The sequence below is a fragment of the Podarcis cretensis genome (assembly GCF_951804945.1).
Source record: "Podarcis cretensis genome assembly, chromosome: 15".
Lineage (NCBI taxonomy): Eukaryota > Metazoa > Chordata > Lepidosauria > Squamata > Lacertidae > Podarcis > Podarcis cretensis.
The window spans coordinates 36610476-36754654 of NC_137185.1; the positions used below are offsets into that span (position 1 = coordinate 36610476).

A 144179-nucleotide genomic window follows, 5' to 3' on the forward strand; every position below is an offset into this window, starting at 1 on the left:
ATATATAAGTTTTAATGAGAGATAAGATTAAATAAAGTAAAAGTGGATGGTTATTTGGTGAAAGAAAGAATGGAAAATTATAGTATATTAAGATAAGATACAAGGATAAAAATAAGATGAAGGATTTCTTGAAGTATTTATATGAATTAGAATAAGAGGGGAATTATAGTATGTTAAGATAAATTATTAGGATAAAAACAAAGTTGGAAGGATTTGCTGGAATATCTAATTGAATTAGAATAAAAAAATGGGAGGCGTGAGGAAGTCAAGGAAATAAGTGAATGTAAGTAAGTGAGTTAAAGGTTTGACTTGTTTTTTACTTCTTTTTTTTCTTTTTTCTGTTTTTTGATGATGTTTTTTATTATTATATGTACTGTTTTTTCTTTCTTTTTTTCGATTCTTGTTATTTTTTTCCTGTAACCTTTAAAATCTTAATAAAAATTTATTTATATTTCTGGGTTAGCGGAGTCTGTAACCTGAAGTGTATGTAACCTGAAGCGTATGTAACCTGAGGTACTACTGTATTATGGAATGGTCTTCCCATTGCTGTACATGAAGCAGCAACCACCAGTTGCTTCAGATGTCTTGTAAAGAAATCCTCTTTGAGTAGGCTTTCCCTGACCCATAAGATTGGAGCACAGTTTTAATTTGTTTGAATTCCCCAAATTCTTGTTTTTATATGCTTTAATACTATTGTTTTACTGATTTTAAGTTGTAGTTTAGTATTAATGTTATTTACTGGTTTTTGTGTTGTACACTCTTAAAATATTTTTAAAATAAAGAAAGATCCAAGCTTGCACAAAAAAACTTCAGAATTTGAAACTGGTTCTTAAGATGTTGAATGACTTCAAACCCCCCTTCTGAAATTTGACAATGACCGCTCCCCACTTAAAACGGGGGGCGTCCTTTGCGTGGACGCGTGCAGCCCTGGATCTGGAGTGGCCCCATTAGCATAGGCTTTGCCTTCCCTCAGGTGGGATACCTGGAGGTCCCCGCCTACCCCAGTGAGTTGTCCAATCCCACCTGGGGGAAGCGTTGCCAGGGAAACCAAATGTCCATATTTCTGTGTTTTATGCTTAAGTCTTGTGACATCCCATAGTGTGGAACGTTCAGCCCCTTGGGCATTCTCTCGGGAAACTTCATAGCAATTTCCCACTTCATCTGGGATAATATTTTGGGTTTTCCAATGGTTGTGAGTATCAAATTTGGCACAGATATCGATGCTAAAACACCTTTCTGCATTTCTTATAATGAAAAGAGGAACGTGAAACAGAATCAAGACATAACCCTAAAAAGAAAGGAAAAAGCTGGTTTCACTTTCCCTGCAAGAAGGTGGGTTGTTTGCTGTTGAAAGAAAATTCTAGCACCTTAGAAGAGTTCCCATCACAGGGCGGTTGTAGCTCATGGTATTTCCACAGGAGAGAGACTTCCGTGTAAACAGGGAGACACAACCCCTCCCTAATTACATAATAGCTGTGCCAGATGCAAGCTCCCAGGTGGAGTCTTGCTTGAGACAGGTGAGAAGAGAGTGATGACAGAAATGAGATGTAAAGGTATTTTTGAAGAGGTGCCCAACCATAGCAGATCTCATCCCTCATCAGAGGAAAGGAACCCAAAATCATCTGTCACTCAGGGATTAGAACTGGTTTTGGGGGATTTCCAATCTTTCATTCTGACAGTGTGGGTGGCTTTGACTGTTCGCTTGTCAAGGAAGGTTTCTCCCCCTCCCTTTTCTTCCCTGGGGTGTGTTTGGTTTGTTATATACAGCAGTTCCAAGGCCTGGACAGACGTCCTCTTCTAGGCTTGTCATTTCCAATCATAGAGCAAAGAGATGCTGCTGATCCACGGAGGCAGTGTCAGAAAACACATTGCTAATCATCATGAGGTTGCTGTGTACTACAAGCCTAATTGGAGACCATGAAGCTTAATGCTAAGAACAGACCCAAGAGCTCCAGACTATGGGGGCCCCAGAAAAATTAATAATTACTATTTGGATTACAATTTGGTCTTTTTTATTTTTTATTTTTGTTTTTAATTATGATGTGGACATGTTGATTGGCTGTTTTTATTGGAAAATCAATAAAAATGATTTATTTATTTTTTAAAAAAGAGAACAGCCCCCATAGTTTTACATTGCAGGGATGTTTGAGTGAGACTTTGGTTGGGGTTTCAAGTGTGTAACATTCCATGCTCAATGAGGACAAGATCCCTCCCACTGCACTGGTGGTCACCACTACTACCACCAGACTTTGCTTTTCCACTGAACCTTTGAGATATTTGATGTACAGTGGTACCTTGGTTGCTGAACAGCTTAGCTCCCAGACAAATTGGCTATAGAATGCCACAAACCCAGAAGTGAGTGTTCCAGTTTGCGAATGCTTTTCGGAAGCCGAACGTGGCTTCTGCAGCTTCTGATTGAGTGCAGGAAGCTCCTGCAGCCAATCAGAAGCTGCACCTTAGTTTTCGAATGGTTCCAGGAGTTGAATGGGCTCCTGGAATGGATTAAGTTCGACAATCAAGGTACCACTTTATAGCGTTGTTCATTGTATGTGGGTTTTTATCTTATTTGGGGGTATATTACCCTTACTTACTGCTGCTTGTTGCATTTTTAATGCTTGTTTTAATTGATGTTGTTTATCATATAGTTTTGGTGTGTTTTTTTTTTAAAATGTGCCCATATTGTTAGCCACTGTGGACACCTTCATTTTAGGAGGGAGGGATTGGGTGACTGTGTGTATTATTAACCCTTTCTCAGCTTGTCAATCTCCAGCAGCTTTTCCTCAGACATACTTGTTCTCACTAACATGTGCATAATTAATTGGGAGAGGAGGCTCATTCGCAGAGCACATGGTTTGCATGCAGAAGGTACTATCCCTATAATTTTCGTTTAAGAAGATCAGTGAGCAAGTGATTAGAAAGTCATTTGTCGGCTTTGCGGAGGTGTGGAAATGGTGTCTGTCCTTTATGTGATATGGCTCTTGGAGAGTGTAAAATCCACACAGGATATGTTTGTTTTCAACCCGCTTGTGAAGATTATCAGAGATCACAAAGAAAGGAATATATGATAACAAGAAGACGAGGAAAATAATAAGGACAGAATTGGATAGAACTGTGTAATAAATGCAGCAGCAAGAGTGATGTTTGGATCCCTTTCGGAGCTCGAAGTGTGGGTACCCCCAACAAAATTTTAAAAATTTGGCTGTATAATTTGGAACTAATGTGATTTGGAATTAATGTGATTTGATTGGCCTGTTAATAAAAATTATTAAAAAGAAAGAAAGAAAGTCATTTGTCGGAACCACTACTAGTCAATTGCAAACAATTGCCCTCTTGGATCAAACTCAATACCTAAGTTGCATGAAGCTGCCCAGGTGAAAGTAAGATGAATAATGTGGTTTTTGGTAGAAGACAAACTGCAGGCGAATAGGAACAGTGTTGCATGCAATGAATACAGGGTGTAATGGAAAATGATACCATCTTGCATCCCTAAAACCAGAGAATATGGTCACTGCTTCACTCCCCTGCATGGCCTAATTCCAGCTGGTCTTGACATGCTGTCCTTCACTCTTTGCTAGCATTAGAAGTTAATAATATAAGTCATATACTGCTTATTCTTCTCTGAGTCTCCTTTATGTGCAAAGGTGTTTCTGCTTTGCAAGAGATAGAAAATGTGGAAACACAGCTTAAGAAAGGTAAAAGCATTATTTGGTCAAGGGCTTTTTTGCATAATACTATTATCACCCAGAGGACTTGGAAATAATCGTGTTATGTGTGTGTGGTGGAGCATCGAAGTGAATGGTCTCATCTTACTTTTTGATGTTGGAAGGATTTAGGTTCTTCGCAGGAACAAGGTACTTCAGACAGCTGATGGAGTCAGAATGTGCTTGATGGAGCAAAGCATAGGCTGAATAAATTGGATAATTAAAAGTTGTGTGTGATCAAAAACATGGAAAAGATGAGAAGGCTGTTTTTGCAGGACCAATAAAATAAAATGGTCTGTGCAGTGAAGGAGAGTTGAAGTGTGGTAGTGCACAGTTTGTTAGTCTTTGTTAAAGGTAAAGGTAAAGGTACCCCTGCCCATACGGGCCAGTCTTGACAGACTCTGGGGTTGTGCGCCCATCTCACTTAAGAGGCCAGGGGCCAGCGCTGTCCGGAGACACTTCCGGGTCACGTGGCCAGCGTGACATCGCTGCTCTGGCGAGCCAGAGCCGCACACGGAAACGCCGTTTACCTTCCCTCTGGTAAGCGGTCCCTATTTATCTACTTGCACCCGGAGGTGCTTTCGAACTGCTAGGTTGGCAGGCGCTGGGACCGAGCAGCAAGAGCGCACCCCGCCGCAGGGATTCGAACCGCTGACCTTTCGATCGGCAAGTCCTAGGCGCTGAGGCTTTAATCCACAGCGCCACCTGCGTCCCTTCAGTCTTTGTTAGTCCAGCATAATTAAAAGATTAAGGAGCTACACATACATGAACTACAATGCAGTTTTATTCATTACAAAGCTAGTACTCCTTTCTTCCTTGGAATTCAGAGTAGCCTCCATGAGTTCTCCAGGTGATCTCCCATCTTAAACCCGCTGGTTGCATCATTTGTCTTCACATCATGCCATGACGACAGTGGAACTGCCCCAAAGGGCTTGTAAGAGCCACGCAACCACTGTCTAAACAATTCACAATAGCAACCAAAGTACAGCTTAGGCTAACATGGTGAGGTCTGCGGAATTGCACTTTACCAGCACCTACATAACAAATTTCTGTTTGAACCCTGGGGAAAAGGTGATTTCCTTGCAAAATAAGTGCTGATTTGAGGAAAGAGCTCTGAATCACCTGTAAATGGCGAATGACAGCTGTAAAGTAGCAGTGAGGTGTCTTTGGCCTTCCACTTGTTGGACTGCCATAATCCCTCACCACTGCTCATGGTGGTTGGGACTGATGGGAGTTGTAGTCCATCAACATGGGGGGGGGGCAAAGGTTTTTCCAGTCCCGATTTAAAGGATCCCATTGACCAAAAGAATAATGATTGTACATTGTTAATGCTAAAAATATTTGGTGAGGCTCTCTATCTACCTTGTTGCCATTTTCAAATGCTTGTGCATACACCATTAAAAAGAAAAAAAGACTGCAGCATGCAACAGCCGACTAATCCATCAATCATAATCCTGGAGCTGCCAGAAGTCATGTAACTGCTTAAAGAATTTAGCAGCCCTCTGGCACTTATAGGGGGAGGAGGAAAGCCCCATCTAATTAATCACAGGTGAAACAGCTTGGCCTTACTCCAAAAAGCCTTGGAATATCTGCCAAGCTTTGATGGTAATTTTCTTTCTAAATAACCCCCTCAAGAAATTTACGATTAAGTAATCAAAGTGATGAATAAAGAGATACTTAGTAAATGGAAGGAGGTTTTGGGGGGAGAGAATAAAGTTCCAATCCATCTTCTCCCCTCCAGAATGAAATCCATTCCTTCTTTTTACATCTCCAGTATAGTATAGTATAGTATAGTATAGTATAGTATAGTATAGTATAGAAATCAGATCCTAATTCCCATAAACACGTACACTCTAACACTCCCTGTTTACCTTACCTTACTTTAATTTTTTGTCTTCTGGTGATACCGAAATTGGTGCTTGAACAAACATTATTGTCAAGATGCTGTCAGCGGCTCCCAGCTGGTTGCCCAGGAAAGTATAAAAACAAGGAAATCTTCTTACCGTCCTCTGTTTATTCAGTATTTACAGAGAGAGGCTACAGAACCCAGCCTCTTGGGTAATGACATTGTCCCAAGTGAATCTCCACCCTCCATCTCTCTCCGGGTGCTGCTACATACCCTCTGAGCTCTTTGCTCTCCTACTTTTAAGGCTCGCTGGGTTCTGGGAGATGGCGGGTCTGGAATGCTTTCTAAAAACACCATCTCAGCCAGCTGCCATTCCAGCCTGCCTCCTCCTTTCCCATTATTTCCCAACTTTCCCCCTCATCTGCCTCTGAGCTGTGACCACCTGCAAACCCCTGTTGTAAATCTATACTGTCTTCTTCTTCCTCCTCCCTGGGTGGGGTCAGGATGGGGACGCAGTCTCCACCATTCCTCCTCTGCCCACTCCCTGACAATTATCTGTCTTGGAAACAAAGGCCTTGGAATGTAATGTGAAAATAGCCCTCTTCATGCATCCCTCCACATATATGCTAAATGCTCCCTTCTGGCCTCATGCCAGCTCTGCCCCTGACACCCACATAGGCTGAGCAAAACGTTTGTGGGTAAAGTATCAGCATGTGTTGCAAATGCACAGGCATTCCATGTGACCAGAAACCCTGAATGATCTATAATCTCAGCTCAGGATGAAGGAGAAATTCAATTCAGTTTGCACTTAAATGTGAATCTATCTGATTTGCACTTTGCAAGTTGTCTTCTTGGAGCTATGCAAAGCCCAAGGAGTCCAGACTTACTGTACATACTGTGTCTTACTAAGGCACCCTCCGTACTGTCCCATGGGCTCCCTTTCATTGTCAGGTCAGGGCAATGAGCACCATTTCCTAAAGAGGGGAATTTGTGCTTCAAGCCCCAAAACCCATCCCCTATGGAAATAAAGACACAGTGGAGACAGAATTTAGTTTAAATGTTAATAGGCAAATTTTGGCCACAACTTTATTAAAATACACAAATGTGACTGGTATTGGCTTAGGCATTGGTATCAAACTATATCTGGCTCCTGCCCCACCCTGCAGGAAGCCTGGAAGGGTAAACAACCAGCAGGGGGATCTCCATCAGTGTATATAGACTGGTGCTCACCCCTGGGGTTCCCGGGGGTCCTGGCATGCCCTAGCCCCTCTCTGGGCTTCAGATGAGATCCAGACCCCCGGATTCCTTTAACGGAATACCCTATTCATTGGAGGTGCAGGTGATGGCCACACCTCCCCTCCCCACATTCCCCTAAACCAATGCCTAACCGCCAAACCTTACAAAGTTGTGATGATTGCTAAGAGGCAGGCAAAAACCAAGTGGCCACAGCCAATCTGCCACATTGGAAAAAATTCCTACCCGGCCCCCATTCCAAAACAGGTGGCCAACCGAAGTCCAAAGCAAGGCCAAACATGACCTAATTAATGGGTGGACGGGCAAGTGTTTGGCAGCACGAAGCAAAAGGCGGCCCCTACGTCATGCTGCCAAATAAATACCCTCAACCTTGCCACGCTACTGATTGGCTAAAGGCCATTGGCATAACTGTGGCACCACCAGCTTGGAGCGGGGCAAGCCCCACCCACGAGCCAGTTAGGGAAGAGTTTCAGGGCCGAGCCAATCACTGCTGAGCTTTTTTAAATAACAACAACACAAACTATGTCAGTTGTACTAAGTTTCCAATGAAATCAATGGGATAAATTCCAGTAAGCGATTAATTCCTCCCATCATGGGTTGAGTAAGTTCCAGCCGCTTATTCCCCTCCCTTGACTCGGAGGACAACATCAAGGAAGACCAAGACTGAGGACAGGAAATCCATCTGAATAATCCAGTCACCATCCAGATAATTTTGTTCCTGATACCAGACTTGTATATCATTTTTGCAGTGTGATTTTGTTTTTGTTTTTTAAAGAAAAAACTTGCTTTGATAGCTTTTCAGGACTGTAATGTGGAATAAAAAGTATTCTTTTAAAAGAAGTCATGACTTAAATCTCATTGATTTCACTGGGCACTCAGCATAACTAATTGATGATGGCATGAGGTTTTTATTTTGTCAAGAAGATATGAAGGAGATCTGGTGCATGTGTGTATATTTCTGGCAACAGCAAAATAACCACTCACATCAACTTCACACAAGGCAGTGCACATTTTATTTGTAGGGGTTTTTTTTTGTTTGTTTTGCTTTTGCTACATGGAAATGATTTTCATGGGGAGAAAAAATGTTGCATGTGAAGCAGTGAAAAGGTTGAAAGAGGGAGCGACTCTGAGACCCAATGGGATATTTTTTGAATGACATGGTACAAAGCTGAAATAACTTTGGGGATCATCTAGCCATCACTTCCCTTCCAAATGAAATGAAGCCTGAGGATAGTTTGCTCACCTTGCCTACCCCAACAGAATCCCTGAGGTGAAAAGCTCTCAAAGACATTACGATGACTGTCACTCGTGCTTAATTAGAGATGAGTGATGATCGGAGATGTTTTCCCTTCACATATTCAGAATGGCTGTGGAAAAGATATGAATGATTAGGATCATGGACAAAGGGCATAGCAAAGGGGTGACCTTGATCTCTTGGGCCTGAATTAAACAGGAATCCAGGTAACAAAAACCCAACGGCTGTGTTGGAAAATTTAAAAGATTAATTATCTTACACAGGAAAAGTGAATTATTTGGAAATGGAAGTGAACAGTAACAGACTTTACCAATCAGGTGTCTTCCAGATGTTTTGGACTAGGATGCCCTGAGGTCCTTGGAGGAAAAACAGGGGGAGATGCCATTAATAAAGGAGGAAGGCTGTCACAGGAAGGGTTGTGTCCCCTATTCTTGAGATTTTGTTGGCATCCATCTGTCTCGGAAGACGATGGAAGAGTGCACCTATGGGGCTGAAGTCAAACCACTGGAGAGTTACAGGGCCTGCTGTGGCTGTAGAAACTGATACGGGAGAGACATGTTTTGTTGCAGCTGAGGCAGATGAAGGCACCCAGTTTTGCTGCTACAGGTGCACCAGGGCACTTCTGCTCTTTGCATTCCTCCTCTGGTCACCACTGTGGATTCACAACCTGTCTGTCTTTAGATTTAGTCTCAATATTTTCTGTGAAAAGGGGTCCATTTGCAAAGCGGGGGGGGGGGGGACCTTGGCCTGAAATCCTGGAAAGATGAGGTTATGACCTATTGCTTGTCCATTAGATGTGTGAGTTGGGATGGGGGAGAATTTTGATTCAATCTGCATTTGCATGTGAACCTTTGTTAATTCACTGTAATTTTCAAAACCATACAAGAACTGAAACACAGCTGTGCTTCAAAATTGGCACATGCCTGAATTCTGTAACACAGTTCTCCAGTCAACTGATGTGCAAAAAAAATCTGTATACTGGTAGAAAAATGTGCATAAAATGCATAAATAAATGAAAATAACATAAAAAATGCATTTTTGGATAAATTGCATTGCAAAGCATGCATATTGGACTAAATTGCGTACAGACAGGTGTATCTGGAGAAATTCTCACTAAAATGCTGGTGAATTTATAATGACTTACCCCCATAATTCTCAAACTGATGTGAAAGTGTGGAGAACTAAACTGAAGATTGGAAAAATGAGAAACGGAGAGAAATAGAAATGTACATTTTTAGCCATCCCTGAAAAATAAGGCCTCTTCTTACACTCTCCAGCTTAGTCTCTGCTACGTCCAATATCTCTGTGAAATTCCACGGTGAAAGTCGTGCTATTTATTTGAAACAAAGTCTATTGCTTCCCCTTTTAAAGAGAAAGCAGTGCAGACCTTTGTCTCCAGCCTCAGGGATCACTTAATTGGCTCCCCCGTAAAAATGCAGTGAGCTCAGTTGCCTGATAATGATTATAAATGACAGAGACTATCAGATTTACCTTGGGACATCTCCAGGGAGTTTGCAGTTAGTTTAGTCTGAACTCTGCGTCAGCTGTTCAAGCTTCTTTCTTCTCAGTATGTGGTGGCTGGACTCAAGCTGCAGTCTTTCAAACCTAATTAGTGTTAAGGGAAGGAGGGGAACCCACAAACCCTCCTTTTCCTCCCCCCCCCCATCAGTTTTGCAGAACAAGGCCAGAGAAATATTCAAGGTACAAGTAGCTTACATATTTGTAGGGAGCTTGATATTACATAACAAAGGACTTCATCTGTGCTTGCAGATTTGAGACTTTAGAAGGGCAGCTAACATTCTTGGGCCTGAAGACTAAAAACACTCTGCTGGCAACAGGATAAGCAGGGACTGGAAGATGGCATCACTCTTCAGCTTATGGGGATGCAAATCGCCCCTTCCTGACTCGTCAGATGATCAACAGGAGGAACAGTGAGGAGGTGATGTGCTTCCAGGCCAGGGGTTAACCAACCCTTCACAGACCTTGTGAAATGCACTGGTGCACCAGAAAACACACACAAACTCCTAATGTCCTTGTTGTTCCGTTCTGGCCTTGCAGAGAAGGGAGCATCTGGAGCAAGCCATTTGACCCAACAAAGGCTAGAGGTAGATTGAGGCCCTTTGAACCTCAGTGTCCAGTCCAACTCTCTGGCCTGTAGAGGGGCCTCCTGCCTGGTTCACTCCCTATTGCATGGGACCAGCAAGGTAGAGTGGGGGGTATTTGGTTCCTTGGGTCCATGGAAAGCATCCCATCTGTGGCTCTATGGACTCTGGTGCAGTGATTGACAGAGAGCTCATTGTTCTCTTCGGTAGAAGTGCCTGGGAGCAGCAGAATGCAAGGAGAATGCAAGCGGACTCCAATCACACTCCCTTCATGAAATGTGAGGTCTCCCCAGAAGCCCCTGGAACAATCACATGGGTTTGTCTAAACTATACTTGGTGAGAATTTTGGATTTGGATCCTGGAATGCTTAACCTTAAATCATACCCCAGGGTAAAGGATGGAAGCGGGGAGAAATGGTTGCAGACACTTCATAAAGAACAAAGTATTTATTTGAAGGGAGATGCTGGCATATTTCATGATAAAAACACTTGGTCTGGTGTCTGCAAAGCACCCTTTCGTCTGACTGTTCGAATGGACTTTACCACAGCTGACAGGTCATTTACTAAAGTGTTGAATGGGACAAGGCAATAGAACTGATCAGAGGCGTAGATCTCAAAATTGGTAGGTGGCCGAGCAATCACAAATCTGTTTTTAGAAAAAAAGAGTCAGCAATATCACAATTTGAAAAACTACACACTCAAAGGAGCAATTGTTTTTTGGACATATATATTAAGGGGTTTTGAATGTGTTTTTAAAAACTTGCATAATGGTGCAAAAGATCTGCGTAAAATGGGAAGGGGTTAATGGGAAAGAGAAAATTTAATTCTTACTTGTGTAATAATACCCTAAAATGTATCATACATACATGATACAATCTTTTAATGCAGTAGTACAGTATTCTCATTTTGCATTTTTATGTTGTGAACCGCCCTGTGATCTTTGGATGAAGGGCGGTATACAATTAATAATAATAATAATAATAATAATAATAATAATAATAATATTTGGACCAATACTGATCCATGCAAATGTGAACTATTTTCTTATTTGTTTTGAAACTGACACACTCAAACGGAGCTGCATCTGTACGTTTCAATTTGCAATATACTTTCCTATTTTCAATCAGACTGGTCTCATCTTTCTGACGGTAGAGGCCAAAGCAAAGGATTCCAAGCAACTCAAGTGCTAGATTGTAGATATCCCCAAAGAAGAGCTGTGAAGAGGGGGAAAGTGACAATATTGTCTTAATGCCATATCAACATTCCTTGATAAGATTAATTTAATTGATAAGTCTGTTTGTACCTTCTTGGGCACGTGGCTTTGTGGGCGGGCCCTGGGCTTCCCCTGTGAACTGGCCTATTGCAGTCCACATTGTCTTTCTGCCACCAAATTGGCCAATGGCAGCAGGAATGTAGAGGGCGTTCCCCCTGGGCACGGTGCCAACTGACCAGTAGTGGCGCTTGGCACTGCGCCCATGGTAAGGATAAATGCCTGGCCTGCAGGGCCTTTCAGCCTCTCCCTTGCTGTGTATGTCCCATAAACTACTGGTTGAAGGCCCTGGTTTAAAATAGTAGTTTCCAAACTTATTACTCTCCTTGGCAGGGTAGGAAGCTAGAGCTAACTCTGAAACTCTCCTCATCCACTTTCCTTCCTCATTTATAAAGCACCCATCTCCCTCACCCCAAAAATGTGGAACACATAGATTAGGAATCATTTGTTATTCTGGTTTAAAATAAAATAAAATAAAATTCTTAATTTTGTATGAATTCATATGCATGTGCATTTTTACCACAGGTTCCAGTCAGGATTGTGGTGGCCTCACATATAATGCATTGGTCACTGGGGTCAGGTAGCTGTCGAGTTCACCGGTGCCTCCACTGGCAAAGTTGGATCCAGACGCACACCTGAAGTATGCAGCCTTTCTCAACCTGTGGGTCCCCAGATGTTGTTGAACTACAACTCCCATCACCCCTAGCTAGGAAGGCCAGAGCTCAGGGATGATGGGAGTTGTACTCCAACAACATCTGGGGACCCACAGGTTGAGAACTGCTGCTTTAAAGGGAGTGAACCTTGTAGAGAACAGGTGACCTGCCAAAGTCCTGAATCCAGGAACCACCCACTCTTAGGATGTCAGGATTCAATCCCAGTATATTGGCCCTCATCCACGCCACAACTGCTTCCAAGCCCTGGCCTAGGTCCTACACAGACTCCCCCTGCTTAAATGATGCACAGAAATAGAGCTGAGTACAGCAGCAGAAAGAGGGATGCAGGTGGCGCTGTGGGTTAAACCACAGAGCCTAGGGCTTGCCGATCAGAAGGTCGGTGGTTCAAATCCCTGCGATGGGGTGAGCTCCCGTTGCTCGGTCCCTGCTCCTGCCAATCTAGCAGTTCAAAAGCATGAAGTTCAAGTAGATAAATAGGTACCGCTCCGGCAGGAAGGTAAACAGCGTTTCCGTGCACTGCTCTGGTTCGCCAGAAGAAGCTTAGTCATGCTGGCCACATGACCCAGAAGCTATACGCTGGCTCCCTCGGCCAATAAAGCGAGATGAGCGTCGCAACCCCAGAGTCGTCCGCGACTGGACCTAATGGTCAGGGGTCCCTTTACCTTTACCTTTACAGTAGCAGAGCTGGCTGCATGGGCACACAGGGTGGCGGCCATGCTGTGCACTCGGGGGGGGGGGTCTGCTGTGTGGGGGCGGGGCAATCTGCTGCACAGGGGCGGGGTGATCCTCTGCGTATGGTGGCGGGGCGATCCTCCATGTGGGGCAGCGGCACAATCGTTTGCGCACGGCTGCAGAGGTGAGATCCCTCGGGGGCGATGGGGCAAGTCGGGGGGGTGTCTTTTTGTCACCCCATTCAGAGACGGCACCTGGGGTGGGGTGCACCCCCCGCATCCCCCCTCCTATGCCCCTGGCTGAGTGTCACATTGTCTACAAAGTAGTAATATCTAGCACCAGATCCCCTAATGACCAGTTCCCCAGGGCTTCATACAGATCATGCCTTTCCAAACTGAGCTTCATTTGGATGAAACAAAATAATAAAAATTCATTCCAGTAGCACCTTAGAGACCAACTAAGTTTGTCACTGGCATGAGCTTTTGTGTGCATGCACACTTCTTCAGATACCTTCATTTGGATGGTACACATCATGTTTTTGAAGAATGGCAGATGTAGTGGCTGCACTTGAAAAGTGAGTCCGGTGGGCACAACAGAAACATCCACTGCATTAAAAATTCATATTGATTTGTAATTGTGCTTTTAATGCTTTTATTTCTTATATAGTACAATAAAATTTGATACTTAAGAAATAAAAGAAGCAATAAAAATACAATTAAGAATCATACAGCAACTAGCAGTGCATTACAATTGCTACCACTAGCAGAAAAATCAGTAGGGGGTCCACCAGGATCATCAGCATATATATATATATTTTAAAGGAACCAACGATATAGATGTTAAAAGGCATTGGCACCAACATGGTAAGGATGGATGGATCAGACCAATTCTTATTCCATCCAATTTCACACCTTCTCAGCATGTTCTAAACTGAGGTTCATCTGCCTTTGTCCCATTGTCTTCACTGACTTAAGCACTCCTTGTTGCCTCAAATGGACCTTTTAAAATGAGGTTATTGATATGAATGCTGATACAAAGCTCATGCATGTGATTCAAAACAGTCTATGGATTGCAAATCCAAGAAAACAGTAAACACAGCTGCCTATCTTCCTAATTCACTTGCTCATGATGGTTTGAAGCACATCAATGAGACTTAAAAGAGGTAGCTTGAAGGAAATGAGCTAAATACAACTCACCAGTCGTCCGTCTACTACACTTGGAGAATCTGTCAGTGCTAAAAGTGCCAGTTTACACCTGTTCCTCGATCCAAAGTGCACCACATTGCTAGTACTGCCACTCAGCGAAGCCTCCTCTGCCAGATATTCTTCCAGTTCTGGACTGGTCCCCCCAGTCACCAGTGACTGCAGTAAAGCCAACACATGGTGATTATGGTAGGTCTGCAATGAAAATGTACAGAAGACAAACATTCATTTCTACCAGATGATACAAAAGACAGCAAATGTCTATCCAATTAGACTTGATAGGGCCTTCCTGTAGGTATTCTAGAACAATGGTTTTCGAATTTCCTATAATCAAGCAATGCTAATTCACATTAATTTGCCTGCCACCAAGAAGCTTGAACATTTTCTGTGGAGTCCATGTGCATTTTCAGAAGGATCCAGCCTGCCTTTTCAAATATTAACATCGTTACGGTACTGCTCAGGGTTCTCGGGCCTCATTGTCGCACAACACAATTTGAGTGCACTCACAATGCATTTTCCAGCAGGAATGAATAGCAGGGAAGGTTGTGGTGGACAGCATCTCTGCCAGGTAATATATATGGCAGGATTAGGACTGCAGGATTAGGACCTCTGAACAATTTTGAGGGAATCTTGGAAAATTTCATCAAGCAAAGTTTGATTGCTACTCTAACTGATATCTCTTGAGAGTGCAGGGCATGCTGTATTGGCCATCAGAATTCTCACTGGTCTGACACTGGAAATCTCCATATTATTGTATCAGCAAGAAAATAGAGGATCAGCATGGTGACCAGTATAGGGCCACAAACTATTGAATTCAGATGACTGGGTGACTATGATTATTTCCAAAAAATAAGGGGACACCAAATCTCTCATGACAGCCTTAAGCAGGGCCTTAAGCAGGTTTCCTCAACCTCAGTCCTCCAGATGTTTTGACACTACAATTCCCCTTATCCCTGACCACTGGACCTGCTAGCTAGGGATCATGGGAATTGTAGGCCAAAAACATCTGGAGGACTGAGGTTGAGGAAGCCTGGCCTTAAGATTAGAAAATCAAGAACCAGCAAAGTACCCCAACCTCTTAAAGGCATTTAGGGAATCTGAAGGGATGGTTCATATGACATGTAGATGGTAGCATTATTTATGAGTGTTATTTATTTGTTTCAGAGAGGGTGTATATGTTGGTGAAGTCCTTTCCTTTCAACCTGGCTTAGGTAAAGGTAAAAATAGAGGACCCCTGGATGGTTAAGTCCAGTCAAAGGCGACTATGGGGTTGCAGCGCTCATCTCGCTTTCAGGCTGAGGGAGCCGGCATTTGTCCACAGACAGCTTTCTGGGTCATATGGGCAGCAGGACGAAACCGCTTCTGGCGCAACGGAACACCGTGACGGAAACTTGAGTGCACAGAAATGCCGTTTGTCTTCCCGCCACAGCGGTACCTATTTATCTACTTGTGCTGATATGCTTTCGAGCTGCTAGGTTGGCAGGAGCTGAGACCTGACATATTGTTATTAGGATAGTAAAGTAAATACCATAAAACCTGCCAAGCATTTAAATAACTGAATGGTCCTTGCAAACTTACAGGCCATGCTGGTGAATTGCACTTCAATTTTACTTGAGCCTTTTCTGCCTTTTTGAGGAGGGATTTTTTCAGAATTATCATGTTCTCTTGGCCAGGCTTATCTAGCTCAGAGGGAATCAACATTTTACATACTTTGCTGAGCTCTTTAACATATCATGGCTAAACTTTTTTGACATCAAAAGGATTTCATTTACATACTTGGCTTAATTAATCGGATTTATGTGTCACCTGCATTTTATTTGCTGAGTTATACACTGTTTGAGTTTGCAGAGTGAAAAGAAAGACAACTAAAGAGAGCTGAATTTCTTTAAGAACATCCCTGCAGTAAATGTGAGTACATTCAAAAGAAGCTTCAGTCTCATTGAAAAGGATCGCACTCCTGCAAAAATCCTAATTCACCTAGACATTACTGATATGCTTAGGCACTGTACATTGATTAAACAGGGTAACAACAACAAAATCAGTCTTGATGTAATTGTATGCATGATTACATCAATATTATTTTGGTGGTGTTTTACCCATGCTCAAGAAGTGCATATGCACAACTGTAAAAACTGTGCACACACCAATGTTCAAGATTAGTTTTGGGCAGTCTTTGGGCCCTGAAAATGTTAAGAAATTTGCACATGCTCTAATTCCAGAATGAACTTTAGAAATTCCTCCACTTATCACCGCAATTCGGGAGTAGAATGCATGACAGAGGCAAGTTATGAAACAGCAAAGCAATGAAATCGGTGAAATCTACTCAAACTTGGCTTTAAGATTTTTAATAATATGGATAATTGGTTACATATTCACACAACTTTGTTATCTAGTGCTAACTATCATTAGTACAACATTGGCCTATCTCTAAAGTCAAATTAGGGTGGATTTGTATAGTATTCTGAGTGAGTGAATTTGCATTTCTTATTGTGTCCAACTCCGTTCCAAAGTCCATTCCAGGAATCTAGAGATGTCACCAGGTTGTGCTTGCATCCTCTAGGACCTTTCAGGAACCAAAGAAAACTATCCTACACCATATGAAAATCTTATAGCCACACAAGTAAAGACCTAACATTATACAGAGGCTCCCTGAGATGCTCTAGACTTCAATGTACACGTCCAGAGGTTTTGTCTATTGCAGAAGAAGCTGTCCATTGCTGAACATGGTAGAGGTCTGGCCTTATATACTTACAGGAATACACTGCACCCTGGGCCCATTCTAGAAATTGTTCTGCCAAAATAAACCCTGCTCCTATAAACCCTAGTTATACATTCCACCAAATTTCAGAAAAGTAATTCCTGGCTTTAATGTGAAATAAATGCATGTTTTAGGTTAGAAGTGCATAATACATTTTGTAAGCAAAGCAAACATGGACAGCAAGTCAAACTGCATTTCTGCCCATAGTAGAACTTTGCTGGAAGAGGTTAACAATTCAGTGGAGAATCATGCTTAACCATTTCTACCCAGCAGTCTTCTAGAGATGGGTGATTTAATATGAGACTCAAGTTGGAAGGTCTAGAAGGGACTTACAGTGCACATTACAGCATCCAAAAAGCTGTCAGAAAATACTGTTCCTCTGGATAACTGTTGAATTCCATAAACAGATTCATTTGTGTTGCTCTGTTCAAAGAATTGTGCATTGGAGGCAATCTCTGAAAGAGGACAAAGCAATAGCAGAAGCTCAACCGCTTGCAAACACCAAGGTTGTATATAATCAATAGAAATTATCATAATTAAACTCAACAATTTCCTGTGCTGTAAAATAATGGAAATAATGTGAGAGAAAGGAAGGAGTGGTTGCTTTAATGGACTTGTATGGCCAAATTATTTACTGAGGCCAGGAGTTGAGATCAATCAAGAAATGAGCTCTTGTGACAATAAATAATGGTGATGATTATCAGTAAGCAAGCAAGCTAGATGCATTTATAACTTGGTGGCACTTGATTAATTATATTATGATAGATCAGAAGTCTTTTAGGCTTTGTGACAAGGCTGAGTACTAAGACTCACCTGGTTTGTGAAAACAAACAAGTCAACATTTAATTACATTTCCCCTACCACTCATGCCCATATTTACCATATTTTTTGCTCTATAAGACTCACTTTTTCCCTCCTAGAAAGTAAGGGGAAATGTGTGTGCATCTTATGGAGCGAATGCAGGCTGCGCAGCTATCCCAGAAGCAAGACCAGCAAGAGGGATCGCTGCTTTCGCGGTGCAGCGATCCCTCTTGCTGTTCTGGCTTCTGGGATTCAGAATATTTTTTTTCTTGTTTTCCTCCTCCAGAAACTAGGTGTGTCTTATGGCCTGGTGCATCTTATAGAGCAAAAAATACGGTATATTAATACAGTGGAAGATGCAGGCCAAAAATATTTGGAAAGTAAGTAAAGTTACTTAAGTAAAAATAGTTAAAATAAGAAAGATGTTCTCAGTTGAGATAATCATTACTGTGGCAGAAAAGCCACCATAAAGTGACTTTTTAAACCTGCATTTTTCATATAAGAACATTGTGAATGTTTCTGATATCTCAGGAGACCTTGACTATTCCAAATCCCTCACTGCTAGGCCTCCACTGCCCCCAGCCTTCCCAGAAACCAAATCCCTCAATTATTGCATTTCATCCCTTTCTTTTCCCCAAAGGCAATCTTCCTTGAGCAGCAACTGAATGTGGAGAGTGAAGGGCTGCTCCTCAGGTCTTGAATGGACCCCTACACCTTCACAGTCCAAAAGTATCTTGAGGACCCAGTTGCTGCTGGGGAAAGTAACTATTTGGGGAAAGGATGGAGGAATATTTCAACAGACTGTGCTTCTGTATAAGCCTAACCCAAATGCAAAGTGGTTTTGGCTTGGAACATAAAAAGTTTGTTATTTCCAAAGTGGAGGTGCTGTTTTCAACCACCTCCAATTCTGAAATCCAGCCGCATCAGTAGTTTTAATCATTACAAACTGTCAAAAGATCCAAGAACGGTGACTGAAAGGAATAGATGCTCACCAAAACTTAAAAGCACTTCCAAATCCTCCAGAAACATCCATGTGGATGTTGCAGGGATGAAAAAAAAAGTTTTGCTTTAGTTTCATGCTGAGTCTTTGTAACACTTTGTTACATATATTCTCCTTATAAGCTATTGAGACTTCTTCAAAGCCTGTGAATTAACATTTAAGTCAAATCTTTTTTATGTTCCTTGGACACGGCATGCTGTCATTTTCCATCTTTGAATTCTAAAGAGGTTTCAGGAGTAAATAAATAATGCATCAGGCATAACACTGGTGAAATTTGTTCCCAAAGAAGAACTTACTCAGCTCAGTGATGATGGGAGTCCGTTTGGAAAGAATGGGCACTGGTGGACTATCAATTGTTCCCTGACTGATTTCCATTTGAGCAACTTTCAGTAACAATGCAGGCAAAAGAAAGAAGAGAAAGTCAGGGATCAAAGAGCTAAATTTTGAGACTGCCCAAAAGTGCTTATTGTATATTATTGTAACTATAAAAGACACCTCTGTTTATTGAATGCTGTTCTCCCAAGCTCCATTATCTTGAAAGATTTGAAATAACTACTTGAAAGCTCTTCCTGGAGCTGTTTATTGTCATCAGATATCAGTCAGTCAAACCAGTGGTCCTAAAACTGTAAATGAAGTCAGTCCTAAATTCTGTAATTCCTCTTCTCTACTAGCTTTCCAGAGAGGGTACAAAGTAATAAGATCCCTGCTGGATCAGACCAAAGCCCATCTAGTCCCACATTGGTTGTATCCAACTATGTTCTACTCACAGTACATCTAGTGAAATTAATGAACCAAAGTTTGTCATATCAATTAGCTTCAATGGAGCAGGTCTAGTGTTGGATACAACCAAGAGTGGTCAACTGGATTCCTATAGGAAGCCCCCAAGCAAGACCTGGGTGCAACAACAGTTTTCCCATGCACAATTTCCTAGCGACTGCTATGTAGAGGTATAATGCCTTCAGTAGTGGCGGCATCTGTTTTATATGGGTTGCAGCTCAGCTGATGAGTTGCTTCAGCGCTGCTTAGATCCTGTGTGCTTTGCAATTTTTCTCCTAACTGTTTTAGTTATCCTTCCGTGTTGCCTTGAGCATATGGGAAGGCTGCTCAACAAATAGATTTAGCAAGACATCAGTTGAATTTATCTTAGTTACCATATATTAATTTTTCAATGAAGACCAAAGCCAGTCTGCAAGAGACATCTTTCAGTGTGCATGTGTGTTTACGTCCATCAGTATGCTTGTGTGTATTGTCAGCACCCATTTATCTCAAGAGACAATGGAGTGCGCCTCAGTCCAAAGCTGTAGCCATTTAAGGGTTGTGAGTCATCCCAGAGCCATCCCCACCGCCCTGCCTGTAAAAAAGTGACTTTTTCTCATGCAGGCCCACAGTATTCTTCCCAACTGCTCACTTAGACCTCCATCTGCACTTTACATTTTAGGGTGCTAAAAGTTTTAAGAGGAAACCCCTACTCCCCTCACAAAGCTATGATACAAAAAGGGATTTAATATCAATCTCTTTTCCCAGGGAACTCTGGGAATTGTGGCTCTCTGAGCATAACAGGGGTCTCTTAACAACTCTCAGCACTATTAACAAACTACACTTCCCATGATTTTTTGGCATAATATTTATTTATATGCAGTGTGAACACAAGACTTTAGACATAAACTTGCTGGCTCCCATTTCCCATGTTTCTGGTCAGTGACTACAAAGGCATTAGAATAACCTGTGGGAACTAGGGGTATTGGTGTTCATTTCAAATTATATACACACACCTGAAAAAAGACCCAATTTATGATATAAGAACAGTTTCAGTTTAAAGGATTGGTACAATCTGATTGCAGATTGTGACATAAAAAATACACAGCCCTGTTTATTTGCTTGCAGACAAAGTAAAATAAAGCAAGAATTAACCCCCACCATTTCTCGATTTAAACCCAGGAAAGCATTAGCTGTATTTTCTTCTCCCTCCCATATGCTAATAAAGAAAACAAGGTCACACTACCAAGGTGGAAATAAATTGGATTAAAAATGGAATTGGCTGTATAAGCAGGAATTTGGGTGGTATTAAACTTGTTGGTGGGATATTTTTGTCACGAGATAAAGGAATTATAAAATAGATTTTGGAGTGCACATAGACGAATACAATCCTACAGGATTCAAGGGGGGCACACCTTTGTGCAGCAGTTAATCCAATTTCAAAGTCAATGAGGCCTATAGTAGTCACTCAGCAAGTTGTTAAAAAAAACAGACCGGGAAGATGAAAATGTTTTCAAAGTGCTATAAGAGGCGCCTGTCTAAGACAATGAAATCTTCAGTGTCTTAGAGAGCAGATCCACGCTGTTGAATATTATCAATTAAGTATCATATACCTTATCTGTAGGTACTTTACTGTAGGTATTTTATTGACTTCATTTCAGTTATTTGAGAATATCTAGGTAACAGACCAAAGTCACACTCTGGTGCAATGATGGGACGAAACATCACTGCTAATACAAATAGGCCGAATGACTCAAACTGGAAAGTTATGCTAATACAAATAGGCCGAACGACTGAAACTGGAAAGTTATGGGGGCAGTATAATTAATTTGCCATATTGCTAAAGGAAGGTCTGTGCAACTGAGTTGTTCTATATCTTTTTTGAGGTTTCACTCAAAATGGCCACTGCCCTGTATTCCAGCCACAGCCTCCAAACCATCTTCAAGGGCCGGCCCCAATGCTAGGTAGCAGCCAGGTTCTGCTGCCTATGAAGGTATGTGGGCCTGGCAGGATGCTCACAGAGTCCTGTAGGCAGATTTGCAAGACCTGGCAGAAGCCAGATGCTGCCTTTGCCAACTAAGGGCATGGCGCAAGCTGGACAAGGCAGTCCCACAACAGAGGGCCAGGTGGCAAAATGTGATAATAGAGCGCATTACATTCATATAACATGAAGGTGACCAGAGCATGGATTACTATGTCCAAGCTATCTTTAACTAGGGAATGGCTAACCAAAACTGGAAACAGTCACTCTAGACCAGTATTGGTAGCAGCTCTCCAGGGTCTTGCACTTTCTCTGCCACTGGATTATTTTAACCTGCTGTGCCAGAAATTGAACTTGGGACACTCCGCATGTGAAGCATATGCTAAACCACAGTTCCTTCCATAGGAGGGGGCAGATAGAAAAGGCCTGAAAGAAGGGGCAAAATGCAGCAAGTGAAAGAAGGATAGAGAAAGTTGTTACACGAGGAGGACAACGTTCCTGCCACTCTCCACCTGGCCTAGGGTGGGGCCTGACAGGCCATATAAGAACTGCTGCTGTGGCTGCTGTCCAGCAAGGACTGGGGTATTCTGAGGGAAGTTTTGTTGGGAGTTTTTGCTGATGTTACTGATATTAACTTTTTGTATTTTTATTTCTACAGTCGTACCTCCACTTACGTATCTCCCTCTGGATATGTAAACTTTGGGATGCGAACGTGGCAAACCCGGAAGTATTTTTCTGGGTTTCATCGTGTGCGAATGCGCAGAAGTGCTAAACCATGCCATGCACATGTGCAGAAGCGGCACCTCCAGTTGCAAATACCTTGGAATGCAGCCGGACCCCCGGAACGGATCCCCTTCTCAACCAAAGATACCACTGTATGTGGAAATTGTTCAGTTTGGTTATGTAGTTTTTAATGCATTTTATTTATTTTTATGAATACTTTGCTATGTTTGTAATTATGTAAATCTTTTCATATTGTAAGCCGCCTTGAGCATTATTTTAACTGTGGAAAGGCGGCATACAAATAAAAAAATGATGACGACGATGATGATGAACGTAGTAGGGGCCAAGATGGGGCAAAGTCACCTGGAATCGGGAAGAGAATCTGAGGCTATTGCCCACTTTGTCACCTACAATTTATCTTTTTGGCTGCTACCATCTCCATCTCCACTGTTTGATGGACACTTCTCTGATTTCTAGATTAATGGTCCTTTCTTCTCACACAGCATAAGATTTAATGGAGGGAGAGAGAAAACCACAAGGCATTATTTTGACTGAATGTGGCTATGATGATAAGGAAAACTGTGTATTAAGATTTCAGTGACATGGTTAAAGTGGTTATAGTGGGGGAGGACATTTGACTGTGTTTGTGTGTCTGTGTGTGTGTGACACTCCATTGCTCATGCTTTTATGAAAGGTATTTCTAAAAAAAAAATTTCTAAAAAATAAATGTTTTAAAGGGGAGGAGGAGGAGGAGGAGGGGCCTCTAATGCCCTATTGAAGTTATTGGAGGGCATCGGTGCAGCTGGATCTGACTTCTGTCCTTGGCCCCTTTTACCCCAAACTTGGCAGAGTGTTTGCACAAAAGCCAGAGAAGAAGAAGAAGAAGAAGAAGAAGAAGAAGAAGAAGAAGAAGAAGAAGAAGACAACAATGGAAACAGAATGGTGATGCATCACATTTCAGAAACAAGGCCAGGTAAGTGAGACAAGTAACTATCCATGGTGGAAAACATGCCTTGAATGCAAAAGGCCTCAGGATTGATCCTTGGCATCCCCAGCTGAGTCTCAGGGGATGGAAAAGACCCTTCTCTGTCTGAGACCCTGGAGAGCTTCTGCCAGGTTGATGAGACAATCCTTGGCTACATACACAAATCATCTGACCAGATATTAGGAAGCTCCATGTTACAAAGAAACTCCTTTAATAAGGAAGCTCCATACAACTCCAAAAACTGGTGAAGAAAATCAAATGAGAATTCCAGCAGTGCACCTATTCAGATGAGACAGTTTTTGATTTTAATATGAAGGTAGCCATGCCCTGGCTACAGTTTCCTTATGTCAATATTTTTGCTCCCCAGGAGTACACAGCCCTATACCTGAAATCTCTCATCTTGGCAGGCTGCTATTACAAAAGATTACTTAATTGCACATTTCTACTGTATGTTTGGATTGTAGCAGCATATTAAGCTGTCAGGCTTAATTATTGTTGTATGTTTAGATTATGCCACAGATTATTTAGTTCAGTACCTAGGTTTGCCAACCTGTTTGTGATGGAACATGACAGGATACTAATTACAGCTATGCTGAGAAATCTATTCCCCCCCCCCATCGGAAACAATGTCATGTTTCCACCCCTGTTAGGAGAGTTCCATACCCCTGTATTTAGATAACAGAAGGTTATCAGCTAACTGAGCCATATAAGATCTCCCATGAATGAAGTGTGTCTGCCTGAGCTCATTGTGATTTCTGAAAGGTTTTTACACCGATGAAAAATCTTTAAAGAAAAAGATTTTATAAAGAACTTCAAAACATCAAACAATATTTGCACAACAAAAAAAGATGGTATGAAAGCACAGAACATTTAACAAAAATCTCAGTGTAGCAGCTGAAATAAGTACAAGCACATTTTGAAAGCTTACTATGAATTCCTAAGGAAGTGGAGTTAGTCTTTCATTAGACATCCTAGTCATATGATCCCTCTGAGCTTTCCCAATGAGGAAGAGAAGAAGCCTCAATGAAGTGAGGGACTAAGGCAGATTGTGGGGAAGCTGTGGCTCTTCAGATGTTGCTGAACTACAACTCCCATCATCCCTGGCCATTGGAGTTGTAGATCGGTAACACCTGGAGGTTCCACACCCCCGACCCCAAAGGTTCCCCACACCTGGGCTAGAATGTCATTGAGTTTCTCTGAACTGGGATCTAATATTTACACCCTTAAAACCATGAGATTTGCTAATCATACCTAAGCTGGAAAATATATTTGACATGCATTTTTTAACAACTGAGTTATTTGCATTACAAGCTATGACAAGAAGATGAATATAAGCTTCATTTGTATAGGTAAAGGACCCCTGGATGGTTAAGTCCAGTCCAAGGCGACTATGGGGTTGCGGCACTTGTCTCACTTTCAGGCCTAGGGAGCCGACTTTTGTCCACAGACAGCTTTCTGGGTCATGTGGGCAGCAGGATTAAACTGCTTCTGGCACAACAGAACACCGTGACAGAAACCAGAGCACACAGAAACACCGTTTATCTTCCTGCTGCAGTGGTACCTATTTATCTACTGGTGTGCTTTTGAACTGCTAAGTTGGCAGGGGCTGGGACAGAGCAACGGGAGCTCACTCTGTCGGTGGGATTTGAACCGCTGACCTTCTGACTGGGAAGCCCAAGAGGCTCAGTGGTTTAGGCCACATGTCCCTGATTCTATTACCCTGTTTGTTTGAACTTTCAAAATATCCTTATTCCAATTTTTGTCTTTTGAAGTTACCACTGAACAACAAACTGTGTGAAGCTCAGCTTATCACTAAACAATTTCTCGGCTTTAGGTAAGGTCTGTGCCCTACCTGTGATTCTCTCAATATATCTTTTTAAGCTTCAAAGTTATTTCCACTGTACCTTCATTGTATCCTGTAAGCAAGCGATATTAATAATACTAGCTGAGACCTAACTAGTTCAGGACCAGGTTATTTCCAAGACCACATTTCCCTGAATAATCTTCCCAGTCCATTCCTTTCTGTTGGAGGAGAAAACTGTTAAAGATAAAAGTTTAATGTACATAAAATGTACATAAAATGGTATGATTGTATGCACTGAAGAGGGTAGAGTTTTCAGTTTGAGTTTTTAGGCTAACTGGTGACTCATCCCTGGAAACCCAATCAGCAATCTCTCTCAGCAGAAGATAAAACCAGAGACAACCAACCACTCAGCTGAGCGTTCTTGAAAAAGCAAGTTCCATGCATAGGATATCTTTCTGGGGCCAGAGAGAGGAAAGTTTTTAAACTGTATTAAGAACTTAAAGAAAGCTGGATCATGTTACCAAATAGTTTGTTTAAGAGCAATGTGTTACTTTGTATTTGCAACATTTATTATGTCACTGGTTTATAACAGTTGGCAGTGAAACTTTTTCTTGCGGTGGAGAGCTCATTCATTTCTACTCTGCACAAGGTCCAGATCAGGGATTCCACTTGCAACAACCCTAACAAAAACTGTGTGTGCCACACAACCTGCCCTGCACCTCATAATCTAGCCTACTGACCCTACTCCAATGCAGAAGAGTCGACTTCCAGTCAGGTTGGCCTCTGCATTGTGAAATGGAGGGAAATAGCATTTTGTCCTTCATCTTAGGCAACAAAATGCCTTTGGCCAGCCCTGGAGACAGAATGCTGGGATAGGTGGATGGACTTTTGATGTGGACCTATTCCTCTTATTCTCTGTACCGTACTCCCTTTCTGTTCCATTTTCCTCCCAGCCAGTATGGAGCCTAGCAGGTGGGAAAAGGTCTTTGACATTTTTTAAAATCACATCTTCTGCTAATGTAGAAATGGTTAAGGCATGCCCTCATTTGAAGGCACAAGCCTAGCACCACCACTGGTTGTTTTTGGCCCCAGAGACATCCAGATCGTAAGTGTGAAGATGTTTCTTGAACATCTGAGCTTCCTCTTCAATGCAACACAGTCTGAACCCCTTAAAATCCCCATTCCTGCTTAGTTATTACCATCTTTTTTTAAAAAATGCAGACCCATCATTTCCTGATTCCGCGCACACACACACACACACGACTTATTCAAGGGAGTTACATTATGAGTCTACATCACATTCATGACAAAAAAATGCATTTTTGGCAAAGTTTTTGATGTGAAACAAAGAGACTTTATCTACTGTTGCAAAGTTTAAAATAACAACTGAATGGGAACAGCATGGTGGCAGTATGTCAAAACAACTCAGAAACTGGTCTGTCAGCAGCTGAGAAGAATTGTGTTTAAAAGGCAAGTTTTTAATTGTCTTTATTTTTTATTTTATTTTTTAAAAAACAGATGAGAATCTTCTCAGCCTTACTAAAAAGCACATTAACAGTACAATCCTGTGCATATTTATTCTGCTGAATGGGAAAATATCCACTGAAGGCTGCAATACCATACCCATTTTTCTTGGAGTAAGCCCCATTTAACTAAATAGGATTTACTTCAGAGTAGCCATGCATAGGAGTGCACCACTGATCTAATTTCCAGTTCCTGAAACTTTGCTGGATTCAACACTCAAGAATTGAGTCTGCTGCATTTATTCCCCATCATCTATCACAGTTAACCTTCTCTGTGGGAGACTTTATGGAATATTTTTTTGACAGGAAAATGTCACCTCATGACAATTTTTCTCTGTCATTGCACAGTTAAAGCTTTCTTATGAAGGTGCCCGCACACACTGTCAGTCTTATCACCCGACTTACAGTACAAAGTGACTTCAAAACTGTGGTAAATTATCCACATGATCATGTGACGATGCCTTCAGAAACAAGTTTCTTCCTTTACCTAGGAAAATAACTACTACTTCCAAGTTATTGGGCTCCCTATTAGATAATATTCCTCCACAAGTGGAGCTGATTTCTGCTTGCGCAATAGAGTGTTCACTTCTTTGCCTTCACCCGTGTACACCCTAAATATATTCAGTGCTGGATTTACGTATAAGCTAAACAAGCTATAGCTTAGGACTCCACTCTCTTGGAGCCCCCCCCCAAAAAAAAAAATTAAAGGGAAAAAAACCTGGATGTACATTTCCAAAATATAAGATAAAAACAAATAAAACAAAACCTACATACAGCAACAGTGTTTTGTGTTGTGTAGGCGCCTATGATGTAAGTAATGGTCCTTGCCTGCTAGCCTGCTCCCTAAAATATCACTGGTTTGCTCATTTCTATATATAGGGTGCCTACATTTTGCATGTGCAAATGGCTTTAGATACCTATTAGGTCCATAAATTACCATACAGCATATATTCAACACAAAAGCAGCAACAATTTGTTGTTGACAAAGGACAGCTGGACATATAAAGGGCCCCATTACCTTCAGTAGCTTAGGGCCTCATGAAACCTAAATCTGGCCCTGAATATATTCTAGGGAGTCCCCTAACCCTTTGGAGCTGATGCGGAGAGAAGTCCATGTATCCTCTTTCCCTTTCTTACCTAATGATGAATTTGCTTTAAAATGTAAGGAACGGATGTTCAGAGTAGCCAGGATAGATTTTGTATCCACCAGGATTTGATCACCAGGACCTCGTGCATGGGCTGAGAGAATGGCACACATGCTACAAAACTGGATGTTGGCTGCTTTGAGATCAGCACAGGAAAGTGCACTTCCCTGGTAAAGAAAAAAGAAAAGTCATGAGGGTCAAAGGACTGGCAAGACTTAAAAATCCAAGCTTCAGCTGAAACATCATCATCATTTGAATTTATCTACCACCCTATACCAGAGGGTCTCAGGGCAGTTCACATAATAAAATGAAGATATAAAACCACAAAATACCTAATAAAAATAAAAACAACAGCCCAATACCCCCCCCAAAAAAAACACATTTTAAAAGGGCATAGGATATAAATTGGATCAACCAAAGCCCTGGTTAAAAAGGAATGTTTTTGCCTGGCACCTAAAGGTGTATAATGAAGGTGCCAGGCAAACATGTATTCAGAAGCTTCGGTGTTTGTTCAAGAGAAACTTGAATCCCATAAAGGCAGGTAAGTCCCATTTCAGGGACACTGACTAAAATACATCCCTTATTTTCTGTTGAATATATGAAAAAAAAGTTGATGCTTCAGAACAAGGGGCAGATTTCAGATTAAGGAGGCTCTAGCAGGAGGCCATCAGAACCTCAACAGGAAAGCAAAAAGTAGAGAGCTTCTGCACAGAAACAGGACATTAATAGTAAAAAGAATTTCATGAGGTGTGCTCCACTGATACTCTCAAGAGGAAGTCAAATGATGTTTCTCTTGGAGCCAAATGCACTGGATTCGGAATGAAGTTCTAAAGGAGAACCCAGCAGCTGTTGTACAAGGTGGTTGGGAATAACATGTTCCAAGGTCTTCTTTCTTCTGAGGCAAATCTTCTCAGACGTAATGAACAAGCATAGCCAGGCCAGTGTGTGATCAGTTTTGTAATACTGACTTTTGTTCATCTCATCCAAAGGGGATCTTGGATAGGAAAGCTGTTCAGGTTGAAGCTGCTGGCTGAATCTTTCCTATGCAAGATCTTCCTTCAAATTACACCAGCAAGTGCTGCCAGTTAAATGAGAAAGTGACCATGCATTAGATTGGCTGAAATTGTTCATCACATCCAAAGAAAAGTAGCTGCCTAAATGGAAGATCCCATAAAGCAGGAGTGGGGATCAAATTAGGCCTGACGGGTGTCCACACTCACTCATCTCACACTTGATGTGATATCAGGTGTGGAGCAGGTAGAGATAAGTCTGCAAGGGAAAAATAATTTCTTGGCAAGTGGAGCTTACTGAAAGCACTGATTGGCTCACTGGTGCTGACAGCAAGCTCCTCTGAAGTCATACATTTGCAGGTGCAGGCTAGCTTCAACCGTCTCCTGAAAATGAGTGTTTCCTTTTTGCAGACAGCTCTGATGATCTGCAGAGGAAATATATCTATTCGCAGGAATGCTCTGAATCCAAACTGTGCCTGCAAACTAACAAAGCTGGGCTCACTGTCAGAGCAGATCAGTGCTGACCGTGAGCCCTTTTTCCATTGTCATGTGACAGCATAATGACATAAAATGATTGGCAGGTGACCAGACACACCCACTTGTCAAAAATAACTCAAAGACGGTAGGCCAGTTTCCTTTCTGACCCTTGGGTTGAAAAAGCTTACCCACCCTTACAATAAAGTAGATGTTTGGAAACATTAAGGCAATAAATAGAGAAGGTTTGTTTCATCTAGTCATGCTGACCATGATGGGAAAGCACTCTGTTTATGTATTGCTAACTTGTTTGTTTCTTCATTTTTGACAAGGCTTTTACTTCCAAAGGCATAGCCTCCTTAAATTATGCCATGTGAACATGTTAACTCCTTTTGATCAGTTGTGTTCAACTCAATCCCAAATGCCCACAAAGAGAAGATATTATATAATTAATAATGTCAGGGATGTTTATATTTTGAGGATCCAGTATCATTAGAGTTGCTCTGAGGAAGTTTTGAGTTCCATGATTTTAACATAAATGCATTTTTAAGATGAGAATATTGGGGAGGGGTACGATATGTAAATAATATGTATACCCTCAGTAAGAATAGTTTGGGGAAATTTTGGATGAATTCCCATTCTCTGTGGAGATACTCAAGTGATCCAACAAAGACAATATCCTTCAGCTCACTGAGTGTGAAGTTACTGGCTCGCAGAGGCATCACAAAGTTCCGCAGTCCAATCAGCGCAGAGGTAGCATCTCCAAAAACACAGACTACAATGTGCTCACGCATATCATTGGATTGCCCCTTGCGTCGCTTCTAAACAGGACAAAACAGAACTATATGAAGAAATGAAACATTATTTTAGAAAAATAGTTAAAGGAAAAGGGGGCGGTTCTCATGTTGGGAAAGGGATCCTTGATATAATGTCATATGTGCTGCTTTCAGATTTTGGTGGGCCCTTCAATATTATGCTTGCTCACTTCTGTCACAGCGACAACTACCCATTCATTGTGACTGCAATTAATCCAGAATGCGGCAGCTAGACTGGTGACTGGGAGTGGCTGCCGAGACCATATAACACCGGTCCTGAAAGATCTTCATTGGATCCCAGTACGTTTCTGAGCACAATTCAAAGTGTTGGTGCTGACCTTTAAAGCCCTAAACACCCTCGGTCCTGTATACCTGAAGGAGCGTCTCCACCCCCATCGTTCAGCCCGGACACTGAGGTCCAGCGCCAAGGGTCTTCTGGCAGTTCCCTCACTATGAGAAGTGAGGTTACAGGGAACCGAACCAGGCAGAGGGCCTTCTCGGTAGTGGTGCCTGCCCTGTGGAATGCCCCCCCCCCCAGCAGATGTCAAGGCAATAAACAACTACTTTACTTTTAAAAGACAACTGAAGGTGGCCCTGTTTAGTGAAGTTTTTAATGTCTGACGCTGTATTGTTTTTAATATTTGGTTGGAAGCCGCCCAGAGTGGCTGGGGAAACCCAGCCAGATGGGCAGGGTATAAATTATAAATAATTATATATTATATTATTATATTATTTACCTTCTCCCCTTGGACTCAGTTCATACCATTATCGAGAGGGAGAGGAGCAAAGGGAGTGACTATCAAGAGTCTTTGGTTCCTTCTCCTTCCACCTAGTCCTACCAGTTTTCTTGGAAAGGGCAGGCAAAAGTGACAGCAAGGGAAAACAACAGAGGTCTGGTCAAAGACTGGTGGTTGAAACAAACTGAGAAGGGAGGATACCAATTTAATTTCCCTGCCCAAATCTGAAATTCAGAATGTATCACACTATCTCAAAATGTATTTTTTCGCTTATGGAGGGGAACCTCCTCCCCCTCCCCCTCCCAAGATCAGAATTTCAAGTGTGATATTCTAGGATTTCAACTTCTGTGGTTTGGAACGTGGATTTCAGTTTAAATGACACACAAATGTTGGCACTTCTCTTCTTTAAAAGACCAGTGATTCATAGGAAATCAAATTCATTCAACTGATCAGACACCCATAAGCAATTATCTGGGCAATGTACATTTAAAAAACCAACAACGAAGAAACAAAAACCTATTCAAAATCAGTGTTATGATAAAACAAGTTAAGAAGCAGCAAATAAGACAATTTTGAAATCAAAATAAATCACTTTAATGCAGAGATCAAGAAATTAAAACATTGAAGTACCAATTTGAACAGAAAGCTGAAATAATTAAAATATCACAGAGCTAAATAGCCATATGTTGCCTTTTAAAAACTAAATGTTAACATTTTAAAAGTACTGTGGGCAGTGTGTGTGTGTGTGTGTGTGTGTGTGTGTGTGTGTGTGTCTTTGGTACTGAAAAGCCATTAAAGTAGGCAACAGTTAAGCCTCTCTGGGAAGGACATTTCACAACTGAGGGGCCACTGCTGGAAAGGCCCTTTCTGTTGTTGCCATTTTCTGTATCTTAGTGGCTGGATATTCTAGAAGAAAGACATCACTTGATGATCTGAAGGCTTGGATAGGCAGTCTTTCAGATACAGGCAGAGCAATCCTATCAAAAACTGACCAAATTTATGTCAGTTGAAATTAAACTGGAGTAATTTACACCTATTCCAGACATTGTTCAGGTGCTGGGCAACTGCCATGTGAACTGGCCTGAGTCTGGCACCCTTTTTGCTGGCATGGCGTCCACCAGATTGCCAGGTCATGTGATTGAACTGAAAGAGGCTGTGAACAGGTGTCAGTCTTTCCTTGTCCCATCACACCCTTCCATACCACTTTCTGGGGACTTACACGAGCATATGTTCTGCCAGCTTAGCCCTGGCTAAACTGGGATGAGAGTTACACTGGCTCAACCGGGACAGTTGGATATCTGCCTATTCTAAATTCACTCATTGTGGTGGATCTTGGGTTTGTGTGGGACTATTAGGTCCCATACCAAGAAGAACTTCAACGATGGGGGTGGACACTTTTTGTCTGGTGCAGAAATATATGTTGTGCCTAGCACTGGTCTAGCACACACACACACACTTTCACAATTCCTCCCCTTTTTCAGTGACAGCTCCGACCTGGTGGAATGCTCTGTCCCACAAGACTAGGGCCCTGCGGGACTTGATCTCCTTCCGCAGGGCCTATAAGACAGAGCTATTCCACCTGGCCTTCAATTTGTATTAGCCTGATCCTCTATTCCCTTTTCCCCTTTCCTCTTCTATGAAGAAACCCTTTCTGGGACCCCACATTTAAATTCTTCCCTGGTCTCCTTGCTGGCCCTAGTAGGACCAACTTGGCTAGTTAGCCCTGGTGATCATTTGATGTCTACGACTGGGTTGTTATTTTTTTCTTTCCCCAAAATGACTCCTGAATTTTTGAATTTTATTGATATTGATGCTGCATTTTATGTTGTATGTTATGCTGTTTCATGCTGTTTTTAAGTCACATTTTAATCAATGTCTTATATTTGCTATTAGCCACCCTGAGCCCAGTTTTTAAACCAGGAAGGGTGGGGTATAAATAAATAAATAAATAAATAAATAAATAATTATGCTAGGAATTTTTCAGTGAGAGATGTCCAGCAACATTTCTCAACAGCCCACGAAGCATGCCAATGAGAATAATGTTATGTCATGCAGCTCAGCAGTATTCCTGGGGCAGGTTGCTCGAATAGGAAGGATGCTATGTCATGAGATAGTGTCATTCCTATGGGGCATTCATTCCACGAACAACAACAAACTACTTAGGAAAGCCAAACTGCCACCTCTTATGGTAACAAGGCTTTTTGGGGTAGGTGGGATGCATAGGTCTGATTCAACCTGTGGAATCAGTGCAACCAGAAATCAGCACAGGATGCCTTGTGATTGGCAGCTGCCACTGGGCAAAACTCTTAGGTGAATGAGCATTCAGCCATGGCCATGTTCTTCACTGGTCATGAATGTATTCTGGAGATTAAGGACTTCACTGACACTAAGATCAACGAGTTTCACACTTAACTGAATACCATCAACATCCCAGTGGCAATGCCCTTTGAAAAGCACAAGGTACCCTGAAGCCTGCTAGCATATTTAAGCAATTCATAGGCTAACCAACAAAAATTGGTCTTCCTGCTTTGAGATCTGATGTACTTCTTGATTTCAGTGCATTACTGCATCATACAACACAGCTCATTTTGGGATGTTTTCTGTGTATCAACTGATGGAATCTTTCCATGATTGGTATACATAGTATATGCTAGGGATGTGTGCATCAGATCTGTGGAAATCTAGCTGATGAGAGTCTTTTCTTTCTTTTTCTTTCTTTCTTTCTTTCTTTCTTTCTTTCTTTCTTTCTTTCTTTCTTTCTTTCTTTAAAAAACAACAACCATGGAGGTTCTTTTTTTAAAAGGTAAGATGCTCTGCTTTAACAAAAAGGAATCAGAACTCTTCTAAACTCTACTGCTACCTCTCGGAGGTCTGCAAGGCCTATATTAAAGGCCACAAGCAACACCAGAAGGGAAAGGACAGTGCGAAGTAGCAAAGTTTTTATTAAAAAAACAACAAAATATGCTGTACATGCAAGGCTACACACCACTTGGCTATCTCTTGGTTATATTATGGTAGAAAGTGAATCACTTTTGCTTCTTGCACAAACACACCCACCCACAAACAACATGTTAGTTTGCAATTTGGCAGGCTTCATTCACTCTGGAGGGCTTCCTGTCCCTGTAAATTTCATCCACTTTGGCCAAAAGGGTAAAAGGTTATAGCTTTTTTTTATATTCTCTGTCATAGTGAATGGGGGAACATTCATTTTATATGGAGCAGCTCAGAACCCAAAATACAGATCTCAGTGGAGAGAGCACAGGGTGACTCAGAAACAGATTGGTTTTTTTAAATATAAAAATGCACAGATACAGATACAAGCCATATCACGGAGACTATACAAACTCCAAGTATATGCCCACATTCCCAATCAAGAGCTGCCGAACTATTACATTCATAAAGCACTGTCTTCACAATGGTTTTTTTCTTTTCTTCAGAGGGCAATAAAAGACTCATGTCATGGGAACTTTGCTGATGAGTGATTAGAATCATAGCCAAATTAAATGATCATCTTAACTAATTGGATTAGTCTAAATTGAATAATGAAACCTCAAGCTGTAGTTAGTGGAACGTCCCTTAAATCCAATTATTAGTCTGTCAAGTGGTGCTAAACAATGGAAATGATCCATTCTATAGACCTTTTAATAGGAACTATTGAACAACAACCTAGCCAGACTAGGATATGAGGAGATGGTGAGGGGAAAGGCAGTTGGCGTCCGGGGGAGGGGGAGAGAAGCACACATTGTAAGTGTGGTAGAAATCATTTGAACAGACAGTTTCTGACCTGAACTAAGGATTCCTCTTCTTTTTTAATTTATTTTTTATTAAAAGATTTTCATGAATAACAAAGGTACATATAACGTCTCTGTTTTCAATTCCTTTCTACATGCCAGATACATTCGGTGTGAGACATTGTTATCATAAGCATTGTGAGGTTGGGGTGGGGGGAAGAGATGTGGGGAGAGAGGAGGGAGACAGAAGAAGGGCTAAGGATGCTTCTAAAAAACAAAAAAAATTCCCACTGTAGGGATATCGCAGAGTGGGGAGTGGGGTCCGGAGGGAGCACACTTCCCAACCAGCAGGCAGCCACGTCTGCCTGCACGCGTGACCCTGGGGTGCAGGGCACAACCCCCCCTCAGACAAGCCACAAGCTGTCTAGAACATCATCCCCTAGGTCTGACCATTTGCAGTCTCAAAGTCAGCAGTGTCCTGTCTGTAAGTTTTTCCCTGAGACCTTTTGTCTCCTACGTCATACACTGTGCAAGGGGAAAATGACGCTGTGAAACAGGTGCCAAAATAACTTTGTACCACCCCACGATTTCGGGACGGAAGATGTGTAAAGGTCACAGCCCAAAAATGTATCTGCCTAGATTGCATATTTGTCTCAATAAAAAGAGGCTCCACAGGAATGGTGGTAGCTCGCTCGCTCCCTTCAGACCACCTGTGCGCAGCTCACATCATGATCAACACCTGTCTTGGGCCTTCACTTCACCCACTTTAGTTCATTTCCAAATTGACTAGTTTTGTTTCTGAAATGAAACCAGTGATTTAGGAGTTCCCACATGTACTTCTTTAAATTTCAAAATTTGTACACAGTACTGTGCATGGGTAGTTTGATGGTGCTTCCACTTCCTTCCTGATCCCCCCCCCCCTTTATTGGATGTCCTCTGGGTTAACAACAGGCATTTGTGCCTTGAGAAAACTGGTTGTACTCAAGATTACCTTTTGTGTTGTATTTCATTAATCTGGAGAAGACTGAAGTATTACCCAAAGCAACACATAAAACAAATCTCCATATACCTCCCATCTCCAGTGGGCCTTCGCCCTCCCATGAATATGTGTTAGGAACTGATGCTATCTTTGCAGACATTGCAACATGCTTGGGAAGATGTGCAACTTAGTACAGGGGTACCTTGGTTTACAACCATAATCCATTCAGGAGATCCGGTTGTAAACCTAAAGCATGCTTTCGCCAATGAGGCCTCCCCCTCAAAATTGGTTGTAATATAAAAAAAAATGGGTTGTAATCCAAAAAAAGGGACACACACTTCCAGGTTTGATGTGGTTGTAATCCAAAGCAGTTGTAATCCAAAGCGGTTGTAAACCAAAGTACCACTGTACTTGATGATATGACTGCATGGTCTTTCCAATTTCCCTGAGGTTTTTAAATGATAACTATTGCCATGCTGCTGGATTCTGACTGTCAGTTGGTTTAAAAAATTCTCTTGTTTTTAAAATCATGGAGAAGAAAGGAATCGGCAGGCACCTTTGCTATGTTGTTTCCGGTACCTGCTAAGACAGGCATGTAATTTTAACATGCAATATTATTTTTATTGTGCTTTTAAAAAAACTGACCTTAATTACATTTTGCTAAATTTTAGGTCAGCTTATTGAAGGTTTGATTTTCTCAGTATTCTTTAATGAATATTTTATTTTGTTTTATCTAAACCTCTTAGAAGTTTTTGGTGATTAAGCGGAATATAAATCCTGATAGTTAATAAATAAATAGATCCAGCCCAGTGTGCTGAATGATACCTGACAGCTAGGTGTAAGTGCTATTTTAATTTCCAACAATACCCAAGATGTAAAGTCATTTAGGAGCATTGTTGGAAATTTAAATGTTGGCTTAATCTAGCTCAGCGGTTCTCAACCTGTGGGCCCCCAGATGTTGTTGGACTACAACTCCCATCATCCCTGAGCTCTGGCCTTGCTAGCTAGGGGTGATGGGAGTTGTAGTTCAACAACATCCGGGGACCCACAGGTTGAGAAAGGCTGATCTAGCTCCCCAGCTAGATATTGGAGAAGGGGCCTGGCTCAGTGGTAGAACACCTGCTTTGCATGCAAAAGGTTCAATCCTTTGCATTTCCAGATAGGGTTGGAAGAGAGCATTTTTTAAAAAAAAATGCTGGAGAGCCACTGCAAATCAGTGTAGACAACACTGAGCTACATGGACCAATGATCTGATGTGGTAATAAGGTAGCTTCCCCTGTTCCTATGCACTCAGAGTATGGCTGAGGGTGCTACCAATGCTTATTGCTGCCTGCCCGCCAGAGTCCAACAAGTCCAACAATGAGGGGGTGTTTTCCCCAGGCAACCCCATCACACTTGGGGCTCGACATGGTGCCTTAGGAACTGCATTAATAACTCTTATTTGGCAGGCAAAGCTTTTCCCCAACATGGGGCTGCCTCCAGCTTCCCTTTCCAAATCTCTGCATGCCATGCAGGTGTTACTGGCACAGGCAGCTGGCTAGAAACAAGTTAATAAGCTAACACCCACCCTACATATAGTGCACCTACCAAGATGGCCTTGTCAAAAGGAACAGCTTTACACCAATGGAACATTCCTGAAGAGTCTAGAGTGGTTTTTTCATGTTCATCATCCAAGATTTCTGAAGGTCTGGATGAATAAAAAGGGACAAAATAACAGGTGATGTAATAATATTAGCAATAGCAACATCAGCAACATGGCACCATCTACTGTATGTACATGACACTGTGCAAAGAATGTGAAGGCTCCGTTCTTTCCACCCAAAGGGCTTACTGTCTGGAAATGGACAAAAGGGGAGAAAGAGGGAGGAGAAGGTAATGGAGGAAGGGCTCAACAGGATCCTACTGGCACAATGGGGCTTTCCCCTTTCTCCCCTTGTGTTGCCCTGGGCGTGCCTCCTCCAAATCTGCTGGAGAACCCCAGAACAGCATCTAGAGAGAGGAAAGCAGGATAATTTCATCTAGAAATGCTTGCTGCAAGAACAATCAGAAGAGCATGTTGTTGCATCCCTCCAACAATTATGGTTAAAGTGTTGACTTGCTGTCTGACAGACACGGTGTTGCTTGTCTGTGGTCCCTGATTTATTTTTGAGCCTTCCACTCATCCAAGAAAGCAGCTGCAGGTTTCAAAATGACCAAAAACATGTACACATTATGTGCATATCGGTGTTTACTTTTGCAAGTAGGCAGCAGGGTGCAAGGCAATGGGTCCAGCAAATCATATTGATGCCACTAAGGGTGATGCTGTAGGAAAGAAATGTGATCTGGCTAACATCACATTGACCTCATCCATAAGGACTTCTCCAGAAACGCAGCTTCATTGATAAATGGGATGATCACAACTCTGAGCTGTTCTAGGGAAATAACATGTTGGATTGTATCTTGTATTTTCCTCCATCTTACTCGCTTTCTCGGAAAACAGATGTAGTGGCTGAACTGGTAAAAAAGGTAAAAGGCTAAAGGACCCCTGGACGGATTAAGTCCAGTCAAAGGTGACTATGGGGTGCGGCGCTCATATCGCTTTCAGGCTGAGGGAGCCGGTGTTTGTCCACAGACAGCTTTCCGGGTCATGTGGGCAGCAGGACTAAACCGCTTCTGGCAGAACGGGACACCATGACGAGTGCCAGAAAGCATAGAAACATTCCCACCACAGTGGTACCTATTTAAAAACTTGCACTGGTGTGCTTTCAAACTGCTGGGACAAAGCAATGGGAGCTCACCCCATCATGCAAATTCGAACCGCTGACCCAAAGATCAGCAAGCCCAAGAGGCTCAGTGGTTTAGACCACAGAGCAACCCATATCCTGACTGAAGTGGTATTCAGACTAGAAATGTTGCATCATACCTTGAACATAGGTATCGGATCCCATTCCAGTATCTCAATGTTTGACCAAGCTATTGCATCACAAACCAGCATAAGTACAGACTGGTCCAAATATCTTAGTAGCAGCAGCTCTCCAGGGTCTGAGTTCCCCACTAAGTTCTGCTATCTGAGAACCTTCAGAAATAAACCAATGGGATGCCAACTGCTTGGGTGAAACAAAAGGCTTCTCTTTGCTTAGTCAATGAAGTGGCAAACAGGGTGTTGTGCAAAACAAGGGAAATTTTTTCTATACTTCAAATGTCATGCAGGAGAGGGACTGAACATGTGGCAAGCGCCACTTGGGTGGAGTGGCTGAAGCAAATATGAGGCAGAACTGGGAGAAATAATGCCCCTCCAGTAATATTTAGTAATGGACCATTGCCCAGTGGTAAAGCATGAGCTTTGTTTCCAAAAGAGCACTGTTTCAATCCCAATCACCTCCAGTTTAAAAGGACCAGGTAGCAGTAGGGATACAGGAGGCATTTAGTTCAGTTCACACTGCAAGGCAAACCTATCTACTTTGCACTTTCTGATGAAATATGGGAACCAAAATGTAGCTTATCTGTTGAAATTTGCAGCTCTCTATATTTCATGATGGAATTTTCTAATCAATTAATGTGTACTGAAATACAGTTGTACCTTGGATCCCTAACACCTTGTGAGTCAAACATTTTGGCTCCTGAACACCGCAAACCCAGAAGTGAGTGCTCTGGTTTGCAAACGTTCTTTGGAACCCAAATGTCTGACGCGGCTTCCAATTGGCTGCAGGAAACTCCACTGTACATATATTTGGAAATCAGAAGCTGCACTTTGGTTCCCAGACGTTTTGGAAGTCGAATGGACTTCCGGAACAGATTCTGTTCAACTTCCAAGATACCACTGTATATATATTATGGGAAAGTGAGCATCAAAATGAATATATCTGTGAAAATAGCATGCAAAAAAATGCATTATGATGGGGGAAACTGAGCGCAAAAAGTGTGTATTGGACAAAACAGCATACCAAAATTTGCACATTATGGGGAATGCAGTCTGAAATGTTGATGAATTTTCATGAGGGCTCTTTTTAAAAAATAAATGGGTTGCAAACTGATGTGGATATGTGGATAACAGAATTTACAATGGGAAATACAAGAAACTGGGAGAAACTGTAATTGACGGATTTGTCCATCCTTTGGTAGCAGGTTCCTTGAAACCCCTCTGCCAAAGAACTTGAGAACTGCTTTCAGTCCAAGAAGAAAGTGCTGGGCTAGATGGACAAATATCATGACCTATATTTCCTAAGAGCTATAATTCAAGCATTCAAAAGAACAAACAAATAGCTTAAACCTGGAAGGAGAAATGGGCCCATGCATGTCAGCCACGCCCCAAATATTCCCGAGCGTGTCCGCTGCACCTTTCCCAGAAGGTCTGATGGGAGTGTGTAAACACATTTGGCTAAACACACTTACAAGTTTCCTTGTGGTCAAGAACCCTGGTTTCCTGATCACAGGAAGGAGTGTAAGCACTTACAAGACCCATTCAGACCTTTCTACTCAAAGTACAAATATTGGAGGGGGGGGTTAAACCAGAACACTCAGCACATGTGCCCCCTCTCCCCAGTTTCAGTCCAAATGTGTTTATTTGAAAGCCTGAATGGGGTTATGGTTGCAATCCTATCCATGTTTAGCTGAAAGTAAACATTTCAGGTAATCATTTCATTTATCATTGTGAAGCTCCGTTCCAAATAAATATGCATAGGGCTGAGGCTGCATGTTTCATTTCTAGAAGAGGGCATGCAGATACACAGACTGCCTTGTTGCCTTAAATGATTTCCAGGATTTACAAATGCCCTTTCATCGTGAAACCAGCTCAGAGTTATACAAGCTGAGCCCTTAACGGCACCAGAAATTAATGACAGCTCTTTGCCAAATACCCTTCCAGCCATTAATGAATAGCTGGTGCTAGAATGTGTGTCTGGGTTCAAGTTTACAAAGCAAAAAGCAAAACACAGTAGAGGGGCATGTTCTTTGTCATTTCAAATAAGCTTCTTTAAAGGGAAACACATACAAAGCTGCCTTATGTTGAGTCAGACCATTGTTTACACTGATGGGTAGCAGCTCTCCAGGGTTTCAGGCAAGGGACATCCTAGACCTACCTGGAGGTGCGGAGGATTGAAACTGGGAATTTCTACACACAAAGCAGGTGCCCTACAACTGAACAATGGCCCTTGTCCATAGCTCAGCAGTAGATTGTATTGTACCCATAGCTGACAGGATGCTCAGATGGCCACTCCAAATTTCCCAACTCATTTTCAGCTTGAGAAATGTGAGGGCTGCTGCCAACCAGAACAGGAAATGCGAGGCTAGGTGAACAGTCTGCATGTAGAGCAGAGACTCTACAACTGAGCTACAGCCCTTCCCCGAATATAAGATACTAGTGGATAATATGGGAGAATATGTTAGCAGTGTATCTCAGTCCTTCCATGCCAAGAATAGACATTTCTGTCCATTAGTCATATGGCACCTCCCCAGCATTTGAAACCTCCTCCCTCCTGCCTGGATGATGGATCGGTCAGGTGGTGATTAAATTGTGTTTTGGCAAGAGGGAAGATATCTTGTTGCAAGCTCTTTTAACTCAGCCCAGCTCAGCAAATCAATCAGTGCACACTTTCCCATCATCATAAAACCATGATCTATGTACACAAGCTGTCACAGATGATATCTCCCTTCACTCAAAATGTTATAGGAAGCATCTATGCCCCGAAGGAAACACCTGTCAGAGCACTGGGTAGGGAAATAAAAAGGCAAGACTGCTTGAAGCACACTTCATCAAAAAGGCATCCTTCTCCAGATATCATTGCGGGGGGCTGGGAGGAGGCAAATGCTTATCTATCTTCCTGTGTCTTAACTAATGTTCCCTTCTGCCATATTCTCAGCAAATGATGTGAGATTTTCAGGAATCTACTTTTCTTGGGAGAGCAGTGAATCATTCTGGTGATTCCCCAGTATCTGCACTGAGGATCTCCAGGAAAATGAAGCAGGAAGAAGGTAGGCTTAGCAGAAGTACGCACAGATACAGAGCACAAGGGGATAACTGATGGCCTGGTCTTCCAAGGAAATTTCACAAGCCTGGATCTGGTTTTGTTAAAGCCTAAGATTGTCTTTGAAATCTAGCTCTTAAAATAGGAAGCTGGGAAACTGCCTTCTACCAAGCAGTGCCAGCTCCAGGTTTAAGGGGTCCTTGGGCGAGGCGTGACCATTCACTTTCTTCCTCTCTTGGGACAAAATCCACTCAGTTTCCCACAGAGGTATGGCAAAGCTAGCGCAGGAGACTGCTCCATTTCCCCGACTCTTGACTAGGGATTGACAAATCTGTTGATTTCAGTTTCTCTTATTTTCTCATTATTCTGCTCCTAAGATCAGTTTTTTGCAGTTTCCCATTAGTTTGTGATTCCCATCCCCCTTAAAAAAAAAATCCCATCAGAATTGTAACATGCATTTCTCCTTAAACTGACAGTTTTTCCAGACATTTTCACTAATTTACTCTCTTTCTGCTTGTTATTTTCAAGAATGGATCCATTTTTAGGCACCTCCTCTGGATTTTTATTTACATTAGTTACTTGGAGAACCACATTGCAAAATTCATAGAAGTGCGAATTTCAAAAGATGGTTATGTATGTTTCAGTTCACATACTGTTTCACTGTGTGAAACATTACCTTTACATTAAAATACTGAATTTATTGCTCATCCCTACTCCTAACACTGCTCAGAAGGAGCAAGTGAAAAGGCAGAAACATCAAGGAGCAGGAGCACCGGCAAGCCCAGCTGCACCTCTGGACAGGAATAGCCAAATTTTCGTTGTGTATGTTCTGATAAGCTCTAGGTTATACTACTGTCTTATATGTGGGGCTGCTTCTGAAGATGGTTCAGAAACTTCAGCTTGTGCAGAATTCAGCAGCCTGCTTGCTCACCAGGGCAAGATGATTTGAGCATATAATGCCAATGGTGGCCCAACTTAACAGGCTGCCAAATAGTTTCTGAGCCAAATTCAAAGTGCTGGGTTTGACCAGCTCAGGACAGGACCACAATACCTCAAGGACACTAGGCAAAAACTTTCAGGCCTTTGACCTTTAACAATCTGTTTCCTTTCAGAAGCCGGTGAGAAGTTTTTAATGTAGTTCTCTTTCCTCTTGGTTTCAATGTGTCTATGTGGGGATTCTTGTATGTTTGTTTGGTTGTTATTCGCTTTGGATTGCTGTGGGCAAGATAAAGTGACTGGCAAATTGAATAAATAATAAAATAAATAGAAATAACGGAACAACAGAGATCTATAAACATTACTGCATGTTGTGCAGAGGATGGTGAACTTTGGGGAGGAGCAGTAGGGTGAAAAACCATCACAAAACCCTCTCTTCTACAACGATGAATGGTTCAGAGGCCCACTCCTTGTTTGCATCTGGTGGCTCTCTGGTGCCCTGTTATTTATCATAAACTTTTGCTTACAGGAGGTCAGGGTCGAATATTACCATCTCTCCTTATTCTATCCATACAAGGATACTGTAGGGCAGGTTAGGCTGAGGAAGACTAACTGTTCCACCAATGAAATTCACAACAAAACAGGAGTTTGAACATGGGTATCCCAGTTCTGTCCAACATATATGTTATATGGGCTCTCAAACCCACCTCATCACTACTTTTCAGAACAGCATGTAGGGGAAGTGAATGTGTGGAAATCCTCTTTACCTAAGGCTAAAGAAGTTTCCCTTGTCACTTCAGTGCTAGGGTTTGTTTGTGGTTTTTTAAAAAAATCCATTGCCTTTGCTGCCGCCTCTCACCATTGCCACAAATTAATGCCACTTGATTTAGAACAACTCAGCAAAGTGTTTTGCTACTCACTGTGCGAAACTTAATAAATTAGCACATATATAAAGGCGCTGTTCGTAATTGAAAAAGGATAATTATTTAGAGCATTCCAACCCCTAATCAGCAAAAAGCCTCTGTGGACAGGTAAAATCAATCACAAAACCAGCTGCAATAATCTACTAGTGATTATAACCACCAAATCAACACTGCCTCTTTGTAGCAAGACTGAATCCTAGTGAAGACCATATGCTTATATCTGCCTTGGGTGAGCTACAGCAACAGCCCCTTAAGCTTATCATGACTTCCTTTCTCTTTCACACTAATGACAACCAAGACATTCCCTCTTACAGTGTTCGTGATGAGATGGGAGCTCAAAAGAAGGGATTGATATCAGTAGTCTTGGGGCTATTCTCTACCATTTATTGGTGAGTTGCCTACCTTCCTTCCTTCTGGATGTTGCAGAATTTCAAGAAGAAGAAGAAGAGTTTGGATTTGATATCCCGCCTTTCACTCCCTTTAAGGAGTCTCAAAGCGGCTAACATTCTCCTTTCCCTTCTTCCCCCACAACAAACACTCTGTGAGGTGAGTGAGGCTGAGAGACTTCAAAGAAGTGTGACTAGCCCAAGGTCACCCAGCAGCTGCATGTGGAGGAGCGGAGACGCGAACCCGGTTCCCCAGGTTACGAGACTACCGCTCTTAACCACTACACCACACTGGCACACTGGATGGGATTAATACCCCATCAGCCCCAACAACTGGAGCCAGGAGCAACTCACCAGTGCCATGGAGCCACAACAAAGCTCTCTTGCCAGCAGTGTCGCTACCACATACTGGGAGAGTATGACAAAACAAGTTTGGGGCTGCAAGGGTGCACTTGCAGAACTAATCTAACACTCCTACCAGAACCACCACAGGGCTCCAACCTCCATTACCTTGTCTCCCTCCCTTCTGTTATGTGGCAGCGATGCCACAGATGGGAAGTTCTTGCTGCCCCTCTGACCCACCAGGGAAGGTGCTCCTATCTGGATGGCTATAGGTTCCCCATCCCTGATTTGGAAAAATTAGGTGCAGGTTGCGTATTATTTTCATAGGGGCAAAGACTGTGGCACTGTGATGTAGCACAGAAACTATGCAAGCTAATTGGGATTAATACTGAAAAGGAGGAAAAGAAAGACAGAGAGAGAAGGTGGAGTTGGTAGAAAATTACTGTTGTTGTAAAAGAGATGAGAAGGTTGCAAGGGATGTGGCAGGCTGTGCAATAAACACTATGGGCCTGAATCCATCCTGGCTGTGAGTCTTGCAAGACCTGCTCCCTGCCTTGCTGCTCTTTCTCCACCTGGCCTTGACTGACTCCAGCTACAAAAGCTGAGGCTGCTGAAAAGACTCTTGGGCCAAAGCATTGTTTAGGGGTGTTTCTTGTGTGGGGAAGAGTGTTGCTGTTTTTGACATTATTTCTCTAATTATTTTAGATCTTATGATGTATGTGGAAATTGTTTGATTTGGTTGTGTACTTTCTATGTTTTATTTATTGTTGGTGATTACTTTTGTTATGAGCATAATTATGTATTTTATTCATGCTGTAAGCTGCTTTGAGCATGATTTTAAGTATGGGAAGGTGGAAGACAAATAAAACTATGTATGTATTATGTATGTAATTGGAATACAAATGATAGCCAGGGACAATGTGGATGGGTGGGGAGTCTGGGCACAAGAAGAAAAGGCAGACAATGAAGAGGGAAGCAGCAATGTTGCAGTGTGGATATTTATAGGGCTGCCATACATCTGGAATTTCATGGACATATCCAGAATAGAGCAGTTGGAAACAGTGTCCAGGCAAAGAAATCACTGAAATGTCTGGATTTTCACTTTTTAAAATATGGCATTACTAATAGAGCTACCGTAAATCTAGATTTTCCCAGACATTATCAGGATTTCAAAGGCGGAATTGAGGTCCAAGAGGAATTATTGAAAGGCGGCGCTTTGTCCTGGATTTTAGGGAAGTCAAATTGTGGGGGTTTTTTGGCGGGTTTGTAAAGAAAAGGTCAACAACTTTGGCAGTTTCCTTAAAAAAGCTCAATGACTTCCGGGGTTGTCTTGGTTTTTACTTTTTGAAATATGGCAACCCTAAACCCTAGATATTTGCCTATTTCAGAAAGGAGAGAGGGTAACATCAAGTCATCCCTGCTGACAGCATGTCATTTATGAGACATTTCTGACAGCTTCTCTATGTATTCGCATGGCTAGTTAGTAGGTTAATTTAATTAAAATTTTGCTTGTCAACAGGGTGGTGGGTAGTGCTCATTACAGGGGTTGGGGCGTTGGGTGGGGGCAGCTTGGAGAAGCTGTTCTCAGTGGGACCTCCCCCTGTCCTCTCTCTCCTCAGTTTTGTTGCAGTTCCCTATTCACTGACCTCTTCCTCTGGGCCCAGATGGCTCCAATTCAGAGAGAACGAGAGGGAGAGAGAGAGATCCTTGTCCACATTTTGTTTTCCAGGCATTGGAGAAGCAGAAGTGTGGTTGAGCCCAGAAATAGAGAGATAAATAGAGAGAGTGGGAGGGGGAACTCATTTATCTTACTGATTTTGCCCCTGGAGAGGTCAAATGACAAGGGAGGGAGGAATGGGGCTCCAGGCACTTGTGGTAGAGTCCCTACTGAAAAGTGCCCAGCTATGTCAGTCACATATGTGAGCACCTGAATGCCACAGCAGCCTTTTACCTTTTACCACTTTTCATTGAACTATTAATGTAATAAGGAGGCTAAAGCCCCTTTGTACATGTGGGAGGATAAGACTCTGTGCTTTAAAGGAGGAATAAAATTGAGAGTTGTGCAATTGTCCAGACTAAACTGCTAATCTTGAACTAAAGGGTTCAAGATTTGGTCCTACCTAAAGGCTTTATGTTTTGTTCCCCCAATCTAAATTGAGAATGCAGCTAGCTGCAATCCTTGGAGCCTGGATCTCCTTATTAATCCCCTTCATACCTGTTTAACTCGAGTTCCCAGTCCAGCAATTAAATAAGGATCATTATGATGTGATTTATGGTATATGTGTAAATGTTAGAAATTAGTGTGGGTAATTAAAATATAAAGTGTGCACTGCCAGGAGATTGAGCCATTCTCCATGTCCTTAGCACAGAATAAGGAGCTGGCCAGATTATAAATAGACAGGTTTGCACAAGTTCACAGGGCAAAACCAATTAGCCAACTCATCTTTATGCGCTTGGAGTAGGCAGGGTGGGTTCAGATAACCAGTTTATCCACAGCACGTGATTACTTGTTGGAGAGATCCTACCTAGATATTTAGTTGCTGAGATCCCCTATATTGCTATATATGGGCTTTGAAGTTACATGTGAGCCTCTTGCATGTCCTACATCACATCACATTCCTTTCCCCACCCCATTGCTTTGTTTTCTAAACTTCTCATTGTAGGCTAAGGCAGAACATAGAAATACAAGGTGTTCCCATGTACATATATAACCCTACAGGCTGAAAGTCATGGAAATCCATACAATTGTCAGAATCAACATGCAATAGGTTCTGTGGTCTTAATTTGGGGGGCGGGGCGGGGGTGTTAAAGCATGTTTGCCAAATCTATGGTATAATCCAGAGGCCATCAGTGCAACTTGCAACATAATTTGACCAGGCTTTGGGTTGTATCAAATGCTAGTCTTACTCAGGGTACACCCAGCGAAGTTAAGGGACATGACTATTTAAGGTCCATTAATTCCAGTGTGTCTGCTCTAAGTACAACTTAGTTGGACACAACCATCCTTTGAAACCAGCACTTATCTGAATTTTGCAGTGCCGTACGCTAGCCAGGTAATGTGTACAAAAATGCATTTACCAGGGTGAAGTGTGCAGGTATCATCCAGGATAACATTAAAAAGGCATTATAAATGCACTAAACATTAAAATGCATTATAAGATTGCTTTGTAAAAATGTGTTTATTAGGCAAAAGTGCACATAAAACCATGTGCCTATTAGGAGAAATGTTGATAAACGCAGGGACTTAAAAAAAATAAATCCAAACTGATGTTGAAATGTGGATGACTTAATTTAAGATTGGGGGGGGGGTAGACAAGAACCTGAGAGAGGTCGGCCAGTTGGTGTGAAAGGATAGAACTTTTTTTATGTACGCCACAACAGCAGCAAGAATACTCATTGCAAAGTATTGGAAAACACAAGATCTACCCACCCGGGAAGAATGGCAGATGAAGGTGATGGAATACATGGAACTGGCTGAGATGACTGGCAGAATCCGGGACCAAGGAGAAGAGTCGGTGGAAGAAGATTGGAAAAAATTTAAAGTTTATCTTCAAAAATATTGTAAAATTAAGGATTGCTAGAAAGATGTTGGGAAAAGAAAATTATGTGGTTTTGGCAGAAATGGCATAAAGGATTAAGTGAAAATGAATTGGTGAAAGAGAGAACGTAAAATTATAGTATATTAAGATAAATTATTAAGATAAAAACAAGGTTGGAAGGATTTGCTGAAATAACAATTTGAATTAGAATACAAAAATGGGAGGTGTGAGGAGGTCAAGGAAATAAGTAAAGGAAAGAAAGCTATGTAAAGGTTCGATTTGCTCTTTTTTTTAATTGATTGTATTTTTTCTGTCTTTTTTATTTTTCTTTTTTCTCTTTTTTATTTTTGTAACCTTTAAAATTTGAATAAATATTATTTTTTTAAAAAAAAGACAAGAACCTGAGAGAAACCAAAACTGACAGATTTTGCCCATTCCTAGTGGCTGTAGAGAGACATATGAATGGCAGAAGAAGAAGAGGCTAAGAGGAAGGAGTCCTGCGGCTCTTTCTGACTGAAGCAAAGCAAGGCAAGGCAAACAACAGCAATGGGAAAAGGCTAAGCAAAAAAGCACAGCTAACTGAGCCAAGGCTGAGTCTATGGCTGAAGGAGCCTGAGGCTTGTGCTATCCCTCTCCTTACACAAAACAAATTGTGGAAGAAGGGGCATCATTAGTGCCCTTCCTACATGCATCAGAGAAAAGAGCAATCATATCGGCTGCACTACAAATGGCAGTCATGATTTGGCAGACAGATTCCATCCCAGAAAGAAAGAGGGGTGGGGAAGTGGCAAACCCCAGTTTCTGATGTGTCAGGTGTTGCCTTCTGGCCTGTTTTGCTTGCAATGAAGATTTTCCTCCAGCAAAAAAAGCAGGCAGCTTGGATTTCCCAAGAAGCTCTGCTGTGGAGGAAAAGCCAGGTGAGGTCAGAAGTTAAAACCATCGTGTCCCAGCTGACGGGGGGGAGGGGGGAGGTGGAGGGGAAGCTTTCTTTAATGTAACAACACATTCACCCACCCCTGCCTGTCTCCCTTTCCTGGAGAACAGAGTTTTACACTTGTCCTTCACACAAATAACCCGAGGGTGGGAATTATTCAGAAAGCTCATGTTTGACACCCCATCTGTTCATTTCTGACAGCGATATATAATGTAAAGCTATAAAAACTTGAAAAATAATGCAACATAAAAAGGGATTGACTCGGCTCCAAGAGGCCATAAACGGTAACAAATACCACTGTGTGATTTATTTTGTGCTGTAATCTTTACAGTAAGTCATCTTTCAGACATTTCCTTGTGACAGGTTTTAATAATATTAATGCCCAGAGCAATCCAAATCATCGCCAATAGACATATTTATCAAGCTGCCAATCCAAGTAAATGAAATTCTATAAGCAATAATGTAACATGTTAAAAGGGAGCTAATAAAACAAGTCAGCGGAGAAATATTACTTCAAAGAATTCTCCCTTCTCTCTCTCTAATCCGTCCCTGAATGTTATACAGCCAAAATGCAAATCTTTCCCCCCCTTTCGTGATTTATCGCTCCAAAAATATCAGTGACCTTTCTGCAGACTCCTGCACAGCCTCTCCTACACATTCATAAAGAGTGCAATGCATTCTCCCAGATTAAGTGAATGCAGGAGTGCTTAGTATTATTACTTTTTTTCTCTCTCCCCACCCTTCCACCAACACCCCCTGCCTTGCCTTTGGACCAGGATTTGATGGGTAGCATCAAAGGGTGAGATCTGAGGTCCTGGAAATTTATTAAAGACTGACATGCTATAACTGTACCTTGGCAACTCAACAGGTATTTATGAGCAATTATCCAGGTGTTAGATAAGTTTCAATTAAGATGGAACACAAGTGTACTTTTTCTAACCTAGGTGTGGTTTGTTCCCATTTAAAAACAAAACAGTTTGGTTTGGTTAAAAGATTTTGGGTTTTTAAAAACTCAAGATAGAAATCAGTGTGTGCGGCTGTAGCCAGCTTTGTATGATTACTATCTTATGCAGCACCCCCCAATCTGGTGGCTTCTGGAAGTTCTGGGCTATGGCTCTCATCAGCCTTACCAGCATGGTCATAGTCCAAGACATCTGTAGGGCACCAGGTTGGCAAAAGCTGATCGTAATTAGCAAATGACCCCTCCTCTGCCCAGATTGTAAATGTAACCAAAATGAAATTTGAGACTTGATGGCTTCACCAAAAGGAGAGTAACCAAACATCTGGGGGGAAAAGGTGTCAGCACAGTGGACCCTGAAGTACCCCCGGGGGGGGGGGGGAGACAGTGGTTAAAAGTGTGGCACTTACTGGAACAACTTCATGGCAAGTACTGGCACCTTTTTCCTAGAAGAAAAACTTCCTATAACCAAATAAGATTTTGTCTTAGCAGTGCAAGAAACAGCTTGAAGATACACAAGGGGTAAGTTTTACTCAACACAGACCTGTTGAAATTAATGGACCCAACTTTGTCGTGCTGGTGCGTATACACTGAATAAGGCTTAGTTAAATGCCACCTGTGGAATTTGAGTGGAGGAATTCATCCCAGGGTTAAGTTTCCTGAAAGCCATTAAAAGATTATCCCACAACATTATAATTATCCCTGGAACAAAGAGAAAGTGTTTAATGGTTCAGAGATCAAAAACATATTAGCATTTAATGAATGCTTGTGGTGGGGGATAATTAGAGGTAGTTTGGTAGGCACTGGTGCGGAGGATGTCACATGACATGACATGATTTTGTCCATTGTATTTTTGGAAAGGATTTGTAATTATTAATTGGTGGTAATCCTTCGGGTTGTTTTTGTTTTATTGCTTTCTGATATTTTCTAGATATTACCTGTATATAAATGAATTCCTGAATTTTATTAATTCTTTAGGGTGTTTTAAAAATTGTTATAGAATGGCAATGTGAATTTTGTTGTATGTTTAGGCACCTCTATGGGCTGTAAGGGACGCGGGTGGTGCTGTGGGTAAAACCTCAGCACCTAGGACTTGCCGATCGTCAGGTCGGCGGTTCGAATACCCGCGGCAGGGTGCGCTCCCGTTGCTCGGTCCCAGCGCCTGCCAACCTAGCAGTTCGAAAGCACCCCCAGGTGCAAGTAGATAAATAGGGACCACTTACTAGCGGGAAGGTAAACGGCGTTTCCGTGTGCTGCGCTGGCTCGCCAGATGCAGCTTGTCACGCTGGCCACGTGACCCGGAAGTGTCTGCGAACAGCGCTGGCTCCCGGCCTGTAGAGTGAGATGAGCGCACAACCCTAGAGTCTGTCAAGACTGGCCCGTACGGGCAGGGGTACCTTTACCTTTTTACCTATGGGCTGTAAACCGCCTTGAGTATAGTCCTGTAGAAAGTGAGGTATGGGAAATGAAATCACCCTATTACTATTTCCGCTCCTTTTTCCAAGTAGCAGCCAACGAATGGAGGTGATGGCAGAGGGTGGTGTAGAGATACACCTACATATTGGCATTGTTTTTTATTACATGTTATGGGTTGGAGTGGGGAAGAGAGACTCTGGCTGCAGTGCTGAAACATCTCCCAATAGCATGTCCAAAATGTAATCTCATGTGCAGGGCAATTCTATATAAATTAACTCTGAATCAAATCCTAGTGAGGTCAGTAGAGCAGGGATGAAGGAACCTGAGAATGTCAGAAACTACAACTCCCATTATCCCTGATCATTGGTCATGGCTGGTTGAGGCTAATGGGAGTCAGAATCCAAAAGAACCAGGTGGGTCACAGGTTACCCAGCCCTACAGCCGAGCTTATGATAGCACACAGAGTTAATGGTAGAAGTTTCTCTTCCAACTTAAAGAAGCAGAGAAAATTGTGCAGAAACAAGCAAATAATAATAATCTTTATAATTGCTGAAGATCTCAACAAGAATGTTGTTAGTAAGCAACAATGATTCTCACAAGATGTTAATGGAAACAAACTATAAATCATGAGATCTGAAACAACTCAGGTGTTGGACATCAACTCCCATCATCTTGGACCATTGACCATGTTGGCTGGGCTGATGGGCACTGAACTCCAAGAACATCTTGAATGTGCTTGGCTGGCTACCCTTGAACAAAGATTTCTCTCATTCTATTTACATTCTTATTTCCCAACTAACTCTGTCCAGTAGACTCCCTAACTCTTTTGGAATACCGTCAAATGCAGTAACATGCAGTTTCTCACTAACATTCCAGTGGGTGAGGGCATTACACCCAGGGAAGTAATTGTGTATAGAATTGCAGCCTAAGGGAGGTTTCAAAAAGGAGAAGCTGGAAGTTGACCATGTCTGGATTAAATGGAAGAGAGGTGTAGCCTTTGATGATTGCTACAGGAACATAATCAGGTTGAAATTATAACTTTTAAGATTGATGACACTGACCTAAGAGAGAAAGGCTTCTCCTGTATGCACACACTTGTACCTCACGAGTGGGGGACCTCAGGCCTGGGGGGCCAAATGTATCCCTCTAGTCCCAACTATTGGGCTCTCTGGACGTGCAACAAGACATCGTTCCTTCTCAGGCAACACTCCTCACAGCTCTTGGTCAGCAACTTCCTCAAGTGCTTCTGCATGGCAGGAATGTGTTCTTGAACTGGGATCATGCCTGTTGCTTGCCTAGATGAAGGCTAGAGCCATGTGTGCATGTCAGAAACACTTGATTTTTGTATGTTGTTGTTTTCATCTGTCTATCTTGGGAGACAATGGAAGAGTTCGCCTTTGGAGGTAAAGTCACGGCGCCTGCCGTGTCTGTAGAGACAGATATGGCAGAGACCTGTTTTGTTGCAGCTGGGGGCAGATGGTGTCCAGTTGTGCTGGGGCAGATGCTCTGCATCCCTCCCTGCATTCCCCCTTCCTCTGTTCACTGCTGTGGATAGAAGACCTGTCCGTCTGCAAGCATTGCAATCGTCTGCAAGGGATTCCCATATGACGGGGTTAAAGTCAGCCTTCATGTCACATTTGCAGACATCTTCATAACACAGAGTTGGCATGCCAACAGTCCTAGAGCCTGAAACCTGCTTCCCATTGAGCATGTCCTTGGGGATCTTGCCATCTTCCATTCTGTGTACATGACCAAGCCAGCATAGACATTGCTGAGACAGAAGTGTGAAGATGCTGGGAATATGGGCTTGGGAGAGCACATATTTGCTTGAGACTCTGTCCTGCCATGTGATGCCCAAAATCTTCCTGATGGCATATGGAAGGCATTGAGGCGTCACTCCTGGAGTCTGTAAGTTGCCCACGACTCACTTCCCATAAAGCAGCTTGCTCAACATGCAAGCCTGGTAGACCTTCATCTTGGTATTGGTCATTAGCATCACATCCTCCCATACCCTTTTGGAGAGGCCAGCCATTGCTATAACTGTCCAGCTCAGTGTCAATGAAAAGCTTGCTGGATATGGTGGAGCCCAGGTAGACTAAAGTGTCTACCTTCCGGATAAAAATAAGAGTAACATCTTTTGCATTTGTATGACTCTGATCCCCAGCAATCCCTGATATGTTGTCCTCTATGGAACAGGGCCTTGGGGCTGAAAAGGCTCCCCATCCTCTCTGTTCCTTGTGGTTATCTGCTGATGTCTTTTTCTCAGAGCCCCTGATTCTGAAATTCAGAGACTAGCTATGAAAGAGGGTTCCTGTTCGGTGCCCAAACAAGCCATGGAATTATCTCTCCAGTGAAGTTCACCAGGGATCCACACTGTTGTGCTTTCAGTGCCACACTAAGACTTCCTTGTTTTCCCCAGGCATTTTAGAATCTCATTATTTCAGTTCTTCTGGTATGGCATGTAGATTCAGCTCCTATATTTCCTGGTTGTCTTTTAGCTGCTGTGATTCAAGTTGTTTTATTGCATCAGTCTTTCCGTATTTCAGTTTTAAGTGAGGTTACATCGCTTAGAGTAATGGGTTTGCTGTTGTATTATTTTGATTGATTTTGGACAACACCTTGTTTTATGAGCAGGTTTCACATATATTAAATAGTAAACAAATACCTTTGCATAGCTACTTGTTCATTGAATTTTGCTCCAGGAATTTAGCAATAATAATAATAATAATAATAATAATAATAATAATAATAATAGTGACATTTAAGCTGAAACCCTGAAGCAAAATGAAAGGCCAAACAATTTGGGAGGAAATCTGAGGACATACAGTTTTGACATGGAGGGACCTTTATGGGAGTTGTAGTTCAACAACCTCTCAGGAGCCAGATGTTCACCACACCAGCTCTAGCTGATTTCATCTTTACACAATAACATAAAAAGGTAAAGGACCCCTGACAGTTAAGTCCAGTCACGAACGACTCTGGGGTTGTGGCACTCATCTTGCTTTATAGGCTGAGGGAGCCAACGTTTGTCCGCAGACAGTTTTTCCGGGTCATGTGGCCAGCATGACTAAGCCACTTCTAGTGAAACCAAAGCAGCACACGGAAATGGCGTTTACCTTCCTGCCGGAGTGGTACCTATTTATCTACTTGCACTTTGTCGTGCTTTCGAACTGCTAAGTTGGCAGGAGCTGGAACTGAACAACGGGAGCTCACCCCTTCGCAGGGATTCGAACCGTTGACCTTCCGATCGGGAAGCCCAGAGGTTCAGTGGTTTACACCACAGCGCCACCCACGTCCCCAACAATAACATAGTAAAGGTAAAGGTACCCCTGCCCGTACGGGCCAGTCTTGACAGACTCTGGGGTTGTGCGCCCATCTCACTTAAGAGGCCAGGGGCCAGCGCTGTCTGGAGACACTTCCGGGTCACGTGGCCAGCGTGACATCGCTGCTCTGGCGAGCCAGAGCCGCACACGGAAACGCCGTTTACCTTCCCGCTGGTAAGCGGTCCCTATTTATCTACTTGCACCTGGAGGTGCTTTCGAACTGCTAGGTTGGCAGGCGCTGGGACCGAGCAGCGGGAGCGCACCCCGCCGCAGGGATTCGAACCACCGACCTTTCGATCGGCAAGTCCTAGGCGCTGAGGCTTTAACCCACAGCGCCACCTGCGTCCCCTAACAATAACATAGGAAGCTGCTTTTTACTCACTACTGTCAACATGAAGTGGCAGAGGCTTCCCGGGGTTTCAGGCAGGAGTTGTTGTCCTAGTCCACCATCTACAAAATCTTGATTGTCAGAGCATATAAGCACATTATGTAAAGCTGGATGTTATCCAGTGTCCAAAAATGAACCAGATTAGATGATACCTGTCCCTTAATTTTAGTGCTGCTGCAGTGCTTCTGGAACATCTTATTAGGTTCCTTCTCTGATTTCTTTTAGACAGAGGCTGAAACTCCCCACCACCACCGGGAGGGTTTGATATATACTTTTGGTGCTGTTTTGTCCATCTTTCCACTGCTGCTTTTAAACTGGTGCTGTGCTTTTCATTGATTAGTTTAACGTTTAAATCTTCTTGTGTATTTTTGTGCTGTAAAACTACAGCACACTGGGTACTGTATGAGCAAAAGACCAGGCACAACACCAGAACTGCAAACACTAATACTACTGCAATTAATACTTCTGCAGTTAATACTACTGCAATTAATAGTAGTAATAGGGAAAGGAAATGCTCTTCATTACTAGTCAATCCTAGATTTAGGCTGTAATCTAAACCCATTTTGCACTGAGCTGGAATCAGGGTTTGGATACGGTGGGTGCGTCCCTCTTCCTAGCCCTAGTCACCTCTGACAGTTTCCACCCACTCCTCCAGTATGGCACACTGGCTTCCTCACTCCAGATTCACAGGTGGAAGTACCTCTAGTGGATAGCAGCCCACAAAAATTCTTTGGAAGAAGCCACATGCTTTCAATGTATGGTCTAGATGTGACCACATCCTCTGAATGAACAGTGCCAGTGTGCAAATGCACCCACTGCATTCTGCCCAAAACGAAATAGCTAGCTATATATAAATATTTACTGAACTCTAGTACAGTTGTGCCTCGCAAGACGAAATAAATCCGTTCCGCGAGTCTCTTCGTCTAGCGGTTTTTTCGTCTTGCGAAGCACGGCGCTTAGCGGCTATTAGCGGCTTAGCGGCTTTAAGAAAAAGGAAAAAAACTCGCAAGAACTCGCAAGACGTTTCATCTTGCGAAGCAAGCCCATAGGGAAATTCGTCTTGCGGAACGACTCAAAAAACGGAAAACTCTTTCGTCTAGCGAGTTTTTCGTCTTGCGAGGCATTCGTCTTGCGGGGCACCACTGTACTAAGGAAACCAGTTCCCTATGTTTGGGACAGGCACTCACTGTACAGAACTCTGGCTATGGGATATATGATATCACAAGCCTCTTCTTCTTCAGATAAACTTGCAAGTGCTGTTTTCAGATATTTTAAAAGAGAGAGGGAGAGGTGCACATATAAAGAAGGCAAGTCAGTCAACAAACACTATCTTAATTAATGAATAAAGCTACCAAGGGCATTGCAATGGTGCTGGTGGGGAGAAAACACCAGACTCATTCTGCAAAATAAAATAAAAAATCCAGCGAATTACCTTCTAAAGCGATTGAGAGGCATTGCAGTGTACAGGCTACAGTGGTGAACTTGGACTGAAAGGATTCCATTTGAGCCACAAAGCTCACTGAGGGATCTTCAACTGCTCACCATCTCTCAACTGATCCTACTTCACAAGGTTATTGTAAAGATAAAATGTGGGGGAGGGACCATATACACAGCTTGCCACCTTAAATAAGGCTTACAGCCAGCTAAACAGCCCACAGAACTTTACCCTAAATATAGTAAATGAATATTGGCATGTTCTGTAATATATGATGCATAAAATATGGTTGCTTAGTGCTGATCTTTTGATGTTAATTTCAATGCAGTCCATATATTTCCAAGCGTCTCTGCCTATGATCACGAGGACTACCAACTTGATGTTTTTCAAAAACTGAAACTATGGAGATTCTCTGGATTGTGGGGGAAATCAGAATTTAGTTAGATTTCCTTGCCCTCCACTACTATTCCCCCATTTTTCTGTTCTTTTAAAATTGCTTATTTCTATAGCAGCCTACTGACACAGATCGAAATAACGCAAGGAGATCAGATCTTGTTACGTGTTGCAATCAGTCTATGTTTTATTGTTGATATATTTTTTTCTGTACTTGATTTGATTTTCTTTCATGCATATAGTATACATTGTGCAATTTGTGGGTTGTTGTTTTTCTTCTTAAGATAACCGAGATCAGAGCTGGGATGAAACATAACCAGCTGAGTGGAGCACTTTATAGAATCATTGGAATGCACCCAAATGGTCATCTAGCTAAAGAATCCCTGACACATGGTCTTCCAACCTCTGTTTAGCAAAGAATTGAAAGAAACAAGATTTACCAACTATTGAAGAATAGATGAAGATGATGGACTATATGGAACTTGCCGAACTGACTGGGAGACTCTGAGACCAGAGAGAAGAGACAGTGGAAGAAGACTGGAAGAAGTTTAAACAATATTTGAAAAAAAAACATATTAATATTTAAATCTTAGAATAGCTTTGGAAGTGGATATAGGCTGTAGGGTTTTGTTGTTGTTGTTTAGTTGTTTAGTCATGTCCGACTCTTCGTGACCCCATGGACCAGAGCACGCCAGGCACTTCTGTCTTCCACTGCCTCCTGCAGTTTGGTCATGCTGGTAGCTTCAAGAACACTGTCCAACCATCTTGTCCTCTGTCATCCCCTTCTCCTTGTGCCCTCAATCTTTCACAACATCAGGGTCTTTTCCAGGGAGTCTTCTCTTCTCATGAGGTGGCCAGAGTATTGGAGCCTCAGCTTCACGATCTGTCCTTCCAGTGAGCACTCAGGGCTGATTTCCTTAAGAATGGATAGGTTTGATCCATAGGACTCTCAAGAGTCTCCTCCAGCACCATGATTCAAAAGCATCAATTTTTCGGCGATCAGCCTTCTTTGTGGTTCTAGCTCTCACTTCCATACATCACTACTGGGAAAACCATAGTTCTAACTATACGGACCTTTGTTGGCAAGGTGATGTCTCTGTTTTTTCAGATGCTGTCTAGGTTAGGATTAGAAGTAGAATATAGTGTATTTTAAAATATTATTTGTAAGGCATAAAATGTGAAGATTTTTGATATATGTGCATATGATATATGTAAACTGCTAAAGATGAGCTAAAATGAAAATTAGATAGTGGGGACTTGGGAAAGCTCACCTAACAATGTTTAGAAAAAATAAGGATAAGTCAAGAATTTGTTTATATTGTTTGTTTTTCTGTTTATGTTGTTCAATTGTGTTATAAAATGAATAAATTTTTGGAAAAAATAAAATAAAAACCTCCTGTGAAGGAGAATCCACTACCTTCCAAGGAAGTCCATTCCACTGTTGAACAGCTCTGTCAGAAAGTTGTTCCTGGTGTTTAGTCAGAATCTACTTTCTTGTAACTTGAAGCCATTGGTTTGGATCCTACCCTCTGGAGCAGCAGAAAACCAGCTTGCTCCATCTCCGATGTGACAGCCCTTCAGATCTTGGAAGATGGCTATCATATCACCTCTCAATCTCCTCTTTAGTAATGTTTGTATTTTGAGTTACATACCAGTGGGGGCAGGGGAGAACTGTGATCTTTTTGGTGTATAGGGCTTCTAAAGGTCTTAATCTGGCCCTGTACGGGGCAAACTTTTGCTGCAGTAATCTCCTCCTCTGCTGTTTGATGGCAGGAGTTAGTTTCAAGGGCCACGGGAACAATGGCTTTCCTTCAGTGCTTGCCCTCCTCTTGCGAGGGCTATAGAGAACATCTGACAGTGAAAATCCTCTCCTCTTTTAAGTTAAACAGCTGCAAAGATTTCAGCAATCTCTGTAATCCCCAAGGTGTAATCCCACAGTAAGGAAACTCGCTTCTCTTAAATACCTCCCTCTGGCATAATTGACTTTTCATGCACATTTTAATAATGATATTTCAGCAGGTTGAGAGAGTCTCTCTCCCCCCACCTTCTTCAAATTATGCTGCGGACACAGGGGGCGGGGAGCGACTGTATTGTAAACTTAATGATGAATTCCTCTCCTCCTGAACAAATTGGTAGAATGCCCTTGTGCATGTCTGTCTGTGTACACACATACATATAGGAGGGGGCATTTAAGGTGCTCTCCTCCAATATTTTACCACTTACTTAACTCATTAAAGGAAGATACTAAAATAGTGTCTAAATCAATAAATGAAAATGTCTTTTTTACCATTCACTGGGGGAAACGAAACTCTCCTGTGAAATCAGGGGGACAGTGTGGTGTAGTGGTTAGAGTCTTGGACTAGAAGCTGGGAAACCAGGATTCAAAGCCCCACTCAGTCATTAAACTCACGGGGGGACCTTAGATCAGTGACTGCCTCTCAGCCCAACCTACCTTACAGCTGTGAGAATTAAATGAGGGGGCTAACATTGAGCTCCTTGTGATATAAATGCAAGCAACCACTTGGTCATGAAGATAGGGAAGAATAGTCTCCAAACTTTTCAGGAGTGAGTTGCTACTCGCTTTACTTACCTTCTGAGGTAGCCAAGGGCTTTTCTTCTTCTTTATATGGCTTTATAATAACTATTTTAAAAAGTAACATCTACATCATAGTGATAAAGTTTCTCCCAGTAGCTCTCCACTGTTTTCACTTCTGGAAATGCCTTTGGATAGATATCCTGCTATAGTCCATTGTGTCCTATCCAAGGCATTTGAGGAACTGTTGCTTGTGGAAAGGGACACAAGGTTCTTCCCACAGGAACTTAAGTGGGACCTAGTAAGACAGGTGTTTGGGAATACTGAACTACAGCTCCCATTAACCCAAGAAAGAATGGGCAATGGCCACCAGGGGTGGAGGTTGAAGTTCAGCAGCATTTGAAATACCAACGGTTCCTCACACCTACAGGATGTGCCAAATCCCTTCTGGAATTTTTGGGAGAATTCTCCCCCTAAAAAGCAGTAAGAAAATATCCCCATGGGGGGGGGGGTCAGCCTATCATTAGTGAGCCTGGCCTTTGCTTCAGAAAGAGGTAGACCTGGCAGAGAGATGTAACCAATGGCAGTTGGGTGAGAACCCCACTTCAAACCAGAATTCAGATTGATCTGGGCTCAGCTCATAATGCGGCACAGAATCCCCAAATTTCAAAATGCCCACCATAAATAGTGACAAACTTCAGCCAGTCAGATCCAGCTGCCCCCCGCATTATTTGTAAAGTGCAAAGAAGGCTTAGACATCATAACTTTAAAAGAAGCATAACCTCCTTTCTCCCATCTCATGCTCACACAAATTCACAAGGAATTCAGACCAGGAAATGGTGCACACATAGATCTCCCCAATGTCTTACCTGTCTTCACTGTCAGTCTGAAAGGGGAAATTCAAGAAAGGGAAAAATCCAAGGGAGCGTGAAACTACTAGACTGCTCGAATCCTGCGTTGCTTTCAACTTATCTGAAATAAAAAGCATTAAGAGGCCATTTCTTCTCTGGCTAGTCTTAATTGTTTTTCAATAGCCTAGGGTCAATCAAAGTCATTTTGATAGTGGCAAATAAGTGCATGTAGAAGCATCTCATTACCAGTTTCAGGTTCATGGTAGCCCCTAAGCCAGGCTTACTCAACCTCGGCCCTCCAGATGTTTTTGGCCTACAACCCCCATGATCCCTAGGTAGCAGGACCAGTGGTCAGGGATGATGGGAATTGTAATCTCGAAACATCTGGAGGGCCGAGGTTGAGGAAGCCTGCCGTAAGCCAAGTGAAATGGTAATGTTCAACCAATTAGATCATCCCAAGTTGGTGTCAATATCAACATGGTTGGGCACTTGCTAAGATCCATGTTCCAGGAAGTGGGCGTACTGGCAAGAGCTCCCTGTACCTCCTCACAATTCCCCCCACCTGCTTGTTCACCTTGTCCTTTCTGGACCAGAGCTGGTGAGCATGCCATTTATGGTACTAAGAAGACAAGGAACAGTAGCTACCAATGTCCAGCGGCAAAGGAAGCAGCTCGGGGGCTTGGGGTGGTGTGCCCGGGGCGGGACGAGCTACCCATAGGGTTCAGGGTGAGGGTGGGGTGAGCTGACCATAGGGGTGGGGTGCACCGGGGGGCCTCCAGACTCTGCCTGCCTCCTCCCACTCAGCCGCCCTACAGCTGGGGGGAGGCAGCATATGAACCGTTTGGGCAGCGCAGAGCCTGCGCGTGCCCCAGCCACCACGTCTCTCCCAGGAGGGACATGTGGCTCGGGCACACTGCAGGCCCTGTGGCGAGTGCCACCCGGCATTTTGTCACCCCCTCAGTGGTGAGACCCGGGGCAGCCCACCCCCACCCACCCCCGTTCCTCCACCCCTGTCAATGTCTGATGCCTTGATGGTTCTCTGTCTGGCAAGCAGGGGCACCAGCTATAGAGGGCAGAAGGGGCTTCAGCCCCCTCAATATTTCTAGGCAGGGAGCTGAGCCCCCCCCCCAGTATCCAGGGGGCTGCCATCTTCTGCCGCCTCCGACAAGCACTGGGCGGGGGCAGGAGGCATGGAGGGTGATTTTCACCCTCCCTGCTCCCCGCCATGATCTCCAGAGCATCTTCTGGGAAGACCCCCCCCCCAATGTTGGCTTCCAATTGGTAAGCCTGCTGGCAGGCAAGGAGGTGATAGCAGTACTGAGCTTTAGCAGGAACAGCTAGTGATACTGGCCTTTAGAAAGAGGTAGACACACTTTGGGAGGGGGCTTCATGGAGATATTCACACTGTTATCACACACCAGATAACAGTGTTTGGTGAAACTTTAGTGATTATAAAGTAGGTAAGAGGGGTTGGCATGGTAGTAGGGCAAGGATCTATTATTATTATTATTATTATTATTATTATTTATTCGTTTCAACTAAAAAAAGAGAAGTTTATATATACAACAATATTCAATACCAAAGCTGGAACAAAGAAAAAAGAAGGAAGAAGAAGAAGATAAGGAAAAACAAGTACATAATTTTATACAATTCTTCTGTACGAATATAATAACAAATTGTCCTTTATGTTCATACAAATAAAATTTCGTAAAAAGAAGGGGAAAAGGGGGGAAAAGAAAAAAGATTTCTATAAATAAACTTTTAAAAGACTTCCAAATTTTTTAATTTACTGTGTCTATTCTTTCCTTTATAACGCACAGCCTCATATTACATTCAATTATCTTCATATATCCTAACATAGTATTATTTACAGTTTTTGTTTTGCAAGAATCATTCTAGTTCTCCTAAGAGAATTTCATTCTCATAACGATTTTTAAAGTATTCTTTAAATATAAAAGTTATCAGGAAGAGTAAGAAACGACATGAAACAGAGAGTCAATAAGGAATGGAGAATATTTAAAGGATCAATTATTGATTCCCATCAGCACTTGCTGTTGGAATGGCATTCTGTTCAATGGTTGGGATTGCACAGTCCAGTCCTGCCTTCCATGGAAGTTGACTAGTGTTAGACCCTGGCTACCATACGGGACAGGCCAGCATTCAGGATCCCACTGGAGACACATTCTGGCCTGGCAGGACTCCACCTCAGCTAGGAGCATACCCTGAACCTATATTTTCTCCAAGCCCCTTATGGCCCCCTTACTATTCTGATACTACCCAGTACCATAAACACACAGAGTTGCCACAGAATATTGAGAATGCTTAACATGATGAAGCACTCATTAAGAGCCAACTGACGTTGAGAGAAAAACCCCTTTCTGCTCCTGTTAATCAATGACCTAAGGAACTCAGTGAGGCCACTAACATCACAGGTGGGCAGGTGCGATAGCTCATCGGGCAAAAAGTGCCCAATCTACTTGGGGGTGAAGCTTTTAAGCACTTGGTCTTTCCCATGCCATGTGAGCTCCCATGGGATAATACAACTTCTTGTAGACTCTTGCAAGGGCACTGTGGGAAACTTATGCCCCACCTGTCCACTGTCCCAGAGCCACTGAGTCATTGGCCAAAGATACTCCATTTGCTTGGTGTGTGGAAGAGAACTTACTAGACCTTCAGCGGAAATTGAATGCTGTGGAATTATAAGAAACCACACTGGGCTGAGCAGTAGCTTTTTTAATTTTATGTAGCCATGGAACCAACACCAAACGTGAACACTATAGAGAAATCACATTTGTCTGAAGATAGGCAAATGCTTACATTGGGTTTTCTACATTTGCATGTCAGTTTGCTAGACCTCGTGAGACTTCTTCAGCATTTTAGTGCAGATTTCTCCTCATAAACATGCACATTTATTTTGTAAGGTGTTTATCCAACCCTAAATATTATTACAGCCAATTTCCTCTAATGTAATGTGTTCTATTTTCACTAATATATGAATTTTTAAATGCACACTTTCCCCTAATATATACATTTGCATAGACATTATGTGGTTGGGGAAATACAGCACAAAATTCAGAGAAAGTGAGAATTTCAAAGGATAGCTGTCTTTTGTTTCACAGATTGGTTTGGGGAAGTGTGAATTCAGTAGGTTCATGTTAAAAGTGAACTGAACTGAATTTCCCCTCCCACCCCTATCTCTCATGAATGTAATGTGTGAACAAGCCCACAGGTGTGCACTTCTGAGATCTCACTGAGGATGTGTGTTCCTGCGAAATCTACCAAGGCAACAAAACAGTCGGGTTAGCAGTGGGGCTTGCCTGCCATCTGCTGTTCAAATAAAAGATAGAATGTTTAAGAATAAATCCTTGAACAGACCATGGCCAGTTCAAACACTCTGTGGGAGTAACAGTTCTCAAAGCAGTAAAGCTGGCATTAACTACAGCTTCACATACTCTGGGAGATAAATGTTCCTGTTTGGTGAGCCTCTGTGCTCATCTTCATTAACCTAGTAGCCTCCAGATGTTTTGGACTACAACTTCCATCAGCCCCAGCCAGCAAGGATGGGCTTGATGGGAGCTGTGGTTCAAACACAGCTTCAAAAAAGCCGTGTAGAGCACCAGGTTGCTGAGGGCTGCCCTGTGCTGTTTTAGCAACTTAGCACAAGCATGGCTCCCAGTAACAAAGACCCAAGTGGCTACAATTGTGCTCAGCAGTAGCTGGTAAAGCAGCCCAAACAATGAAGCAGCCATCTCCCTTTGCAGTAACCATCAGGAGGAATTCCCATCACTAAACACCAGAAGGTAGTGATATTGGAAGCAGAGGGTGCTTCAGTCAGGGCCATGCAAGCATGTGGTCCTAAAATTGGCTAGCCAATTGGCTCGCTGACAGCAGCCTGGTAAAGCATGGCTAGCCAATTGGCAATCTCATGCCCCTACAACCACTTTCTGATGCCCCTGCACACACTGGACCACAGTGGCAGCTCATGCTTGCCACTAAACAAAAACCCTACTTCAGCGAGGGCACCAAATAGATCTTAGACTTGGAGCCAGGTTCACTTCCCTAGGAAGAGCATTCCAAAAATGGAGAGCCACTGCTGAAAAGGTCTTTTCTTGTGCTGTCTCCCTCTGTACCTTCCCCCGAATGGAGTCCTCTGAGAAGGGCTTCTGAAGATGGCAAGAGGGTCCCGGCAGGTGCATATGGGAAAGGGTAGTGGGATCCTGAGCTATATAAGACTTGACAGGTTAAAATCAGCCCTTTGAATTTGGTATGGAAACCAAGCACAAGCTAGTGTAGATGGACCAGTGTTGTAAGCTTGGTCCTCCTTGTCATAGTTATAAGTCTGGCCACCAAATTAAGCTTCAGCTTCTGAACTATCTTCAAAGTCAGCCCCACATAGAATGCATTGCAGTAGTCTAGTCTAGTACTTCTATAAACTGCCTTTTCCCATGCATGTGGTGTTACTAAGCCACACAGCTACGAGCACAAGAGTCTCCTTCCCCCCGTATCTTTGGAGATATACATTTTATATCAAAATAAAATTGATAGATGACGGACTTGAAGGCTAGCTATGCAATCCACCTCTGACTTATACATGGTTAGTCCAGTCTGAAATGTAGGGAGAATTTACCAGAAAGGGAGATTGAGGCTTTTCTCGGGACTTTCATTTTGCAACGGCACTTTACAATTAGCTCTGGATTCAGAATGTCACTGTGGCATTGTCTACAGTAATACCGCGCCCTAGACAACAAAGGAAAAGAAAAAAATCATCTGGATTAAATTTAACAGGACAGAAAATAGTCAGAACAGTTATTTGTATGTATGCATTTCCTTGTTTATTTGTGCATTGCATTGCATTTATATCCTACCCTTTTCTCCAAGGAGCTCAAGGTGGTGTACATGGTCCACCCCACCCATCCCACCCCACCCCACATTTAGTCTCCAAAGCAACCCTATGAAGTAGGTTAGCCTTACAGGCAGTGTTTACAGATCACCCAGTGAGCTCCCAGGCAAGTGGAGATTTCAACTGGTAATTCGAACCACTCTAAGAATTGATGCTTTTGAATCATGGTGCTGGAGGAGACTCTTGAGAGTCCCATGGACTGCAAGAAGATCAAACGCATCCATTCTTAAGGAAATCAGCCCTGAGTGCTCACTGGAAGGACAGATCCTGAAGCTGAGGCTCCAATACTTTGGCCACCTCATGAGAAGAGAAGACTCCCTGGAAAAGACCCTGATGTTGGGAAAGATGGAGGGCACAAGGAGAAGGGGACGACAGAGGACGAGATGGTTGGATAGTGTTCTCGAAGCCACAAACATGAGTCTGACCAAACTGTGGGAGGCAGTGGAAGACAGGAGTGCCTGGCATGCTCTGGTCCAGGGGGTCACGAAGAGTCGGACACAACTAAACGACTAAACAACAACAACAACAACCCCACACCTGGGACGCGGGTGGTGCTGTGGGTTAAACCACAAAGCCTAGGACTTGCCGATCAGAAGGTTGTTGGTTCGAATCCCTGTGACTGGGTGAGCTCCCATTGTTCGGTCCCAGCTCCTGCCAACCTAGCAGTTCAAAAGCACGTCAAAGTGCAAGTAGATAAATAGGTACCACTCCCACGGGAAGGTAAACGGCATTTCCCTGTGCTGCTCTGGTTTTCCAGAAGCGGCTTAGTCATGCTGGCTACATGACCCGGCCAATAAAGCGAGATGAGTGCCGCAACTCCAGAGTCGGCCATGACTGGAACTAATGGTCAGGGGTCCCTTTACCTTTAACCCCACACTGGCTGTCTTTTCTTTTGTTGTTTTGTTTTTGCCTGCTTTTCAACATAGGTTCACAATGCATGATAACATTTTTAAAAAGCAACCATAAAACTCATTGAAAATAGAAAAAGTAAGAATTCTTGAATGCTTCCAGAATATGTGTACCTCAGCCTATTTTAATTTTCTAAATGCTTCCAGAATAAAGTTTCTGTTTTGGTTTTTAATATATTTCATAAGGCTAGTTGTATGTGGAAAACAGGTGATAATGAAAAAAATGTATCTAGTTGTGTGTGGCAAGGGAGGTGAAAGAGATAGTTCTGAACAGTCTGGACAAAAGTGTCAAAGGAATTTGACTTTTGGGAAAGCGACAGTTAGGGAAATTAGGCCAGGGGGTGGAGAGGAGGGAGAAGGAACGGTGGGTCTTGTGAGGATGAAGAGAATGTTATTATAAATTTGTGAAGTGCATCAGATGAGGGGAGATTGGAATCAAAGTCCTGGGGGTGACTATGGTGGACAAAGATGGAAAGCTAGGGGGACAGAATGCTTTGTAAGGTACAGAGAGATCTGGTAGAAAGGACTACAATGTTGATTCATTTTATGGGAAAAGATACAGGCCTGTAAGAATGTTATATTGTGGAGAAAATTACTTCATTTCACCTCTCCCAATTCTGGGAATAGCAGTGAAATGTGTGTGTGGGGGGGGAGAGAAATGGCAGTCAGGCGTGTCATTCAGGAATGTATATCCTTATATGGCTGGTGTGGGAAATCTTTGACCCTCAATATATTGCTGAATTCCTATTCCCATCATCTCTGGCCATTGACCATGCATGTTGGGCTGATAAGAGTTATAGTTCAGCAACATCTGGAAGACCAAAAGTTCCCCACACCTATTATATGTGTTGTGCATGAGTCAAGGCTGTCTTTTTGTTGCATGCTTTCCCTGAAAATATGCCTTTTGTAGCATTTTATTTTTTAAAAAAATAATGCAATCACAAAATTTGTCCAAATTTCAAAGGGCAGAATTGTGTGGGTTTGCATATTGTTTGGAAACTGCAAATTAGGTAGGTTCACATTTAAATGTGAGATTCATCCGCATCTGTTTTCACCTGTATATATAAACGATGAGAGTTTCCCTTCTTTGGTTGTGAATCACAGCACAAAATAACACTGTTACAAAAAACACCTGCCCAATGTTTGACATCCACTCCAATGTTTAACAACTTAGAATACAGTTCAAATATGGATGCAAGTAATTAAAGAAATTACCTTCTGAGTTGCACAGCAGATTTGGCGATGAAAAAGCCCATTGTGTCGAAATGGAGTTTAATAATGGAAGGTGGATTGATCAGGATGCTATTGTAAAACAGTTTGAGAACAACAAGAAATGTCATTTAAGCCTCCCTTAGTTTACTGTTTAAACATTTGTATTAAATCTGTACAGCTGCTACATGCAGAATCAGAGACTAGGAGGTGATGGGGAAAGATGATCTTTAGGGCAAACGGAGGGTACAAATGCAGATTTGCCCAGGATAACTTGAAGAGCTTCCCCAATTTACTGAATTCAGTGTCTCCAACAAAATAACTCCAATATTCTATCCTGGTGACCTACTTCTTCTATGGAAGGCAAATATTTACATGAGCAAAAAAGGAGAAAAAAGTAGAGAAGCCTAGACCTAGTGCCAAGACCTTAGCAACTTATCTGATTGTTCCATCTGCCGAGTGGGGTGACTACTCAATGAGCCAAACAAAGCAGGCAGAGACTGAATTGGGTTTAAATCAGGGGCAGAAAACCTGTTTCCTCCAAATGTAGTTGGACTCCAACTCTCACCAGGCCCCTGCCAACACTAGGGAAAGATAGGATCTGTAGTCCTGCAAGGGGCGTAAGTACCCCATCTCTACTCAAAGTAAGTGAATCTGCTATCACATCCAGAGTTTCACCACTTGAATTCCCTACATAGGCATTAAACATAGAATCATAGAATTATAGACTTGGAAGATACCCTAAGAATCACCTAATCCAACCCCTGAAATGCAGGAACATGCAGCCATCCCATACAGGGATTGAACCTGAAACCTTGGTGCTATCAGCACTATGCTCTAAACAACTGAGCTATCCAGGCTGACATAATGGAGTGGTGTTTTGCCTTTTCAAAAGCTCGCCCACACTTCTGTTTGTGTCACCCCTGAAAAGACCCACTCTTTAGTGATAGATCAGAATAAACGGCAATCCAGGGCAAGTCCCGATTGCAATTTGCTCCAATTAAACTCTAAAAAGCAGTTTTCCCTGGAGGAAAGCAGTGGGACAAGTATGGATAAGCCCTATGGGCTTCTGCTGGAGATAAGAAGAAAAAAGTGTTTGGGAGGGGTTATGTTGGAAGAACAAAGATGCTTTAGATCTGATGCTAGCAGAGTTGGGGCAATTTTGTAATGTACAGCCTCCCCTTGGCATGGCTACTCTGAGGCCCAGTGTGGCTCCCTTGTCCCAGTTTATCTATCCATAAGAAGAAGAAGAAGAGTTTGGATTTGATATCCCGCTTTATCACTACCTGAAGGAGTCTCAAGGCGGCTAACATTCTCCTTTCCCTTCCTCCCCCACAACAAACACTCTGTGAGGTGAGTGGGGCTGAGAGACTTCAGAGAAGTGTGACTGGCCCAAGGTCACCCAGCAGCTGCATGTGGAAGAGCAAGGAAGTGAACCCGGTTCACCAGATTACGAGACTACCGCTCTTAACCACTACACCACACTGGCTCTCATATTTCTTCCTCTGCTTTTCTGTAGTCTCACAGCAATCTGTCCTGCTCAGGTCCTAGGCAGGTTGCTCTGGCCATAGTGACATTCCAACCCAAAGATTTTAGGATATCATAGTTGATCCTGCTAAATGCAAGAAGTTCAGAAGGATAGGTGCCTACCTATTTCCTTGCATGCCAGATCGAAACTCGATAGCAAGCAGCATGAGATCCAGCTTCACAAAGCACAATCTAAGAAAGAGATTAGTTTGTGTTATTGACAAAGGAACAAGTAAGTGAAGAAAGGAGGGGAATCTGGGGGATTCAGAGTAGCAACCATTGCTGAAAACTGTATCAGTTCTTAAAACCTACTGGAGACATTTGCCAAACAGGTAAAACACAATGTGAGTGAGCTGTCCCATGAGCTCTACTTGGGCAAAATGATTATTATGCATGAGTGAAGAGCGAGACCATGTCATCACACACTAGACCCATCCATTGGCTTGCTTTGCTTACCACACAAACCCCTGGATGGAATGAGGCCCATAAGCAACAAGACTTCTGAATACCAGTGGCTGTGAAGCATGAGCAGGGCAGTGTTGTTGTGCTCATGTCATGTTTGTGGGCTTCCCATAGATATCTGATTTGTCACTGTGGGAACAGAATGCTGGACAAGAGGAGTCTGGTGTGACCCAGTAAAGATTTCATGTTCTTACTAATCAACTAAGGCAGTGGTAGTGGGAAATTCTGGACTTACTGGGCCACGTCTTTGAAGGACATGCCAATAAAATCGTTGGATAGAAGCTGAGTCATCACTTTATAATCCTGGCCTTCTATTTCATGTAGGTGCTTATTCAAAGTGATCAGTTTCTGTAACAAATATCATCACTGTCATCATCATCTGGCCAACTAACAACATCTAACAATGCACTCTGATTTGATAAGTTTGTTGTTTGCTTGCTGTTTTAACACTTTGATTTCACTGTCAATTTCATAACACTATTTTTGTTGTTGTTTAACTGCTTCAAGAACATTACTGTACCATTGATATAAATAGATATAACACACATTTATTTTATTAAACTTTGTTCTAGCCTTGTCGCATTCAAATATATATGACCACACACACACACACTGTATTTTTCAGTGTATAAGACTATTTTTTCCTAAATTTTAAAAGTTTAAAATAAGGGGTCGTCTTATATACAGATAGTGCATAGTGTATTTTCTTAAGTTTGGATTAAAAAAAATAGGGGTCGTCTTATACATGGGGGTGTCTTATACACAGAAAAATATGGTGTGTGTGTGTGTGTGTGTGTAGATATATATATATATATACACACACAGTGGTACCTCGGGTTAAGAACTTAATTTGTTCTAGAGGCCTGTTCTTCACCTGAAACTGTTCTTAACCTGAGGTACCACTTTCGCTAATGGGGTCTCCCACTGCCGCTGCACTGCTGGCACACAATTTGTGTTCTCATCCTGAAGCAAAGTTCTTAACCCGAGGTACTATTTCTGGGTTAGCGGAGTCTGTAACCTGAAGCGTCTGTAACCTGAAGCATACATAACCTGAGGTACCACTGTATAGTAATATATATTTGATCATATCTAACTATCGCCATATATATTTGATGGTATCTATCACCATCTGTTTTGCCATTTGAAGTACTGAGGGGAAGATTGGCTGGTGTCTCATACCAAGATAGGCTGTGCCCATGTTCCCAGGATGTTGAATGTATGAAGCATATTTTATTATAATGTAGTCTGTATATTAACAGAACAACCTGGAATTGCTGGCTCTTTTCATGTCAATGTTCTTCTCGAGAATAAGATTGATGCTATTACACTGGCTGTAGCAAAATTCCTCTCAGGGGCAGTAAAAAATCAGAAATCAGTATGTATAGGCTAAAGCTCCTCTGTTGCCTAGCAAGGCTGAACTTACACCTTAGTAACTGTTGATATATACTATTGTTGCACTGTGTACGTTGAGTCTACAGACAGCAAAAAAGCTGTGTGTGTCTATAGTGATACAGAGATAAAAGGGGGAAAGTGAGGGAGGACAGCAAAGATGTGAGGTGTGTGTGTGTGCACGCGCACATGTGTGTGCAATGTAATATACTGCCATGCATTATTATATAAACTGGGAGTTGCATTCTGATCTACAGTGGTACCTCGAGTTACATACGCTTCAGGTTACAGACTCCGCTAACCCAAAAATAGTACCTCGGGTTAACAACTTTGCTTCAGGATGAGAACAGAAATCGTGCTCCGGTGGCGTGGCGGCAGCGGGAGGCCCTTCTTAGCTAAAGTGGTGCTTCAGATTAAGAACAGTTTTAGGTTAAGAACGGACCTCCGGAATGAATTACGGTAAGTACTTAACCAGAGGTACCACTGTACAAGTAAGTTTGGGAGTGTCAGGTATGGAGAGTCCACTGCAAAAAGCAGACCAAACAAATTCCTTCTGCATCCCTAGCTGCTTCCAGGCATCTAGAGGGCTGCAGGTTCTATGGAGAATCACCCTAGCCCATGGTGATGTCCAAACCTGTAAAATATATATCTGTTATTTATTTAACTGTAAACAGTGGAACAGCTGTACTGATAAATCTGCAACAAGGAATGCTCTGGTTAACTCAACACCCATTAAAGAATTGGAAAATGAATTACCTTGGAGTCTTCCCTAATGAATAGACTGGTCAACAGTGTAGTCAAGCCGGGCACCACACAACTCTGTGCTATTAACGCAAGTTTGAGCTCAGCAAAGCAGATTATACTATCCCCTCTCCTCCAGTCCCAATTGGGGATCTTTGGAAGGTAGACCTGTTTCAGGTGAAAAAGGGGGGAAATGTGGAAGGATGAGAAACAGCAGAATATTAAGTTTCCAATTAAAACAGACAAGCAGGAGGACTATGTGGCCACTAAGGAAGTGACACCCACCCTGGAAGGCTGTCAAGAAAGGAATGTGGCTCTCAGGCTGGAAACATTTTCCCACCACTGGTTTCTAACCACATAGTTTTACATTCATTTGCAGCATTTTGTTGGTGTCTGAGTCACTAAGGCATCACATGACACTTTGGAACAACCTCACTTCAACTTGGGATGGTGACTGAGACATTCCAAGAATATCTCTGAGTTACCACACTTTGGCTTAGGATTTGTGATTTGTCTGAAGCTGATATACACCACAGATAAATAGACAGCCCAACCTTGTTAGACGACTGGATGATCTGTATTATGACTTTGGTGTTTGGGAAGTGATTCTTGATGGACAGTACCCTGCATGAAAAAGAAAATAGTTGTAGTTCCAGAACCATGAATCCCACCCACCCACAGAATCAGAAGAAATGAATCATGTTCACTAACGCATTCTATTCTGAATGTTCTGCTTCTGAGATCCATGCTGAAGGTATTTTTAATTTTTTTTAAAAAAAATCATAAGCCAATGTGAAAACTAAACTTATCATTGGAAAAATTAAAAATTGAGAGAAACTAGGATTGATAGACTTCTCCATGCTTAATCTTGATACAGTATGTATTATACAGATGACTGAGACCCAGTTTTCACTAATGTATTAAGCCTAAATCTCATTTCAGCCACTCCAAATTGCAGGTAGTGACTTACATAAAGGAATAGCCCTCCATTAAAAATATTCTTCTCAGAGAGTAAGGTTTTAGCAAATAAAATTGGTAGATCAAGAAGATGGCTATGTTCAGAGTTTTCCTTACAAATAAATAGATAGATGCATTCACAACTGTCTAATTCTCCACAAGCAATCTAATGTGATTCACTCCACACACAGGTGTACTAGAAGTAGGCCTGTATCTGCTCTACATAAAAACATGAAAAAGGAATCTGAAAAGCAGAGTTTAGCTCTAGAAAAACCTACATATCACCTGGTCAGTAGAACTACTGTTCCTATTAAAAAAAAAAAAAAAGAATAAGCAACCTGCAAGACAATTTTTTAAGATGGTTTGGGTTTATGGTTTCAAAGCTTTACTAATGGAACTTGTTCCAAAACAGACACAAAACAATCAATGTTACATCCAGAAAGTTGTATAAAATCACGTTTGTCTAAGTATAGGTTCAGCTTCTTACAAATATAAAATAACTATGATCAGAGTTAAAAACAAAGCTCTGTCTTTCTTGTCGCCTGCATTCCAGCCTAAGGCGGTGTTCACCTGAAGAGAAATCATTATCCCATCCTTTGTCCTCTGTGGCTGTCAGAAAAAGAACAACTCTCCTCAAAATGGCTATTTGCAACTGAATAAGTTTTTCGTGTGATCTAAAATTAAACATCACATGAGAGAGCAGAGCAGAGATACTTTAACAGTTAAACACTAACCCATCAGAGAGCTTTAACTCCTATGGCAATTCCCATACCTCTTTAGCAATACGTAGAGAATCATTTTCTATTTCAATGCACAATTAAACTATTATACTTAACACTACCCCCCCAGCAACCCCCCCATCTTACCTCATGATGTTAGTAGTATCCTCGATATAGGGGTTGGCAGAACATGTGTCAGCCAAGACGAGACATGCTTCAGCTTTCCCCATCTATTTCCCAACAAGAGAAGAGAGGGGAGGCTAGAAGTAAGCTGGCAGCCTAATCTTATTCATATTTACTCTAAAGTAAAACTGTGTTCAGCTGGGCTTAGTCCACCCATACATATGAACAGGACTGCAGCTTCACCTTTGTACAAGCGCTGCTGTTCATAAAAGTCTGGCTCTAATCTGAGCTGAGCATGAATCGCAAATAGGAGTTGCTCTCTGCCCTTACCAACCCTCCCACTATCAAAAATTCTTCTTGCTTCCCCTAAGAAAAGGGATTGGGGAAAATGTCATCCTCTCCAATTTGATACTCCATTCACAGGCAGCAGCAAATTGGAAAAAGCACATTTTGGTGATTTTCTTTTCTTTTTCAGGGGAGGACAAAAATATTGAAATTATTTCTCAGGAGTGAAGCCTGAGGTCTTCTCTGCTTTTCTAAACTTCCTCCTTGATTTTAAGCTTCACTGCTGCATCAGAGCTCCCCTCAGTAACCTCAGGCTGACAACCCATACAACCTAATGGGAGGGTGTGGTAGCACTTGGGGTGTGTGTGTGTGTGTGTGTGTGTGTGTGTGTGAATGTTTGCTTCCTGACCCTCCCTCCATCAGTTCACATAATCCAAATTCAGCTCAATTGTGCAATACATTAAAGAAACAAATGCTCATATAAAGAGAATGGTAAGTTGCAAGGGCAAATATCTGTAGTGGGCAATTGTGAATGTTTCCCAACCGGCCTACTAACTGGGGCTGATGGGAGTTTGAGTGTAACAACATCTGGTGGGCCAAAGATTCCTCATCCTTGGACTAGAAGAAGCTGCCAAATAATGGATGAAACCATTGACCCACCTAGCTAAGTATCTACACTGAATCAGCAGCCACAATATAGTTATAATAACTATATACTGTGCTGTATATATTGCCCCTTAGGAACAAATCACATGCTTTGGTTTAGTTTCAGTTTCCATGCTGGCTGTTGACAGTTGTTTTTTTATGCCCAGGCAGGAAAATTATTCCATGGTTCTAATAAAGTTTTCAACCCTTAGTTACTGGATGTTCGTATAATTACTACTCAAGCTTTGCAGGATAAATATTGGGGGGAAGTTCTGCTCATTCTGCATTCCTTTTCAACTCTGCCCCAGACTCACAGGGACTTGGGATCAACTCAAAATGGAGTGTTACTTTCCTAGTGCAGGAAGATTCTTTCCAACTCAAACTCAGTAAACACCTGCAAATTACAAGCAGGGCTGTCGCTCAGTAGTATAGAATCAGCTTGGCACATAGAAGGTCCCACACTCATCTCTGGCATTTCAAAGTTAAGATTGTGAACCTCAACTGCTGCAGTATGGACAATGCTGAACTCGATGAGCAATTGTCTGACTTGGTATAATGCAGCTTCCTATATTTCTATCATTCCTTTGGTTCTGCAAAAGAGAATTCACAGCTAAGGCACTCTCCCATTAGATTCTGTTTGTGAAGAAGAGGAGGAAGTCCTACCTGAACTCTCTGCAGATCTTCAGTCTTCATCACAGAACCTTGGAAGAAAGTGGAATATGCAGCATAACATCGGAATATAGTTTCCAGTTCCAGACCTGGATCATTTCTAGATAGGAGAAATGTATGCAGAGAGAATGAAGGTGTCCATCAATTCCTGAGAATGAATATGTATATATAGGCCTGTGATTCTGTGTCCATGCTTAGAATTTACTAGTGAACTGGTTAAACCAATTCATTTGTGAACGCGATGGCCTTGGCTGGCCTCATCAGCATCTTAAAGAGATGTCTTACCAAAGTGACAACTGATTATGCTTTCAGGAGGGAAGCGTTCCCCGCCACCCCCACTTGGCTGGATACCAGGTCATCTGATGAAGGAAGACAATAGGACAGAGGAATTTGTTTTTGGTGTTTGAGTTTTGACTAGGTTGGAAGCTAGTGAGAAACTCTTGACTTTCTAGGCTGTGCTGAATCCAAATGTATGCCTGGGGGGCTAGGAACCAAATGGGGAGGCAAGGTCTGTTGGAATGTTAATGCTATGAGACCTTCTATCCTATGCTCAGGTTGTACACGTGTATAAATAAAACCATAAATGCTACAAACATCATAGTCTCAGTTGACCTTCATCCCAAGGAAACTGAACCCTGGGTAAGCACTGGGGCACCCCTGGAGTCTCTCACCACTCAGATACTGGGGTATGTGCAACAATATATGATTGCTTTTTCTAAACATCTGCAGTAACACCCTTGGAAGAAAGTGTGTGTGTGTGTGTGTGTGTGTGTGTGTGTGTGTGTGTAGCTGGAGCAACAAGAGTGAAGCAAGTACTAAATCAAGTAACCATTTTGCCCATCCTGAAAAGTTCAAACCCATCATTCCCTTTCAGCAAGGCAAGGTCCCATTGAAATTTAAACAAGAATATTTTGTTTGTATTTCTCAAGTACTTCCAACCCTACCTCCTTCTGTCAGTCACCCAGAAAAGGGATCCTTGCTAAAATAAGTGGAGGGGGTGTCCCCCTACGGTTGGGCCTTTAACCTGTGGCAAAACCGCTAAGGATGTCTCAGGAACTGTGCAGTTGTGTCTTCTTATGAAATGTTACTCAGGTACCAGCTCAGATACTTTATGCATCCATAGGTAAGAGGAGTGGTTTTGGCTGTTCCTGTGTTGCTTCCTCAATAAAGTAGTAAGAGATAGGTTTTCTCCCTACAGTTTCATTATGATAGTCAGCCACACTTGCTGAGTGCTTTGCTTTGCTTGCACCCTAAACATCTGGTGTAGCACTAAGGAAGGTTATCAGATGGGCGGGGTATAAATAAATTATTATTATTATTAGTTCATACAATGCAAGGTACTTAAAAATGGTAGTTGTGTTGCTAGTAGATGCAAGAATTAATGCAATTTCCACTCCAGGAATCTGGATGGTATTGTATTTTTTTCCCATTGAAATCAATGTGATATACTTACTCTCCCAAAAAGACAATCTCAGTGGCAACCTGCCCAGAGCCTGGGGCTAAAAAGTCCCTTAGGAAAGTAGTTACGCTGTGCAGAGTGATATAACCACAGACCACAATATATCTGCAGGAAGAAGAAATGTCCACAGATCATTTTCTTGTCTGGAAAATGTAGCACAACACTACAAATTAGGAAACTGCAGACCAACGTAGCTGCCACCAAGACAATCCAAATCTATACTCAAGTCTGCTTAGAAGCTTTTGTTAATTAAGCAGTATATAATTCTTAAGAAAATAATAATACAATAAATATTGCAAATTGAGATGTATGCATGTTCACACACAAATATACCCCACTGAATAAATGAGTCTTACCCCCAAGTAGGCATATAGAAGCTCCTTGTCTAAATTTGATTGATTTTGCTATTTATCTATTTTAAAAGTAATTGTGTTTTATCAACCAATATCTAAGGTACTTTTTTATTTAATGAAGGGACAAAAGTAGGTTGAAATCTAAAGTTCTGTACTTCACATTGCTCCACCCCCAAACATCTGCATGTAGTGCTGTCAGGCTGGGACTCAACTATGCTTCAGTGCTTTGCGATTTATATGCTGCACCAGAGCATAGAAAACATTATTTGAAAGCAAGATTCTACTGCCCTAATCTACATTCATTTAGAGAAAACAGCATTTCTTGTTCAAATAGCAGGGGTAAAAAGATTTCCCTTGCTCCGTTCCTTTAGTGTTCTGTTGGTTTGATCCACCCTGTTTTGCATTCCTCATGAATCCCACTCTATTTCTGCTTGCTGTGATATTTACTCAGATTTTGATTTTTCAAAAAGTGCACTTGCAGATTGGTAAAACACCATACAAAAATAATCTTGACGAAATTATGTTTTCTTTCATATAATGTATGGCTTTTTATTCATATGATGTTATGTCTAATGATATAATCATTATATCACATATTTAGAGAGCAATCCTATAGTCCTTGGAAAGATGTCACAGAACCCAAGAGATACAGCAGATCTGTCAATGTGCCCTGCATAGAAGGAGGTCTATCCTTGCAGACTACTCCATCGTGGGGATGAAAACCTCCTCCACATTTGTCAATCCATGCAGGGGCAGAGGAAGGCGGGCGATGGGGGTGGGTTGCCCTGGGTGTCACCACTGAGGGAGGTGACAAAATGCTGGGTGGCACTCACCACGGGGCCTGCAGCACGCCCGAGCCACGCGTCTCTCCTGGGAGTGACGTGGTGGCTTGGGCGCCTGCAGGCTCTGTGCTGCCCAAACAGTCTGCCCACCGCCTCCCCCTCAGCTGTAGGGCAGCTGAGTGGGAGGAGGCAGCCAGACTCCTCAGAGCCCCTGCGGAGTGTCCTGACCCAGCTAGCCCCATCCCGCGGGCAGCTGTCCCCGCCCCTGGTTGCACGGCATGCACGCCACCCCAGACGCCCGATCGGCTTGCTTTGCCGCTGAATCCACTGTTAGTTCCAAGGATGATAAGAACAAAAACGGATCATTTCATTCCAGGGTGGATTGGGAAAGGCTATAGAACCACTGGATCCACAGCTCTCCCACTCTCCTGACATGGTTCCATCACAAGTGGGAAATACAGCAGCCCTGGAATTGGCATACTGATTTCCTTTCTGTTTGTGAGCAATGGGCGGAAAAATTGGTGGGGAGAGGCTCTAAAAGATGAAAATATAGAAAAATGCACACACACACACACACACACACACACACACCCTTTTGCTTCTGCCCCATTGGTTTGAGCTAAGCAGGGCTTTGGATTTCACCATTCATGTCCCTAGGATTGTATCTCAGCAGTGCAGCTCAAAAAGCATGCCTCTTCCTAGCAACATTTTGTTTATACATCTCTATTTTGCCTCAATTTGACTTTGTTTATTTATTTATAAAATCTCTTTAAAATTCAAAAAACAAAAACAAACCACGTGTGGTTAGGAAAGGGCGTTGGGAAGGCAAAACAATGCTCACGGGAATATTGAATGTTAATGACGTTGGAATGAAATGAAGTGGTTCTAGCAACAAGGCAAATTAAGAATATGTAAGAATGGATTGATATTAGATGAAAATATGAAATTATAATATGTGAGGACAAATAATTAAGGGTAAATTAAGAGGGTATGGATTTGCTGAACAAATTTTTAACTGGAATACAAAAAAGGGAGGTATGAGGAAGTCAAGAAAATAAGTTAATGAGTGATATTAGAAAGAGGGATTTTTATTTATTTTATTTTATTCTTTGTATGTTAAACTTTGGTTTTTGTATTTTTCTTTGTGTGTTTTTTTACTGTTTTGTATCTCCTTTTTTGTTAAAAACTTAATAAATATGATTTTTTTAAAAAAAACAATGCTCACAGGAAACCTAAAATTCTCTAAGGAAGAGATGGATGGGCTGGAGGGAGAGAACAACTAAACTTAAATGTGGACTAAGTGCTTTTGGAATACAAGTAGTTTTATTGCACTCTTACATTTCAGATAATAAATGTATAATAAAACTGTATACAAAGGAAAAGATTGTGGTTTTTTCCCCTCCATTTACAACTGACACCCATGCCGCATGGAAGAAAGGCAGAGCAGGACGCTTAAGAAGACACAAGTGTGCAAAGACATCCCACTGTCTATGTGCCCTAAATTGCTATTCTTTTAGCATCTACCCTTCACCAGCAGGTTCCAGAGTGAATTATAACCATTTAACATTCAATATTAAAACATCTAGAGCAGGTTACAGTCACAGGAAGAGGGTAGGTCCTGAAGACACCAATGTCACGTGTGAAAGTCCAGGAAAAGGAGATGTGCCTTCCGCATATGTACAGTATAAAGAGGGTACCAGACACAACCTCTGTGGGGAGGGAATTCCACAACCTAGGAGCTGCCACAGAAAATGCCCAATCCATGGCCACAACTCCCCAAACTTATGAGGGTGGTGGAACAACCTAGAAGCACCCACAGAGAAGGAGGAGTTCTTTCAGATATTTGGGGTCTGAGTCATTTAGGGCTTTATAATTAAGGGGAGTACCAGGAATTGGGCTCAGAAATGAACCGGCAACCAATACTCACAATCTCTTACTCAACAGCAGCCAGTATGATCAAGCGATACCAATTACAAAAAACTTTCACATTCCTAGCTGTTGTTGTTGTTTTAGTAATTAAAATAAAGGAGAACTTGAATTTACTCACTTTCTGCCTTTCACAGCCACGTAGGAACCCTTGTGTAGTTTAGTGCTTCCAACAATGTCTACCATTTCAGGCACCAAATTTGCAAAAAGCATCTAGGACAATGGAAATATACAAACTCAGTTAAATGAAATGCCGGGATGAAAATTCTTAAGTAAATAAATAGGAAACCCAAGGACATTTGAGGAAGAAAAAAATAAATGTTAGCACTGAGGCTATTATTCACCATACATTTAGAAGTCTCGGGAAGTGCTGCAGCCTGGTGGTAGAACATCTGCTTTGTATGCAGGAAGCTCTGGGTTCAACCTCCAGGTATCACAGACTGGCTGGATGCTGAGAAGTGGTGGAAGGCACCAGCTGGGGGACCCCCAAGGGAACCCCATGGGGAAGAAGGCTCAGAGCCAGGGGATTGGTGGCGGGGCGACGATGCGTGCTCAGAGGGAGAAGAAGGAGCAGATTGGGAGGTGGAAGCGTCAGAAGTAGAAGTGGTAACAGGATTTAGTGAGGAGGAAGAGACTTTGGCAGAGAGCAGTTCAAACTCCAAGGCTGCAGCAGAGAAGGTTGGCCAAGAGGCAGCGTTGAGATAGGCTGTGGAAGAAACCAGGGAATTTCCCCTCTTCCTGCAACCAGCTCTCCTCCCACTTGGTCCCCTAGGACATGCAGAGAAATGAAAAGAGCAGAGCAGAGATTGGTTATGTATAGATGGAGTTTGCAACTGCTTGGGAAAGACCCTGGAGAGGAGGAGCCTTAGGGCAGGCTTCCACAACCTCAGCCCTCCAGATGTTTTGAGACTACAATTCCCATCATCCCTGACCACTGGTCCTGCTAGCTAGGGATCATGGGAGTTGTAGGCCAAAAACATCTGGAGGACCGAGGTTGAGGAACCCTGCCTTAGAGAGTGGTGGGAAGGTGGGGAGCTTCAGTCCTCACAGCTACCTCGTTGGAGTAAGGCCTATTGGGAAGAGTTGCTGGAATCACAAGGTCTGTACTGTTCTGGTTTCTTTGAAATTAAAGGCACAGACACTGTTTCAACCTATGCTTGACTCTGACTCCTGGCACCAGGTAGGGTGGGAAGAGACTCCTGGTTGAAACTCTGGAGGGTCACTGCCAGTCAGTGAAGACAATGCTGAGTTGGTCTGATTCAAAAGAAGACTGTTTCCTGCACTTCCTAGTACACGTAAGATGTCATTGACCTGACACTTAATGAACCGAAATTTCTCAGACAGAAATTCTGACCAAGGTTTTGAGGAAATGGTGGGAGGGAACTCTCCTCTTGAACTCTTTGAGAATCTCAGTCCTCCCCTTGAGATTATTCAGCAATGTGGCCTCCTCCATCATGTCATCTGTCAGTTTGGCAAATGAGTTACTATAGTGGTTTATGCATTTGGGAATTGCTACTTAAAGGTGCCAATGAAAAAAGGCTGTTCTGTAATGCATCAAATTAGGTAGAACTAAAGACCTCAGATACAGGATTCTGAAGAAGACTGTAGAGCAGATCTGAAAGGGCTAAGAAATTTCTTACCAAGCCAGCAATGATGAAAATAATGATGAATGAACGCCCTAAGGAGGTTTTTACCACCACATCGCCATATCCAACTGTAGACATGGTTACCATGATCATGTATAAGCAATCAAAGTAAGTCAGGCTTTGGGAATTTTTAGTATATGCCCAGGGATCACCAGAATTTTCGATCTGTGCAAAAAACAAGAAAACGAATAAATTAATTAAAATAGAAGGAAAAATGTTGCGTAAAAAAAGCATTTCACCTGAAAGCCTGAGCCATTGCTTTACGTACCCAATGAAGAAATCCTGCAGCTGTGAGACACGTGCTGACAGACACAGCTAGGAGTTTGGACAGCTTGACTGCAGTGCTAAAGCGGCAAGAGAAGACATGACCTGAGTGCCAAAGTGCCAAAGTCATCTCTACTTATTCCTCCTAACATTACTCAGATGGGTAGAATCCCACTTGGGCACCTTACCGCTATCATAAGTAATTCAATTGGAGATAAATATAGATCCATTCATGAATTATGCTTTACATTCTGCTATTTGGCCTGTGGTTCACACAAAGTGTAAAGGTAAAGGTACCCCTGCCCGTACGGGCCAGTCTTGACAGACTCTGGGGTTGTGCGCCCATCTCACTTAAGAGGCCAGGGGCCAGCGCTGTCCGGAGACACTTCCGGGTCACGTGGCCAGCGTGACATCGCTGCTCTGGCGAGCCAGAGCCGCACACGGAAACGCCGTTTACCTTCCCGCTGGTAAGCGGTCCCTATTTATCTACTTGCACCCGGAGGTGCTTTTGAACTGCTAGGTTGGCAGGCGCTGGGACCGAGCAGCGGGAGCGCACCCCGCTGCAGGGATTCGAACCGCCGACCTTTCGATCGGCAAGCCCTAGGCGCTGAGGCTTTAACCCACAGCGCCACCTGCGTCCCAAAGTGACTAACACACACAAAGTGACTAACCACCAATAATCACAACACACTGTGTGTATGAATTCTCCCCAAACATACCATTTTCCTCTTTATCTTAATTTCTCTCCAGATTTCAGAGTTCCAGGTTTTCTGCTATTGCATCCGAAATGGCACCAATGCATTAGATTTTTTTTTTTTTTTACTGCTCTGTTTCAATTTTCATATGTTTTACAGAGCACATTTTGCCATAGCTTTCAGTTCCTGCAGTTCATTTTTTATCTCCCCATCCACCGCATTTTAACCAACCTGCAGTTGTGTTTTGATGAAAAACTATGAAAAGCAATTAATACAACTGTATGTGCTCTTTAATCAAGACACTTCTTGTGTGTGGTGTTTTACCAATGCACAGTAGGACTCCCAAAGCATATGGAGGACATGTAACAAATGTTGCAGTGCAAGAGTATGCAGGGTTCTAGCAAGCCAGCCATACCCACTTCCAGGATATACCATTCCATCCTTACCCCAGGTTTGATATTGGCATACACCTATGCGCAATGCCATTGGGCACATGTGTGTTTAAACACACACCTGTAGCCAGGACAAACTGCAGTGTAATGCAGAATTCACCTGCAATGAGCTTTGAGCTTTGATTTTCGGAATGAGACCAGTTTCCCAAGAAGCACTTCTGAGGGGCAAAATACACATTAGATCTGGACTGTGTGCGGACTACATAGAAAGTAGTCTCCATTGATACTGAGAATAAAATGTTGTGCGGATACAGCCTCAGATAACGAGTTCTCTATACAGGATTCATGGTGATGTCAGGAGGACATTCCACAAGCACAGTCTGGAATTTAATTGGATCCACAGAACTCCAAGGATGAAACACTCTAAGTGGCCCCTGACTGCTGGAGAAGTTAGAATCATAGAATTGTAGAATTGTAGAATTGTAGAGTCGGAAGGGACACCAAGGGCCATCTAGCCCAACCCCCTACATTATGCGAGTCTGACTTACGCAGTCGTCGTAATCTGGAGAAACTGTAAAATTTTGGGAAGTTCCATCAGTCTGAGTGCTCGCAAGAAACGTAAACCTACAGGAAAGGATGCAGAATGAGGCTTTGTGAGTGGGTGTCCTTGTATTGGTGAACATTTGTGCATAACCCCTGTTATTATCTGGTCTGCTATGCTTAGGTTGAAAGCCTAAGCTTCCTTACCTAGGTGTAAGTCCCACTGAACCCAGTGAGGTGGACTACTAGAGTATAGCAATGGTTCCTGATGGAAACAGGGTTTTGAGGAGAAGAGTTGGTAATATTTTATGGTCAGCATGTATGTACTGAGTATTTGGTAGTATTTCATGGCTAATTACAGTGTCATTTAGCAGTATGTGCATCGGTTCCTTTTGTATCCTGAAATACAAGGTCGATTGGGCTGATTTTCAGAAAGTTCACATATTTCTGTGTTGGGCTGCGCTATTAAAAAGGCATGCAAAGTTGGAGCAGGGAAAGCCTAAGCTTTTGAGTAACTCGGGGCTTCAGTTGTCCCTCACACAGGGGTGTTCCAAGCTGGGGGCGGGGTGTGTCTGCTCCGGGTGCCATTCCAAAGGGGGGTGTCACCCTGGGGTGACAAAATGCCACGCACCCCCCTGAATGTGCACCACACCCCCACAGGTGGCATGCCACGCCCCCTGGGATGCATGCCACACACCCTGGGACGTGCGCTGCTCTGGGTACCGGAGCAGGTTGCTTCGCTTCTGCCCTCAAATCCTGTGGGTTTTTCCTATTGAAGAACAAAACCAAACAGACTGAGGAAATGCTCAGAGCTTGACAGGGAAGGGGGGTTCTTTAAGTTTGATGGCCAGATCTAACTTTTAACCACAACAATTATGTTCTCAGAGCACTCCAGTTACAGCAATTTGTGGAAAGGAGAAATCTACCATATCCCTCATGGGGGCAGAAGCTTGCTCCAGTCAACCATCCTTGGGGTAAGAGGGTCCTTGGTGTGTGAGTGAGGGAGACTGAGTGGTATTTCCCCTACCTTGGGAATTTATGCTGTTTTCTATGCAAGTTAACTGAAATATTGGTGTACTCACCAAGCCAGTTTCTTCCTAAATAGAAAGAGATACAGACCGGAGTAATGGTGAAGAAGTCCACAATGGAATTGAGTTCAACCCAGAAGGTCAACTTGTCACTTGCTGCAAAGAACTAGAAAAACTGCACAAAATCAGATGACACAAGGACCATATCTGTCTAGCTGTCTTTCCGCCCACCCACTCATCCAATATCCATCCTCCCAAACTAGCTATGTACACCATTTCAGGGAGGGTGACTGGGTGAAGTTGCTGTTCGATGCCTTCTTCTTGCCTGCTTGCCAGCTGATGATCACCCACCATTTCGCTTCATATATTAGCCCTTCATATGAAAAGCTAGTACAGAGAAGGTTATTATACTGAATCCTGCATCCTTGACCTCCTATCCTCTACTTTTTGTACAGTGGTACCTCAGGTTAAGAACTTAATTCATTCTCAAGGTCCGTTCTTAACCTGAAACTGTTCTTAACCTGAAGCACCACTTTAGCTAATGGGGCCTCCTGCTGCCGCTGCGCAATTTCTGTTCTCATTCTGAAGCAAAGTTCTTAACCCGAGGTACTATTTCTGGGTTAGTGGAGTCTGTAACCTGAAGCATGTGTAACCTGAAGCGTATGTAACCCAAGGTACCACTGTATATGCTGGAAGCTGCCCAGAGTGGCAGGGGCAAACTAGTCAGATGGGCAGTGTCAGAGAGCAGACTGAGGATTACAACTCTGAAGAGGAAGGGTGAGAACCTCCCCCTCTTCCTGCTCTTGACCAGGATCCTGAAGCTGCTCAGGAACAGTGGAGCAGTATAGATTTAGAGAATTTGTTTGCAGAGGGACACGATTCGGAAAACAGCAGCTGGGCAGAGCTGAGTATGAAACAGTTAGAAGAAGCAGAATAGGAAGAGAGAGAGATAACTGACTCCCCTTCTCTAGAGAGTGCCCAGCCTATCTCTCCAAAGGCAAGGAGAGCTGATAAGGTCGCTATGCAGAAGGCTCAATGGTTGCGAGATCAGGTTGCAAGAAGGGGAAGTGACAGTGACTTGGGGGGGGGGAGGAGGAAAACTTAATTGGGAGCACCTTAGCTCTGAGAATGGCTGCTGTGTTCTTTTTCTGTGATCATTAAACACTCTTAAACTGGTAAGGGTCTCTAAATGCTTTGTTCTGCTGCTGCTCGTCTAAAGGGGGGAGGAAGCCTGACAAGTGGGGTACAAATAATAAAATTATGGTGATGATTAGTATTTCCAGCTAGGAATGGGGGAGAAATTGAATCCATTTTCATTTTTCCACCATTTTTTTATTTATTTCCATAAAGATTTTTCCTGATTCGACAAGATAAAGGGGCAGAGGGAGAGAGAGAGAAGAAAGAAGAAAGAAAGAAAGAAAGAAAGAAAGAAAGAAAGAAAGAAAGAAAGAAAGAAAGTGAAGGAAGGAAGGAAGGAAGGAAAGAAAGAAAGAAAGAAAAGAAAAGAAAAGAAAAGAAAAGAAAAAAAGGTTTCCAATTCTCCCCTTGTTATTTATATAAAAAAGAATTATTCCAATAGATTTTTGTTGCTTATAGCTAATGGCCATCACAATACAATATAAGCACAAATCACACAGCTTCAGAACGAAAGACAAATCTACAATGTCCAGATTTTTTTTTTTTTTTTTAAAAAACATTCTTCTGGTCAGCATCCTTAGGGTTTGACACTTGCACTATCCATAAAGGTTGCCCTTTCTTGCTGCTTGAGCAAAAAGTGCCACCCTATAACTGATGCATTTATCAACATCTACCACCAGCCATTTAATCTAAAAAACATCTGGTTGACCTAAGGTGGTCTGAAAGGGGGAGATAAATTTGGGGAAAGAAAAGAAAAAGGGTTTCTGATTCTCCCCCTGTAAGCTTTATAAAAAGAATTATTCAAAGCATTTGCCCCACAATAACATCAAACTATTCTACTTTCTACAAACCAGTATTATCTCAATCTCCCAGCCCAAATACTGCGTATTCATTTTCTTTTTCACACAAAAAGTCCAGAAGGGGTTCCCCACCTATGGAAAGTTAATTGGAAATTTACGGCATGTTTTATGTTAAGGGAGAACCTCCAAAAGGTGCTATATTGATTGTATTTAACCCCCTGTAAACTTTCCAAAATGTACAAAATGTTCCAAATACATGCTGGAGATGTGGAGAACCAGGTGGAACTCTCTTCCACATGTGGTGGATGTGTAAAAAGATTAAGACCTTTTGGAATGATATATATAGAGAGAGCTCAAAACAATGTTAAATGTATCTTTTCTGAAGAAACCAGAATCATTTTTATTGGGCATTCCAGGTCTAGACATTGTTAAGAAGATAAGAAAAGTCTTTCTGTGTGCCACCACTGCCGCAAGGATACTTATAGCAAAACATTGGAAGAATGACAAAATTCCCACTAAATCTGAAAGCTAGTAGATCTAAATCTAGTAGCTTTCTAAATTAGTAGCTTTAGTAAATCTAAAGCTAGTAGAATATGCTGAATTAGACAGTCTCTCAGAAAAGATCAAAGATAAGTCAAAACAGGAGTTCATTTCAAACTGGGAACCTCTAAGGAGATATTTAAAGGATAATTGTTGCAATTTGAAATTGGTAGCAGCCTTTGAGTAACCTCTGCAAGTAATATAGGTTAAAAGGGAGAAAACAGATTTATATATGTATGAAAATTATTATTTCATGACTAATATATTGAGGCAATAGTTTTATTAGAGTGGAAAAATTGGGAAAGGATGGGAAGTCAAAATATGTACTAAATATAGTGTAAAGGTAAAGGTAAAGGGACCCCTGACAGTTAGGTCCAGTCGTGGAAGACTCTGGGGTTGCGGCGCTCATCTCGCTTTACTGGCAGAGAGAGCTGGCGTACAACTTCTGGGTCATGTGGCCAGCATGACTAAGCTGCTTCTGGCAAACCAGAGCAGTGCATGGAAACGGCGTTTACCTTCCCGCTGGAGTGGTACCTATTTATCTACTTGCACTTTGACGTGCTTTCAAACTGTCCATTCTTTTGTTGGATTTTCGTTTTGACAAAACTGCCATAATAATAATAATAATAATATTTATTTATTTATACCCCGCCCTCCCCAGCCAAGGCCGGGCTCAGAGTGGCTTACAAGCAATAATAAAAACAAGATGAATGATTACAAACTTAAAAACAAAAATAAAATGCAACATTAAAATAATGGAACATTAAAATATTAAAATGTAGCCTCATCGCAGGAGGAGAAGGAAAAGAAAAAAAGAGAGAGAGAGAGAGAGGGAGGGAATCAAATTGGCTCCAAGCCAAAGGCCAGGCGGAACAACTCTGTCTTACAGGCCCTGCGGAAAGAAATCAGATCCTGCAGGGCCCTGGTCTCATGAGGCAGAGCGTTCCACCAGGCTGGAGCCAGAGTTGAAAAGGCCCTGGCTCCAGTCGAAGCCAATCTAACTTCCTTAGGGCCCGGGACCACTAGGGTGTTGTTATTTATGGACCTTGAGGCTCTCCGTGGGGAATACCAGGAGAGGCGATCCCGTAGGTACGAGGGTCCTAGGCCGTGAAGGGCTTTAAAGGTCAAAAGCAGCACCTTAAATCTGACCCTGTACTCCACCGGGAGCCAGTGCAGCTTGAAAAGCACTGGGTGAATATGCTCCCATGGCAGAGACCCCGTGAGGAGCCTCGGTGCAGCATTCTGTACCCGCTGGAGTTTCTGGGACAGCTTCAAGGGCAGCCCCGCGTAGAGTGAATTGCAGTAGTCAAGCCTGGAGATGACCGTCGCATGGATCACTGTGGCCAGGTCGGGGCGGGAAAGGTAAGGGACCAACTGCTTGATGCGGCGAAGGTGGAAAAATGTCGCCTTGGCTGTTGCTGTAACCTGTGCCTCCATGGAAAGGGAGGCGTCAAGGATTACACCCAAACTCTTAACAGAAGGCAGTGGCACTAATTGGCCCCCTGCAAGAGAAGGGAGTTGGTCCCTTATCCCCATGCCATCCCGACCTAGCCATAGGACCTCTGTCTTCGAAGGATTTAGTTTCAATCGGCTCCCACGAAACCATCCAGCCACAGCATCCAAGCATCTGGTCAGTGTGTTGCATATTTATATGCAAAATAAGGAAGATATGTCTTTGATAGGGGACGTGGGTGGCGCTGCGGGTTAAACCACAGAGCCTAGGACTTGCCAATCTGAAGGTCAGTGGTTCAAATCCCCGCGATGGGGTGAGCTCCCGTTGCTCGGTCCCTGTTCTTCCAACCTAGCAGTTCGAAAGCACGTCAAAGTGCAAGTAGATAAATAGGTACCGCTCTGGCGGGAAGGTAAACGGTGTTTCTGTGCGCTGCTCTGGTTCACCAGAAGTGGCTTAGTCATGCTGGCCACATGACCTGGAAGCTGTATGCTGGCTTCCTCGGCCAATAAAGCGAGATGAGCGTCGCAACCCCAGAGTCGGCACTGGACCTAATGGTCAGGGGTCCCTTTACCTTTACCTTTATGTCTTTGATGTACAGATGCAAGTTTGAACAAGAAAGCATATATATATATATATATATATATATATATATATATATGTATATGTATAGGGGACGCAGGTGGCGCTGTGGGTTAAAGCCTCAGCGCCTAGGGCTTGCCGATCAAAAGGTCGGCGGTTTGAATCCCTGCGGCGGGGTGCGCTCCCGCTGCTCGGTCCCAGCGCCTGCCAACCTAGCAGTTCGAAAGCACCTCCGGGTGCAAGTAGATAAATAGGGACCGCTTACCAGCGGGAAGGTAAACGGCGTTTCCGTGTGCGGCTCTGGCTCGCCCGAGCAGCGATGTCACGCTGGCCACGTGACCCGGAAGTGTCTCCGGACAGCGCTGGCCCCTGGCCTCTTAAGTGAGATGGGCGCACAACCCCAGAGTCTGTCAAGACTGGCCCGTACGGGCAGGGGTACCTTTACCTTTATATCTATCTATCTATATATGTATATGTATATGTATATGTATATGTATATGTATATGTATATGTATATGTATATGTATATGTATATGTATATATATGAAGCCAAAGGGGGTTCCGAATTATATAGAGGCTGGCTTCATTTGCACAGGTTCTTTCACATGAGCTCTGGATGAACTGGGCTCCTGATCACATTGATGAGGTTCTAGGTCAGCTGTCCCTTTGCAGGGCAGCCTCTGTTATTTCTTTCCTCTGGGTGGGATGAGACCAGCAGCCCCTCCTGGTCACTGAGAGGCTGCAGCAGAGGCAGCTTGGGTGGGCGATTGCTGAGGAGGCAGAATACCTGGCCTCCAAGGAGCAGGCTGCAGATGTCACTGCCACCAGAGTGGCAGAAGCAGGATCTGTTGCCCCTGTGGATCTGACCACCTGAGGCAGTCACTTCACCCTGCTTCATGGGTGGGCCAGCCCTGCTGACAGATGTCTCCCATCATGCATTTCATGAAGTGACTTTTCACCAGCCACCTGGGTGGGGGAAAAAAAAGTTTAGTACTTCACCTGCTACTGAGAGTGTTGGGGCAGTGTTGGGGGAGATACATCTCCTCAGTTTTGCCATATGTTATTCTAACAACTGCAAATTCCTTTATGCATGGCCATGACTTTCCCTATTAATTTATAAAAGAAAAATATTTCTTACCCGCAATCCAAAGTAAAAGAGGAAGAATAAATTGAAGAAGAGATCAACAAAAACTGTCTGGTCTTCAAATGAGAGGCAGAACTGTTTAACACTGGAGAAGAGAGGGAAAGTGATTCATTATTGTGGCCGATATGAATTCCCATGTCAGTGTGGTTTAATGGTTAGATTCTTGGACTGAGACCAGGGAGACCAGAGTTCTATGTAAATAATAATAATAATGATGATGATGATGATTTCTTTATACCCCGCCCATCTGGCTGGGTTTCCCCAACCACTCTGGGCGGCTTCCAACAAAATATTAAAAGGTTAAAATACATAACCCTGAGCTCATTGGATGAAATTTGGGATAGAAATAAATATTGTGGGACGTGGTTTGTTTGTCTGTTTGTTCCTCTGCTCTCTTTGGATTTGGATTCCACTTCATATACTATCGCCAAACTCAGCATGAGGGTTCCTGAGGTGAAGAGGTGGTAGTATTTGCCAATGTTTGGATTTAGGGCACCATTTTGAATCAAGATGATGGACTGAAACCTGATTTTAGCATGACTTCACCAGCCTTCTGGCATAGATTCGACCACATCTCAAGATACTGTCACCACAACCAATGCAAGCATTTCAGAGGTGGGGTGGTGGCAATCTTTGTCAATGATAGGATGCCAGGCACCATTTTGATTCAAGCTGGCAGAACAAAATATGACTTTGGCATGATTTCACCCATTTTTTTGGTCACAGGTTCGTCACCATCTGGAGCCAGAACCAGCACTAACACTTATTCTAGGAGTGAAGCTAGCAAAAAAACATGGAAGACTCCTGTTTCTGGGCAAAGGCCATTCAGTGGGAATCCAGAAACTGAGAAGGGGCACCTCAGAAAGTGCTGTACTCTCCTTCATTGGGAGTTTTTAAACAGAGGCTAGATGGCCACCTGGCAGGGATCCCTTAGCTCTGATTTCTACATTGCAGGGGTTGAAATAGATGAACCTTGATATCACTTCCAACTATAATTCCATGGTTCTGTGATATATATTGTAGGGCAATGGAGGGGGGGTGCTGTTTTGCTTTAAGTCAATCCATCTGAAACAGTTAAGTTGCTAGGAGACGGGGCAGGTACCTGAGATAAGCTGAAGTTCCTGGCTCTGTATAAAGAGTAAGAAGTTTTCTGTAATTTAGATTAGGTAAGGAGAGAGGTGGATTTTGGGGGTTCATCACAGGAGGAGCTGGAGTTGTTGTTGTTGTTGTTGTTGCTGCTGCTAATGCACTAATTTTAACCAAAGAGGAGGCCAACATGCCCTAGTTCCTTTTCAAATTAATATAAGCCAGCCTATTGAATAGGGCACCACACAGCAGCCAGTGTAGAGTCATGAGCGATTGGAGACATGGGCAATGAATGGTCCTTGTTTTGATAATGGAAGTCTGAGTGGAATGCTATGCTGTGGTTAATCTGGCCCATTTCATGACACTCATCACAACATTGACCTTTTTTCATGGGAACAATGGAACTATAATATGCTGTATCTAGTCTCTAGGATTTGAGGAAGGGTTAGGGAAATACTCATCTGGAGATGACAGAGATCAAACCGGGGACCTTTTGTTTGCAAAGCATATGCTTGTAAAGCATATTAAGATGTGACATATGCCTGACTCTCTTCCTTCAACCAGTATAGACTGGTGCAAGATTTGTCATTAAAAGCAAATTTGGGTTTAATGAGATATTCAGAACTGGCAGCAAGTGAGCAAAACCACCCTCATGCTGCATCGCCATGCTATGTCCCCTCCCAAATATCAACAAGTTGAATTTCACATTCCATTTGGCACCTTTGACAGTTTCCACATTTTGTGTTTTTGACAAGTGCAGAATGACAGAACGAAATTGCCAAAGCCATTTTGATTTGTGCTTTTCAACATGATGTTGCTGTTTCCAACCCCCCCCCAAAAAAAACCCCCACTTTTCAAGATGTAGCCTGTACCCTATATCTCTTAGCAGGACCATATGCTTCAGTTTCAAGTATCTAACAGATACAGAAGCTGTTTTCTCACCATTTATTCCCCAGCTGCTCATGTGGGTCCTCAATTTGGAGTATTAGCGACTTTGATAGAATACCTTGTATTTTAAATTTCTGAATAAAGTATGGAATTTAGTATTTTAATCTGAATGTGAAAGCCGAAACATACACACTGTGCAAACACACCACATAGTGCCACTACTATCTCCTCTATGTTGGTTACCAGTAGGTTCCAAAGATCAATTCAAAGTACTGAGGTTGTTGCTTTAATTAAAACCCTACATGGCCTAGAACAAGAGTATCACTGTCTACTCACGTATGAGCCTGTCTGAGCAAGAGTAACCACCAGCTCAGTGGTTAAACACATGTAAGGAGATTGCTGTTGCAATTAGGTTCTGCTTGCAGGTTCCTCATGGGCACCTGGTTGGCCAAGTGAGAACAGGATCCTAGACTGGATGAGACTGAGCCAGAAGAGCTCTTCTTCTGTTGTTATGCTTTGCATGCAAAAGGCCCAATCCCTGGCATTGGGAAGGGTCATAACTTTGTGGCAGAGCATCTGCTTTGCATAATAATAATAATAATAATAATAATAATAATAATAATTTATACCCCGCCCTCCCCAGCCAAGACTGGGCTCAGGGTGGCTAACAACCAATAAAAAACAAGTTGATTGAAATGTAACTTAAAAAACAAGATTAAAATACAACATTAAAACATTAAAATGCAACCTCATCACTGGAGGAGAAAGGAAAAAGAAAGAGGGGGAGGGAATCAAATTAGCTCCAAGCCAAAGGCCAGGCAGAACAACTCTGTTTTACAGGCCCTGCGGAAAGAAATCAGATCCTGCAGGGCCCTGGTCTCATGAGGCAGACGTTCCACCAGGCCAGAGCAAGAGTTGAAAAGGCCCTGGGGCTCTGGTTGAGGCTAATGTAACTTCCTTAGGGCCCGGGACCCCTAGGGTGCTGCTATTTATGGACCTTGAGGCTCTCCGTGGGGTATACCGGGAGAGGCGGTCCCATAGGTACGAGGGTCCTAGGCCATGAAGGGCTTTAAAGGTCAAAACCATGCATGCAGCAGACCCTTGGTTCAGTCCCTGGCATCTCCAGGTAGGACCAGGAGAGATCCAGCCATTGTGGGCAAGACTTAGCTAGATGGTCTAATGGTCTGGCTCAGAAACATAGGGAGCTGCTTTGTACCATTTCTGGGCAGGGCTGGGAAAGACTCTTGCCTGAAACACTGGAAAACTGCTGCCAACCATTGTCTGAACTATAGCAATCCAGGTGTGCCAAGGTTCTGACTGGTATAGGGAGCTTCCTATGAGGGCTGAGGTCAGCCTGAAACCTGCTGCAGGTTCCTCTAACATCAGAAATATGACAAATAGTTGGGGGGAGAAGGCATTTTCTGTGTCCCCAAGGGAAGAGCACCTGGCTCCATTTTTGATCACCTTTCAACCTTTGCTCACGGCAAAGATAGATATTTGGGGGCCTTCTGCCTCCAGATATAATTCTTGTGAGCATTTCTAGGAGTGCTCCTTCCCAATATAATTTGCTCATTGGATTTTTAATGTGACTGATGGATTACTGAGCGTTTCAATATGAATTTTAACATTGTCTTTTTATTTCTATTATTATTATTATTATTATTATTATTATTATCCTTCCCTGTTGCTTGTGTTGTTTGCCAACTTGGTGATTTCAAGAGAAAAGTGGATACAAATATTTTGAATACCTATATCACTTGTTTTTTTTAAAAAGCAACAAATTAAAAATACACTTTAGGATAGATTTCTGCATTATAATTACCTTTGACAGTTGATGAAGTAAATGATGAGTGATCCAATGCTAAACAGGAACACCAGTATAACCTAAAACAGTGATAACTGATATGAAAATCCAGCTGATTCTAAATCATGCCATTCAAATATCAAGATGCGAAACCATTTTACTATCTTCTTGAAACAAGGATGGGGGACTCTGTAGCCCTTCAGATTCACTTGGACTCTTACTCCCATTATCCCTGGGTGTTGCCTATGCTAGCTTGTGGCTAGTGAAAAATAAGTCCAACAATAACTGGAGGGCACAAGTTCCCCATCCTTTCCTTTAAACTTCACTAAAATGTTGGGTGGATGTACACCTTATGGCTTTCATGTGCAGATTACTGGACACTTTAATTTGTGATGATACAACATCTCTTTCCAAGCATATGTTCATCACACAGTTCGTACTATGCAGGAATGGGACCAATGGATTAATCTGTATCAAGCACTGTTTGTTTTTATATATATATTTCAGCACATGAAATTAAACATGTCCAGGAATGTACACAGATGTCACAACATAAATTATTATTATTTGCAACCATCATCAGATAAAATCTTAGGGTAACATAAAGCAACCCTCAATTGTGGTTCGAGGACCCGACCCCGCGAAGTGAAATGAAGACACGACACAAGGACACGTTATATAAGGTTAATGGGCTAGAAAAGGCCACAACTTTATTGATTACAGCAATGAAAAGGTATTGGCTTAGGCATTGGATCGAAACAAGTGGGTTTATTCACCAGTAGGTGGAGCCTGTTGATGCTGATCCAACTATAGGCTCACCTCCTGCTGTCACCGAGGGTCGTGCCATGGCCTCCCGCCAAGCAGGCATCGGACAGAATACACGACCGCCAGATTCCTTTAACGGAATACCCCTAAACATTGAAGGCATAGGCGATGGCCACACCTAGCACTTCGACACACCACAACACATTATTCCAATGCCTAACCTACCCACCAATACCACAAAAGTTGTGACGATTGCTACGAGGTAGGCGAAAAAACCAAAAAGCCTAATGCCAAATGGAAAAACTCCTACCAGGCCCCCCGGACAACCAGGGCGACCAACCTAAGGTCCATAGCAAGGCCAATGACCTAGGCCCTAACTAAAAGGGAGTGGAGGGTGGGTGACTCACAACGGGACGATGAGGAATGAGGCCAGGGAAAGGCTGGCGATGCAGCAAAAGGCTGCTGAACACGCCCCCTCCGTGGCACCTGGTTGGATGGCCACGGGGGGGGGGGGCGTGAGTGCCAGCCAGGTGAGCTGGAGGCAGGGGGCAAATGCCCCCTGCTGGGCGGTGCTCGGGCTCCCGCCCACAACCACTCCCCTCTCTTTCAGGGAGGAGAGTCTTTTTACACAGAGCATTCAATTTTACACAGCGCACATAGAATAATAGAATTGTGGAATTGGAAGGGACCCCAAGAGTCATCTAGTCCAACCCACTGCAATGAGGGAATCTCAACACATGGTCCCCCATCCAGTTTGAAACCATAGCAGACCCTGCTTAGCTTGGCAAATGTGCTAGCAGTTTCATTGCCACACTTTATATGAATTTGGGATTTGTTACTTCCCCTGGTTCCATTTTTTTAAAAAAACTGTTTCTCTCTTTAACTTTGCCCTGCTCTCCACTCTTCCTGAATCTTGGTTTTAAATTATAATTTCTAAAACTAATTCAGGAATTGTAGCATGTCCAGGTTGCACATGTTTGCATTCATAAAACTCTGGGGAGGGGGAGGTTGATGTGTTTGACAGCATGACTGCAATTGAAGTTGGAAGTGGTGCACTAATCACTGACTCTGTCCAGAATATGAGGCATCTACTAGGAGGGAAAAACTGGTGTGAATGCTCTGGTACACTCTGATCTTAAAATGCTATTACTCAGAATACAAGCCAATTCCACTGAAATCAATGGAGCTTACCTCCAAGCAAATGCTATTTAAGATCAGAAGTGGTCGGCTTCAATCCAAAGAACATTTAGCTGGAAGTAAAATCTATGAGGCTTAGGACTGGAATGTAAGTTTGTGATCTTTTGGGAGAGCGCAATCTGTCCATATATTGCAGTACATTGTCGTTATAGGCCTTGAACTCTTGACAACAGAGATTTTGGTGGAGCATGCTGGGCATAGGGCCTGCATTTGAGCTTCCATATCATGTAATGCTGACCTCAAAGCAGAGGAAGTCAAATATTGCTTGGCTTGGAAATAAGCTGAGCTATTTTTTAGGGTTTGGTGGGAAAGTAAAGGTAAAGGGACCCCTGACCATTAGGTCCAGTCACAGATGACTCTGGAGTTGCGACACTCATCTCGCTTTATTGGCTGAGGGAGCTGGCGTACAGCTTCTGGGTCATGTGGCCAGCATGACTAAGCCACTTCTGGAGAACCAGAGCAGCGCACGGAAACACCGTTTACCTTCCCGCCAGAGCAGTACCTATTTATCTACGTTACTTGCATTTTGACGTGCTTTCAAACTGCTAGTTTGGCAGGAACAGGACCAAGCAACGGGAGCTCACCCCGTCACGGGGATTCAAACCACCGACCTTCTGATCAGCAAGTCCTAGGCTCAGTGGTTTAACCCACAGTGCCACCCGCATCCCTGGTGGGAAAGTAGTCCAGCTTATATCTGAGCCAGTCCCCAATGTAAGCCACAATGAACCTCACACAGTTTGAAATAACAAACTGAACCTGCAACATAAAGTTACAGTTTGGAGTGCCATACCCAGGGTTGACGTTTTTGAGCTATTTTTATGGAAAATTGGCAAAAACAACACAGCTGACATGGGTTGCCATATGTCTGGATTTTCCCAGACATTTTGACGAATTCTGCCCAGACACTGCTTCCGACTGCAGTATTCTGGATAGGGTTTTTTTCCCCAACGTTCTTTTTTTTTTGTACTTTGGAAAACCTTGAGATTTTATTGAATCTGCCAGTACCTTCTGATTTTGCATGAGTGGTGTTGTTTTGTGGTGCCTGAACGCAAGGAATGTGTATGGGGGTGGTTATCATCTTGCAGCCCTGCCTCCTCTCCTACTGCAGTATCATGTATGATTATTTGTAGTACTTCTTCATGTGCCTCCTCCTCAAGAGGTCCGGAGGGTGGCAACACGAGAACGGGGCCTTCTCTGCATTGGCTCCCCATCTGTGGAATGCTCTTCAGAGGGAAGTTCACCTGGTGCCTTCATTATACACCTTTAGGCACCAGGCAAAAACATTCCTTTTTAACCAGGCCTTTGGTTGATTTGATTGACATCCTATGCCGTTTTAAAATATGTTTTTTTGTGTGTGGGGGAGCTACTGGGTTGTTGTTCCTATTTTTATTATGTAGTTTGTGGTTTTATAGCTTGATTTTATTATGTGAACCGCCTTGAGACCCCCATGTATAGGGTGGTATAATAATAATAATAATAATAATAATAATAATAATAATTTTACTTCCCTCCCCAATGTGTACATATTAATTAAACAACTCACCAGTATACGTCCCACAACAGTCTGAGCAGAGATCATCCTGACCACCCAAACCTGAAAGTATCTCTTCCATAGATTTAACCTAGGCATCCTTCGAGTCTGTTAAGGGGAAATGAAAGGAGCTGAGTCCTTGAAAAGGGCCACAATCCACATTGCTTTGCTACAGGCAAGCAGGGTGCTCTCATCTCTCAGATTATTGGTGTATCCCCCTGCTACTTCTCCACATCCCCACTTCTCCACACAAGTGAAATCTGCACACCTGTCTCTGTAAAAGCATGAGAACACTGACCAGGTGTTTAAATAGGGGCAGAATCTTTTGGAGAAACTGGGAGGGGAAAAAATGGCTTTAAAACCAAGCACACACCTGCTCATTTTGCTCCTGCTGGTGAGCAAAGCAGATCTCCTATTGGAGCACCAAGCCTGAATATTAAATAATGGACACAAGTGTAAAAGGGGGTGAGAGAAGTGTGGTTTCTGGAAATATTGGAAACCCCTCAGCGTGTTGGTGTGTTAACAATAAAAACAAATAGACAAAATTACGCAAATTCCACTAACACTCCCCAATTCTTTAAAAACATACAACGAACAACTGGATAGCAATCATGAGCAGCAGAACATTCACAGCCATTCCCAGCTTTCAGTTTCTTCAATTTGTTTACATTTTTTTAGCCTTTTCGGTTATATTTCCCAAGGCCATGCTCATGAGCTGTTTACTGTTGCACATGTATGTTGTTGTACGTTGTCAGAACATCATACAAGATAAATTGAAATGTATATTTGAGTACAATCGCACCAATATTTTATCCCTGATGTGTGGTTGGGGGGCGAGAAAGCACCCCCCACCCCAAAGAACCAAGATGCCTCCCCAAGGTTGGTTCTTAGTAACCAGCTGTAACTAGTTCCATCTGCTGTATATTGTCCAGGCATGCAAACCCTCCTTGCTCAGCATCCAGTTGTGTGTTTACCTTAAATCCAGCAAATTTAAACAAGGACTTCATTGTGTATTCAATTACTCTGAACATCAAGATGAGGAGGATGCCTCCCACAAAAATGGACAGACAGGCGGACATAAAGGCCAGCTGAACATATTCAGTGCAGTGGCTCCCAATTTCCTCATCCCAGCTTCCACCCACTTCATGATAATACATATCTCATTCCTGTGCTGTCTCTTCTGCTTTTTTCCTACTGTTCACTTGGGATGTTCTAAGAAATACCCTTCCTTTCTAGAATCTTTGTGATGTCACTGCCAACATATGATGTCATTCATAGAGCAAGCTGTAGACATCAGCTATGTTTATGGAAAACCAGCTGAACAAGGAACAATGTGGATTACACAAAGAAAGTTGTCTCAGCTGCTGCTTCCTACTTAGCCCCGAAAAGGTGACTGGGTAAACCCACACTGTCCCAGGGTGGATGGATGAGACACCACAGCAATCAAGGTGCAGTGGTCTCACTTGGCTGGAATGAGCCTTTATGGGCCAGACCCATCCCTTTTCTGATTGACCCACTAAGGTACAAACATCTCCTCTTCTCCACCTTCAGGAGGAAGTCTGTCAAGGCTTCCTCCTCCATTCGAGTGAGCCCAACTTATCTCCATGTGAGACTCAGGGGAGTGGCATGTTCTCCTCAAGAGGGACCCATAATAACTTTGGTAAACAACACCAGTTGGCAAATGGAATATGGGAAGAATTAACCCCAGCACTCCTTTCACAATCCTACAGCAACTCTCAGATCTGTTGGAAGTAAATAAAAAGAGTTAGCAGATCTCCTATGTCACCAGGGGCATAGCGTGGGTTGCCTGTGCCCAGCATGGGGAAGTGTTGTGCCCCCTAGTGGACTGAGAAACTGGGGTGGAGGTGCACACCGAGCAATCACATTGGTGTTGACAGTTGTGCTGCTCCTTCCTCCCTTGTCCCACCCCAACCCAGAGGCTCCTAGCAGACAATGAATGATGCTGCCACCTGGACAATGAGGCAGCTGGAACCCCTCACAGGAGAGGCAAAGAAGCGAGCAGGGAAGTGTGACTTACAGGGTCCCTCAACCCTGCATTAAGTCTCTATTTGGGTATGTCTACACAGGTAAGGGACGCAGGTGGCACTGTGGGTTAAACCACAGAGCCTAGGACTTGCAGATCAGAAGGTCGGTGGTTCGAATCCCCGCAATGGGGTGAGCTCCCGTTGCTCAGTCCCAGCTCCTGCCAACCTAGCAGTTTGAAAGCACGTCAAAGTGCAAGTAGATAAATAGGTACCGCTCCAGCGGGAATGTAAACGGCGTTTCCGTGTGCTGCTCTGGTTCGCCAGAAGCGGCTTAGTCATGCTGGCCACATGACCTGGAAGCTGTACGTTGGCTCCCTTGGCCAATAAAGCAAGATGAGCGCCGCAACCGCAGAGTCAGTCACGAATGGACCTAATGGTCAGGGGTCCCTTTACCTTTACCTTTACCTTTACCTTTACCTTTACACAGGTAGGACTTGGATGCACTCATTCAATGGATTCAGTCTCTGTAAGAGTGTAAGAGAGAGGCTCAGGGAACAGGTGGTGAGTGGGCTGCACAGATTGCCGAAGCTCCTTCTCAATGCTTCCTCCCTTCCACTCCCCCTGACCACCACCTGCCTCCCCCCTGCTCCCACAACTGGCTCCTTCACAAGAGCAGGGAAGCTACAGCAGCCTCCACAGCAGCAGCTGATTTTTCTCCTCCTTCCTCTGTGCTTCTTTCTCGCTGCTAGCTCCCTCCCCACCCACCACCCTGCCATGGCCCTCCTCTGGCCCAGGCAGCCCCTCCACCGTCCTCGACCCCCACTTGCAGTTGCCTTGAGACCCCTGCACTGCACTGGGCAAACTCACCAGCCGCAAAACAAAACACAGCTGCTCTTGCAAAGTGGCACATGGCTAGGGTGCAGGGCCAGCGTGAGGAGGCAACAGGCATTCCTCCCAAAACTGTGCCCCCCCCCCAAATGTGCCTGGGCCCACCACCCTGGTAGCTCCCTGTGTGTCACAACAAGTTTGAGTCTCAGGCTAGGCCTTGGGCAGAGGGAACAGACAACGGAGACATAAAGGATGATGCACTATATTCTACATATCGCTTGATATAACGGAACATCCCTCTTTCCTCCTTCCTCTGCTTCAAGCCTCACTTCTGCAGCTGCTGGGATCAGATGAAGCTAGTTATCTCAGCCGTTCACTCCCCATTGCAATATAATTTCATCAAAATCTCTAGGGTTCATAGAGAGGGTTTTTAAAAAATCTTTTATGAAACCAATGGATGAATAATAACGCAATCAGGTTTCTCTTCATGCAATCAGAACAGCTGAGTGGGGAAATGGTGATTTTTGTCTGAAAAGGGGACACATGCCCAGGAAAACCAAGTAGCAAAACAGTTCCCTAGCATGAGGGCTGATGGGCAAAGAATGCAATATTTTGTGGCCTTTAAATATAGCTATTACTGAATACATCTCCTCCCCACTGTGAAAGCCAAAGGGGGCCAGTTCAAGTCAGTGTTACCGTGTGAATAAAGCAATGTGCCGACAGCAGCCATTTTGTAACTTTGGCAATGTGACTCTTCTTCTTTATATTTCCACATGTGTGTCCAGCTGACCCAGCACAATTATCATCAACTCTCCATTGTGGAATACCCTCATGCTCAAGCCAACATCTGCTGAAAAGCAAGTTTCTAGAATTAGATTGTATGCATGCAAATACAAGGGTGGTCCCCACCCCTAGAAGCAAGACGTGACTGGGATTCAACGTCACAACTTTATTAACTATCAAGGCACTGAGAGAAAATGAATCCAGGGAACTGTAGGAAGCCTAGCATGGTGAAGGTGCTTTGAGAACTCCCCAGCCCTTCATCGGGGCAACCCAGTCCTGGCTCAGGGTCCCAGATTTAGATAGTTAATGGATTAGTTTTTTTTTTAAATAATTTTTTTATTACATTTTCCACAAAAAGAACAAAAAAGCATATTTTCACAAACATTACAAAAGAAAAATTTTCACAAACATTATACAAAAAAGAAAAGAAAACAACATAGACAAAAAATAAGACAAAAAAAAGAAAAAAGAAAAAGGAAATTTTGACATAAAAATAAACTCACTTTCCAATTATAACCTTCAAAACCTTATTTTCCTTACTTCCACCCGCCTCCCGATCTTGTATTCTATGTAATAATTAGTTCAGCAAGCTCAATTTTGTTCATTTTGACTCTTAATCCCTCCCTTTGTGCTCTTAATTAACTCAGTCACTAGAACCCCTTCTTTTCTTTTTCAATGTCCTCAACATTCAAAGATTTTACAGTGTTTTTGTAAATAGGCTTTAAACTTCTTCCAATCCTCTTCCACCTGCTCTTCTCCTTGATCTCGAATTCTGCCGGTCATTTCAGCCAGTTCCATATAGTCTATTACTTGCATCTGCCATTCTTCCAGAGTGGGTAGATCTTGTGTCTTCCAATACTTTGCGATGAGTATTCTTGCTGCTGCTGTAGCGTACATAAAGAAAGTTCTGTCCTTCTTTGACACCAATTGGCCGACCATGCCCAGAAGAAAGGCCTCTGGTTTCTTCAAGAAAGTATACTTAAATACCTTTTTCAGTTCATTATATATCATCTCCCAGAAAGCCTTAATCCTTGGGCACGTCCACCAAAGGTGAAAGAATGTCCCCTCAGTATCTTTACATTTCCAACATTTATTATCGGGCAGATGGTAGATTTTTGCAAGTTTGACTGGGGTCATGTACCACCTATACATCATTTTCATAATATTCTCTCTTAAGGCATTACATGCCGTGAATTTCATACCGGTGGTCCACAACTGTTCCCAGTCAACAAACATAATGTTATGACCAACGTCTTGTGCCCATTTTATCATAGCAGATTTTACCGTTTCATCCTCAGTATTCCACTTCAACAGCAGGTTATACATTCTCGACAATGTCTTAGCATTGGGTTCTAACAATTCTATTTCCAGCTTTGATTTTTCCACCTGGAAACCAATTTTCCTGTCCGAGTGATAGGCCTCTCTTATTTGAAAATAATGTAACCAGTCTCGCACCTTATCCTTAAGTTTCTCATAGCTTTGCAATTTCACTTTATCTCCCTCCTGCTCCAGAATTTCCCAGTATTTTGGCCAATTAGATTCCATATTAAGCTTTTTTAAGGCCTTTGCTTCCATAGGTGAGAGCCACCTAGGGGTTTTATTTTCCAATAAATCTTTGTATTTCATCCAGACATTAAACAATGCTTTCCTGACAATATGGTTTTTAAATGTCTTGTACACTTTAGCCTTACCGTACCACAAGTATGCATGCCACCCAAAAACGTTATCATATCCTTCCAAATCCAAAATATCCGTGTTTTCAAGAAGTAGCCAATCCTTCAACCAGCAAAAAGCTGCTGCTTCATAATATAACTTAAAGTCCGGCAGGGCAAACCCCCCTCTTTCCTTTGCGTCCGTAAGAATTTTGTATTTTATTCTGGGCTTTTTGCCCTGCCAGACAAATCTAGAAATTTCTTTTTGCCACTTCTCAAAACAGTCCATTTTGTCAATGATTTGTAGCGTCTGAAACAAAAACAACATTCTTGGCAATACATTCATTTTGATAACAGCAATTCTACCCAGTAAGGAAAGTTTCAAATTTGTCCAAATTTCAAGATCTTTTTTCACTTCTGACCAACACTTCTCATAATTATCTTTAAATAAATTTACATTCTTCGAAGTCAAGTTCACCCCTAGATATTTCACTTTTTTCACCAATATTAAACCTGTTTCTTCCTGAAACCTTTCCTTCTCTACTGCTGTCAAATTTTTCTCTAAAACCATAGTTTTTGATTTATTCAATTTAAAACCTGCCACCCGACCAAATTCTTGTATTATTTCCAGTGCTCTTTTAGAACTAGGGATTGGCTCCTGTAGCGTCAGTACTAGGTCATCTGCATAGGCTTTAAGTTTATAGTGTTTAACTCCGACCTGTATACCCTGAATCTGTTGGTCCCTTCTAATCATATTCAGCAAGACCTCCAGGACTGAAATAAAAAGCAAAGGGGAAATTGGGCAGCCTTGTCGTGTCCCTTTCTCTATCTTAACTTCTTCCGTAACTGCATTATTCACTATTAATTTCGCCTTCTGTTCTGAGTAAATCGCGCCTATACCGTTTCCAAACCTTTCTCCAACCCCCATCCCTTGCAAATTTTTCCTCATAAAGCTCCAAGAAATATTGTCAAAGGCTTTCTCCGCATCAATAAATATTAAAACAGCTTTTGTATTTATATTAACTTGTAGCTTTTCTAAGATGTCAATTAAGTTTCTCGTGTTATTTGACAATTGTCTGCCTGGGAGAAAGCCAGCTTGGTCTTTATGAATCATTGTTGCTAAAACTTTTTTCAATCTTCTAGCTAAAATATCAGCAAAAATTTTATAATCCACATTAAGTAGGGATATGGGGCGGTAGTTCTTTAGTTGTGTCTTTTCTATCTCATTTTTCGGTATAAGCGTGATATAAGCTTCTTTCCACGACTCCGGCGCTCTTTTCCCTTCCATAATTTCATTGCCAACCTCCATTAGAGGTTGAATTAAGTAATCTTTCATGTCTTTGTAGTATTTGGAGGTTAGCCCATCCGGGCCTGGAGACTTGCCTAGTTGCAGGTTCTTAATGGCACCTTCAACCTCCTGTTCAGAAATTTTGTCATTCAGTATTAATTTATTCTCTTGAGAAATTTTTTGTAATCCATTTGTTTCCAAAAATTTCTCGATTTTGATCTCATTCTGTGGCCCTTGTGAATACAGTTGTTTAAAGTATCTCTGGAAGCAGTCTTGAATCTCCCGTGCGTTTTGTATATTTCGTCCATTTACTTCAAGATTGGTAACAGTATTTAATTTCTGTCTTTTCTTCAGCTGCCAAGCTAGCAGCTTTCCACACTTATTGGCCGATTCGAAGGTTTTTTGTCTCATTTGTTTAATTTTCCATTCTATATCCTGGTTAACCATTTTCAAATATTGTGCCTGATGTAATTTAATTTCTCGTAGAATGTCCTGTGATTTAGGTTTAGTCCTTAATCTCTTCTCGCCTTCTCTAATTTTCTCTAAAATCTTTTCTTTCTTCTCCTCTTGAAGTTTCCTCTTTATAACATTTTGCTGGATCAAAAACCCCCTCATTACAGCTTTACTTGCATCCCAGATTACTCTTTTCTCCACGGTAGTCTTCAAATTTATCTCAAAGTAGTCTTTTAATGTTTTTTGGGCCTTTTTCACAATTTCAGAGTCTCTAAACAAGGTGTCATTCATTCTCCATCTAAAGGAACCAGTAGGTGTTAGTTTCATATCCATCTTCACTGGGTTATGGTCGGAGCAGATTTTGGGGCAGATTTCCACCTTTCGAATCTTGGGTGCCATCCCTCTTGTAATCCAAATTTGGTCTATTCTAGTCCAGGTCAAATTGGCTTCAGAGAAGAAGGTCCCCTCTCTACCTAGGGGATTTTTAGTTCTCCAAATATCAATCAAGTCCATATTGTCTGTCAATTCAAAAAAGGTCTTTGGTAGTCTTCCATCTTTTGTGACTACTTGTCTTTCAGATTTATCCATATATGTCGAGACAACGCCGTTCATATCTCCCATCAAAATGATATTTCGATCTATAAAGTCCATTAACGTCTCATGCAGTTTCTTATAAAACTCTGATTTCCCCTCGTTAGGTGCATAGACTCCAATTATTACTAATTTCTCTCCTTGGAATTGTATTTCAATTGCGACAAATCGTCCATGTTCATCTTTAAGGAGGAACTTTGGTGATAATTTCTCTTTTGCGTAGATCACAACTCCTCTTTTTTTTACTTTGTCTGATGAAATAAAGTCTTGGCCTAACTTTTTATTTATCAATAATTTCCTTTGGAGTCTTGTTATATGTGTTTCTTGTAGGCAAATTAGGTCCAATTGTTCCTTTTTCAGAATATGAAAAATCCTCTTCCTTTTGCTGGGGGAGTTCAAACCTCGAACATTCCAAGTTAACATCTGCAGAGACATGTTGTTGTTATTCTGATGTTCCACCGGTTGCTCCTAGAAGTTGCTCTTGGTTTGTCGGCGGTATCTCTTTCCGTTGGTCCAGTCCCAAGGGAGTTCTTCCTAAGTCAGGTGGTCCCAGTCCTAATATTTCCGAGTCTTTTGTTCTGGCCTCTCTTTGTAATTCTTCTCCAAAATTTCTCAGAAAACTCTCTTTATCTTCCTCTGATCTTATCTTAATTTTCTTTCCTTTAAATGTGAACGAGAGGCCTTGTGGGAATTCCCACCTGAACAAAATTCCGCTTCTTTTTAGCAGGTCCACCAAGTCTCCGTAATTGGTTCTAAGGTCAAGCAGGTATTTCGGGATATCTTTAAAAATCTCAATTCTCACCCCTTGGATATCGAGTGCTTTCTGATAGTGTAGACTCAGTATTTTATCTCTTTCCTCTTTTGTCCTTAGGGCAATCAAGCAGTCTCTCGGCCTATTTTTCCTCTTAACCCTTCCCAATCGAAAAGCACTCACTATCTTAAATTCTTCTTTCTCTGGATCCAGGTCCCAGCACTCCTCAAATTCCGATGTCAACAGTTCTATCAAGTCTCCTTCTTCTGTTTCTGGGACCGATCTGATTCTCAAGTTGGTCTGTTTCTCTTTAAGTTCAATCAAAGAGAATTGTACCTTGTATTCATCCAATTTTTTATTTATTGGTGGTATCTTTTGTTCTACTGCCAATACCCTCTCTTTGGCTTCCTCCGCTGTCTTCTTTGTCTCCTTAGACTCCTGCACCAGTCTGTCGATCGCCTGGGTGTTAGAATTCACATTCGTCCCCAAATCATTTACTTTTTGCCCCAGGTCCTTAATAGTTGAAGTATTTTGGTCAATCTTAGCTGTCAAATTTTGCAGAGCCGATAAAATCTTGTCTAATGTTGCAGAATCCGATCCTGTTCCTTTTGATTCTTCCCTTTCTGTGGCTTGTGGGGCAGAGAGTCCTGCTGATGATGTTCTTCTATGCAGGAGTTGCTGCTGTGCCTGCAGCTGCTGCTGTTGTTTAATTTTTGCTCTTGTTGATACTTTATCTGGAGGCTGTAACTTGTCTGGTTGTTTCTCTTCCATTGCTTGCCTCTAGGAATCAAGGTCACTCACACAATTCCCGAGCTTCCTTCTTAAACAATAGCAGCTGCAGTGGAAAATCCCCAGCTATAACACAAAGTTCCTCTAGGGGAGCAGAATACCAGGTTGTTTCATCAATGATTGTTAAACAATAACTTCATCAGCTCCCCAGTTATCTTTCCAATTTGTTGCAAGAGTAAAAGAGTAAAAAAGTTATAAATTTGGAGGCTCCCTTGGTTGTTACCAGTCCTTCTAAACATTCAGCAGCAAAAGTTACAATGTCCATAAACAGTGCTTTCACAGTAGCCTTGCAATTATTTAAGACAGACCGGCAGATCAGTGTCAGAAGTAAAGTGGTGGATTTTCTGTCCCCCCCTTCCCTACTTGGGGGGGGGGGTTCTTTTGCTCTGACAGTGAAATTTAGCTCTTTATATAAAACAAGTCAATGGTTCAGAGTTCCCTTGTCCCTTGCTTTTATTCTATTTACAGGATCGGCAAAGCGGACTTCCTGTTTGCACTTTGCCGATTTCAGGTCCGAATTTAAATTCAAGTTCAAAGTCCCGATCAAAGTTTCTAGTTTCAAGTTCAAATTTCAAGTTCAAGTTTCTAGTTTCAAGTTCAAATTCAAATTCAAAATCAAAGTCCAATACTTGGTCTTAACTTTGATCTTTCCAGATTCCAAATTCTTACTCACGGATAGCTGTTTTAATCCGATGTTTCACAGGAAAAAGGCCAGCGCTCTCCGGTAACTGCTATGCAGCTTCACTCCGCAGAAGTAGCGATCGGCTCCAGCACAGCGCTACACCCCCGCTCCGCTCCGGAGCTCTTTTCAGGGCTCCTTTGACAGTTCGGGGGGGCGCAAAGCGTGCCCGCTGAGCCCCACGGCCCCAGGCTTCACCCGCCTGCGGGTTTTTTGAGGGTCCTCCGCTTCGCTGTAGCGGTGGACCCGATTTCTGCGGAGCTTCCCCCTCCGTTTCAGAGGGTATCCGCCATTACCGATGGCGCCGCCTCCGGAAGTCGATAGTTAATGGATTAGTACCCCTCTATGTCTGCTCACTTGAAATCAAGCTGAGGTGGGCATCCAAGAGTTGTATCCCAGCATTTCGAAGGAAGCCTCTTCTAGTGCTCAAGGTCTTTTTCTTCTGTTCCTGGTGAGGAGTCGGGGTAGATTGAATGAACATCCCTTCACTGAGATGGTCCCTTGGGTGCTCATCAGGGATGCTAAGCTAAACTCCTTCCCTGCTCATACTATGTGTCACAAGAGCTTAAGCTGGGCTACCCTCTACCCACCTGCAGAGCACAAGGTCAGACAGGCCCCTATGTGGATCCTTGATAAATAAATCACATCCTTCAGTAGAAAGGTGGACACCACCATCTCTATAAAGATGAGTCACTGAATGGTGGATCTGCTCATATGCAATGTATGCACACCTGTGTAACCTCCTGATTCTCCTAGGGTTCTAGATTCAGGTAGATAGCTGTGTTGGTCTGATGCAGTCTCTCTCTCTCTCTCTCTCTCTCTCTCTCTCTCATCCAGTAGCACCAGTAGTTTGTTCTTGGGCCGTGGTCTAAACCACTGAGCCTCTTGGGCTTGCCGATCAGGAGGTCAGCGGTTCAAATTCCTGTGATGGGGTGAGCTCCCATTGCTCAGTCCCAGCTCCTGCCAACCCAGCAGTTTGAAAGCATGCCAGTGCAAGTAGATAAATAGGTATCGCTCTGGCGGGAAGGTAAATGGTGTTTCCAGCTCTGCTCTGGTTTCAGTGTTCTGTTGCACCAGAAGCAACTTAGTCATGCTGGCCACATGATCCGGAAAAACTATTTGCAGAGCAGACAAACGCTGGCTCCCTCAGCCTGTAAAGTGAGATGAGTGCCGCAACCCCAGAGTCGTTCGCGACTGGACTTAACTGTCAGGGGTCCTTTACCTTTTTAAGTTTGTTCTTGGTATAAGCTTTTGTGTGCATGCACACGAAAGCTTATATCAAGAACAAACTTAGTTGGTCTCTAAGGTGCTACTGGATAATTGTTATTTTTAAGAAATATTTGGTCATCCTAGGGGACTGAAAGGTCTGGTTATTGATAACATGGACAGTAAACTGATTATTGTTGTTGTTTGATTTCTATACCACCCTTTATCAAAAGATCCCAAGGAGGTGTACAATATTAAGAACATACTTTATGGAATATTAAAAAGCATAATACAGAGCATAATGAAAAACTGCATACTAATAATAACAATGGCCTCCCTCAAACAAATATAGCAGGCCATGGATTGTTTAATAGCCAAAGGCCTGGTGCCTGAAAGACATATCATGGCACCAGTTGATCATTATCACAGCAGAACCTCACCACCGAATCCTAGAAGGCAGTAGATCAGATGTTAAACGACTGCAACAATTGGGAGGGGGCGAAGAATCATGGAATGTTAAACTCCTCATTACCTTAGACAAGGTGTAGGAAAATATTGTGCAAATCTTTATCCTCCTTTTAGACAGCATAGAAGTGGCCAAACATACCCAAATGATGAGACGCAGGGCATGGCCTCAGAAAGCAATCCTAAGGCTCGGGCAACTTCATGCAGATGATGGCGTTTCTTACAGAAAAAGGTGAGGCAGGGAGATATTGCCCAGGATGAAAGGAGGGATATTCCCCCACCTTGTTTACACACAGATTCCACCTGCCTGCACTTTTTAAGTTCGGATTGTTGACTGTAGATCCTAATGTTATATTAATAAATATAACCTTAAACCAAATGTCCTGTCTCTCAAGTCACCTTGAGAGTGGGCAGGTAATAAGACATTAATTCTGAAGAAAGAAAGAAAGGAAGGAAGGAAGGAAGGAAGGAAGGAAGGAAGGAAGGAAGGAAGGAATTTTATTATTTCGGTCACAGACCAATTCCAGCCCACATACAATATCAAGGAAGTCATAAAACACGATAGGGATACATTTGAATTTGCAATTAGGTATAACAGGGACAATACAGATATAGCAACAGTTAAAAAATGTAGTCTTTGTTATATTTGCATAGTCTTTCTTTTCAGATAACACTCATTACAGCAAGGGTAATCCTCCAAATCTTGCAGCTGTATCTCCCCCACGATCAGGCCACACTTCCTCCTATCTATTAATGCTGCAGTGGTCTGCTTATTCAACCACCGGTATCCATAGCTTTCCTGATAACTTGCATTTTAATGCCAATGCAAGCACATAAATGGGCACCATTCTTGGTTTATAGTCACAGCCATCATCTGCAGCTTGTTTTGGTGAAGGCAGGCTGATATATAGGGCTCACCACTGGGTGGCAGCATTCTCCTGCCTTTAAAATGAAGTGCCACCAGCATTCACTTCTTCGTGCAAACAAGTCAGTCACAAATCACAAATTTGTACAGCAAAAACACAAACAGGAAGGGTGTAGAGGGAAATGTGCGTGATTTATTAGAGACAGTGCTACTCCTACTCTGATTTCAAGCTGCAAGGTTGTATTTACTGCAGAGTTGGTGATGCGCGGAGGGATGTGTCGCAGTTGACTTTGCATTTACTTCAGTATATGCAGACAATCAGTAGTTAGCAATCTTCCAGAAATGAATTGCTGCTTGTATAATCATTGATTTCAGTACATGCAAATGGAAATGGTCCATTAAGTAACTAGGACAGTTTTTTTTTTTAAAAAAAAAGTTAACTCACAGATGAACGGGATTTGGCAGCCACACATTTAAAGCACCCCACCTCTGCCCCAAGGAATCCTGGTAACTGTACTTTAACCCTCCCAGAGCTGCACCCTTAAAAAATATTTTATCCAGGATTCTGATAAGGGGGATGAGTGATTTAATTGCAGTTTAAATCTATGATGTGTATGTAGCCTTTGTTTTGTTCCTATTAGACTCAAACTCTATCTCACAAATGTGATTGAAGGTAGGTTGTGATAAATACAGGACTAAGGCTGGAAAGGGCTTTTTCATGTTTTCCTTATTCTTAAGCTGCATCCAGGCAGTGTTTTATTCCATTTTCCTCGCATTCCCTTACCTGATATTTTCCATTTTTTATGTGAACTTCCACACAAGGAAAATGCCACTTCTGGAAACCTAGTGGAATATACCTGCTAATTGTTTACAGAGGTGAGGGATCTATTTGCAACCCAGTTCACTTTGAGTTTTGTGTTGCAATTTCATGTGTTGAAATTTGGGGCAGTATCCTGGCATACAATTACCCCTCCTACCCCCACCCCCACAGGTTAAAGTTTAGTGTGACCTGGTGGTATATCAATGAAAAAGTCACAGATCCACAATGCAACAGTTACTGTAGTGTAAAGGGAACATTAGAAAATGGTGCTAGCATTATAACATGGAAAACTAAACCAATAAACCCCACATCCACTAGTGCCAACCATATGGGGGGGGGTGCCCCAGACGTGACTTCTGAGCTCCCCAGGTGCCGCTGTGGCATGCACAACCTGACATCATGTCATAGTGTGGTGTGGCATCATAATGTCATGTTATATTGTGCACCACTGGGCATCCATAATCTGGGGCCCAAGTTGGAGCCCCTGCCCAGGCGAGGGGCTATAATATTGTCCTCCAGACCACCCTAGTCTTTGGGACTTTCCCCAGGCCTCTCCTTTCCCCTGCCATTATTCCCAGGCCTGTGGCAGAATGTGTGTTTGTGTGTTTGTGTACCTGGTGGCTAAATGGGGGTGAAGCCAAGGAGGTTGCAGTGACGGAGACAAGGAGTTCTTCAACTTCATAATGATAATGATTAATGTTGATAACACTGCAGAAATGGGACGTGGGTGGGGCTGTGGTCTAACCACAGAGCCTAGGGCTTGCCAATCAGAAGGTCGGCAGTTCAAATCCCCGTGACAGGGTGAGCTCCCATTGCTCAGTCCCAGCTCCTGCCAACCTAGCAGTTTGAAAGCATGTCAAGTGCAAGTAGATAAATAGGTACTGCTCCAGTGGGAAGGTAAATGGCGCTTCTGTGTGCTGCTCTGGTTCACCAGAAGAGGCTTAGTGATGCTGGCCACATGACCCAGAAGTTGTCTGTAGACAAACGCTGGCTCCTCAGCCTATAGAGCATGAAAAGTGCCGCAACCCGAGAGTTGTCTGCGACAGGACCCAATGGTCAGGGGTCCCTTTACCTTTACTTTAACATTGCAGAAATAGTGTTACAAACATGTTGTGATGTGTTTGAATGGTATGGGTGTAACCCTAGGTTGCAAGCGCACAGCAGTTTATTTTGTTCCCCCCATGTCTCCCTAATTGTTACTTTCTACATTATCTCTGAGCTTTCACACGTAAGAGCCACTTCTGAAAATCTAGCAGAATATGGTGGAAGTTTAGTGCTCATTTCCATGTTAATTGGTTCCAGAAATAATCCGTTTTCCAACCACATTAACCCCCAAAATTGGAGAAGTAAAGTGACGAAATTTGGGGCAGTACGTCGGCACACAGTTCTTTTCTTCCATTTTCATGGGGGCAGAGAAGCATGCATGTGCAAAAAGGGTGGGGGAGTAGTGATGTTGTCCAATCCCGCTGTGGCACAGTGCATCTTCTGGTGTGAATGAAGTTTACCATGACATGCTGGTATAATGGTCAAAAAGCCACAGGTCCACAAAGCAACAGGTACTGCAGTGTGAAAGGATTGTTAGAAAAGAGGACCAAAAGTTACCATCACGACCAGGAAAACCAACACAATATTTCCCATGTTTGAACACACCCCTATTGAGACATTCCTAAGTTCTGTTTGCAGAAGCAGGTGTGCGCATTCATTCTCACCACTCCTCCCCCTTATTGTCCCCAATTGCAGTGGTGTTCCATCCTTTGTTAGTATCTGGAGTGTCCGCATGCATGCGTACAGAAGGCAAGACTGCAGTAGTCCTGTGCTGCCAGCCATGGCATTGCTCAGTGGAGGGAGAAGCCAGCCAGCCGAGTCTCAGAGGGTACTTGCCTGGAGGCAGAGTCTGTATACAAGGTCCAGTCCAGTGCTAAGTTCAGGAGTATCTCAGTTCACGTAGTCAGACAATCCAGGGGTCAAGAAAGACAAGGGTCCTAGACAGGCCCAGACAGGGGACGGCGACCATATGGGCCACTTGGCCTGGGCCCCCGATTCCAAAGGGGGCCTCGGTCAGCATATTCACAGTCGCAGGGGATGCATTGTCTTTATATGCAGATACGGTTCAAGCCTTGAAATAAAATTATTTGTCAGCATAACTTTTGTGAAAATTATTTATATGCTTACTAATTTATAAGACTTCAGTTATCCCCAGGGTAAAAAAAGGGGGGGGGCACGTTATCTACTTGGCCCGGGCCTCTGCCTGGCTCTGCAAGGCCCTGGTTCTAGACACTGGCAGAGGAAGGTGGGTGCAGGGGGTGAGGTGCGCACCAGGTGTCAGCCGTGAAGGCGGGTGACATCACCGCATCACACACACACCTATGCTTGCTGCACGGGCGGTGGGCTGCTAGGGACGATGCTGCCACGGGCAGCTAGCGGTGCCCACCGACACTCGCTGCATGGGCAGCACGTGGCTAGGGACACTCACCTCGCGGGCAGCAGGAGGGGCGACGCGGCACTCCCCCCCACTTGCTGTGCAGGCAGCTAGGGACGCTTACCGTGAGGGCCGCTGTGGTGATCACACAGGGCCCCCAGACATTTGACGGTCCATTGACCCTGTGCCACCACTGTGATTTCCTCTTCGCTGCCACCACCCCGCTTCTCACGGGGACACACAGAGTCCAGACAGTTGTTAACATTAACAAATAATCAAGTTTATTTTTAAATGCAGGAACAAGCGTATGGTTTCAGTTTATTTTTCTCTTGTCAGTTTCTTAATCTTAGTTCCTAACAACTCCAAACTGATTATTCCAACTATCTATCTGACTCAACCTAACAATTCCTCTCACTCTCTCACAATACAACTCGACCAACCCACTGCCTATTCCTCCCTCTTCCTTCTCCAATTCCCAAACCTCAACACCCAACTCCCAAACGTCAACTGACTTTCAAAACCTCCCACTCTAACTTTTACTCCCCCCTTGCATTCTCACTGGCCAATCACATCACACCCATTTTAACCCTTTCCTATGACCCATCCTAGGAGGCAAACGCCACAGCTGGCTAGCCCCATCCCCCCACCGCTCCTGGTGCCAGGGCGGGTATCTCCGCCCCTGGTCCTAAATCACAAGAAGCAAGAAGCAGCAAGATCTGGTCAGGAATGACAAATGTTGTTTCCAGCAACTGACTGAGGCTGGGAATCTTGCTTAAGAAAGCTGGAGCCAGCTGGTTCTCATCAGGAGCAAGAAGGCTGATCAGCAGCAGGTGGAGTCACTTCACCCTCTGCTCCTTCAGGCTGCTGCTCAGCAGGTGAAGCTGACTCCTGTCCCATGACATAGACCAGGAGCTGGGTGTGGAGGGTGAACAAAACCCACCAGGTCAGCCCAACCCTTGCCGCTGCCAGGCAGGTGTGGGGCACAGAGGATCCATAGGGCCGCACTCTGCTGCCTGCCCACCCACACAGGGAGGAGACCAGCTGGCTGGCATGGTCCTTGGTAGACACATCCCCCCAACACTGGCTGGGTGGCCAGTCTGCGAGGGGGGCAGAGACACGATGGCCAGACCAAGCTTTGTGGCCCATAGACCCCGAGAGGAAGGTGGGGATCTCTGCATTGGGACACCTGGCTTGTGCCCCCTCAAAATAATGTGCTTGGGGCTATGGCCCCACTTGCCCTCCCCATGCTATGCCCCTGCCCAATTGTGGGCAGGAGTCTAGAGTCAAATGCGCTGGCAACCCTCCCTTCAAATTATTTCTGCTCTATGGTTAGGATGAAAGGCCCTGTGCCTCTACTACAGTTAGAATGCCTAGGTAGGGCTACAGGGAAGACAATAGATAAGCAGAAGTTCTCTCACTCAAACACACAATTCCACAAAGATGTTCTTCAGTTTTTAGGCACAGTATTTATTTTATAAATACTGAGAGCTGGACCATAAAGAAGGCTGATCGCCAAAGAATTGATGCTTTTGAATTATGGTGCTGGAGGAGACTCTTGAGAGTCCCATGGACTGCAAGAAGATCAAACGCATCCCTTCTTAAGGAAATTAGCCCTGAGTGCTCACTGGAAGGACAGATCATGAAGCTGAGGCTCCAATACTTTGTCCACCTCTTGAGAAGAGAAGACTCCCTGGAGAAGACCCTGATGTTGGGAAAGATGGAGGGCACAAGGAGAAGGGGACGACAGAGGACGAGATGGTTGGACAGTGTTCTCGAAGCTACAAACATGAGTCTGACTAAATTGTGGGAGGCAATGGAAGACAGGAGTGCCTGGCATACTCTGGTCCATGGGGTCACGAAGAGTCGGACACGACTAAACGACTAAACAACAACAATAACAACAACAACAATTTATTTTAGCCATTCCCTGGATTCCTAGGGAAAGCAGTGTCAGCTGTTATATAACGTAGTATAATGTGGTGCCTTTCAGTTGTCGTTGGACAACCATTCCCACCATCCCTGGCCATGGCCCATGCTGGTTTGGGCAGATGGGAGTGGTAGTCCATCAGGAGCTAGAGGATACCACATAGGCCACCCCAGTGTAGCCCAATGCTCTGTGTTAATCTCCTCTGCTACTGAATTATTTCTGATCCAGTCTTTCAAAGGCTGGTCTTACTCTGCTAAATAGAGATTTGAGGTAATCTTTGTGTAGGCATAAATGCTATTTGAGTATCCTAGTGTGGTGTGCATGCTCTTCATCCTTCCTTGGCTGTATTTAACCTACATTTCTGCAGCTTACAGCGAAGCAGGGAATCTTTCTTTCCAGATACACGTTATAAGAAAATGAGAGACCCCAAGGCCCGAGTTTCTCCTGTATAGTAAGTTAAAGGCTCACAGCACAAACCCAGAGAAATGTATTTATTACTAGTTAAAAGTGAATTGGGTTTAACAGCAGGTGATGGAAAGGTAGCTCTATTATTTCAGTTACCATGCTTCACAATGCCACAGGCTGTCAGCGACAGTGGCAAGGGTTGCACCAGAAGATGGTGAGGTGCGACTGGAGAGCTCCTTTTCCATCTGTTCCCAGATCTCTGATTCACCCATAGGCACCAACTCCTGGGGGCCAAGGCAGTTTTGGGCACCCCAATTGTTTTCCATGGGGTGGAACCCCTCAGTGTTCAGAGGGCATTTGGCTCTTCCCCCTGGCTCCTTGTGACATGGCATCGGGCCCAGGGGTGAACAAAGGCGTCGTGACACCCAGGGTTGGGCGTTGCTACGTAGGGCGCATGTGCGGGGTCTCTACGTACGACGCATGCTCTGTATGTAGCGCTGCTGCACATGCGCTGTACATAGTGGTTTGCTGGTGGCGCAGCTCCAGCGCTGTATGGACAGCGCTGGGATCCTGTGCTTGTGGTGCTTGTGGTTGCAGTGGTGCAATGGCTGCTCGTGCTGCCGCCGTGGGGCAAGTCCCAGTGGGGTGCCTTTTTATCACCCCCTCCCCAGGCATGGCACCCAGGGCGAACCACCCGCCCCCGCACCCCCGTTGCAATGCTACTGGGAACATGGTTCTACAGGTATCAGCAGAGGAGGACACATGTACAGATACTGCTGCCATAAGAGCTGTGTGCACTATCCAAACCTTCAGAGCCCTTAACCCAAAGTACAGAACAAGAAAAAAGATGTCTTGAGAGAATGCTGTGGTTTAAAGTAAAGTAAGAGCAATCCTGACTGAAAATGTTAGTTAATTATTTTTTCTTCCCCCTCCCATGTTTTGGAGGTGCAAGTTTGCCTCCTCTTGTCCACTCATCCGTCAAATGGCATAAAAATAATAAAAATGACTGAAATTTTCAGCTCCGTTCAGCTGAAAATTTTACTGCTACTACTACTACTACACAATAATAACATCATTCCCAGTTTCTGTTAGAACACTCTTATTTTCCTCCATCCTCTTTGGCACTCAGATAAAATAAACACCTACCCTTAGCATCCTTCCATATATTCATAAAAGTCATGTGGCTAAGCACTTTTCTTTCAAGTCACTTAAGAAAGAAAAAAGACACCTGAACTTTCTAGATTAGAAAATAAAGAGGTTAGCCCAAAGTCTGGAAGCAAATAACCCAGTCGGCTCTGTTCCTTCCCAGTTTCCAGTTTAATAAACATGCATCTATATCTAATGGGCAGTCTGTCAGTTCTCTTTAATAGAAATCACCCACTTCTCTAATAATCATTAAACAAATTGACAGCATAATAGCCAGGGCATCTCATCTTAATGCCACCAGCTCCAAGAGGAAAATTTCTTGTTAATATCTTTTCCGAGAGGCCATTACTCCGGTTAATGCAGGCAAGGCTCCTGATATGACACAGCATCAAAGGCATTGGTGTGGGGAATTTATAGTGTTATATATATATATTCTCATTCATGTTTCATATTCTCCTTGTGAAGATGATGATATTTGCTGCCAAAGAAGGACAAACAGGCGCTCTTATAACACTCCACCCGGCTGTATCAATGATACCAATCAAAGAATGCCATCCCAGAAATCTCATTACATTAACAGTTGTCACGTATTATGTTCGGTGAGTGTACAAACCATTTTCCTGTGTACACAAATAGTCAAGTTGTGCAGTCGTTGTACACATGAATTGCTATATGGGTATACACTGTAGTTGCCGTGTACAAATCAACCAGTGTATGCATTTTCACACAAACACTTGGTAGAAACAAAACAAAAAAGGACTCAGTTGACACACAGCCTGAATTTGTGACAAAAGCTGCCATTATTGAATTCGCTGAATGGGGACAAATACATCTTGTCTTTAGTGCATGCATAAGTAAGCACATGTGCATGAATGCAAAGTCACATATTATTGGACAATCCGTTCTCCCCTCCACATATGTTTAACCAAGAAGCAAAACCACATTAAAAAACAACGACGACCAATGGAAGCCAGTCTATTGCAGAGTAGAAATATACAACAGAAACTAAAGACGTTGGTATTGATCTCAGACAAGAGCATGGACATTTATATTAACATGTGCATGAGGAGCAGAGGCATGTTTACCAGCTATGTTCTCTGATATTGAAACTTTCCCTTCAGAGGTAGCCTGTCCCATTTATCCACCTGAGGCTAAACCCTCGCTTACCAGGGTGATGTGGGTTTGTGGTGGCAGCTTCTGGGTTCCACAACCACTTCTCCTCACTTCTCTGCCTCATGGACAGGACAGCCCCGAGTCCCTTCGTCATGCTTCAACATCCACACATTCAATGGAATGCCTAAAAGAGGCCCCTTTGCATGTTCAGATTTCATGCAATCAAGAACCCCCATCGTATACAATGGTACACATGTATTCAAGTTGATAGGTATGCCACCACTTTTTACATGTTCAACTATACACATGAATGGCTGGGAGAACCCAGCCAGATGGGTGGGGTATAAATGATGATGATGATGATGATGATGATGATGATGATGATGAATGTTGGCTAAAGGGGGATGTTATACCATGACCCAAGATATCACCATTTCTTGTTGCTTCGGCAGTGGCTGTTTTGGTTTAACATAGCCATTATATTGCAGAAGAGTTGACTATTAGAATGAAAAGATTTTTTTAAGGTTTTCCTGTTGATGTTTTGATTTCCCCCCCCCCCAACAATTTTAATGGACTAATAGGGCTGCAAACATTTATAAATAAACCAGTGGACATCAAAGCTTTGTTTTTCTGGATTTTTTCATTGCAAAATCATGAATTATTTCCCAAAGTCAATTTCACTTGCAAGGTCACACTCAGTAAAGAAAACAGCTAGGTGGCTCTGCTGTCCTTAGCCCCATTGAAGAACGCCTGCAGTTTTTGTTGAGTGCTAGCAAACTTAAACTTTCTTTCTATCGTCACTGGCAGCATGCAGAAAATATGCACATCTCTACACACAGTGGTAGGTTTTTTTTTTCGTTTTTTTGAAGAACTCATTTAATAAGGTAGGTCTGTGTATTTCACATTTTCCCCAAAAAGTAGGCTTGAATATTTGTTTGCGCCTTGATATAAGAAAACACCCAACACAGTCTTTCTGTTATTTATTTCTAGCTGATAACTTGTTAATATTTGTTTTTGATTCTCACTGTCCATGTCCACTCAGCAGTGATTTTATGTACAATGCTCTTTTAATATTCAAGAGGTTTAGTACCACGAAACATGGATTCAAGATACTTTTTTTTTGTAAGTGTTGGGGTGGAGGAGAGAAGACCCACTTTTATCACAATGGGTGAACCCCTTGTTCACAACAGGTGAACAAATAACAAAAAACTCAACCAAATATAGCATTATAGTGTCAGGCTTTGGGGAATTGGCTTCCTCCCCTGTGGCCATGAATGATAAGATCAAATGAAAGGAATGTCTTACCAGTTAGATTATTTAATAATCACAGTGAGAGAGAAAAGAACATTTCTCCTAGAAATGGCGGTGCTCCAAATTAAGGTTTACTCCCCGCATACCTATTAATCTACGTCACTCCTACATTTTGTAATCTGAGCTTGTACCCTCTCTGCTTTCTATTCTAACACTATCTGAGCTCTCCGTGTCTTTGGGGATGGGGGCTGAATGCTGTCCAGAGACTGTGAATCAATTAACCCTTTCTCTTCTCGTGTTTCTTCTGCTAGATGCTCCCCATCCAGTATTTCCCAGCTTCTGCCTTCTGAACTATGCTCCTCTGCAAACCACTGTTCCAAATCTATACTGTCCTCCTGCTCCTGGGAAGATTCAGGATCAGGATCAGGGGAGGGGGTGGCTCCCACCATTCTTCCTCAGTACAGCCCTCCTCAGCACGGTCCCTGACACAAACATTAGAACAGCTGGGTGGATCAGGCCGATTCCCATCTACTTCAGCATCCTGTTCTCACAGTGGCAAGCCAGTTGCCTATGGGAAGCCTGAAAGGAGAAGCTGAGCATAACACTACTCTCCTCACTTGTGAATCCCCGCACCTGGCATTCAGTTTCAAAGGTATGCTGCACCCAGCAGTGGAGGTAGAACATAGGCATGCATTCATTTTTCATCAGGATGCTACATTGCTTAAACCTGTCTTCAGGAAGAAGTTGATATGGAAAACAGTACAGCATTGACTTGGTAGTATTGCAGATATTAATATTGCACAGCTTGAAGCAACTGGATGCATAAAAAACTGGCTCTGTTTGGAATAAACTATGTCCAGCCCCATAAATGTTATTCAAAACTTTACTTGCAGAACTTTTTTTTTCCAAAACAGAACAAAAACAATAGTGATACATCCAAAATTGTTGTTGTTGTTTAGTCGTTTAGTTGAGTCTGACTCTTCGTGACCCCATGGACCAGAGCACGCCAGGCACTTCTGTCTTCCACTGCCTCCCGCAGTTTGGTCAAACTCATGCTGGTAGCTTCAAGAACACCATCCAACCATCTCGTCCTCTGTCGTCCTCTTCTCATTGTGCCCTCAATCTTTCCCAGCATCAGGGTCTTTTCCAGGGAGTCTTCTCTTCTCATGAGGTGGCCAAAGTATTGGAGCCTCAGCTTCACGATCTGTCCTTCCAGTGAGCACATCCAAAATAGTTGCATACAATACCTTGTGCATGTCCAGCACAGGCTCAGTGTCTTATAAGAAATAACTGTACTTCTTCCAGAAATCAAAACTGTGTCTCTTTCCCATTCCTGCCTGCACTGGTTTGAATGCAGCCTAAGGAGCTCCTAGAGAGCCATTATCACATTCTTTGTTGTCTTTGTGGCATCCAGAGAAAGACTAACTGGCAACTCCCTTTGAGATGGAGAATTTGCAGTTGTGATCCTTATGTGACCCAAAGCTAAATGCTCAGGTGTTTAATATTCTCAGTTAATCGTTGACTCGGTTAGAGCTCAGAAATATCTCAGTATGATGCCACAGGAAATCCCCATTATTAGAAATACACAGGCATTCTCCATTTCAGTGTGAATTAAACAATTATACTTAAAAGGTAGTGCCCCTAAAATGCCAATCTCTTGGTATCTTTTCTTTCCTCTTATATGCAAAATTTGGAAATAATGGCTACTAATTCCCCTTTTTGGACGTGGGTGGCACTGTGGGTTAAACCACAGAGCCTAGGACTAGCCAATCAGAAGGTCGGCAGTTCAAATCCCCGTGACGGGGTGAGCTCCCGTTGCTCGGTCCCTGCTCCTGCCCACCTAGCAGTTTGAAAGCACGTCAAAGTGCAAGTAGATAAATAGGTGCCACTCCAGTGGGAAGGTAAACAGCGTTTTTGTATGATGCTCTGGTTCGCCAGAAGCGGCTTAGTCATGCTGGCCACATGACCCAGAAGCTGTACGCCGGATCCCTTGGCCAATAAAGCGAGATGAGCGCAGCAACCCCAGAGTCGGTCACGACTGGACCTAATGGTCAGGGGTTCCCTTTACCTTTAATGCCCCTTTTGGCATTGATTTTTGCAGCATCTGCATAGCCTTGTTAGACCCAGGGTTAGCTGTACTATTGATATTTCCTAATGCAATGCAGGATTTGCTTTATAAAAAAATGATTGTTTTTCTGCTAATGGTACTGTGCTCACCTGGAAATTACCCATCACTGGACATATACGTCTCCGTTCAACATTCACATTATTAGATTGTCACATTGAGAAGGTCAACAGTGTGGTGCATAGTCTTAGCTGAGAAGGCAACACGGCAAAACTGAGTTCTCAGGCGATAAAGTCAGAGGGTCCTTTTATAGAGCCATGGGAGCCCTTCATTAGGCAGGAAGGGGCTTCTAGTACCATCAAGTCCTCATAACTCCTTCTGGAAAGACATATTGCCAAGACATCTGTGGTCTTGCATTTCAGCGCTGACAGTGTCCCCACCCCCACCCCCCGATCTTTATGTAATCAGACTCTCTTCGGATATCTGACTCTATGCACAATTGAATTTTGCCACGTTAGATTGTTTTTGTTTTCTGTGCATCTGGTCTACGCATGCCATATTGCATTTGAAAAAATAAGTAAACAAATAAAAAATATGTTTTAAAGTATGCATCTATTCAAAGTTACATTACAGTTGGTAAGCAGGGAGGTTTGATCCTGCATAGTGTCACTTGCTGCGGGCTCCCACCCCCAGGATAAAATCTTCCTGCTCTTGATTGGAGGGGTGGAGAAGGAGATGGCTATGTCTCCTTTTTCCTATCCCTGCCTTATACCATGTGTTGAAAATGGAGTTTAAAAAACCCTTAACCTTGCCCCTGAATTGCTTTGGGGATGGATTCATCATCATCATCATCAAACCTTTATTGGCATCACATACAAACATTCAGAATAAATAGGCCAGTGTGATCTTGTCACCATTTCAACAGTACAGTCATTTGTCAAAGGGAAGAAGAGGTGAGCAATCTATTTCATCTCTGTGGGTCTCCAGCAAGGGCAGGATCTTGTAGCGTCCTTCGGCGACAAAACATCAAATAGAGGAACTTAGCTACTGTCTTGGTGAGCTCCTGGTCTCTCCCCTGTAATAAGAAGTGTATAACCTCTATCTCTGGTTTCCATGTTGGAATACATAGATGGTCTAGAAATTGTTGGCGGAGATCATCATACATTTTACATTTAAGGGCCATGTGAGCTAGAGTTTCCACCAGGGGGGCATCACATGGGCAGATCCTATCTCCTTCTGCCATACCCATAAACCTACCCCAAAGGAGGTTAGAAGGATTAGAATTGAACCTAGCCAGCAGAAAAGCCCTTCTTTCTTGTGGGTTAAACAAAAAATTGTAAATAATTCAGGTTAAATTCTTGCGCCCAAGAGAGTTGAAAATAAAGAGGGGAACATATTTTTTTCTGCAGCTGAGATTAGTTCCTGGCAATCTCTGTCCCACAGCCTAGTTTTTAACATGGCCTTGGTGATTGGGAAAGCCACAGCACCCAGGAGATCCTCTGAAAGCCCAAGTTGCTGTGAATGGATCCATCATGGGCCAGGTAGTCTCTGGGTTGGCCCTGGGTGGGCTGACTTTATTGAAGGGCCTGGGCCTGGGCACAGTCTCAGTGATGACTATTCCTCATCACCCTGGTACTTAAGCAATGGGATTTCTCTACCCTTTTCCTGCCCCCTACTTTGGCACTGCTAGCTGATGCAAGCCCAGTCATGTTCTGGAAGATCAATAAGCTGTAACATCTTAAGAGCATTGCAAATGCACCCCTATTTTCACCTGTGAAATGTTGGAGGCTGTGTAAACCCAGAAGTTTTAGATCAAGAAATGGATATGCAGATCTAAAGGAAGTGTATTCTGATGAAAACATTCAAAACAATTCCAGTGGTTTGACTGGCATAGTTTCCAGTCTGCATAACCATCTCTGAACCCTTTCAGCCCATCATTTTGGCTCTTTAGGGTCGATGTGAGTTGGTCAATGAGTTTCCTTGGCTGCAGCATTCATATAAAAAGGGATCCTTGAGGCTAATGAAGGATTTTAAAAAGCCTTGTGCAAGCAGCTTGATTGCCTCAATCAGGCTGATTTGGAAATAGTATTTTTATCTGATGGGGCCTCTTAAGCCTAATGAGGGTACAAAAAAAAACTATATGCCAGGAATAATAAGGGGGCAAATGCCTAAGGCATTGCAGGCACCACAGAGAAGGGTTCACAGTGACTCAGAAGTGGTGCTTCAAATGCTGATGCCCAGCAGCTTTGCAAGTAGAAAGCAAAACCCCCACCCACACAGCAAATCCCGTGAGAGTCTTGCCCACTGCACAAAATCCAATCTTCCATGACCTTATGGCATCCAATGCAGCTTTCTGATCATTAGCTTCTAGTCATCTTGATGGGTGAAGAAGTCATAACAGGCAATAGTTCTAGCCTTAATAAACACCTGATGGGTTTTATGTTTGTCTGTCAATACGTGAATAAAGCATGGGGATATGGTTTGAGTATTCAAAAATTAAGGATACTGTAGTTTAAATCAGAAAATAATCCCCCACTCCTTCTGTTTCCCCTTAATGCTACCTAAACATTCAATATACCCTGGAAAATCACAGGCACCTGTCAAGCTGCTTATTTGCTGATGTTGTTTTCCTTTTGATTTGCAAACTTATATACTGCATACTTAGAGGGTTCCCCATGTAGGCGATGTAGAAAGAAACCCCTGCTTTATTTTTGAGTGGCACCATTTTGCTCCCATTGGCAGGTGCTCCACTGCATACAGGTAGGTTTGCAATTAGGGGAAAAGGCTTTGCCTTGTGGTTTTAATGCTAGGAGATTTCTTCTTACATACAGACTTAGCATCAGGCCCATCCCTGCTTGCCTCATTACTGTATTAATGTGGCATTCATTGTGAAGGGCTGGTGTACTCTAAGAATGGTGGTTATATTCCCAACATCCACAGAGACTAACTTTTGAGATGTTGAAGCCCACAAATTGCACCCTATGAGTCCTCAGGACTCTCTCTCTCTCTCTCTCTCTCTCTCTCTCTCTCTCTCTCTCTCTCCCCCCCCCCCACTCTTTGCTTGCCTACCCCTCATTGCAACCCTGCCATATTTTCAGGCCTCTGCAAAGATCTTGTGCATGGATAAGGCCAGGAGTTATGAGGAAAAATGATAGTGGGAAGGATGCATTTATCATGATTACTCTTTTTGTTGCAAGGAAATCTCACATTTAAATGGTCCCTTTAGAATAAAGACCTCAAAACATGCAATTAAAAAAGTTTGGCTGGAGCAAATGGTATAGTTTCTTATTTCTTTTTGCAGATGGAGAAAGAGAATTGGGACTATTATCTCCCTGCCCTGCCCTGCCCTACATCCTGCACTCTGTGAACCTTCCGTTCTCCCCAAATTATTGGGAGATGTGGTGTTTAATGGTATTCACAGCCACAAAACCGGTGGGATCTTTTCTGTATGTGCCCCAAACAGCCACTTTCTTGCTCTAATAGTGGCCATACAATTTTATTTTTGCATGACTTGTTTTGCACCTGATAATTCCAAAAGGAGGGGACTTCCAAGTTGGCGCCTCGGGCAATGGCGAAGCTCCTCCAATCGGGAGGAACTTGCTCCGCGAAAAGTAGGGTCTGAACCGCCACGGTGAAGGCGGAGACCCATAGAAATCACAGGTGGAAGAAGCCTGTGAACTTGGGATTCGGCTGGCACCATTCGTGCCTCCCTTACTCACGGGGAAACCCTGTTTTGGGGATCCGGAGCAACGTGGGGTGAGTGGCGCAGTGCTTTGAATTGACTGCTTCTTTCACGGAGTGAAGCCGCATTGCTATTGTCGGAGAGCGCTGACTTTTTTCCTGTGGACAATTGGACTTTAAACAACAACCCGTGAGTAGAACGGAAAATTGGATTTTTAAATACCTTAATTTGGCAACAAGCAGGGAAGGTTCAAAACAGGAAGTCCGCCTTCCCTTTTTGTAAATAGACTGAAGCAAAGAGGTTGCAAGCTAAGGTCTTGGGAAGCCTCATGTAAAGGATTAAATTTCCATCGATTGAAACCATTAAAGCCCCCTTGGAAGCAGGGGAAGAGGGGGGAAATTGTGGACTGTGCATCCTGCAGGAGAGAGTGATAAAAACTAAATTATCACTGCTCTGAACTCCTGGGAACGGGCTGCCAGCAGATTGACGTTTGGAAGAGTTCATTGACAGCGAAAAACAGTCAGTTAATAAGAGAAATATATTGCTTTCACTGTCCGCTTCTGCATTTTAAAAGGAAGAAAAAGCAACTGAAAAAGTAGCTGAAAACTGAAACTATTTTACTTTTGGAATTGTGTTGGAAAGGACTGATACAAGTGGAGATTGCTCCCCTCTAGAGGGAGTTTTTGAAACTGTTACAAGAGTGGAGCTGAAGCTGTTACAAGAGTCGAGCTGAGGAATCCAGCTGTACGATAAGAATTATGAGAACTAGAGACTGACCTTGTACTAAAATGTCGGCAGATGAGATAATAGTGTCTGCATTTTGCAGGATAGATCATTTGCTGAAACAGCTTCACAAGAAGATAGATGCTATGGCTAATAAAATTGACATTTCGGGGCTAAAAATGAATACCAACACAGAAATAACTCAGGATCTGGCACAGGAATCTATTCCAACAGGGCAAATCGTTGAAAAGGAGAAGGAGAAAGTTGCTCTTGTTGAATTAAAAGTAATACAAGGGGGAGCCTTAACCTCACAGAGGCAGGTCGAGGGTTACAGGTCGGGGCCCTTTGCGGTTGAAACTGGAAGAGGTCAGATTTTGAGGATTGGAGCCTGGCCTGGACTGGAGGGGGAAGGTTGGAGAGATCCCCTTATGCAGGGATCAATTGACATTTGGGACATGGATTTGGGCCGGGAGGGGATTGGAGCTTTGGGGGCCTTTGGATTTGGAGGAACCTTGAAACAAGATTTGAAATATTTTATGGATCTTAGTTTTAACTATGGAAATCTGGTTGACCTGTCGAGATGGAATAAAAGTGCTGTTGGGTCGGAGCTTCCCCGAGATCTGCTCTCTTGGCAGAAGGGATGTGGAGAAGAGTTAAGAGCCTCGGACATAAGATCTCCAGGTTGATGGACTATATGGAATTGACGGAAAGGACTGGCAGAGGCTGAGACCAGGAAGAGGTGACGGTGAAGAAGATTGGAAAATTAAAGTCTATATAGGGGAATTTTGTAAAATTTAATGAGGGATAGTAAAATCTTGGGATGGATTTTTTTTTTTTTTTTTGGCCTTAGTGGAAATGTTTTAAGAAGTTAAGTGTAAATAGGTATATTAGATTTAATGGGGAATAAGATTAAAAATATTTTAAGATAAAGGATTTGCTGAGATAACGTATAGAAGTGGAATACAAGGAAGGAGGTGAGAGGAGGTCAGTGAAACAAGGGAATGAAAGATAGATTATGGAAAAGGTATGATGTGTGTTTTTAAATTGTTTTTGTTTTGTTTTGTATAGTTTATGGTGTTTAGATATTAAGGTTGTGTTTTGTATTGTCTATATTGTATTGTTTCTTTTGTCTCTTTCTTTTTCTTCTTTTTGTAAGTTTTAAAAGTAATAAATATCATTTTTTTTTTTTAAAAAAAGATAATTCCAAAATGAGATTAGGTGTTTCCTCTACATGTTTGTTTAATCAATGTGTATAGTGTCCTCCATCACAGGATTCCAAGGTGGCTTGAAACAATGCAAAACAAATACCATAAAATCTAGTAAAAACAATATTAAGTCTGGAGTTATTAAAAGTAACAGAAAATTGAAACAGCTAATCAGAATGATTAAACTCCTGAAGGAAACATGGCAATTGAGCTGAAAAAGGTTCCCACCCCAGTTTAGGTCCGTATTGGTAAGCCTCAGAAACACAGAACTCAGAACTAGACTAAAAGACAGTCAAATCAATCTGATATGATCCCAGTGACCAGTTTGAGCAGGGTGAGCCCAAGACATTTTTGCCATCTGAGGTGAAGGGTATGTTCTATCTATCAGACAGGCAATGGAATATTATTTCAGTGTTACGGACTGGTCTCGGCCTCTGCCAGTCCTTTCCGTCAATTCCATATAGTCCATCAACCTGGAGATCTTATGTCTGAGGCTCTTAACTCTTCTCCACATCCCTTCTGCCATATTATTTCAGTGTTACGGACTGGTCAGAGTCTTTCACAGCATGCACAGTGGGTCAGTTTGTCTGGCTGTTAACAAGAAGGTTGGTGGTTCAAGCCCAACCAGGGATGGCTGTGGGCAGGATTCGTGCAATGCAGACAGTTGAACTAGATGACTCTCAGGGTCTTTTCCAATTCTACAATTCTATGTAGCAGGCCAGCTGTGCTGAATTTCATTCAAATCAGTGGGAGTTGCCCAACACAGCAACAAATGTCATCAGATGTCTTGCCACTCCCCCACCGTTTCCACACACACTCACTTCCACCCCCCCCTTGATTCACCAGGAAATATTTAAAAAATACCATCCACATACCATATATGAGTGGTGGGGGCATGATTCATGAAAATTGTGGGAAACTTACAGCACAAAAATCATGTGATATTCCAGGATTCCAGGGTTGCAAATGGATTTTTTTTCTTCTGGAAACAACACAGAAATGAGTGTTACACTTCCACTAGATTCTGCTAACTTTCCAGAAGTGGCATTTACATCGTGCGAAAGATCATATAAAACACAAAAATTAGCAGGTAACAAAATGTCAGGATGATAGAATGAAGCCTTAGAGAAACACTCCAATTTTCTGTGCCATTTTAAACAGGAGTTGGAATTGCAATGCAGCACTCAGTTATGTTTCTCTCTCTCACTTTCCCCTCTATCTATAATGACAAAAATATCTTCAGTGCATGAAGATCAGCCCTTGGAACCAATAGGTGTGGGCACCGACTGCAGAGGCCTCAAGAGATCTTGTATCCTGGTGTTGCAAAGTAGCCATGCAGTTCAAAGCATTTGAGGGTTTGAAAGTGAGCCAAAGAGTCAATCAGATTCTACTTAAACAGCTATAAAAGGAAACAAACAAGGCTGGTGAGGGTAAGTGAGGAAGTGAAGAGTACTGAATCAGTGCTGTTCTGCATCCCATGCATTCTGCTGGTGTTCCCAAAGAATGTCATGGAGTCTTTGACATGCAGCAAATGTTGTTAGCATGATCTCCCTTACTCTTTCCTGAGCTGATCTCTGATCTCACCAGACCCACCAAGGAGAGCTGTTTGTAAAGAGCACAGCTTTGCAGCAATGGGGACTGCGAAAACAATCAAGAACTGGGCTTTTTCTGATGAAGTGGTTCAGCACAAGGCTTGACCAATGCATTACCTAATTCCATAATGCCAGCAGCTGTTCAGAGTGGGAGGAAAATGTGTCAGCATGTTTTTTTTATGCACTCAAAGCTGTGATATTAAATCTCTCAAGCTTAAAGGGATCACACTTCCAGGGCACCTCTTAAAACATTATTGGCATATGTGCATTACTGTACTGCTGTACTGGGGGGGGGGGCATGTGGCCCCAGGAGGAAGGGGGTGCGGTGGGGGCGGTCCACACTGGGTGTCACCACTGAGGGGGGTGACAAAATGCCAGGCAGCACTCACTGCGGGGACTGCAGCGTGCCCAAGCCACGCGTCTCTCTTGGGAGTGATGCAGTGGCTTGGGCATGCACAGGCTCCACGCTGCCCCAAATGGTCCACCTGCTGCCTCCCCCTCAGCTGTAGGGCAGCTGAGTGGGAGGAGGCAGGCAGACTCCTCGGAGGCCCTACGGAACATCCTGCCCCAGCTGGCCCTGCCCCAGTGTGCCACCCCAGGCACCTGATTGACTTGCTCCGCCGCTGTGGCCATCCCACCTCTGCTGAAAAACCTTCAAGGAAAGAAAGTCTACCGCCTTCCAAGAGATTCCTTCCCACTGTCACGCAGCTCTTACTGTCAGAAAGTTCTTCCTGAAGTTGAGTCGGAATCTCAATTATTGTAACTTGAAGCCATGGCTTCAGGTCTTGAGGGCCTCTGGAGCAGGAGAAAACAAGCTCCCTCACGCCTCTCTCTGACAGCCCTTGAGATATTGACAGGGCTGCATGGTGTGGCTCTCAGATCAATGGAGAGAGAGAGAGAGAGAGAGAGAGAGCGCAAACTGCTTCTCTCTCCCCTACCTCCACTCCATGCAGAACTGCAAGGGGTCTGTGCATCTGGCTGGTAAGAAGATGGTCAGAGTTTGGAGCCCAGCCAGGGCTGGCTGTGGGCAGGATGCCGGCATTGCTGGTGGTTTGACTAGATGACCCTTTTGATCCCTTCCAACTCTGCCATGCTATGATTCTATGATTCTATCAAACAGCTAAAGGAACAGGTGGAGGAGCAAGATGCAGAACAAGGGTGTCAGCAGCACTTAAAACGCACGAATCCGGCTAATTAAAAAGGATGATTTATTGCAAAGAACAAACAGAATGTCCTGTAGCTCACTCCCATGCAGCATCCATAAAAGCCTAAGATGATTCAACTGGGCTCCCTTTCTCTTACTACGGAAGAAGCAACGAAGTACGTCTTCTTCTTGTGCTGCTTCTCTCTGTCTGTCTTGTAGGCCTCCCTTCCAGCGAAGTCTGTGCTTGATTGGTTCAGATTCCCTTTCTGACAAACTGTCACTTTCTGCAGGTTCCCTCGCTCTGTCACCCGACCCTACTACACCTAGTTCCTGTCTGCTTGTTTCCCTGGCAACCTGCATTTCATTCTCTCCCTCCTCCCTCTCTTCAGCCTCTGCTAGAATGTGCTCTTCAGACAGCAGCAGATTCTTATATGAAGGTTCTTCAATCCTGACATCGGGGAGGCAAACCACACACCCCAACAGCACACCCTGGCCTGACCCACGTTGGCTTCATCCCAGCACCCTTTGACCCTGCTGGTTTTATTTTTCTTAATTCAGCTCCCTGACAACCCAGCAGCCACCCACCAGCTGTTTGCCAGATGATGTCACAAAGTGCCACTTTGCAAGCAAGCCTTACAGTGCCCTGCAAGAGTGATGCCTGTCAGATGATGGTGAGATTCTTGCCAGGATACTTGCCCATCACTCAGCATGAATAGGAACTGTGAAAGTAGGAGGATCCTGAGGCCCAGAGGAGGGGAGTGGCATGGAATTATTATTATTATTATTATTATTATTATTATTATTATTAGCAGCAGCATCATCCTTCACTGGTGCATGTGACTTGGCTAACTGGCTTGACTTGTCCACAGCTGTTGATAGCTTGGCAGATCCTCAGCTGTGGTCCCCAGATTATATTTACTGTTGTGAATATCTGGTTGGTTACTAGGTTGAACAATATGGCCTTTCTGTGCCTCTATTCTCTTAACTCTAAGGCTGTGTACACATCACACCTTGAAGTCATGGGGTCATTCCAATAAATGTCAACCTACAGACTCATCATTCCTAAACATGTTCTAGTTCATTTTCAAGAGAATTTCCCAAAGTTTCAAGATCTTGTCACTGTGTGAATTGGTTTTAACAGGTAGAAGAGTATACGTTAATGGAAATTTATCCCTCCAGATACCCACAAATGTGAGATTAACAGAGGTTTAAAATCTCCTCCTTGACAGCAAAACTGAAAGCTTAGGAATTTGGCTGCAAAACCTTGTTTGGAGGAAGTCCAGCTATGAAGTCAGCTGCCCACTTCAGAAAGAATCAGACCACAAGCTGAGAATGGGCCAGGGATGTGGGTCATAATATACAATTTGAGGACTGGGAGAAACTATGGAAGGAGGGTCTGAAATTCACTGCTTGTATGACGTTGAAGGAGAATATGATGAAGATGTTCTACAGATGGTATATGACACCGGTAAAACTGGCAAAAATGTACAAGACATGCAATAGGTGTTGGAAATGTAGGGATAAAGAGGGTACTTTCTACCACATGTGGTGGGAATGTAAGAAAGTGAAAGACTTCTGGGAAAAAATATATAATGAGTTAAAGAAGATCTTAAAATACACATTTATAAAGAAGCCAGAAGTCTTTCTGTTGGGAATAGTAGGAAATGAGATAAAAAGGAAAGATTGCAAATTTTTTCGATATGCAATCACAGCTGCAAGAGTATTACTGGCCCAGAAATGGAAACAGCAAGAAATACCGACCGTGGAAGAGTGGAGAATGAAATTGTTAGATTACGCAGAGTTAGATAAATTGACAGGGAAGATTAGATACTCAAGAGACCAAAAGTTCATCGAGGACTGGGGGAAATTTGTGGAATATCTGGAATATTTAAGTGAAGGACAGATGACGCTTAAGGGATTTAAAGAAGCACTGTAAAAAAGCAAGAAATATTGTCTAAAGGGAATAGGAAAAAAAGAGATAAATAATGTCAATATAAATTTGAGAAATGTGTAATTAAAATTATGACTATGGATGATTTACGGAACAGCTGAGGGAAGTCCAAAAGAGAAATAAGTTATGAAAACGATGTGAAACTAATGTATTTTGTTTTGTTTTGTTTGCTGATGTTGAAAAATTATATGATAAAGGAAATGCAAAAAAAGAAAAGAAAAAAAAAGAGAAGTTTAAAAATAAGCCTTCCTTACTTTATTATCATACACTGGTTCATAGCAACAGTAGCAGTAAAAGCTATGCAGGCAAAATACTGTTATGGATTTGCAGAGGACACCCCTAAACCCCAGAGATTAATAAATGGTAGGATTTTGATGATATGGAGCTTTGAAGGGAGGATTGGAAGTCAATGGGAAAGTACAGGGTCAGATTTATTTCCAAGTCAGGGCCTCACCTGATATAGAGACAGGAACATGCCAAAAGGAGTCGATGGCCCATTGGATAGCCTGTGAGAGATGCCTGGAACTCCAGGGCTTCCCTGCTGTGGGGGACAAGCCCCTCCTGACAGGACCATGTTGTCAGACGCGGGCTCCCTCCATGCAGACGGAAAGTGCAAATGGGTGAACAAACCGTCTTTCTTAGAGCTATGACATTCTCTGCCATTTCTCCGCTCTCCAAAGGAACACGGGTCTTGGGTGACTGCCTGGACCCCCCTGCCATCTTGCAGAGTGTAGGGGTGGCACCCAACTTTTGTAACAATTCTGATATTTACGTGTTAACCAACCCCAGGCACCTGCGGAAGAGGCATGTCTGCATCCTACAAGGGTCCAAGGAAATGAGAGGGGAACTCAATATGGTTCTTTCCCTCAAGGAGAGCAGGGGAAAGGACCTCACACAGAGGCCTCTCTGCCAATTGCATTTCTAAGGTCCGAGTCCCTGTCTATCAGTAATGCAGCCCTGCATACTTAGCCCCTTTTCATGCTGCAGGAGCCCTAAATCAGGGGTCAGCAACCTTTTTCAGCCGTGGGTTGGTCCACCGTCCCTCAGACCATGTGTTGGACTAGACTATATTTTGAGGGGGGAAATGAACAAATTCCTATGCCCCACAAATAACCCAGAGATGCATTTTAAATAAAAGGACACATTCTACTCATGTAAAAACACACTGATTCCTGCACTGTCCGCGGGCTGGATTGAGAAGGCGATTGGGCCGTATCCAGTCCACGGGCCTTAGGTTGCCTACCCCTGCCCTAAATGGAAGGCTGTGTACACAGCCTTTGTTTTTAAGGTAAAGGCATCTAGCGGGCTTCAGCTTGCACAGGGCAGGAGCCTAGTGAGGTTTCTTTTGTATTCTTTGCACCATCGCTGCATGTGACCCTTGAGAAACAGGTCCCTGCCCCAAGGGGCTTACAATCTTTAATTTGACACAGGGAGGGAACCAGGAAAGGTTGAGGTCCAGGGTGGATCCTGAGTCCTGCTGCGAGACATAAACCAGGGTCTCTGCCTTTAGACTTTGGGATTCCCAGACATTTCTCATCTGTAACCTTTCCCTCTGTTTTTTCAATATGGCAATTGAGGTGATGCTATTAGAATTCCTAAGGGAATGTCAAACAGGGAGGGGGGGGAAGGGAGAGAGAGGGGAATTCTGGTGGAGACGGAAGATTGGAGGAGGCTTGGAAAGGGAAGTGTGAATGTTGGGGGGGGGGAGGCAGGTGAGAGTCGGTTAAGAGCGGTGGGTTCTAGAAGGGGGCATTTGGTGGGGGACCAGAAGCTGGGCTGGGCTTAGGCTCAGTAGTCCAGTTGACATCGCCTGGGGCATGTGGCCAAGAGGGGTTCTGTCAGCTGCCCGGGAACAGAATTCCCTCCATTTAGGTGAGCCACAGAGCCAGGGCTTGGTGTCTACTGCGAATACCCAGATGTCTCGCACCACCCCCTCCAAGCACCTGGGAAACAGCTTAACAAACAGTTTCCCCAGACATTGCCCACCTGTAACCTCTTCCTCTGTTTTTATTTCCCTTTCTGTCTCCCAGGTCCTAGGACAAGTGGGCCACATAGGCAGCTGTGGATATCAAAAGAAGGCAAGGCCGCAGTCAAAGTCATGGTATGTTAATTCCATGGGGAATCCATTCCCCACATGTGCCAGAAGGTTATGGCGCCAACCTGAGTGAAACGGGGGGGGGGGCAGACCCGCCTCACCTCACCCCAGCCCCTCACCCCCTCCTTCCGAGCCAGAGATTGGGCCATTGTGTGGGCAGCCAGTGGTGACGTGGGCATGGACATGTGCTTGTTCTGCCTCCCTCCTTCCCTGGGTCAGCTGGCCAGGCACTCACCAGTGCTCAGGCTGTCCCCACAGTAATTATTATTATTATTATTATTATTATTATTATTATTATTATTATTTATTTGTACCCTGCCCATCTGGCTGGGTTTCCCCAGCCACTCTGGGCGGCTTCCACAAATACCAAAAATACACTAATATGTCATACATTAAAAATTTCCCTGAGCAGGGCTGCCTTAAGATGTCTTCTGAATGTTAGGTAGTTGTTTATCTCTTTGACATCTGATGGGAGGGCGTTCCACAGGGCGGGCGCCACTACCGAGAAGGCCCTCTGCCTGGTTCCCTGTAGCTTTGCTTCTCGCAATGAGGGAACCGCCAGAAGGGCCTCGGCACTGGACCTCAGCGTCTGCGCAGAATGATGGGGGTGGAGATGCTCCTTCAGGTCTACTGGGCTGGGCCAAGTAATTTTGGGACTGGCCCCACAAGGGCCCTATGTCCCCACCCCAGTAGGGCCCTGCCTCCACTGTCTCACCTTCCCCTGCTCTGCTGCTGAGCTTCTCTGTGCCATGCAGGAGAAGGAGGAATGAGGCTGGGGGGAGGAAGCAGACTGAGGTAGGAAGGTAGCTAGAAAGGCAGACAGGAGTGTGGGGGGGAGAGAAAATATTGAGGGGGCTGTGTCCCAGAAGAAAATCATTGGGGAGGGCCCACGGGACCCCGCTACCCTAGAGTGGATGCTTATGCCAGGAAAATACAATGTCCTTCTTCCATTGCAGTGCCATGGTTTGGGAAAGGCTCTGGCCAAGCAGCAGCAGGCCAAATCCTTCCCTTAGACAGAAACGGACATGGTGTATGAAGCTGAACCATAGGAAGAAGTGGCCCTCCCATTGCTGGAGATGGGGACAGAGGCGTAGGAAGGGGGGTGCAGACCGTGGGGTGCGGGGTACTGACCGCCCCAGGTGTCATCAGTGAGGGGAGGTGACATTTGGAATGCTGCCCACCTGTGACTCCCAAGCCTACCCCAAGCCTTCAACAAAAAAATTCTGCACTGGGTACCACCTGACCTTGCTACGCCTCTGTGTGGCCCCCCACATATTGCTGGACAGTCTGCAGGATCATGCCAATGAACCATCTAGTCTAGCACCCTGTTCTCAGATGCTTGTGGGAAACCAGCACACAGGATTCGAGCACAATAGCACTGTCCTCTTCTGAAGCTTCTGGCGACTGGTTTTCAGAGGCATTACTGCCTCCTTCTTTGAAGGCAGAGCATAGCAGTTATGTAATAGCTGCCAATGGCCTTTGCCTTCATGAAGTTGCCTCACCCTCTTTTAAAGCCAACAAGGTTGATGGTCATCACTACCTTCTGTACTGTAGGAGTTGCTTCCATAGCTTAACTATGCATTTCAAGAAGAAGTACTTTCTTTTTTCTTGAAGATTTCCTGAATCTTCCAGCTTTCAGCTTCACTAGATGTCCATGAGTTCTGTTATTATGAGGCAGGGAGAAAACAACTCCCCAAATTCCTGACCATTGGCCATACTAGCTGGGAATAGGGCTTGACTGTTAAACCACTCTGCAAATTACAGCTCTGGAATGTTGTTGTTGTTTAGTCGTTTAATCGTGTCCAACTCTTCATGACCCCATGGACCAAAGCACGCCAGGCACTCATGTCTTCCACTGCCTCCTGGAGTTTGGTCAAACTCATGCTGGTAGCTTCGAGAACACTGTCCAGCCATCTCATCCTTGGTCGTCCCCTTCTCCTTGTGCCCTTCATCTTTCCCAGCATCAGGGTCTTTTCCAGGGAGCCTTCTCTTCTCATGAGGTGGCCAAAGTATTGGAGCCTCAGCTTCACGATCTGTTCTTCCAGTGAGCACTCAGGGCTAATTTCCTTAAGAATGGATGCGTTTGATCATCTTGCAGTCCATGGGACTCCTAAGAGTCTCCTCCAGCACCATAATTCAAAAGCATCAATTTTTCGGTGATCAGCCTTCTTTATGGTCCAGCTCTCACTTCCATACATCACTACTGGGAAAACCATAGCTTTACCTATACGGACCTTTGTTGGCAAGGTGATGTCTCTGCTTTTTAAGATGCTGTCTAGGTTTGTCATTGCTTTTCTCCCAAGAAGCAGGCGTCTTTTAATTTCACAGCTGCTGTCACCATCTGCAGTGATCATGGAACCCAAGAAAGTAAAATCTCTCACTGCTCTGGAATAGGGGTCTTCAAACAACTCTGAACCAAACCACAGCTCCAAGAATTCTTTTGGGGAAGCCATGACCATTTAAAGTTGTATCATAGTGTAGCGTGAATGAAGTCCCACAGGGCTGCATTTGGACCCTGGACATGAAGTTTCACACTTCATGTTTAGAGATGTGGTTGATGCTGTTCATTTCCTTTTCTTTTTGGGAGTTGACTCTGCCTTCTGCCTATGAGCTTTACTATTTAAAAACTGCAAGAGCTTCTACTAGTTGAGGACGACCCAAATGACGTCAAAGGCAGAACAAGATTACCACGCCTAAATGGGACATGTGTTCTTCTAATTAGAAAATGTAATCACCTCAGGCACACTCATTATTGCAGTCTTTATGTTTGTCATTTTGGCAGCCTTAAGGTCCATGCTAATTCCTTTATCTGACTTGTACTCAAGGACATCAAGTTTTTAATCATTAAATACCTTAAACTCCCTCTTTCAAGGAACTTTGAAGAATAATTACTTTTTTTGTCATGTAAAGGCTTTTGTGTCTCCCAAAAAATCTCTGCGGAAGGTCTTTCATCTGTGACTGCTTGCATCAAGAGATTTCTCCTGCAATCAGGATTTCATCAAATTGGCCAAAAAATAGAGAGTGGGGTAGAACTGCATGTAACGTCCAGAATCTGTGCCCCAGTTTCTTGAAAGTTTTCTTCTTCAGCTAACGAAGCTTCTATTTTTCTGCCAAACTCTCCAGCCTCTTTAGATTGTCATTAGAATTTTGGTGGGTGGTTTGGGATGTCAGGTCTACCAATAGGAAAATGTGGGTTGGTCGACTTGGGCATCCAAAGGCAAAGGGGCCAGGTCTCCCCCTTTAAGTTTCAGTTTTGAGCTTGCCTTTCTCATTGTGTGTTTCGCTTTCCAGTAAACATTTCACCAGCCCTGAGCAGCATCCCCAGCTGCCTGAACTTTGTGATATACAAAAATGTATTATCTCATGATATGTTCCCCTGGGATTTAATTAATGTGCAAGCACCTGGGAAGGCTGCAGGAGCAGACAGCCAGGGAGATGTTTTGTGGAATGAAAGAAAATACAGTTGCAAACACCTGTTGGCCACCTTCAAAATAAGATTAGCACAACAAAAATCCTGTACCCATCCATAACATTTCACCCAAATTTTCTTTCTGCTCTGATATTTTTTAAATGCAGTTTCCTTTCACATTAATTAGTGGCAGATGCTAGGGGGAAATACAGGAAATTTAATAATGCAATAATGCACCAGTACAACTGTTTGGGCACACATCAGAGCTAGGATCAAGCTGCATGCTAAGTTGCTACAGTCAGGGGCATAAGAAGGGGAGGTCCACCCTGGGTGTCACCCTGATGGGGGTGACAAAATGGCAGGCAGCGCTCAACGCGGGGCCTGTTGCAGTGCACCCGAGCCACGCGTCTCGAGCGCCTGCAGGCTCCGTGCTGTCCACCTGCTGCCTCCCCCCAGCTGTAGGGCAGCTGAGGCCTCGTGGCATGCCCCATCCCTATGGGCACCACACATCTCACCCAGCCCTCCCTATGGGTGCCCCACGCCCTGCCCCATCCCTATGGGCGTTCCACACCTTGCCCCAGCCCTCCCTATGGGCGCTGTGTGTCCCGCCCCTGTGGGTGGTTTGCCCCACCCCTGGGCGTGCCACCCAGGTGCCCAAGATGCTTCCTCTGCCACTGGCTACAGTAGCTATGGAGCTGTGTTTTTGAGGGAACTGATGTTTTTAAAAATAAATTACAAGCAAAGAGGGTGCTCCCATCAGGACTGGAAGGGAATTCTGTTAGGGAGCTTAAACCCTTTGTCCCATGCTGTGGTCCCAATCTGAATCATAGCCCACATGCTTGCAAACTGAACTCGGAAACTTCCCATCTGCTTAAGTGGTTGGGTTGAGAGTCTTACCCATACTGGGACCAGCCCAGGGACTAAATGATGGAACTCCCTATTCTCCATGTTAGGTAATTTGTTTGTTTTTGTTTGTTTTAAAAACTCGTCAATTAAAGACACAGCTACGCCATGAACATAATGTGTACTTTAGCCCTTATGTGACTCTTTCGTCAACTGATATAGATCAGAGCTTCTCAAAATGGGGAAAGCTGTTTGGAGTGCCTCCGGTAAGCTCATGGAAATACAGGATAGCAGCTGCCCCTCTATGGCCTGGTGGAAAACAATGTTGGGCCCATCCACAGCTGCCACCTTGTTATGGTGCTAGCCAAGATCAGGGGGAAAACTACAATGATTTGTTCATTTATTCCCCCCTCCCTTCAAATAAACAACCCTAGTATGGCTTTAGAATAAGGATAAAAATGAAAAAGTAATGCAAATATAGAACAAAATCAATCTGTTCCTCTCTCTCACACACACATATCCCAAAATGTCAGTAATATCTAACATAGACACCTGCTGACAGAACAGATTATACTGAGATAGATGGCCAGATAGTCTCACCTGGCATGAGGCAGCCTATGACTTCACCCAGCCTTTGGCAAGCTCAGCTGCTCCTGGAGCTTCAAGCCCATCTCCCTCCATTCCCCCTGCAGATGAAGGCTTGAGACTCTTTAATGCATAACTCCGGCCCCTCTCATTCTACACTAATTTCAGTTGTGGTGGGGCAGGGGTAGGCGAGAATTGGCCTGGAACAAGAAATGTGTCATAAGCAATATGTTACAAGTTGGACTTGAGACCTATTTCCTGTTTGGGAGAGAGACTTCTTAAACTCTTGATTTCCCTTGGAATTTGCCTGGTCCTTGCAAACTGTAGATTAAATCTTGCACATTAATCCAAGTTTCATATACATGGCTCAGGATCCTCTATTATTCAGAATTGCCAGACAAAGCGGAAGGCTTTGAAGCATACAAAGTGTGTGTAGAACAGCGACTGCCTTATGCCGTCTGTATTCTTGCGGAGGGCTGGAGGTATTAAGAGTGATTTATATTCTGTCAGTTTTATTCAAGAGAAATGATATTCTATATTTCAGCCTTTTCTGATTAACACTGTTGGGAGAAAGGGAAACTTTTCTTTTTCTACATTGTTGAGCTTAATTTATTCTTTTCCCTACCCCCACTTTGCTGCCTTTGGAACTAATGCCATACACAGAAAACTGACAGTATTTTAACACGCTTGTGAAAAGGACACCATTTGTTAAATTCAGATACCCTGCCAAATAATGTGTGCTTTGTGGACAAAGACCTAAAAGTTGGCCATAAAATTTCATTTAAAAAACAAACAAACACAAAACCTAGAAAGTGGATTGTTCTTACTGTTGATTTCACATAGAAGCAGAACTGAATATTTTATGCATCTCCAAATGAACCATTAAATAAATAACATCCAGCACGTCTTCCAGAGAAAACCTAGTTGCGCTTTCAGAATAAATCATGCAGATTATATACAAACTTGAAAATTGCTGTTGTCTGGGGGCACCTGGCAAGCAGATGAGCTGTGTCAAGGCACTTACTGTTAGGGATCCTGGTGAACTTCTCCATATTACAGGTTGAAGAAGAACTATCAGGATTTGTAAAGTCCACCTCAGAGGAGAAGCAGGCTTTTCAAACCCTGAAATTCTTCTCTGGCTCAGACTGAATTATGAGCCAGAGAAGAATTGTTTCCCCTGTGCCCTTCTTTGACTTTAGCAACAAGTATGAGACAATTTATCAGGGAGTATCCTTATTTTCTGCTACCTGTCCTGCTAAATCACCATCCCTGTATTGCTTCTTAAAATGCTAGAATGTTCTGCTCCCTTCCCAAGGTCTCAAAGGGAAATTGGGTGAGTGGGTTCATTTTATTACTAGTACATATGTAGGCAGATCCACACATGAACATTAAGTCACCATGCAGTATTTTTTTATGGAATTATGGGACGCAGGTGGCGCTGTGGGTTAAAGCCTCAGCGCCTAGGGCTTGCCGATCGAAAGGTCGGCGGTTCGAATCCCTGCGGCGGGGTGCGCTCCCGCTGCTCGGTCCCAGCGCCTGCCAACCTAGCAGTTCGAAAGCACCTCCGGGTGCAAGTAGATAAATAGGGACCGCTTACCAGCGGGAAGGTAAACGGCGTTTCCGTGTGCGGCTCTGGCTCGCCAGAGCAGCGATGTCACGCTGGCCACGTGACCCGGAAGTGTCTCCGGACAGCGCTGGCCCCTGGCCTCTTAAGTGAGATGGGCGCACAACCCCAGAGTCTGTCAAGACTGGCCCGTACGGGCAGGGGTACCTTTACCTTTACCTTTATGTATCAAAGCCTCAGGGCAGGCTTCACTATCAGAAGTTGGCTGTTCGGAGGCTATCTGGGTGGCTGTAGCATAGCCTTTGTGAGCAGCGAAAAAGGTGCAAGACGTGCTTGTTAAAGGCAGGGACAATAAAAAGAAAAATTCCACAAGCAGAAGGGATGTTAAAATATGAGAAACATGGTGACCAGAGAGAAGTTTTAGCACTTCACTTTGTTGTGTGCATCTGTGTGTTTTAGTATTCATTCCTTCAAGTAGGGAAAAATAACTGCAGAAGGAAGATAGTGGGGTGCTTATGCTGCTTTCCCCACAAGGCAGCTGGATAATTCCCTCCCAAGGCTTTGTAGGTCCAGCAAAGCCTGAATAGATCCTTGTCCTTTGTCTTTGTAATTGTATGTAACTAAGTCAGCAAAGTCAGTGGCAGGGAACATTCCCTTGTGGGTAACCTTCTGGGTGCTAGAGGCAAAAAGAGGCAGGGCTCTGAATATAAATGTTACCTTTGTACAGCAGGTTGGTTTCTACATCCATGGGAACAAAAGACATTGGCACATGCCAATAAAAGTTTGAGTATCTGAATCTGAGTTCAAGGACCCATTCCAGCCAGATCAGCTTCTCAGTAACAATGACCCCATTCCAGAATTATAGGTGAAGAAGGCAGGGGGAGATCTCTATCCACACCATGACTTTTTTTTTTTATAAACCTCCATCTTCTCCACTTTTCATAGAGGTTTACAAAAGTATGTGTGATGGGTAGAAAGCAGACAGAGAGAATTCACTCCAATGCCACCGTGCTAGACCACAGGGCTGTCCAGTGAAATTGATTGACTGCTTTTCAGAACTGCTAATCAGAGGCTGGTTGGAGAGGAAAGGCTCATGGGGCTTTTCTGCAATACCCAACTGAGAATCTTGGGAAATTGACTCATGAATATGCCAGCGCATCTTTCTTGCAAGGAAAGCTCTTCTCCCTTCCTCCCTTCACTTTCAGCAGCATGTCTGTTCCAAAAAGTGGACAATGTTAATCGTCTCTACAGATATTCTGCTCTTGTTAGCCTTGTCTCTGTGACAGCTGCCTCTCATGTTAAACCTTAATTCCAATACTATTGATTTACGTTAAGACATGTGAATAGTTTCCAGCCTTTCTGCTCTAACTCTCATATCACGGTTGCTCATTTCCATTTTACTTAAAGGAAAACAGTCCCTTGGCAACTTCCTGTCTGTTTCTCAGAAGGAATATTTTGACTTCAGGCACAGAGTTCTGAATGCAACCGAGCCAGCAAAATTATATCCTTTCATCCAGTCCAATATTTCAGAGGTGAAAACAGGTCTGCTTGTCATACACCAACTCTAACATGGAGAACCAGTGCCTGAACCAGCCCCTCAATATTACACATCTCAGAAAGCTTCTGTGCGCTGTTTTCATTTGCTCTATAATAAACCTCACCCACACAGGTTTTAAAAGAGGGTGTCTGGAGCTCTTTGCTTTGTTTTCGAAGATACTCTAGTCCAATCTCCTGGTTCACTAAGAGATGGCTGTCCAGCCTCTCTGCTTGAAGACCTCTAGATAATTGGTTCAGTTATGAAACTGATCTTACCATTAAAAAGTTCCTCTTATCAGAAAAGTTAACCCCAAACATACATTTCTATAAAGTACAGCATAAAAATATAAATTTAATAAAAACACATCATGTCAAATAATGAAACTCCAGTAACCCCAGCTAGGTATGCAGGGTAGATGGAATTTTTACAGACCTTCCACACCCTAATTATTTCCAACTGCATTTCCTGAACTCTCAAAAAAGTGAAACTCTGGGGTTTGATGTGTGTGTGCAAATACAGTGGTACCTCGGGTTACAGACGCTTCAGGTTACAGACTCCGCTAATCCAGAAATAGTACCTCGGGCTAAGAACTTTGCTTCAGGATGAGAACAGAAATTGTGCTCCAGCGGCGCAGCAGCAGCAGGAGGCCCCATTAGCTAAAGTGGTGCTTCAGGTTAAGAACAGTTTCAGGTTAAGAACAGACCTCCGGAACAAATATAGTTCTTAACCCGAGGTACCACTGTACAGGCAAGTCTATTTACGTGCATTCAATATGTGCAAACCTGGAAGTGACCCGAAATGTCACCTGGATGGAGGATACAGAGGGATGCCTGAGTGTGTGTAGAAGCTAGCCTCACATTCAGAGGCTACATTTACATACGTTGTTCCACCCACTTTTGCCTCTGACTCCACCCATCACAGCCATATAACCCTCATAACGTTTTCCAGAAGGGAATGTGGCTCTCAGGCTGAAAAATGGCCTGTACTACCCAAGTTATAGGTAGGCTCTCCCTGAATCATGACAGTACTGGGAATGTAGTGCCAGCCCTCCCAAGTCCTCTAGTCTATCAGATTTCAAGGACTCACAGTGAGGGGGTCTGTCCTGCCTAATAGCGGCTGAGATTTTTCACCACCCTCACTAATCTCCTTGTCAACAACCAGTGGAATTTGCAAGGCAGAGAGGATAGAACCAATAAGTCCTTCTGTCTCATCACTGCAAGCTCCTCACAGGTACCCTAGTGCCAAATATTTTGCACTTTATATTTCCAGGGTGTTGGGTGTGTGTGTGTCTTGGGCTATTAAATTACCTTAGTGGCTTGGAGACCCTTTATGTTTCATATCCTTCCAGATTCCAGCAACAAATAAGCCTACAAACCATTTGCCATAAAGCACTTGAATGGCTCTATATAGTGTGGATTACAGAACCCAGACATGGTCTAAAGCTGCAATATTATGCTTCCAAAGGAGAATTCTCTCTATTATTAGAAAATCAATTACACCTTCCATTTGTTGCAGGAAATATTGGAGACAAGAAAGTGCCTTGTACTCCTGTTCACTCATAAACTTCCTCTCTCTGCACTAGGATCACCACAGAGATGCTAATAACAAAACAAAAAAAAAAATTGTCTGGTGATTCACACACATTTCAGTATTATTCTCCTGCAATCCAGCTTGGTGAATGAAAAAAAAAAAATTAAATCATGATAAAAGCTTGGGCAGATGCTATCCATAATGTTAACTGCTTGTCATTGGAAGAGATGTATTCAGGGTCCCTTGGGAATGGCAGTTCTCATTTCTCTTCACTGTAAACCTATAACATTTATTGTCTGTAAGCAGCAGCTACAAGGTATTCGACCAGATTTTTGTGTGTGCATGTGTACAAATGTACATACATGGTTTATCATTCACTTTTCCTAGTCTCTTCTCATATTCTCTTTCTGCATTTCTCCTAAATATTGCAATAATTACCTACTCTTTAAAAACCCCAAACACCTGGCTTAATAGCAAAAATGGTAAGCCATTCATGCTTGTCTTTGTCTTGATTAAACAACCCATTGAAATCAAATATTTTTTCTATCCTTGATCTTGCTTCCTTATCCCTTCAAACTTCATTTTCTTAAAAAAATAGAGGAAAAGATATGAAAACATTTGAGCAAAAGGTCATGACGGACTTAATGCTTGAACCTGATTGCAGTAATAGACTCAACGTCTGAACACTGGAATACCTAAAAGTTTCCTTTGGAAAGGAGTACAGTGTCTTTCTAGTGATGTATGGAAGTGAGAGCTGGACCATAAAGAAGGCTGATCGCCGAAGAATTGATGCTTTTGAATTATGGTGCTGGAGGAGACTCTTGAGAGTCCCATGGACTGCAAGAAGATCAAACCTCTCCATTCTGAAGGAAATCAGCCCTGAGTGCTCACTGGAAGGACAGATTGTGAAGCTGAGGCTCCAGTACTTTGGCCACCTCGTGAGAAGAGAAGACTCCCTGGAGAAGACCCTGATGTTGGGAAAGATGGAGGGCACAAGAAGAAGGGGGCGACAGAGGACGAGATGGTTGGATAGTGTTTTCGAGGTTACCAGCATGAGTCTGACCAAGCTGCGGGGGGCAGTGGAGGACAGGAGGGCCTGGCGTTCTCTGGTCCATGGGGTCACGAAGAGTCGGACACGACTAAACGACTAAACAACAACACAGTGTCTTTCACTTCTGAGTAATGACAAACAGCTCCTGTTCATTATATTTATGGGAGTGGGAGGCCACAGCATATAAGCCTTAAATAGGCAAACAGCCATAATGGAAAAGCTGTAGCAAAAACTAATACAAACAAGAACTGCCTTTTACCAGACCAGAGCACTGGTTCATTTAACCAGACCTGACACCAGCACCTGGCACCCTTAGGGGGCTGCCAGGACCTCAGGGCTCTGTTGCTGACACTTGCGCTCCATCTGCACTATGTATTTAAAGCAGTATCCTGCCTCTTCAAACAGTTATGGCCACAACAGAACTGTTAGAACCCAAAGCTAAGATACTATCAAGAATGTATAACTTGCTGTTGAAATGGAATACTGAGGATGAAACGGTAAAATCTGCTATGATAAAATGGGCACAAGATATCGGACATGACATTATGTTTGCTGACTGGGAACAGTTGTGGACCACGGGTATGAAATTTACGGCATGTAATGCCTTAAGAGAGAATATTATGAAAATGATATACAGGTGGTACATGACTCCAGTCAAGCTTGCAAAAATCTATCATTTGCCCGATAATAAATGTTGGAAATGTAAAGAGACTGAAGGTACATTCTTTCACCTTTGGTGGACGTGCCCAAGGATTAAGGCTTTCTGGGAGATGATCTATAATGAAATGAAAAAGGTATTTAAATATACTTTCTTGAAGAAACCAGAGGCTTTTCTCCTGGGCATGGTCGGCCAATTGGTGCCAAAGAAGGATAGAACTTTCTTCATGTACGCTACAGCAGCAGCAAGAATACTCACTGCAAAGCATTGGAAGACACAAGACCTACCCACCTTGGAAGAATGGCAGATGCAAGTAATGGACTACATGGAACTGGCGGAAATGACTGGCAGAATCAGAGACCAGGGAGAAGAGTTGGTGGAAGAAGACTGGAAGAAATTTAAAATCTATCTACAGAAACACTGTAAAATTATTGAATGTTAATGACGTTGGAATGAAACGAAGTGGTTCTAGTAATAAGGTAAAACAAGAATATGCAAGAGTGGATTGATATTAGACGAAAATTTGAAGTTATAATATGTGAGGTTAAATAATTAAGGGTAAACTAAGAGGGTATGGCGTGGGACGCAGGTGGCGCTGTGGGTTAAAGCCTCAGCGCCTAGGACTTGCCGATCGAAAGGTCGGCGGTTCGAATCCCTGCGGCGGGGTGCGCTCCTGCTGCTCGGTCCCAGCGCCTGCCAACCTAGCAGTTCGAAAGCACCTCCGGGTGCAAGTAGATAAATAGGGACCGCTTACCAGCGGGAAGGTAAACGGCGTTTCCGTGTGCGGCTCTGGCTCTGGCTCTGGCTCTGGCCAGTGCAGCGATGTCACGCTGGCCACGTGACCCGGAAGTGTCTCCGGACAGCGCTGGCCCCTGGCCTCTTGAGTGAGATGGGCGCACAACCCTAGAGTCTGTCAAGACTGGCCCGTATGGGCAGGGGTACCTTTACCTTTACCTTTACCTTTAAGAGGGTATGAATTTGCTGAACAAATTTTTAAATGGAATACAAAAAAGGGAGGTGTGAGGAAGTCATGAAAACAAGTAAATGAGTGGTAAGATATTAGAAAGAGGGATTTTTCTTTTTTTCTTTT

The 144179-nt window shown here is 43.4% G+C and overlaps 1 protein-coding gene across 1 annotated transcript; it reads right to left on the bottom strand.

Moving 5' to 3' along the window:
* Positions 1–10589: 10589 nt before the first annotated feature.
* On the bottom strand, positions 10590–97240 carry KCNU1 (potassium calcium-activated channel subfamily U member 1). Its single transcript, XM_079954942.1, has 27 exons — positions 97014–97240; positions 96052–96147; positions 92565–92626; positions 88763–88853; positions 83170–83281; positions 82096–82171; positions 80465–80540; positions 80191–80361; positions 78672–78763; positions 75484–75594; positions 74025–74130; positions 72456–72538; positions 71187–71256; positions 70648–70800; positions 68738–68850; positions 68164–68232; positions 66520–66606; positions 64124–64233; positions 59515–59617; positions 36785–36884; positions 29532–29756; positions 27444–27618; positions 18831–18917; positions 17067–17188; positions 13970–14170; positions 11271–11371; positions 10590–10803 (listed from the first exon to the last, which is right to left on the bottom strand). Exons 1-27 carry the CDS (start codon positions 97194–97196, stop codon positions 10632–10634), a joined length of 3147 nt encoding a protein of 1048 aa, XP_079811068.1. The 5' UTR covers positions 97197–97240; the 3' UTR covers positions 10590–10631.
* Between the last annotated feature and the right edge of the window lie 46939 nt (positions 97241–144179).

Coding starts and splice junctions, on each gene's coding strand:
- KCNU1 (XM_079954942.1), bottom strand. CDS start 97,196: ATGTATTATCATGAAGTGGGTGGAAGCTGGGATGAGGAAATTGGGAGC. Junction 96,148..97,013: donor TTAAATTTGCTGGATTTAAG/GTAAACACACAA, acceptor TCCCCTTAACAG/ACTCGAAGGATGCCTAGGTT. Junction 18,918..27,443: donor TAAAGCAAATTCATCATTAG/GTAAGAAAGGGA, acceptor TGTTACTGAAAG/TTGCTCAAATGGAAATCAGT.